This window comes from Nuphar pumila, chromosome 13 (assembly GCF_984573655.1).
Source record: "Nuphar pumila chromosome 13, dmNupPumi1.hap1.1, whole genome shotgun sequence".
Classification (NCBI taxonomy): domain Eukaryota; kingdom Viridiplantae; phylum Streptophyta; class Magnoliopsida; order Nymphaeales; family Nymphaeaceae; genus Nuphar; species Nuphar pumila.
Genome location: NC_143261.1, coordinates 18,217,231 through 18,357,317, shown reverse-complemented (window position 1 = coordinate 18,357,317; position 140,087 = coordinate 18,217,231). Strand labels below are relative to the sequence as shown.

The following is a 140,087-nucleotide window of genomic DNA, read 5'->3' as shown; positions in this document are numbered from 1 at the left end:
TTTCAAAAATTAGGTCATTTTGCAAAGTCCTGGTTGATTCAGGATTCTATTTCAGAGTTTTGGTTGAGTTAGGACTCTAACCCTGACTGCGTTTTTTGGTTTATTTTACTAGTTTGATGAAATCTTTCAAAACCCTTTTTCATCTGGCTTTCAAAAATCTAAAATCTCAAAGTCATAAAATTTCAGGACTCTAGCCCAGAGTTCCAGTTTGCTTAGAACTCTATTTTCAAGCCTTTGAATTTTATCTATTGATTTTAACCCCTTTTCAAAGTTATTTTCAGTCTTTATTTCAAAATTCTGATGTGGGGCCCACTCAATTGGCACCATATATAGAGGAGTTTTGATCCAGTCAGGACTCTGTGTCATTTCAAAACTTTAAATCTCAAAATCTACTTTTAAGTACCTTTTGAAAAAACTCTTATTTTCAAGTTTTAAAATCATTTTTGAAAATTCAAGTGGGGCCTACTCGAGGGGGCACCACATTTGATAAAGTCAGGGTTAGACTAGAGTTAGTCAGTGTCCTAGTTAGATTAGAAGTTTAAACGAGTCAAAACCCATTTTGAAAATCCATTTTATTTAAGGTCTTTAACCATTTGTTTTTAAAGGTTTTAAAACTAAAGTTTTAAAAACCAATGTGGAAAAATGCCAAGTGGCGCCACATTTGGGAGTCTTTTAGTTTAGTTAGGAGTTTAATTAGAGGCTAATTAGGTTAATTAGGTTAGGGGTAGTATTGTAATCCTTTATGAAAATCGCCTCCCTATCCAATTAAGAAGAGAGTTTGGATTTTTTCAAACTCTCTTAATTAAGGAAACCTGGAAAAAAAATCTATTTATAGATGCCCATAGGGGGGTCGACCCCCTATTCTTCTCCTTTTGGATTCTTGGAGCCTCTCTCTCCTCTCTCCAGCACTTCATCTTCTCCATTGCAGCTGCAACCCCGAAGGTGAGTTCCTTAATGGTTTTTCATAGTTTTATTAGTTTTTTTTTTATGTTTTTTTATGAGTTTCACCATTGCCGCCCCTCTTTCATGGTTTTTAACCATGGATTTCAATCAAGAACACCATGATTAATCTAAGAAGATGATCTAACTCAGTTTTACTGTGTTTTCAAGGATTCTAATCCCTTAGAACCACATTTCCTATATTATTAACCAACGAAAACATAAGATTTACCCGTTCAATGGGTTAAATCCATGTTTTTCAAAGGTAAGATCAAATCCAGCCATGGATTCCCTGTTTTCTTTTTATTTTTGTCATATTAATGTCAATTACATATGTTCCTGCATTGAAATAGATTTCGTTTTGCTTCTTAGGTATTTTTGTTTTGTTTTTTATTATTAAATCATGTTTTTTTAGGGCTTTCTTAGATTTCCATGTGTTTTGATTCTAGAACTGTAAAAAGCATGTTATTTCGCATTTAAATCTTTGTTAGAAATTACTGATTTTTTTTATATGTGATCCACAGATATGTTATTGAGTCTCTGCAAAAAAATCAAAGGTTTCGGGATTTGTGAACCCTGTCAAAAAAAAAGAAGATCAAATCATGATTTTCAGGTGTTAAAATCACTATCGAAATTCATAGGTAACTTGCAAGTGCATTATTTCTCTCATCTGAAGTCTGATTTGCGATTCGTAAAATGAAGTAGATTCGTGTTAATGCCTATTATTTACTGTAATTTGCCTATATTTTTATATCACTGTTCACTATTTTTCCTCTGTCAGAAAGTCAAATCCATGTTTTAGAACTCGTTATGATTTACTAAAACTCTAATTCAACTTGTGTTGATCATAGATCCTTAATCGTAGATCTGATTCATGATCTGTAAAATGAGAAGTTCATTATTTACATGTATGTTGTTCACTGCCAAAATTTTAGAAATTTTTGATGAAATCTGCTATTTTTTCTAATTTTTGCAACCGGAAGTGTCTGTTTTGATCAATTTTATACTCGTTAAATTTAAGTTCAGATTGCCGGAACGATATCTCCCTAACCGGAGATGATGTTTCTGATCCGTAAATGGGAGACTTTGTTTTTCTATCTATTATGACTCTGTAAAATTTTATAAATTTTCATGGTGTATTGACCGCTGATTCGGGTCTGACACTGAAACTGGTACGTGCCCACGAGTAAAAATAGCATATTTTAAGGTTTTAATGCAATTTTTGAATTGAAATAATGTCAAAAATATATTTTTATGATTCCAATTCAATTTTAGGGTTATAAGAAATTCATATGTCGATTTTTATCAATTTTGGATATCATTTGATGCTTGGATGAGTTAAATTGCAAAACAGGGTACCTATAGGATCCCGAAACACTGCCAAAATCATGATTTTCATGATATTTCTGTTTTTTTGGGTATAAGTTCATGTTTTTAGGGTTTGTTCATATTTAGAATCATATTAGGATGCTTCATGGTCGATTTTATGTTTATTTGATTTCATTTAAACCCTAAATCCCAAGTTTTCACCAAAATAGTTTCTGAAAACCCTGATTTCAAGACCATAGTCTTGCTATTAAGGGCATTTTGGTTATTTGATTTCAATTTTAAAATTCTAAACTTTGATTTTTTCATTTTTAATCATAGCATATCATATTGTGTTTGATTTATTTTCATTTGAATTTCAAACCCCATTTTTATAAAATATATTTCTAAAAACCCTGATTTCAAGGTCATAGTTTGCTGATAGGGATATTTTGGTCATTTTAACCTTAATTTTGAATTTTTCAAATCTTATTTTCATATTTCTTTAATTTTATTTCCTATTTCATTATGTTTATCTCAGGGAATCATAGAAAAAGGCTTATGTCTAGATAAATCCAGTAATTTGCAGATATTGCTTGATAAATCTAGAAAAGCCGACATATCTTCACTAACAAGCTTTTCTAGTTTTGCAGGAACATTTAAGGAGAAGACTTTTCATTTTATTTCTCTTCTATTCAATTCAAATGTAATATCAAAGTTGTAATATTTGGAATAAGATTTATATTTCCTACTTAAAATAGGATTGTATTGTATATAGTTTAATTTTGCAAATTTCAATATCTGATGTTTGTTATTCATGCACATATTTTAAATTCACCATGGTTGACACGAATGACAAGTGCACAAGCTCTTAGGGAGTTGACAAACTCGGTAAAATTCGTATTTATGGCCATAGTCAGAATACGAATGAGACCCAGATTTATGATCTTCGTATTAGCCGCATTCAACCTACACTCTTAGGCTAACTTCAAAATGCACTATATTTTTCAAAACCTAAAAGGATTTTCTCAATTCTCCAAATAAATATCTTTCAAATCCATATCCATTCATTCAATTTGCATCATTTTCTTAATTCAAATTCCAATTTCAATCCAGAGAAATCGATTTTCTCAAAATTTTCTAAGTCTTACTCATAAATCAATTTTTTCAAAACTCTGAGCTTTCAAGTGATATTTCAAATATTTTTCAAGTTCAAATCACGATTTTATAAGTCATAATATCTTCAATTTCAAAGTCTGAATTCAGAGAAATCAAGTTTTCCAAAGTTAATTGAAATTTCTCAGAAATCGATTTTCCTAAAATACTTGGATTCTTTAGAAATCAATTTTCATTTTCCTCAGAAATATTCTCTCACCATGATTCACGATTTTTCAAGTGACATCCTTTCCAAGAATTTTTCAAGTATTTTAAATATTCAAAGCAAATATCATGTTTTCAATTTGCATTTTCAGAAAATTCATAGCACATGCCTGATTCTTTGTGCATTTAAGAAATAGAACATGATTTAGACAAGTTGAGCAAAGCTAAGCACACTTTTGATTCTTGGTTCGATTACCCCTGCTAAAGGCGCCAGAAACGGTTGAACCTCGTACCGACAGGCAAGTCCCATTCTTCGAAATTATTCTGCATTTTAAAATAGAGGCGAGTTATTTTCAAAATCTTTTTCAAAGGTCAGTTTGATTTGCAAAAGTAAAATTTTGCAATGATAAGAGGTTTGGCGACCGTGATGGGACCTGTCTTTGCCTGATCAATTGTGTGATTGACTTAGTTCAAATTGTCAAAATCGTGTTCCATGGAATGCCAACTTTTACTTTCTGTTATCATATGAACCTAGGAGCCTAGACTTGATCCCAGCTGACATGGATGCATGTAGACTAGGCATGGTTTGGTATGACCATATTGAGGAGGAAATTTTCATGCTCACATAGACCTAGGTCTAATACAACACTCCTCAATGTAGGATTTGTATGAAAACAATGTTTGTTTCTTCAAAATTTTCAAATCTCTATCGCTTTAGGTTTTAGAGCCTTTTGGTTTTCTTGCATGTGCTCATTTTTCAAAAAACCACCCCACCTATGTCTACCCGGTCTTCACGTTGCTGAGCTTTCTTTCAGAACCATAGTTCGGGACAAAGCCTCACAACTGGGCCACTTATTTGGGCTAACGCCCCCTGCCACGTACCAAGGGCCATAGTTCGAAGTATATCGGCAGGTGCTCAAGGATGTTGGAAAACACTAGCCTAGAACTGGAGAAATCAATCTTATCCCACGTACATCGGGCTTCGGCTCAGGTATATCAGCATAGCATGATTGAACACAGATGATCTGAGCCTAGATTCAAGATTATGGTCCTACAAGCTCTTTCAAAATTGATGGATTTAGAGTCAGCTTCCTAGGGAATGTTGTATGTGCATAATTGTTTGTGTAGGATGTGATTGAATATATTGTAATAATTTTCTCTTTATTTTTTTATATTTTTCCCAATTTTTCTAAAATATTGGATGACTTTTCAAATACCTCATTTTCCAATTTATGAAGCATTTCCTTGTATTTTCCCAAAACCCTGGACGATTTTTTCAAATTATCCACTTTTTCTTCAAAACTTCAGGTGATTTTTCATCCTTTCGTTCTTCTGGATCTCGAATTTCCAGCTTCATTTTTATCCTTCCTACATCTTTTTCAAAATCCTTATATCTTCCCAAGTCTTATTTCAATTTTCCATGTTTTTCAGTCTGATGGCATCCGGTTAACTTGATTCAGTCTTTCCTAAGAGTCATGTCTCCTACGAGGTGCGACAAGGTCTTTCTGAACATCAAACTCTCAGCACTGGATCCTTCATTCCCCGATGGTATTATTCATGGCTCAAAAATTTCTCTCGTATGTTTCCGACCCATCTGAGCGATTGTGTGTTAGAATTGGCATCCGCAATAGGAAAGCAGACTGTCAACGACAATTTTGATCCATGCACTAGTAAAGCGGTGGAATCTGCACACTTGTACTTTCTGGTTCCCATGGGAAGAGATGACTTTGTTGATGGTCGAGTTTTCAAAAATTATGAGATTGCTCGAGCCAGTCGGTCATCCAGGAGATTCATTGGAGAAACAATTCTTAATCAATGTCAAGGGTCTGGACCCCCGAGACGCTTTAGCCCGCATGACATGACGTAAGTCTTGGCCATTGATCGAGGACAATGGAAATGAATATGTGAACCTGCTCGAAATCTACAGATAGTATGGGGCATTTGTGAAAGTCAGTTCTTTATCTCGAACAGCTCGAGAGAGATTCCAGCATGTGATGGTTCTATGCACTGTGGGATTGGCTCTCTTTCCAGACAGACAAAATTACATGGATATCAGGATAGTTCAGCTCCTGCGAAGGTGGGGAAGTCAACAGACCAATGGCCTCTCTATATCCATGGCTGCACTCGTTTTTCTGTACCGAGGGTTGACCCATTTTGCACTTAGAGAATCAATTCTTGTCGAGGGGTGCACCTATGTCCTGCAGTCCTGGTTCCTCCAGCATGTGCCAACTAGAGCCAGTTCATTCAGATACAATGGCTAGAAGCTTCTTCCAGTTGCACGATACCGATTCTTTATCGATAATTTCCAAGAGAAAGAGGTCGTGTGAGACTACTTTGATTGTCAGGAATCACCTCCCAGATATACTTATGCATACGACAAGCGGTTTAGGCTACTTGGCCCATTCTTTTGCACTTATTACCATCCAGAGCGTTGTGTCAGGCAGTTTTCTCAGAGGCAGAAACGTGTAGAAGCTCGTCTACTTTCAGGGATCATGGCAGAGTTCGATCTCGCATCAGCACAGTGGTTCGGAGCATACCATTTTGCCAGATATAGCTGGGATTCTTTTGTCAATCTTACTCTTTTTCTGGGTCCTCGAGTGTCCAATGATTATCAAGAGTGGTGAAAAATTGTTTGTCCACCTCCTCTCTGTCAAGTTTATTATTAAATCATATTTTCTTCAATAAAATTCCTTCAATTTTCATTCTATCATGGTTTGACGACCGCGCTTAGGTAACAAGGCATATTTTTAGTTGTTTATTTTGCAAAGAATAGCAGCGCAATTGTCATGATTCCAGTAACGACTCAGTCCCTAGTAATGGGACATCTTTCAAATTGTCTACCAGATATCCAACAAATGTTTCCTATTCAAAACAATTTTCAGCAGCTAACCCTCAGTTTTTCCCTACAGAGAGCACCTGCATCTTTACATGGTTCAGACAAGGTCCGGCAGGAAAATTGCACCAGTTCAACATATCAGTTATTTTTCAGCCTCCGAGCTAGAAATGGCCTCTCCACGATCTGCTGGAAACAGAAGCCAACAGAGCAACAATGACATTGACCCTCAGATGTATCTGCTATTTCAGAAGATGATGAAGAAAATGCTGACTGAAGAAATAGAGACCAGTTCAGGAAAGATTTGTAATAAGAAAAGGGGCAGGGGCCGAACAGTGAAAAAGAATGTAAAAATATCGAAGAGGCAGAATCATCATGAGGAAATTTTCGATGAAGCAGAGTCAGCGGGTGGTACCGATGAGGAATGTGAGACACAACAGGAACTTCAAAGGTCAACCCAAGGACAGGGGTCAGCTTACAGATCCAGGAATCAATCTGTCGATGATCCTACGCAGTCACAACTCAAAGACGTGGTTAAGATGGTCAAGGACCTCCAAGCTCGTGACAAAGGCAAGAAGGTCTTTACAAGTGAAGATTTCTATGACGGACTGGATGGGGATGATGATTTCGACAATCTCCTCAAGAAATTTATCAAATTCGATGGCTCTAGCGATCCAAAAGCGCATCTATCACAGCAAAGTGATACTCAGAGCACACTAACCCCATAGAGCTGAAAGAGTTCGACAAAGTGGTCAATTTGTTCATCGAGCATTTCTTATTCAATGCTAAGGCACTCCCCACTCTCAGCCACCTCTGCAGTCTGAAGCAGAAAGAGAATGAGAAAGCCAGAGATTTTATTCATTGATGGAGGTCAGTTTGTAATAAAATGCGAGATCCAATATCGAAAGGACATGCATTATGTTTGTTTTTGAGCAACTTTTCACAACCCCTAAGGGGATTGATTTCCACCTCTCCATCAAAGACCATTATAGAATTGACAGAACGAGCCGAATGACTCGAGTTGAGTATGGAAAACAGATCTTACGAAGGTTTCACCTTCACTAAGGGAAACAGTCAGCAGGAATCTAAGAAGAAAGCCCATTTCACCTACTCTGCCAACAACGCTAAAAATCAACATAAGGGGAATGGGAAAGACAGTTATGAATCAGGGGGCCAAAACCCCAACAAAAATAATCAGAAGGACAAATCAATTTCTCAGTATGGAAGACAACCACAGCAGACTCTTGAACAGGGATCGAGACCTCAAGAAAAGCCGAAGCGTGAAGGGTGGAGTTATAATCGCAAGTTTACTCCCCTGGATCAGTCCCTCAAAACAGTGTTAGAATATATGCTCGACAGTGACATGATTAAGCTTTCAAGGGTAGCTGATCCACCAGTGGTTATGGGAAAAATGAAGGACATATTCTGTAAGTTCCACCGAACAGTGGGACATGACACTAAGAACCGTTTCATTCTCAAAAACATCATACAAGATTATATTGATAAAAATCTGCTGGTAGAAGGTGCCAAAGATGAGGAAATGGGAATATTAAATCAGCCCTTCCTTCAGCATTCAATCGTAGTGATATCTGATCACCCATTTCAGCCACAAGATCACATCCAGCCATGCCCTAACAGTGATATTGATATTCAACACCAGGTGTTAGTATTATATAAGGCCCAGTCCAATGCTCAAAAGATGGACCTCGTTTCAACTTTTAGCAAGTTGAAAGACTCAAGAGAGCATGCTAGGATATCTCCTAAAGTGGCCAAAAGAATGTCGTGGTTCCCCAAAAGCTTTATTAAACTAGTATCTGAAAAAGACAAAGCATCAGAGGAGAAGGTCGATACAGTGTGAAGACCGATTACTGCCCTCTCAAATATCCCGATCCTTGAATTGGCGCGTGCTTCTCCCAAACATCAGCAAGTCATAGACGATTTACTACAAAAAATCAAGGTTAAGCCAGGCACCACCCCTGAAGATATGACCCAGATTGTTAATCAGGCCATGACCAATGCTCCCATAACATTTTTCGATGAAGATCTACCCAAGCCCCATGCATTTCATAATAATGCCATGTACATTGTGGTTCGAACCAGGAAGATGACTGTACCCCATGTGCTCGTAGATGGAGGCAGTAGCCTCAACATTTGCCCCGAAATGACTGCCAAGGCTTTGGGTATAAAAGAAGAAGAATATGCACCAAATTCAATCACCATTTACGAATTTGATAATCATGGACAGACAGCAAAGGGCAAGATCTTTTTGGAAATATTTATCAACTACTCTGTTCACACGGTGCTTTTCCACGTTGTCAATGTGCCGTCAACGTATAATCTTCTATTGTGGCGAACATGGATTCACAACGCCAATGCAGTGCCATCCACCCTACACCAGTGCATTAAGTGGTCTAAGGGCGGCATGATTACTATTGTCCTGGGGGAAGACCCCGAAGAAAGGTTGCCTCAGCCTATGATTCTCCGGCTGACCTATACTGCTGATATTCCTAGCATCAGGGAGAGCGAAGATGTTATTATTAGTGAAAGCCTCAAGATGTTGAAGCTAGAGGCAGCACCAGAGACGAAGCATACTACAACAATAATTCGATGGCAAGGACCACATTTCTTCAAAATCGGAGGTCGTCTTGATTACAGCACTTTCAGAGATCATTGATTATTCCTAGAATTTATAAAAGTCAAGAAAGGATTTGATCTTCTACTAAAACACGGCTATCAGCCTTTCAAAGGCCTACGCAAGAATGAAAATGGTCGGCTAGAACCAGTAATCCTTGATTATCATCCGTACAGAGCAGGGTTGGGATTCATGGGCAACAGATCTCATAAGGATACTGTCTTCATCAAGGGGACCCATTAAGAGCATTTGTTATCATTCTTTTTCTACTTCAGTTCTTTGATTCTTGCATTTTGTAGGGACGATGTCACGTTTCATTTCATCTCCTTATGTCATCATTTCAATCTTCAATAAAGTTATCAATTTTTCTTGTCTATTGGGATTCCATCCTTCCTTTTCTTCTCTACAATTTGTCTTCGAAATTCGTTTATCCTTTCTGTTTCATGCGATTTGTTTCATGATAAACCAAATTTATCTAAAAATGCTACTTCTTTTCAAATTTTCAGAATGCCTTCCCGATCAATAAGGAGATTAGTCGTCAATCCATCAATCGTGTCAAAGTCTGCGAAGATCTATCAGGTTAAGGCAAGAACTGGGAACAGTAAAGTCACAAAGCAGTCAGAAGAAGCTGTAGAATTTGATTCATCTCTTCAAGAATTGTCAAAGTTTGCAGCAATTCAGAAACAAGATGAGCCATCGACCCTAGTTCAGGACCCAACTGAAGACATCAATATTGGTTAAGAGGGTAGTCCGAAGATTCTTAAAATAGGCACTAGACTGAGCGCAGATGAGAAGAAAAGGCTCATCGATTTTCTCAAACAATACCAAGAAGTGTTCTCATAGAATTAAGAGGATATGCCTGGTTTAGATCCTAAATTGGTGGAACATCGTCTCGTTCTGAAACCTAATGCAAAACCAGTTAAGCAGAAGCTGAGAAAGATGGACCCTCGAATCGAGCAGCAAGTCAAAGAAGGACTTGAGGATTTGCTTAAGGCAGGATTCATTCGAGCAATAGACTATACAGATTGGTTGGCAAATATCATAGCAGTTCTCAAGAAAAATGGCAAAGTTTGAATCTGTATCGACTTTCGTAATCTCAACAAAGCTACTCCAAAGGATGACTATCCGCTCCCAAACATCGACCTCCTGATCGATAGCACAGCGGGTCATGCCATGTTTTCCTTTATGGATGAATATTTCATATATAATCTAATCAAATTGGCCGCTCATGACCAATCCAAAACATCCTTCACCACGCCATGGGGTACTTTCTATTACACGGTTATGCCATTCAAACTTAAGAATGTCGGAGCAACCTATTAGCGCGCGATGGTTGCCATCTTTCATGATCAGATGCACAAGACCATGAACACATATGTTGATGATATCCTGGTTAAATCCAAGGAAGAAGAAGATCATTATGATGCTCTCAATCAAGTCTTCAAGCGACTCGTTCTTTACAAACTAAGATTCAACCCTCAGAAATGTGTTTTTGGAGTTAAGTCAGGCAAATTATTGGACTTTTTGCTCAGCAAGAAGGGGATAGAAGTGGATCCCGCTAAGGCAAAGGTCGTCATTGACATGTCACCCCCAACTATTCTCAAAGAATTGCGTAGCCTTCAGGGACGGATGCAATCAATTCGGTGATTCATATCCAATCTTGCCATGAGATGTGAGCCTTTCAATCATTTACTCAAAAAGGAGTGAAGTTCGAATAGGGGCCAGAGTGTCAGCAATCATTCAAGCGTATAAAAAAGTATCTTCTCAACCCTCCTATCTTTAAATTGCCAGAATTAGGGAAACCCCTTTTGCTATATATTTCTGTCAATCAAGTCGTTTGCGATGGATTCTTAGCGCAATATAAAGAAGGCAGTCTGATAGAACATGTCATTTACTGTGTGAGTAAGACTTTTATTGACTACGAGAAGAAGTATTCTCAGATAAAAAAGACATGCCTAGCATTGGTTTGGATGTGTCAAAAGTTGAGACATTACTTATTAGCATCAGAAGTCAAAATTCTTTCAAAACTTAATCTTCTCAAGTACATTCTCAAGCAACCATTTCTCAGTTGACGGATTGCCAAGTGGCAAGTCCTATTGATGCAATATGACTTGGAATATGTTTCTCAATAGTCAATCAAAGGCCAAGTTATCGACGACCAGCTAGCCAATTTTTCTTTGTCCGAAGAAGTGAAAGCCGAGAATGATTTCCCTGATGAGCGCATCCATAATATTCAGTAATCTCTAGTTTGGAGTTTATTTTTTGACGGTTCCAAAAACATGGCTGGCATAGGATTCAAAATCCTATTGATCACACAAGAGAAGGAGATGATCTCTTTCTCCCTCAAACTCGATTTTCAGTGCACTCATAATATGGCCGAGTATGAAGCTTTAATACCAGGTCAGAGAATTCTGCAAGACTTCAATATTAAGAGGGTGCACGCTTTCGGTGATTCATTGTTCATCGTCAGCCAAGTCAAAGCCGAATGGCAGGTAAAAGACCAGAAGTTGCTTCCCTATCAGAAGATCGTCTTAGCCCTCATCAACAATTTTGATGAATTTCAGTTTTTTCATATCAAAAGAGAGTTTAATCAAATAGCTGACGGTTTGGTCAGCCTAGGCTCCATTTTGTCTTTCAAAGACGGAGAATCATGCCATTCTTTTGAAATTGGCAGACTTGACCAACCTGCCTTCATTCCAGTAATGCAAGTCAACCAGACGGAACAGAAGAAGAAGAAGCCTTGGTATTAAGATATCAAAAATTTTATTGAAACTGATAATCCTCCATCAAAATTGTCGAAGAAGGATCATAGAGCAATTCAACGCATGTCTGCTCATTATTTTATTCTTGCCAATGTTTTCTACCATCGCAGGTTCAGTTTTGAGTATTCCAGATGCCTAGACGAAGAAGAAGCCAAGGAAGTCATTCGAGAAGCGCACGAAGGCATTTGTGGTGGCCATGTCGGTTACCAAACTCTTGTTAAGCAGATCATTCAGGCAGGATATTATTGGAAGACCATGCAGCAAGATTGTTATTGTTTTGTGAAGAAATGTGTATAATGCCAGATGCATGCACCTTTTATTCATGCATCAACAACATATTTGCAATTTGTCGCCTCTCAATGGTCGTTCTCTATGTGGGCCTTCGACGTCGTAGGTCACATCACCCCTTCTGCTTCAAATGGCCATAAATACTTTCTTATCGCAACAAAATACTTTATTAAATGGGTGGAAGATGTCACTCTATGCACAGTAGAGGGCCGACATGTGATCTCATTTATTCACAAGAATATTCTTTGTCGTTTCGGTATACTGCATGACATTGTTTCAGATAATGGTACTCATTTCAAGAATGAGAGAATGAAGACCTTTTGTTCAAAATTCAGAATTCATCATCATTTCTCTGCTCCATACTATCCCCAAGGGAATGGTCAGGCGGAAGCTACAAATAAAATTTTGATTTGCATCTTGGAAAGAACCGTTGAAACGGAGCGTGATTGGCACGAGAAAATCCACGATGCACTCTGGGCATATCGAACCACCGTTCGAACCCCGACCAACGCAACTCCTTCAGAACTTGTTTATGGAACTGAGGTGGTATTGCCTCTTCATGTTCAGAAACTTGCCCTTAAATTTGCATTTCTTCTAGAGCTACCACTCGATTAGTATCAACAGCAGAGATTGGTACAACTTGATCTACTCGATGAGAAAAGGCTCAAAGCAGCAGAGCATGCTCAGTCTTATCGTCAGAGGATAGTGAGGCAATATGCTAAGTCGGTCATCGAAAGAAGATTTTGAGTCGCTGATTTGGTTTTCAGATCAACTGCTCATCTCAAGCACCACCCACGCGGCAAATGGTCACCAAACTGGGAAGGGCCCTACGTGGTCAAAGAGGCATTACCACGTAATTCATATCGTCTGATTAACGCAGATGAGGTAGAATTACTTGATCCTATCAATGCCCGACATTTAAAGAAATTCTATACTTAGAAAACTTCTATTCTACCTTTTGTATCCTTTAATAAATTTCCTTTCAATAAATGATCAATTATTCTTTTACCAGAACATTCCCTTCCCCTAGACTACACTGGGGCATTTTTGTTATAAAATTCATCTTTTATATCATGTATGCAGGCAGGATCTTTCATCATTCACTTGTTCGCATTCATTCGCATACATCCACGGTTATTCGCATGTATTTGCATTTGCTTACATCCATTTTGCATTCGCATCAAATTTCATTCGGGATAAGGGACAAATTCAGAGATCTCGATCAACTGACCGAGTCTCTATGAGGGTGAAGACTGAAAATCTCCCATCACAACTAAATGGGTAACCTTTTAAAACTCAGTGCTTATACTGGTGATCTTTTAAAATCCGGTGCTTTTACTGGTAATCTTTTAGAATCCGACGCTCATACTGGTAATCTTTCAAAAACCCAGTGCTCGTACTAGTAGTCTTTTGAAGTCCATTGCTCGTACTGGTATTTTGTCAAAATTAGTCTTCATACTGATTGCAATCCAAATACTAGACTTGCATTGGGGTTCAGACTCAATGTTAATCTTTAGATCTGTGAACGAAACAAATATTGTCAGACCCTTGGGTCACTCCAGTCTATCAATCATACCTTTGAGTCATCTATTTTGTTAGTCAGACCTCTGATCATCAATTTTTAGCAAGAAAAACCTTTGAGTTCTCAATTCTATCAAAATCAGTCGTATCTTTCCAACCTTCAGGTCGCATCCGGCAATTATAGTCTTTCAAGATTCGACCTTTGTGTTGAATTCATCTGCCAACTAGCTCAAAATCAATTATCAATCATTTCTCTTGCGAGGGACCCTTTTTCCATGGAGAGTTCGAGAGAGCTCATTCTTTTTTCATGTCTTTATTGTTCGTTCATTGAACCTCTTTTTCTAGAGAGAGTTTGAAGAGACTCGTGCTTCACGAACAGTTTGCAAAACAATCCTTATTGTCGCACAAGGAACCCTTTTTCCAGGGAGAGTTTCGACGAAAGCTCGTTCTCCTTGTAACCCTAAATATTTTTTGTTAAGCCACCCAGTTATCGAGGACCCTTTTTCTAGGGAGAGTGTGATGGACTCGCTCCTCCGTGACATCTTTTCCAACCTTTGTTAGCGACTCCCTTTTCATAAAAGAAATCTAGAAATAGGGAGTTTTGATGAAAACTTTATTTCTCTTCGAAAGTTTGTTTTGCAAACACCTCCTCTTTAGGGAAGAGAGGAGTATCTTTTTGTTACTCGTTTAGGTAAGAGTCAAGCCTGAGTCTCTCTTTTGGGGAAAGGAAAGGAGAATCTAGCCACAGCTGTGTCGTTTAGACCTCGAGCGATTTCTTTTACCAAGGATTCTAAGAATATTTTGCCAATTTGCCATGAAAAATAATTGTTGATTCCAAAAATCTTTTATTACACAAAAAAAATTACCTCAAATTACCTTTAGTATTACTTCCAAAAGAGCGAAGTTTTTGCGAAGAAAGATTCAAAATCCAAACTCTTTCTATTGACCAACCAAAGGGATGAAGAATAAATCCTCGATATGGCCAGCAAAGAAAATTCAATGTTGTCGCAAAGCCATAAGTAATTGATATTGATCGCAGCTATGACACATCTTTAAAGACCATTCTTGTAAAAAATGAGGCAGTCGAAATATCCTGGGTGATGAAGAAAAATCTAGTCAATTTTCATATCCCCTCAATCACTTAAGTTGCAATTAAATATCTGCAAAAGAGATCTCTCAATTGTCGTCAAATTGAAGACGAATTATGTGAGTTAGACCCCGGTGCCAAAGAAGATTTGGATCATCTCCAAGATGAAGGAGTTTGTGAGAGATCCTTCTAGGAAAAGTTCAGATCACCGCCGAGTTGAAGGTGAATGCGATAAACCTCCCGATAAACCCTAAAAGATATTTAATTTCAGCTATCATCAAGAGACCACCAGCCAATGAGCCAATATCAGCAATATGATCCCAGGGGCAAAGAAGGATCGAAACATCTCCAAGATGAAGGAGTTTGTGATGTACCCTTCCAAAAGAGAGAGAGAGAGAGAAAAGTCAGGACATCTCCAAAATGAAGGATGATGTAATAAATCCCCCAGAAATCCAAAAAGAGCTCCAATTCTGTCAAAAAAACATAGAAAGACCATCCCGAGAAAAGAATCCCAGGATATCAAACTGCCGAATCTACCAAGAATTTTCTTTAATTTTATAAAATTCTTCTATCAATATCCTTTCACCAATTACTTTCATAATGAGAATTCTTTTTTTTTCGTTCAGATCAAGGAAGTTGATAGCCTCCTTGAAAGAAAGTCAATTGCAAGTAATTTGAATTCGAATCTCGATTTTATGGAGTTAAGCCCGATTGGAGGTAATACTCTAGGCAGAAAGAGGGAATATTTTTCATATATATGTGTTTATTTTCAATCATTCTTGAATTAACTATAATTTTTATCTTATTGGCAATCTTTTTAAGTTATCCTGACATGAAGTTAGAGCTTGATGTCTATTTTGATGTATCCAGGCGTCGTTGTTATCCCTTTTAGGATCGGATAATGGGAGTTGTCTAAGATCCTTTCCTTCTTGTTTTGATCTGAGTGTCTAGGCTCTCAGATCTGCACACTTTCCTGTGCTCCCTACTGTCCCACCATAGACAGTTTCCGTTCAGGGTAAGGGTTAAACCTGAATCGCTTCTGTAAAAGGTCATCTGTTTTAAAAGTCATCTAGTCTTAGCAACGAGACGCCCAAGATCAATCCCTTTTCAAGCTTTAGGGAACCCCATTTCTTCCTTTTGCAAATCCCTCTCGGATTTATTGTGCAAAATTCGAAGGTCCCATCATGGTTTCTTCATTTGAGGATTTCGTTTGTCGTCCCCTTTCAGGTTAAGGGTTAAGCCTGAACCTCATTTTTCTATGAGGTATTGTCCTCTTTCAGGTTAAGGGTCAAGCCTGAACCTCATTTTTTCATGAGGTATCGTCCCCTTTCAGGTTAAGGATCAAGCTTGAATCTCGTTCTTCCACGAGGTATCTTTCGTCCCATCCAGGTTAAGGGCCAAGCCTGAGCCTCATTTCAGTGAGGTGAATCTTCTTCTTTATTCTCCATGCAATATCTGTCATTACCGTCGGAGCCAATTCTTTCATACCCGGTTAGATTCTCCTAACTGGGGCATTTTTATAGTCTAAATTTGGTGTGTTTTGCTTTGCCACTAAGCTCGGCTTTCAACCGACTTAGTAGCAAAGAGGGGCATCTGTAAACACCCCAAAATTTTACCCTCATCCAATGTTTACATTTCATATGTCACTGCATATCACTGTATGCATTTGATATGTCATTTCATTGCATTTCATAGCATTGCATGTCATTGCATCTCATTATCGAGATCCAGAACTCCTGTTTTCAAAATATTGAATTCGGATTCGAGCTTTTAAAACTTTTCTTTCAAAGTCAATTTCAAAACCTAGGTTTTGAATCGACATTCTACCATTTGTCAACCTCTAGGATCTTATATTTTGAAGTATTTTTCTCATAAAACAATCTGGATTCATTTTAAACTCAATTTTAATCGATTTCAATTCTTAGATGAGACCCAGTTAGGTGGTGTCGCTTGTGGATTCCTTTATTTATCAAAAATCTCAAAAATTTCAGAGTTCTAGTTGGATCAGGACTTTGTATTTTCATCTTTTTGAACATTTTCAAAACTCCATTCTGATTTTAAACCAGATGTGGTCATATCCTTGCCCATTCTCATCATTTTTGGCCAAAATTTCAGAATCTCAGTCCAATCAGGACTCTTTTTCCAGAATCCTAGTTGGATCATGACTCTTTTTTCAGAGTCCTAGACGGATCAGAACTCTATTTTTTACTACCCTTTTTACCTATTTTTGAGAAAACCTATCAAAATCCTTTATTTTTGGCCAAAATTCTAGAGTCTTAGTCGAATTAGAACTCTTTCTCAGAGTCCTAATTGAATCAGGACTCTATCCCGATTTCGTCTGTTACTCCTGTTCTTCACTTGTTTTCAAAATCTTCTCACCTGACTTTCAAATTCTTCCATTGTAGCCAAAATTTTAGAGTTCTAACCAGATTAGGACTCTTTCTCGGAGTCCTAATCGAATCAGGACTCTATCTTTCGTTGGTATTCTGCCTATTTTTAATCAAATCTTTTTAAAATCTTTCAAAATAAGTCAAAAACTTAGAGTTTTAGTTGAACCAGGACTCTATTCAAAGAGTCCCAGATGGATCAGGACTCTGACCCTGATTTCAATTTTGAGAGAATCTTTCAAAAATCTTTCTATCTATCAAAATTGTTATACCTTTATCATGGAATTTCAAAATTTTGGAGTTTTATCCCAAAGTCCTGATCGAATCAGGATTCTATCCCAGAGTCCTGATCGAATCAGGACTCTATCCAAAGTTTGTTTTCTCACTTCATTTTCACTGGTTTTCAAAAGCTTTCTTTAAATCTTGTCATTTACTCCTTAGAAAACCAAAAATTTTGAGAGTTCTAGTCGAATTAGGACTCCTCTTCAGAGTCCTAATCAGATCAAGACTCTGAACCGGATTTCAATTCTATCTTGTTTTCACTTGTTTTTCAAAATCCTCTCATTTGTTTTCTCAGAAAATCCAAAATTCTGAGAGTTTTAGTTCAATTAGGACTCTGTCCCAAGAGTCTCTGTTGGATTAGAAATTTGTTTTGATTTCAATATTTATTTTTACTGTTATTGTTTTCACTGTTTTCAAAAGTTCTTTCATCTGTTTTTCAGAAAATACCAAAAAAACTAGAGTTTCAGTCCGATCAGGACTCTGTCCAATAGTTCTAATCTAGTTAGAAGTTCATTCTTAAGTTTGTTTTTACTTCCGTTTTCATTCCTTTTCATTTGTTTTTCAAAAATTAAGTCATTTTGCAGAGTCCCGGTTGAATTAGGACTCTAACCCTGACTGCATTTTCTGACTTATTTTACCAGTTTGATGAAATCTTTCAAAAACCTTTTTCATCTGGCTTTCAAAAATCTAAAATCTCATAGTCATAAAATTTCAAGTCTCTGGCCCAGAGTTCCAGTTCGCTTAGAACTCTATTTTCAAGCCTTTGAATTTTATCTATTGATTTTAACCCCTTTTCAAAGTTATTTTCAGTCTTTATTTCAAAATTTTCAAAATTCTGATGTGGGGCCCACTCAATTGGCACCATATATAGAGGAGTTTTGATCCAGTCAGGACTCTGTGTCATTTCAAAACTTTCAATCTCAAAATCTACTTTTAAGTATCTTTTGAAAAAACTTTTATTTTCAAGTTTTAAAATCGTTTTTGAAAATTCAAGTGGGGCCTACTCGAGGGGGCACCACATTTGATAAAGTCAGGGTTAGACTAGAGTTAGTCAGTGTCCTAGTTAGATTAAAAGTTTAGACGAGTCAAAACCCATTTTGAAAATCCATTTTATTTAAGGTCTTTAACCATTTGTTTTTAAAGGTTTTAAAACTAAAGTTTTAAAAAACAATGTGGAAAAATGCCAAGTGGCGCCACATTTGGGAGTCTTTTAGTTTAGTTAGGAGTTTAATTAGAGGCTAATTAGGTTAATTAGGTTAGGGGTAGTATTGTAATCCTTTATGAAAATCGCCTCCCTATCCAATTAAGAAGAGAGTTTGGATTTTTTCAAACTCTCTTAATTAAGGAAACCTGGAAAAAAAATCTATTTATAGATGCCCATAGGGGGGTCGACCCCCTATTCTTCTCCTTTTGGATTCTTGGAGCCTCTCTCTCCTCTCTCCTCTCTCCAGCACTTCATCTTCTCCATTGCAGCTGCAACCCCGAAGGTGAGTTCCTTAATGGTTTTTCATAGTTTTATTAGTTTTTTTTTATGTTTTTTTATGAGTTTCACCATTGCCGCCCCTCTTTCATGGTTTTTAACCATGGATTTCAATCAAGAACACCATGATTAATCTAAGAAGATGATCTAACTCAGTTTTACTGTGTTTTCAAGGATTCTAATCCCTTAGAACCACATTTCCTATATTATTAACCAACGAAAACATAAGATTTACCCGTTCAATGGGTTAAATCCATGTTTTTCAAAGGTAAGATCAAATCCAGCCATGGATTCCCTGTTTTCTTTTTATTTTTGTCATATTAATGTCAATTACATATGTTCCTGCATTGAAATAGATTTCGTTTTGCTTCTTAGGTATTTTTGTTTTGTTTTTTATTATTAAATCATGTTTTTTTAGGGCTTTCTTAGATTTCCATGTGTTTTGATTCTAGAACTGTAAAAAGCATGTTATTTCGCATTTAAATCTTTGTTAGAAATTACTGATTTTTTTTATATGTGATCCACAGATATGTTATTGAGTCTCTGCAAAAAAATCAAAGGTTTCGGGATTTGTGAACCCTGTCAAAAAAAAAGAAGATCAAATCATGATTTTCAGGTGTTAAAATCACTATCGAAATTCATAGGTAACTTGCAAGTGCATTATTTCTCTCATCTGAAGTCTGATTTGTGATTCGTAAAATGCAGTAGATTCGTGTTAATGCCTATTATTTACTGTAATTTGCCTATATTTTTATATCACTGTTCACTATTTTTCCTCTGTCAGAAAGTCAAATCCATGTTTTAGAACTCGTTATGATTTACTAAAACTCTAATTCAACTTGTGTTGATCATAGATCCTTAATCGTAGATCTGATTCATGATCTGTAAAAAGGGAAGTTCATTATTTACATGTCTGTTATTAACTGTTAAAATTTCAGAAATTTTTGATGAAGTCTGTTATTTTTTCTTATTTTTGCAACTGAAAGTGCCCGTTTTGATCAATTTTATACTCATTAAATTTATGTCCAGATTGCCGGAACAATATCTTCCTAACCGAAGATGATTTTTCTGATCCGTAAATGGAAGACTCTTTGCTTTACTGTCTATTATGACTATGTAAAATTTTATGAATTTCCATGGTTTATTGACCCCTGATTCGGGTCTGACACAGAAACTGGTACGTGCCCACGAGTAAAAATAACATATTTTAAGGTTTTAATGCAATTTTCAAATTGAAATAATATCAAAAATATATTTTTATGATTCCAATCCAATTTTAGGGTTATAAGAAATGCATATGTCAATTTTTATCAATTTTGAATATCATTTGATGCTTGGATGAGTTAAATTGCAAAACAGGATACTCGTAGGATCCCGAAACACTGCCAAAATCATGATTTTCATGATATTTCTGATTTTTTGGGTATAAGTTCATGTTTTTAGGATTTGTTCGTATTTAGAATCATATTAGGATGCTTCATGGTCGATTTTATGTTTATTTGATTTCATTTAAACCCTAAATCCCAAGTTTTCACCAAAATAGTTTCTGAAAACCCTGATTTCAAGACCATAGTCTTGCTATTAAGGGCATTTTGGTTATTTGATTTCAACTTTAAAATTCTAAACTTTGATTTTTTCATTTTTAATCATAGCATACCATATTGTGTTTGATTTATTTTCATTTGAATTCCCAAACCCCATTTTTATAAAATATATTTCTAAAAACCCTAATTTCAAGGTCATAGTCTTGCTGATAGGGATATTTTGGTCATTTTAACCTTAATTTTGAATTTTTCAAATCTTATTTTCATATTTCTTTAATTTTATTTCCTATTTCATTATGTTTATCTCAGGGAATCATAGAAAAAGGCTTGTCTAGATAAATCCAGTAATTTGCAGATATTGCTGGATAAATCTAAAAAAGCCGACATATCTTCACTAACAAGCTTTTCTAGTTTTGCAAGAACATTTAAGGAGAAGACTTTTCATTTTATTTCTCTTTTATTCAATTCAAATGTAATATCAAAGTTGTAATATTTGGAATAAGATTTATATTTCCTACTTAAAATAGGACTGCATTGCATATAGTTTAATTTTGCAAATTTCAATATCTGATGTTTGTTATTCATGCACATATTTCAAATTCACCATGGTTGACACGAATGGCAAGTGCACAAGCTCTTAAGGATTTGACAAACTCGGTGAAATTCATATTTATGGCCATAGTCAGAATACAAATGAGACCCAGATTTGTGATGTTCGTATTAGCCACATTCAGCCTACACTCTTAGGCTAACTTCAAAATGCACTGTATTTTTCAAAACCCAAAAGGATTTTCTCAATTCTCCAAAGAAATATCTTTCAAATCCATATTCATTCATTCAATTTGCATCATTTTCTTAATTCAAATTCCAATTTCAATCCAGAGAAATCGATTTTCTCAAAATTTTCTAAGTCTTACTCAGAAATCGATTTTCTCAAAATTCTGAGCTTTCAAGTGATATTTCAAATATTTCTCAAGTTCAAATCACGATTTTCTAAGTCATAGTATCTTCAATTTCAAAGTCTGAATTCAAAGAAATCAAATTTTCCAAAGTTAATTGAAATTCCTCAGAAATCGATTTTCCTAAAACACTTGGATTCTTTAGAAATCGATTTTCATTTTCCTCAGAAATATTCTCTCACCATGATTCACGATTTTCCAAGTGACATCCTTTCCAAGAATTTTCCAAGTATTTCAAATATTCAAAGCAAACATCATGTTTTCAATTTGCATTTTTAGAAAATTCATAGCACATGCCTGATTCTTTGTGCATTTAGGAAATAGAACATGATTTAGACAAGTTAAGCAAAACTAAGCACACTTTTGATCCTTGGTTCGATTACCCCTAGTAAAGGCGACAGGAACGGTTGAACCTCGTACCGACAGGCGAGTCTCATTCTTCGGAATTATCCCGCATTTTAAAATGGAGGTGAGTTATTTTCAAAATCTTTTTCAAATGTCAGTTTGATTTGCAAAAGTAAAATTTTGCAATGATAACACCCAGCATAGAAAACACGTCCATCGTCTCCCTCCGGCTACAACAACGATTACCTCAGTAACAATACAAGATGAGAAGCAGACACAACTCACAAAAGAGAACGCAGTCTCCAGCACAAGGTTTGAGATGTTGGAGAGGGAGAATAAGGACTTACGGAAGGAGGTGAGCAATTTGGAGAGACAAATACGGACACTGGTAGAGATGTTGACCAGTGTTTATAATAAGTTCGAGGGAACCAAGAGGCCACCGAAGATAGAGAGTCCACCAAGAAAAAGAAAGAGATGATTGGTATGTCATAGTCCATATGAGTCGTCAAGTGCCACTGAATAAATGATAGTGATTTTTTTTATCCCAATAATTATTTGTTGTAATTTTATAATTCTTTATTGTAATTCTATAATTGTTTTTATAACGTGATATTCTTTAATTATTTAATTATTTTTTTTAATAATTGTAACACACAAGTGCCACCGATCATTGTAATGTTTGTCCTTCATAAGTAAAAGTGATCGCATTTATTTTTTATAAGATATCACGATTGGCTTGCAATCAATTGTATATAAGAGATCGCGATTTGTTTTTTATAGAAGGTGTTCTATCACGATCTATAAAGCCATCTCACCTAAACCCATAAAATAATCGAGCCAAATCTGTTTGAATATCCTATTACGATTTTCCTTCATGAGCTTTGTCCTAGGGAACGATATGTTCCATCGTGATTTATACAATGACATTAAAAAATGGCGGACAAGAAACAATAAACAAATCTACATGATGCTTAGACTTAGTAAAGAACAAATCAAGTTAACTTGACCGATACAGACGTCATTATGTATATCGCTCTAGGACAATATCTGGTGTAATGATTCAGATACAATACATGTACAACGATGTCTTATCGCGAATTACACAATGACTGATAAAAATCGAAAAGTAGAAAGAAAAAATCGTTGAAGGTTATAGTCTTACTAATATATTTATGTTGTATACCTGGGCGTGGGAGCATATTGTGGCCTTGCGACCTTAGTGTTGCCCTGCGATTTGTGGTTTTCTTAAAGATCGGTTGGTGGTCTAAAATTAATGTAAACCATTTACCTCATTTAATTGTAGACCATCTAAAATGAACGGTGACTCTTCTCCGCTGCAATAAAACGTTATTTCCTTGTTTACAACTCAGACCATGCCATCCGCGTCCAAAGCACCATTTAATCTCTATCCATTTGAAATGACACATGTATCGCAGCCATAATGTTAAAAAGTCCAACAAGCTTACCTTGTTTGTCATCTTTTCTCTTTTTCTGTGCATGAGTTTTGCTGCTGCTGCTGCTGCTATTGCTTCTTTTCACCAATCTGTATTGTGATTCCCGATGATAGCATAATTTGATGAAATGATTCTGTTGTTCAAATTTTAATTAGTTCTGATCGATGATGGTTCTGTTTGTTAAAATGTAAAAAATATATATAATAATAATATTCATATTATTATTATATATTTATGTAATTTTATTTTTATTTTTATTTTTCTATATTTTTTACTTTTTTTTTACTTTTAAGAGTCTAGTTCTAGTAGAACTAGACTTACATTATTAGTTAAGTTTCACTTGAAACTTAACTAATAATGTAACTGTTGGACTAGTCCAATGGTTACAAGTATAGCGCCTTAAGAGCTCACCTCTCTCACTTGTATATAAAGCAGTGCATCCCTTCTTGTAATTCATTCCAATGCTTCTTAAGCATTTTGTGCTTTCATATCAATAAAGAATATTTTATTTCTTCTTTTATTTTACATTATATTCTTTTTAAGGGTTATGCTTTAGTATCTTTTTAGACACCTTTCTCGTGCGGATCTACGTTCGTGTTTGGAAGATCCTCATTTCATTTTATGGTATCAAAGCAAGGTTCATCCTACATCGTGAAGATTTTTTGTCTCGTTTTCTATGCCAAGCTTGCAAAGATGTTTTATCACCTTGGTTGAGGTTTTTAAAGCCTCTTTTGAAGGAAGGAGAGAAAAAAAAGGCTTGTTGCATCAAAATATCGTGTTTGCTTTCTCTTACTCTCTCTTTGTCTTTATTTATTTATTTTCTCCTTGTTTTATCACCTTTGTAAAGGATGATGATCAAGATAAAATCACCATCATACCCATAAAGCTAAACAACACAAATTATGTAATGTGGGCTTCAATAATGAAGCACCACATATGAGGAAAAGGGTTGTGGGGCATAGTAGATGATTCTGATTCGGAACTTAAACTTGTTCTCACCAAAATAGAAGGTGATAAAAAAGTTCCCTTGACAGAAGGAGAAAAATGCAAAGCCTTAGCCAATTATGAAAAGAGTTGGAAAGAATGGAGAATAGGGCATGCTAAAATTATGTCATGGCTAATCAATAGCGTTGACATAAAGAAATGTTCTAGTCTTGCCAAGTTTGAACATGCCGATAAGGCATGGGAATATCTCCAAAATATGTGTTCCCTAAAAGATATTGCACATGTGTGCAATCTTCAAAAGAGGGTTAGATCTATGACCCAAGGTGACAAAACTATACGAGAATACTATAATGAATTATCCGAAGTTTGGGGTGAATTGGCTATTTTAGAGCCAAAATGGCATTATCCAGAAGATATTGAGCTCTGACAAAAACAACTTGATATGGAGCATTTTTATCAATTTGTAAATTGTCTAAGACCGAAATTCGAGTCAACGAAATCGGTGCTTCTTCATCGAGGAAAAGTTTCCTCTATTGTCGATACTATAGAGGAATTAACTATAGAGGAAAACAGAATCAAGAAATATACTCCAAAGGTTGAAGATGATTTTGTTCTTGTTGTATCCAGACCAGGGAATCATGTACGATCATATAGACCACCCCATTTTAACCGCCAAGGTGGTGATTATGACAAGAAAAAGGTTATTTGCCATCAGTGTCGTGAACTGAGACACTATAGGCCTCAGTGTCCTATGCTTAAGGAGCTCAGAGAAAAGAAAGTTGTGATTGCTGGATCGGAGTCCAAAGATCAAGATGCATCAGTCTCTATGGCCCAACTAATAGAGATTCTCCAACCTCTCATCAAAGGAGCTTCCTCATCAGAAGCTTCGACTGGGGCAGTTGCTTCATATTTTTTCAATCCAGGTAACTTTCCTTGGCTTCTTGACTCTGGTGCTTCATTTCATATAATCTCAAATGATAAAAGTTTATCCAAATGTGTTAAAAATAAAACAAGTGTGTCAAAAGTTTTTACAGTTGATGGAACTTCTCTTGAAATAAAAGGAATAGGAAATTTTTTAAAAAAATCATAAAACTGAGAAAATTTTTGTTCTAAAAGTAAGATTTATTCCCAAACTAAATTTAAATCTATTATCCATTTCTTAAATATCTGACCATGGTTGTAATATTTCCTTCTCTTCTCATGGTTGCTAGATAAATGATCACCAGTCAGGAAAGCTGATTGGGAAAGACCATAGAGAAGGACTCAATTACATAGATTTTTGGAAATGCCAAAGAAAGCTTTTTGTTATAACATTCAGAAAAATGAGTTGGAGTTGTGGAAGAAAAGACTTGGTCATTCTCATATAGCCAAAATTCAATATTTTCCAAATCTAGGAAAATTTTGTAATTCTGAAATATTTACTTGTAAAGATTGTATTCTTGGCAAAATAAAAAAATTATCATTTCAGAATATAACTTTTATTTCTTCAAGACCACTTGAATTAGTTCACTCGGATGTTTGGGGTCCTGCACCAATAATATCTAAAGGAGAATTTGCTTATTATGTTATCTTTGTCGATGATTATTCCAGACATACATGGATTTACTTTCTAAAATATAAGTCTGAAGTATTTTCATATTTTCAAACATTTTATAATATGGTTAAAAATAAGTTTCAAAATGAAATTTCTATCTTTCGCACAAATTCAAGGGGGGAATTTTTGTCCACGAATTTTAAAAATTACCTTAACTTGCATGGCATCACACATCAAAAGTCTTGTCCATATACGCCCCAACAAAATGGGCTGACAGAACAAAAACATCGTCATATTATGGAAACCACTAGAACTCTATTAATAGCAAATCAAGTCCCAAAAGATTTTTTGGGCAGAAGCTGTCTTGACTGCCACCTATCTGATTAACCGAATGCCCTCTTCTTCTTTGCAAAATATACCAATCGAAAAACTTGTGAACATTTCTCCAGATTATTCTAGACTGAGAGTATTTGGATGCAAATGTTTCATATTTAAGGACAAAAATGATAAACTTTCTTCCCATGCGATTCTTTGTGCCTTTTTAGGATATGCTGAAAATAAAAAAGGATATAGGTGTTTTGTCTTAAAAAATAATAAGTTATATGTATCAAGAAATGTTTCTTTTCTATAAAAATAGAGCTTCTTTGATTTTGAAAAACCAAAGAAAGTCACAGAGTACTCCTTTTTGTTAGATCTAACATCAAAATCTGATCATGACTATAACTTTGATGATGATCAAGGTATTATTGACCTTGATTACAATGTTGACAATGAAGAAGTTCATAGAGATACTAGTATACAATATTCAAGACGATGAGAGCCTAATCTTCCATGTGCATTTAAAAGATATTCTAAAATTTCAACCAGAAGGTCATCCCGAATCTCAAGGCCTTCAGGAAAATTTGTGTCATACGAATCTTTTTCTCCCACATATAGGGTAGTTATTGCATTAATTTACTCATATGAAGATCTTTATACTATCAAGCAAAGAATGATGTCAAATGGGTAGAATCCATGAAAACTGAGTTAGACGCACTTGAAAAGGCTTCTACATGATCTATTCAAGACCTTTCACTTGAGAAGAAACCTATAGGATGTCGATGGGTTTACAAGGTTAAAACTAGAAGTGATGATACGCTTGAAAGATATAAAGTCCGTCTTGTGGCCAAAGGTTATGCCCAAGAATATAGCATTGACTACGAAAAAACCTTTGCCCCTGTTGCTCGTATGACAACAGTTAGAACCTTAATTGCCTTAGCTTCCATCAAGAAATGGACCATATTTTAGATGGACGTCAAAAATGCATTTTTAAATGAAAACCTAGTTGAAGAAGTGTACATGGAAGCCCCTCCCGGTCTCAATATTCCTAAGGGTAAAGTCCTTCGCCTGGAAAAAGCTTTTTATGGCCTTAAGTAAGCACCCAAAAGTGTGGTATGATAGGTTTAGTCATGTTATAATTTATATTGGTTTTCACTTCTGTTTGACTGACACTGCTTTGTTTATTAAGAGTTTTGATGCAGGGATCATTATGCTTCTTCTATACGTGGTTGATATGATCATCATTGGAAGCGATAAACAGGGAGTTGAAAACATCAAAAACCTTCTTAAATCTCATTTTGAAATGACGTATTTAGGTTTATTAAGATATTTCTTAGGTATTGAAGTTGCTTACTCTCCTAGGGGTTATCTACTATCTCAAACTAAATGTGTTTCTGATATTGTTTTCAGGTCTGGCATCACCGATGATAAGAAAATAGATACTCCAGAAGTTGTCAATGTAAAAATGAAGATTGATTATGGAGAACTCCTTGAAGACCTTACTCCTTACAGACAGCTAGTCGGAGCTCTTTCCTATCTATCCATTATCAGACCAGACATAGCACATATTGTGCACACAGCAAGCCAGTTTCAGCATGCTCTCACACCTGTTCATATAGGAGCAGTTTTGTGTATCATCAGATACCTCAAGACCTCTCTTTCGAGAGGGCTCTTTTGTCTTCTACTTCCTCACTTGATTTAATTGCATACATTGATGCTGATTGGAGAGGTGATCCTAACAACCGACACTCAGCCACTGATTTTTGTGTTTTTTTAGGTAAATCTTTGATATCGTGGAGATGCAAAAAGCAGCAGAAGGTCTCTCTCTCATCCACAGAAGCCGAATATCGTGTCATGACAACCACGATCATGGAAGTAGTTTGGCTCAGACGCCTGCTTGCTGATATGAGAGCAGAAGCAACACAAGCTTCACGTATGTGTTGCGACAACAAAAGTGCGATCTACATTGCAAGCAACAGAATATTTCATAAACGCATCAAGTACATTGAAATGGATTGTCACTACGTCAGAGAGGAATATCTACATGGGACAATTGACCGGGCATATGTTACCTCAGAATATCAGTTAGCATACTTCTTTACAAAGCCTCTCGTTGCTCCCAGATTTTACTTTCTCTTAGACAAACTTTCGCTCATTGTACCGTAAGTTTGAGCGAGAGTGTTAAAATGTTAAAAATATATATAATAATAATCATATTATTATTATTATTATTATATATTTATGTAATTTTATTTTAATTATTTTGTATTTTTTATTTATTTATTTTACTTTTGAGAGTCTAGTTCTAATAGAACTAGACTTACATTATTAGAGTCCAACGGCTACAAGGAGAGCTCCTTAAGAGCTCTCCTCTCCCACTTGTATATAAAGGGGTGCATCCCCACTTGTAATTCATTATAATGCTTCTTAAGCATTTGGTGCTTTCATATCAATAAAAAATATTTTTTTTCTTCTTTTGTTTCCCATTATACCCTTTTTAAAGGTTATGCTTTAGTGTCTTTTTAGACACCTTATCGTGCGGATCTACATTCGTGTTTGGAAGATCCTCATTTCATTTCACTGTTGTTCAATTTCAATCAGTTCTGGATTGGATGCCCAATTATCTTGTGCCTCTTTGAGCTTCATGTCAACCCTCTAATTGTTGGAGGTACACACAATATGGGTTGGTTATGCAAGATCGAGAACACATATGGCTGATCTAGGAAGGAAGATTGTCCAATTTGAAACTGTTTTTCAGACATGTATATCTGCAGTTTTTGATAGCTAGAATACCAACATAAATATGGATAGGGCCATGTAAAACCCCAGCTTGCTTATCCAAGCAAAACTCTGCGTGGGTGGAGAGAGAGAGAGAGAGAGCTCACCAAAGCATGTATCACCTTAATTTTCAATAGATAATGAAAGTCTGAGTTGAGAACGGAGTAGCAATAATTGTGTTATTTGATGTACAACTGAAATTTTCTGGTGGTTAAAATAACGTTTTGAGAGATTACAAATACATTCATGCAACTATGCAGAACATGGTATCCCAAGGCATATAAATTACAGCATGTTGTAGGGCCTCTGTACTTGTAAATCAAGACATACCTTTTAGTTGCACCAGCCAAAAGGTATGTCTAGTTCTCCAGCTGCTAATACCATGATCAGAGTTGAAAGTTTGCTGTCCTTTGTCTGTTCAGCCAAACAGTCACAGGCTTTAAATCTTATTTCTTCGAGTTTTCCTTATCCATTCTTGCCTTTAAAATATTTTATGAAGTGCTTTTCCTCCCTGCAGTACTTATATATGACTTTATAAACTTCGATCAAGAGTTTAGGGAATCGACTGGTGAAGCAGTCATCAAATCCTTCCGGCATGTTTCCAAGGTGATCCTGTTACATCAATCAGAAAGTACCTCAAAAGACAAGCCAGTTTTAATCACTGCCACATGGAAGACATCAGTGACTCAGCAATCAAGTTCTAATGGATTAACTCAATTAAGATTATATTATTTCAGAAAAAAACTCAATTAACATTATAATATTTTATCTACATGGTAACAGCAAATAACAAGTAAAAAAGATGAAAACTACAATAGGAAAAGAAGAACGAAATTTAATTGACATAGAAATCCTTCGCCTCAGACCATTTTTGCTCCTGTATATCCTCTTCTATACTAGTCTGACTGGAAAACTGCTGAATCTCAGTATCTATGTGATGCAGGAGCATTAGGATCCATGCCCCCCCATGCGAAGAGTGGGTAAGAGATCCAAATCCAAATTTTTAATCCAAAATGCAATACGAAATTTACCTGTTCTGTTTCCTATCCATTTGGGCCAATTCGGGACCTAAGGGTATTTTGGTAATTTTACCTACAATAATTTTCTGAAGATCTTGAGTTATATATCAAAAAATCATTTTTGTATTTGATTCTTATTTTGCAAATTTCAGAACCTCGAACAATGTTGTAATAATTTTATTTTTTTTATTTTTTATTTTTTATTTTTTATTTTTTGGTAGGGGTTGGATCTTACGAATCCGGATAGTTCTAGTATCCGGTAAGATCCGTTTTGTGGTACTAGAGGGTGCAGTGGGTCCATGGGTATATTTTTATTTTTTAAGATCTGGATCTGGATCTATTTTCTTGATAGAGCCCCCCCCCCCCCACATGACACGTGGCTCCATTCGTTTGGGCCTCGAGGGAGGTGGCCACTTGTGTGGCCAACCATGGGCTAGCCACCTCTCCTCAAGCCTCATTAGGCTGGAAAGGAGGTGCCACCCACCTTGGCCCATCCTCCTCTTTTGGATGGCTGCTCATTGGATGGCCAGGAGGATAATAAGACAAAGAGATTCAAACCTTGGCTTCCCGTTAGCCTCCTAGGAGGTGGCCACGACATGGCCAATGAGAACCAAGTTAGCTTATCTCCTACATTTAAAACCATTCCAGCAAAAATCAAAGGGATCTTTTGCTAACTTGAAAAAAAATCTGGAAAAGAATGGAAGGAAGAAAATAGAGAGAAAAGCATGGAGAGAAAATTGTGAGTTTTTGTTTAGAGAACTTGTGAGGTTGAGGGAGTGAGTTTGAGATTTGAGAGAGAAGGACGAGTCTCCTTCAAATCGCTATTCATTGGACGCCATACCAAGTAGAGTCCTTCCCTTGGTGTTGTTGTGCATGTTTGCTTGCTGGGCCAGGGCTGGACGAGTGGGACGCCCTCAATTAACGTGCCTTTGTGTTGGACTTGACGAATCCAAGTCATATATCAGTCATTTTCCTGGGTTCCTTGACAATTTTTTTGTGCATTGTCACTTGTGTGAGTTCTAATCCTAAGAAACAAAAGGTTTATGTTGATTAAATTTTAGTATTTCATGTGTGCTCAAAAAATCTACTCCAACTGAATTTGGTGGTACAATACAATCTGATATTTACGATTATGTTTAGAGGTTCAATATTAGAAATTGTTGTTTGAAGTTTAGATCCAAAAATCTGTGGAACGTAGTTGCATAAACAGTAAAATATTTAATACGTTGTGGTGAATTATGGATGTCTGGTTCGATTTTCAGAATCACGATTTAGATTCATTGGCTGTTCTGTAGTACAGCCGGTGACTGTGTTAATGCTGCTCCCTGCTTTGGTCGCTCTCGATTGAGAGTGCTGACGAAGACCAGTCCATCTGTTGTTGGAGTAAAGCTCTCAATTGAGAGTGCTGACGAAGATCAGTCCATCTGTTGTTGGAGTAAAGTCTGATTTATTTCATCGGACTGTGCAGCATCAATGGGGAATTTGTGTGGTTCCTTGTTCAGCTGAGTTCGAACAATGCATGTGTGTGAGTCGACTTGACTCAACGTTCTGTCATATGTCTGATTGGAAATCACTATTCAACTGCTGTATAACATTCCAGTTTGAACATCCTAAATCGAACTGAACTGTGCGTGAAACCTAAATGTAATTAGGCATGGTCACAGACTTCCTAAAATTTAATTACCAGAACTGAAAAGGGTGTTAGAAATTAACTGTATTTACTGTTTGTGAAACATCTAGTATTAGTTCCGTTAGTGGTTGTTTGTCGTCAACAGTGTTGTGGTTGCATCATCAGCATTGGTGTGGGTAGCAACATTGTTCGTCATTGAGAACCAATTCTACCGTCTCAACCTATATATATATATATACAACAACAACAACAACTACGCCTTCATCCCAAAACAATTGGGGTCAGCGATATGAACCAAAAAAGAAATTCATTTTGGGTCTTCCACATGAATCCTTTTCCTCCAATCATTTCTATCCAACGCCATGTCCTCGGTGAGGTTCAAAGCATTCATATCCTTTCCTATCATCTCCATCCAAGTCTTCCTAGGCCTACCCCGACCTCTTTTAACTAATGTATTTTCCCATTTCTCCAACCTTCTAACTGGAGCATCATTAGGCCTTCGCCGAATATGTCCAAACCACCGTAAACGATTCTCTCGCATCTTATTTTCAATGGGTGCAACACCTACCTTCTTACGTATCTCTTGGTTCCGAATCTTATCTTTTATTGTATTTCCACACATCCATCTAAGCATCCGCATCTCAGCTACACTCATTTTTTGAATATGATGTCTCTTGGCAGCCCAACATTCCGTACCATATAGTAAAGCGGGTCTAATAGTCGTCCTATAAAACTTTCCCTTCAACCGCAATGGCATTCTACGATCGCACAACACTCCAGTAGCACTTTTCCATTTCATCCACCCAACCTTTATCCTATGATTTACATCTCCATCAATTTCTCCATACTTTTGAATGATGGATCCCAAATATTTGAAATAATCATTCACCGGTATATCTTGCTCACCAAGCTTCACTACACTCCCATCACTACTTTGTTGCTTACTAAACCGACATTCCATATATTCAGTCTTACTCTTACTCAACTTAAAACCTCTAGCTTCCAATGTCTGTCTCCATAATTCTAACTTAGCATTAACCCCAGCTCTAGACTCATCAATCAAAACAATATCATCAGCAAACAACATACACCACGGTACATTTTCTTGAATTGATCTCGTAAGATCATCCATCACTATAGGAAATAGGAAAGGGCTTAAAGCAGATCCTTGATGTAACCCAACCGTTATAGGAAAATTGGTTGTCACCCCTCCACAAGTGCGAACATTGGTTACTACTCCTTCATACATATCTTTAATTATATTAATGTACTTGAGAGAATCACTTTTCTTCATCATTGTCCACCAGAGAACGTCCCTAGGTACTCTATCGTATGCCTTCTCCAAATCAATAAAAACCATATGCAAATCTTTGTTCCTTTCTCTATATCTCTCAATAAGTTGTCTAAGAAGATGTATAGCTTCCATAGTTGATCTTTCAGGCATAAAACTAAATTGATTCTCCGATATCATGACAACCTTCCTCAACCTAGACTCAATCACCCTCTCCCAAAGTTTCATAGTATGACTCATGAGTTTTATACCACGATAGTTTGTGCAATCTTGTATATCACCCTTATTCTTATATAAAGGCACCAAAGTACTCTTCCTCCACTCATTAGGCATCTTATTTGTTCGCCAAATCAAGTTAAAAAGATTTGTCAACCATTCTAAACCTTTCTCTCCCAAGCATTTCCAAGCCTCGATAGGTATACCATCTGGGCCAACTGCCCTTCTTGATTTCATTTTCTTCAAAGCCTCTGCAATTTCTTTCTTTTGAATCTTGCGCATGAAGTCACGATTTATCTCATGAAAAGGAATGGAGAAGTCTCCAAGATCTTGAGCATGACTATCATTAAATAGCTTATCAAAATAATCTTTCCATCTCTCCTTAATCTCCTCATCTTTGACTAAAACCCTTTGCGTTTCATCTTTGATACATCTAACCATACCCAAATCCTTCGATTTCCTATCTCCCATCTTTGCAAGCCTATAAATATCCTTCTCGCCTTCTTTGGTATCCAACTAGTCATAAACCTCCTTATATACCTTAGCCCTCGCGTTTCGAACAACTTTTTTAGCTTCCTTCTTTGCTATCATATACTTCTCCAAATTCTCATTATCACGACTCTTACTTAGATTTCTATAACACTCTCTTTTAACCTTAATAGCTAATTTGACATCCTCGTTCCACCATGATGTATCCTTACCTAGTGGTGCACCGCCTTTAGACTCACCCAATACCTCCTTAGCTACTTTTCTCATACCACCCGCTATCTTATTCCACATTGATTCTGAATCCTCCTCGAGACACCAATCAACTTCCTTAACTACCTGCTCTACAAACATTCCTTGTTTAGCTCCTTTCAGTGCCCACCACTTAATTCTAGGATCTATCCTATGTCTATCCCTTTTGCGGCATTGTCTAATTCTAAGATCTAAAATTAAGACTCTATGTTGTGTAGCTACACTTTCTCCTGGTATAACCTTACAATCGATGCAACAACCCCTATCTCTCTCTCTAAGTAGGAAAAAATCTATCTGACTCGTATTAACCCCACTTTTAAAAGTTACTAGGTGAGACTCCCTCTTCCTAAACCAAGTGTTTGCTAAGATCATATCATAGGACAAACAAAAATCTAAAATCCTTTCTCCACTTTCCTTTCTTTCTCCTATACCATAGCCTCCATGGATATTCTCAAATCCATCCCTACTAATGCCTACATGTCCATTAAGGTCACCGCCGATGAAAAGCTTTTCTCCATAAGATGTCTCTTGTACTACTCCATCTAAATCTTCCCAAAATTGATGCTTAATGGAATCATCTAAACCTACTTGAGGTGCATAAACACTAAAAATATTAATAATATCCGTACCTAATACTAATTTAATAAGTAAAATTCTATCACCCTTCCTACGGACCTCAACTACATTATCTATAAACTGACGACTCATAACAATCCCTACTCCATTCCTATTCCTATTTATTCCTGTATACCAAATCTTATATCCCCAAGGTTCTATCACTTTAGCTTTCTCACCTACCTATATATATATATATATATATATATATATATATATATATATATATATATATATATATATAGTCTTAGTGAGTCTAGCATAGTTAGTGTTTTTATTTTCGGAAAAAAAAACAACAAAAATATTTTGTTTCAAAATTAATTTTCTCCATTTAAGTTTTATCACTTCTGCATCATACACTTGGCGTGTACGCGTATCCGCGAGACCGACCTCTTGTACTCAGGTCGTGTCTACATCACTATGTCTGTGTCCATGCAACATAGCATAAATCTTCTTGAGGTTTCTGTTTTGACATTTTACCAGATGACAAAAAGACAGCATGTAAAAGGTACCAGAACCACTTTCATGCTGTAACCTTCTTTGAAGTCCAAAGACCCCAAAATTTTCTGCTTCAAAAATTACAAGAATGACAGTATTTGAAGCAGAAAAACACTTCCGTCCTTTCATAAGGAACTACCCTCTCCCTGCATCTCCGCAGAAACTTACCATCTACTGATAATGATCATGTGAAGAAAATTCCATTCACCAGCCTCATATAAGTGCAACTTAGGAAGCCTCCTGCAAGTGCAACATAGGAAGCTAACTTCCTAAACTTACTACGATGCTTGGAAATTTACCACAGGATACCTAGAATTTATAGTGTCAATGATTACATACAACTACCAGGGATGATAATCACTCACAAGAATGCAGGAGGACAAGACAACCAATGCAGGAATAAACCGCCAGTACATATACTAATTGGAAAGTGTCATGGGAACAACAAAATACTAGATCCACTTTTTCTTTGTTGTCTGTTTCTAATGCATCAAATTTATTCCTATATAAAAGCACTAGACCTAATGCTTATTATTAACCTTTTATAAGCCTCTCTTTAGTTGTATGGATAAATGTTAGTTTTGAGATGATTCTAAGTGCCAATCTTTTTGCTCATCAGCATTTTTGTTAGGTACACTGAGAAACGAAAGGTGGTTGAAAGTGCTTGAAGGTAAACATCAACATTCAACATGATCATCAACCATGCTTGTGACATGATCCAATGATCAGGAGCAAATAAGAACAGAAAATGATTCCACATCACTTATTTAAAGACTAGCCCTCCTATCCAACAAGAAACACCACCACACAATCACAAACAGATTATGCCAGTTCTGTCGATCTGGAGCCATTCATGCTCCCAGCTAAATAGAAGCTTACTTCCAGTCAAAGTTACCATAAGCTCATAGATAGGTGGTTATGCAGTTGTGAATCTGGGGCCGGATCCAACTCCAGCGAAAGGCAAGTAGAAGAAGAAGGGGAGTTGGGATATTCAGATCTTATCCAAGATCCAGCATACTATAAATACTTGTTATGGGGTTCTTGGGAGTTGATGAGTTGGATGATTGATTATTATTATTTTTCCTAAATTTATGCATTAAGTTTCTTTATTTTCCATTGCTTCTGCTTCCGTAGCGTAAATCTGTAGTAGTAGTAGTTGGTAATGTAGTATTTCTTTGTGAATCGAGATTTTTCGATTTGCATCAGGCCGGAAGTGTGTTTCTCCAAAACTCGCTTCGGAAGTGCAAAACTACTCGCTTCCGAAACTTGATAGGAATCTCTATTCTCCCACGCTTCTCCTATGCTTCCCACGTTAAGATGGATGAATATATATATATATATATATATATATATATATATATATATATATATATATATATCACAAAATGGTGCAGAACCCAAGACATTCCAAATTGTAATCCAAATGCCAAATTGAAATACATTTGAAACTAACAAGATACAAACCAATGTCACATGGGTGCGGGTACGGGTACGGGTGCAAAAAGGGTGCGGAGCAATTTTAAAAATTTTGGACACGGGGACACGGCTATATATATATATATATATATATATATATATATATATATATATATATATATATATATAACAATAATAAGACTTGGTCAAAGTTGTGCCCATTAGGGTGTGAGTTTTCTCCAGAGCCTGCAAACGAGAAACTAAGAGAAGAAAGAGAGAGAGGCTGCAATGAGTCACGATTTCTGATTATTAGAAATTGTGACCTGTTTCATTAGTATATAGGCAAAAGCCCTAATACATAACATTTACGATAACCCTGATAAGCTGGGGTTATTTACAAGTATGCCATTATACACAAATAGTTTGGATCCGGATCCGGATCCAAACTGTAAATACAAAACACGTATACTACACTATCTAATAGTCCAGAGTTACCGGAAACGCCTATAGAATAGGGGAAGCGCGCTTCCCCGGGACGCGCTTCGGAAGCGCGAAACGCAGCGCTTCCGAAACGCGAGGGGAAGCGCAGGTTCAATTGAGGAAGCGCGTCCCCCTTTAAAGGGAAGCGCGTCCCCCTTTAAAGGGAAGCGCGTCCCCCTTTAAAGGGAAGCGCGTACCTCTTTAAAGGGGTACGTGTACCTCTTTAAAGGGGTACGCGTACCCCTTTAAAGGGAGACGCGTACCTCTTTAATGGGAGACGCGTACCTCTTTAAAGGGGGACGCTATTATGGAAAGGTCGAATTTGCCCTTAAATTTTTTTTTTTACACATGAATATATTTTTTACTGAGGTTAAAATGGGTATTTTATAAAACCCGTGAAAAAATAAAATCGAAAGGGGCTTAGGGTTTTGTTTTTTCACGCGTATCTTCCGACTCCTCTCTCTCTCTCTCTCTCTCTCTCTCTCTCTCTCTCTCTCTCTCTCTCTCTCTCGAGTTTTCGGCGAGCTCCGAGTTCCGGCGACCTCAAAAAATTCTGGTGGCCTCCACCGACTTCCGAAGATGAAGATGTTCACCTTCAGGTACGCTATCTTCTCTTACCCCCCTCTCTCACGCTCTGTCACTCTCTCTATCTCTCTGTCGTGCGAGCTCCCCTCCAGTCAGCAACACCAGTGGGATCCAATAGGGTAGTTTTGGGGAAAGTGATCAAGGGTTTTTTCTTTCTCGGTGTAGATCTATCGCAGGGGTTGCTAGGTTTAAGATTCTTTTTCTGGGTGTATATCAAGGGTTTTTTTGTTCCTGTAGATCAAGGGTTTGTTTGTAGTTTTTTTAGTTTCTGATTCATTATCGCAGCGGTTTTTTTTATTCATTCTGCATGAAGCAGTGGGTTGTTTTTTATTGTCTCCATGATACGCTATCTAATGAAATTGCATGGTTTAAAAACTGGCCGAGTCAACCTAGTGACTCGGTTTCACTCAGGCATTTACTGGGTCAACCCAGAAATGAACAAAACTTTGCTGATAGGGGTTCGGGGGTGCAAATAGGGGTGTAGCAAGAAAAAAAATTGGTGTGATAGGGGTTCAGGGGCAGCATCCTCCTTTTTTTTTTGAGATAAAATAAAAATGACTACAATTATTAATAAAAATCTATTTCATATGGACAAATCAAACTATTTGCTGCAGTCAGGGTTGGGCTACAAAAATGGATAAAAATCTATTTCATATGGAATCGGAGCTGGGCTAATACTGAGCTTTTAAATTATTTTTTTTAACTGGACCGGGAGGCCCATATTTTGCTTTGATGAAGAGTTTTCGAGTGATATAGGGCTGGTGTCTGACTTGTGTGGTGTGAGGTTCAGCTCGTGAGCAGAGGTTTGATTCCTTCATTCTCTCTAGAAAGTACATTTAAGGAACAGGGGATTGTTAGAGACTATTTGTTTCATTTTTCCGTTGCAATAACATGATGGTCTTTATCTTTTGTTTTGTGTTATCATATGATGATCATTTATATTCTTATTTAAGACCCATGAATGAACAGTATATTGGTTGAGAAACATTCCACATTTTGTGGTTGTTTAACTGAGTTTATTTGGTCGTCTTTTTTAGAAATAAGGGTTAATGCAGTATTTTTTTATCATTCTTGTAGGTTTTAACTTTTAAGTCATTTTGACGATTGCTTGAATCCTGATTCCTGATCAGATTGACTGGATCACTTTTATTATTCTTTTACTGTTGGATATATATGGATTATTGATTTATTGTTTTCAATTTCAAAGTCAATGAAAAACATGTTCTGCCTCCACAAGTTGTCTTATGGTTTCATTATGGTGTTTGATCTTGCAGACTTCTAGAATCTATTCTCTCCTTGATCTCTTGAAGTGATTTTGCTTTATGTGAATTCTGAACTTACATGTTGATCAAGTGAACCAAGCATGATAAAAGAAACAAAACAAAAGAGATACTTATAAGTATCCTATAATATATAAAAAATATATTATAGGAAAATTCTTGAATTCATATTATAAAAACATATTATACAAAATGTATACCAAGCATGATTGAGCTTATCATCCCTATTAAGTATGAATTCTTTGATATACTGAGCGTGGGCACACCCAGGCTCGGCTCATTTACTCTATCAGAAGAGTGGGGCAACTAGTATGCTGCAGCTAGTTGTTTAAAATTTTAAATAAATATCATTATTGCTAGTAACAGTCGGCCAATATGAATTTTGTTTTTATTCATTGTTATGTTATCTTATTTTGGCATTTTTTCATAAATGCAAACTTTTGAAAGAACTTTTTTTTTTTTAAATTTTGTTTGCTTTATCATAGTATATTATAGAATCATAGATCTTTCACCTCCTTAAATGATGTTTATTTATTTGTTTTAGTAATTGGTAAATTATGAGTAATGATTTGTGTTCTTCACTCTTCATTATTTACTGTTAATAATAGCTTTTTTAAAGTGTTTTAGGTTGATTCTGATACTTTTATGATGCTGATATATTTGCATGTTCTTTGCTTCATTAATGACCATCTCAAGCTATGATCACAATAATTCTGATGACGATGACGATTCTTTGTACAATTTGGAGCATGAATCATCTAGTGGTGTTGGGAAGGGCAAGAAGAGGTCTTCTGCTTGTCCATATCAGTTTGAGGACCAAAACGAAAATTGTTTTGATGAGGAAGATGAAGAAGAATATGACTTGGATGACTACTATTCTGAAGATGACCAAGATGATGAACCACCTAGCATGCATAAAACAACAGTGCTATGGCGCCATGTATTGAAACAAAAGAAGAGTGGGCAAGGAAAGCAAGGTGGAACCCAAGTTTTTATGTGCAGGCACTGCAAAAATATTTATCATGGGTCATATACTCGAGTTTTTGCACATCTCATGGGATCTCCAAAGGGACAAAGTATTGGGATTGCCTTTTGCCCTGTAGTTGCAAAAAATGCAGAATTAGCAAAAAAAATTAAGAGGCAAGTTCGTCGAGTGGAGGTTTCATCAAGTGCATTTGAGTTGAGGAGATCAAGAATTGATACTCCGAAGAAGCCTATTAGTATGACTACATTATCTAGTGGAAGCCGAAAAACAGTTGATATTCGTGATACCTTTAAAAAGGTAGAAAAAGATGATGTAGATCACAAAATTATCATATTTTTGTGTGCAAATGGCATACCTTTCAATGTGCTTCGATCACCATATTGGGAAGAGATGATATCTGCAGTTAGTAAAGTGCCCGGATATAAACCCCCATCATATGAAGAAGCGCGAACAACGTTGCTTGACAGTGAGAAAGAGTGTGTTCACAGGGAGTTAAATGAATTTCGAGAAAAGTTTGAGGAGTTTGGAGTTTCCATTGTCTCAGACGGTTGGACAAATATCAAGAACAAACACTTGATAAATATACTTGCCTCAAACTATTTTGGCTCGATGTTCTTATATGCAAGCGATTTTTCTAATGTGCAACAGTCAGCTGCAAACATTGCCGAGTTTTTAAAGACGGGATTTAAACTTGTGGGGCCTTCTAATGTAGTGCAAGTGATTACAGACAATGCAGCAAATTGCAAGTTAGCAGGTGAAGAATTAAAACAAACGTACAAATATATTTTTTGGTCACCTTGTGTTGTGCACACACTTAATTTGATCTTCCAGGATTTGGCACATGAGTTTCATTGGTTGGGAGAAACATATTTGCAGAGTAAAGAAATTGTGAAGTATATCACAAATCATTCAAAAGCACTAGCAATCTTTAGAAGCAATGAAAAATTAGAATTAATAAAGATTGCAAAAACAAGATTTGTTTCACATTATACTACTTTGAAACGCTTGCTTGATGTGAGGGAGAGCTTAAGGCTCACAATAATTTCAGATAGATTGAGCGATTGGAAGCAATCATGCACGGATGAAATTATGAAAAAAGGGCTGTTACAACAGAAACAACTGTTCTTGATGAAGAATATTGGGATTCTGTATGTTTAGCATTATTGATTACAAAACCCATCTATAAGATGATTAAATTTTGTGATCAGGAAGGCCCTATAATTGGTGAAGTGTATGAAGGCATGGACAACATGTTGGGGGAAATCAAAGACAATCTAAAAGGACAACCAGATTTATATGAAAAGATTCATAAGATTGTCTCAAATAGATGGGATAGAATGAATGTGCCTCTCCATAGTCTAGCCCACATGCTTACTCCAAAATATTACGAGTCGGAGTATCTCAAAATCCCAGCAGCAGGAGGGGTCAAACGAGTTTCTCCTGGTAAAAATTTAATTCTATCTATTTAATAAAGTTTAAAGTTAAATGATTTAATTATTTTATTATTTTATTTGCATTTCTCTTGTTATAGTTACTAAACATTTTTTTTTGCAGAAAAGGATAATGATATCTTAGACGGTGCAATGCTTGCGCTTGAAGTCATATCTTCTGGAAATGAAGAGTTATCTACACTTTATAGGTCACAACTTGTGGCTTTTGCATCAAGAAGTGGAAGATTTAGCCGAAATGCAGCACGAATAGATGCACTGAATCCTACAATGTCAGTGCTTAATTGGTGGCGTTTTTATGATAGTGATACACCGGAGTTGAGAGCATTAGCCATGAAGGTTTTATCTCAACCTATTAGCACATCTTCTGCAGAAAGAGTGTGGAGCACCTATAGTTACATTCACAATGTTAAAAGAAATAGGCTCAATGAAGATAGTGCTGATACCTTAGTGTATATTCATTCTAATCTTCGATTGATTGACAGGTATAATTAAACTGTGTTGTACTTTTTTTTTGGTATTTTTTTTCTCTTTTTTTGTCATTGATTGTTTATTAGCATTCATATTTTATATTCTTGTTATAAAAGGTGCAACAATCGCTATAAAGAAGGGCCTAGTCGAAAATGGGATATCAATCCAGAACTTCCTATTGTAGAAGAAAATACGTTGAGATTAGAGGATATGCGATAGAGAGATTTGGATGATAGTGCACAACAATCAAGCACTATTTCCAAATCCAAACATAAAGATGCACAACCAAGAGCTCCATTACCTCCAATAATTATACGTACAAATGAAGTTGAAGATGATACAAATCAATCCATCAGAGCTAGTAGAACTGCAGATATACAAGAGCGACCATCAGTTCCTCATGGTCGGATTGATCGTTTCTTTAGCCGGAGACCTAGGCAAGGTATGTTGATATTGTGTTTTTTATATTTTAAATTATGGTTTTTGAACATTTTAACTTTTTAACGTATTCATTATAGGAAATGAAGGAAGGAGCAGAAGACATGGTCGTGGAGGACAAGATGCACGTGATGATGCAGAAAGTTCGCGATCTATTGCTGACTTGAAGGAGAAGAGAAAGATGACAGATTAATGAACTCTTGAATTATTATTTTTTTTTATGATGTAGTTGGAGTAGTCCAACTTAAAAACTTTTATGTTACTTTTTTGTCATGGTCTTATAATATTTTTTTGGTATACTTTTATTTTGAATCTTGCATGATGAAGTGAAGTAGTGGATTATGTTAATTTTAAGGTTAGACTTAGAGTTTAGAACTTTGTAGCTTATAATTTACAATTTAGAAATTTATAGCTTCTTAGGTCGCTTCTGGTTCGCTTCCTATGTCGCTTCCGAGACGCTTCCTATGTCGCTTCCGAGATGCTTCCCGGTTCGCTCCTAAGTGGTCCCACGCTTCCCGCTTCCTAAATTTTTGAAAGTGCCTCGCTTCCCGCTTCCGCTTCCCGTATCGCTTCCCGCTCCCGCTTCCTCGACTGACAACTCTGTAATAGTCTCCCTCAAGTTGTGCATGATTTTGGATCATGGACAACTTGCTCTTTAGAAACCAAAAACGGCACTTTGTGAGTCCTTTAGTGAACAAATCAGCCACTTGGTCTTCTGTTCTAATATAATGGGGCTCAATCTCTTTTTCTTCAATCTTCTGCCTGATAAAATGCTGATCAATCTCAATGTGCTTGGTCTTGCTGTGATGAATGGGATTAAGAGATATTTGAATAGCACTTTGGTTATCACAAAAGAGAGAACAACTAGCAATCGGCTCTTTGAGCTATGTTAACAAATGTCTAGTTCATGTAACTTCTGCCGTAGCAGCAGCCATCGCCCTGTATTCTGCTTCTGTGCTAGATCTAGCCACTGCCTTTTGTTTTCTACTACTCCAGGAAACAAGATTGGCACCAATGAAAACGCCATACCCTGAAACTGACTTTCGATCATTAGGATCTCCAGCCCAGTCTGCATCTGAATAAGCAATTATGTCATGAGCAGTATTCATGGATCTGCTTTTGGTGTACAAAAGTTCATCTCCAACTGTACTCTTCAAGTACCTCAGTATCCTTTTTACTGCATCCATGTATCCCGTCCTTCGCTCATGCATGAATTGAGAAACTTGATTGACCGAATATGTAATATCAGGCCTGGTAAAAGTAAGATATTAAAGCATTCCCACTAGACTCCGATATTTGGTGGGATCATGGTACAAGTCTCCGTCTTGCACACTTAGTTTCTGGTTAAGCACACTAGGAGTAGCAAGAGGCTTGCAATCTTTCATTCCACCCTTTTCTAACAGATCCAGGGTGTATTTATGTTGGGTCAAAGTAAGTTTATTTCCTTGACTATCCACTTCTACTCCAAGAAAGTACCGAAGGTTTCCAAGGTCCTTCATTTTGAACCTTTGACTCAAAAGATCTTTAGTTTCTTGAACATGATTCTCACTACTTCCTGTAATAATTATATCATCAACATATATTAACAAGAAGGTAGTAAACTCCTTACCTCGAAGAATAAAGAGGGAGTGATCCAATTGCGATCGATAGAAACCATGTCTTTGAATTTCTAGAGAGAAACTCTCAAACCAAGATCGAGATGCTTGTTTCAGTCCATAGAGAGCCCGATTTAATTTGCATACATATTCCTTTGAATCTACTTCTGTATATCCTGGCGGTTGTTCCATGTATACTTCTTCCTTCAAATCCCCATGAAGAAAGGCATTCTTCACATCTAGCTGACTTATTCTCCAACCATAATCGACAGCTAATGAAAGAACAATGCGAATTGTGCCCATTTTCACAACTGGACTAAAGGTTTCATCATAGTCCTGTCCAAACTCTTGAGTGAATCCCTTGGCTACGAGACGAGCTTTGTATCGTTCAACACTTCCATTCAGTTTGTATTTGATCTTGTAAACCCATCGTGAGCCAACAACATTTCTATCTGGAGGTCGAGGGACAACTGTCCATGTTTGACACTGGTACAAAGCTTCCATCTCTTTATTCATGGCTTGAATCCATTTTTTGGAATTAATGGCTTGATGAAAATGTCTAGGCTCGGTCTCTTTCTCAATCTGTGACAAAAATAACTGAAAATCCATGGTGAAATTCTCATAACTGACCCACTTTTTAATAGGATGCCGAGCTCTTTCAGATCGTCTGATCGGAATAGCTACTGTATTAGAAATTGAAGAAGTAATGTCGTTGGATGGATCTTCTTGTTCAATATCATCCGAAGTCAAGAGTGAGTCCCTTTCTCTTCTCCTATAAACTTGCCCAGCAAACTTGTTAATCTCTGGAGGATGTTCTATTTCAAGTTCCTGTATGCCACTGTATCCATCTTGACAGGATGTTCCTTGAGCACAGGAGGAAGAACACTCATCATTGGTTGCAGTAAAGAGCTCTGCACTGAGCCATGGATCATAAAATAGAGTATTCATATTGGTTTGGGTAGAAACATATTCTCCATCTTCAAAATCATTCTCATCAAAAACTACATTCCTAGATATCTTAATTCGTCTGTTGTTAGGATCATAAAACCTGTACCCTTTGTGGTGATCTGCATATCCGACAAATCTACACTTGGATGCCTTAACCTGAAACTTGTTTCGCAGAGAAGAGTCAATATGAACATAACACGTGCAACCAAAAAATTTTAGTTCATCATAATCAGGATGTTTCCCAAATAGAATGAAAAAAGGTGATTTATTTTCTAAAAGCTTCATGGGCAGACGATTAATAATGTAAACAATAGAGTGAAAGGCCTCTGTCCAGAGTCCTATGGGAGTATGACTTCCGTGCATCATGCTCATAGCGCTTTCCACAATGTAACGGTGTTTCCGTTCTGCAACTCCATTCTGTTGGGGTGTATGCGGGCAAGATACTCTACGATTTATCCCATTATCTTGGAGATAATTGATAAAATCCCTGGAGGAGTATTCCCCCCCACCATCACATTGAAAATGTAGAATATTACAAGAGAATTGAGTTTTGACAAATGTATGAAAACAACGAAAAATAGAGAAAACTTCTGATTTATTCTTCATGAAATATATCCAAGTGAAGCGAGAGAAATTATCAATAAAAATAACATAATATTTGCTGCCAGAATTAGAAGGATTAGGAGCCGGTCCCCATACATCGGAACAGACGATTTCAAAAGGCCTTGAAGCTCTCTCATTTATTGAATGAAAAGGAAGAACATGACTCTTACACATTTGACAACTTGAACACATTTTATTATCTGGTCTAGGAATCAGGCCAAACTCAGGAATAAGACCATCAGATACGAGTCGCTCAACGAAGACTCGACCACAATGACCAAGACGCAAATGCCAAAAATCAGGCTTATTATATTTATTTGAAGATTGCAAATTGAACACATGGATATGCTTTGACGACATAGACTGAGAAGATGACTTCAAGGTAGGTCGAACACAAGTAGAAGGGTCCTCCTGGAAGACATACATATTTCCCCGGCGTTCCCCTCTAGCGAACGTCTTCTTCGTTTGTAGATCCTTGACATAAACAAAAGACAGAGTAAATTTAACAGAAGAATTGGTATGATCAACAAGCTTAGAAACAGAAACAATATTTTTTGTAATATTTGGGGCATGAAGAACATTGGAAAGATGAAGTGGGGATTTGGGCAAGGGGATAGAAACATTTCCAATGTGGGTGATGGGGTGGTGTGACCCTCTCCAGTGACGATGTTACTTTTTCCAAAATAAGGAGTTAAAGTAGAGAATTTACCCGCATTACCTGTGACATGAGTAGCTGCCCCTGAATCAATGTACCAGACTCCTTTATCATCGCGTTTCATATCAAGTTCAGACAATGCAGCCAAAAGAAGCTCTTTCACATCGCCACCAAACTTTGAAGGGTTCTCCTTTCGTCCTGACGAGCTCTCACCCTTTTGGAACTTTCCTTTGTTCTGTGGATTGTGCCAACAGTTGGCTTTGACGTGACCTCACTTGTTACATAGATAATAGGTGGGCATGTTTTTCAGATTATAAGGAGAGGCATTCGAGGTGGGTAGTAACCCACGCCCCCCTGGAGTACCTCGTCCTCTACCTGCACCAAAATGACTATCACCGCGTCCCTGGCCAAAGAAAACACTAGTAGCAAGAACCTGTCCACCAGTGTCATGTGACATCCCCTTTAAGGTCATCTCATATTGAAGGAGTTTCGCTTGCAAGTCTTCAAACGATGGTAAGCTGGGCAGACATAACAATGAGATCGAAAGAACATGGAATTCCGATCCTAATCCATTCAAGGCTTGCCTGACTTTATCTTTGTCTGTCACTTCATACCCGACAACAGCTAGTTGATCGCTTATGTTTTTGACCTTGTTCAAGTATTCCATGACAGACATGGAACCTTTAGTGAGGAGTCGAAATTCACGCTGAAGAAAGGAAATTCTAGCCTCTGAAATCTGAGAATATGTCTTCACTAGCCGGTCCCATAATTCTTTTGTTGAGCACTCATCTGGAATTCCCACCAATACTTCTTGAGAGATAGTGGAGATAAGGAAAGCAACTGCAGTTTGATCACGCTTCATCCAATTTTCATATTGGGGATTTGGTATTCGTTGTATAGAATCAGCCTCGTTTCCATCCTTAGTTTCTTGTATGATAAATTCTGGAGGGGCTGAAATTGATCCATTTAAATGTTCAGAAAGACCTTGACTTTTAATGAATAGAAGAATTTGTCTCTTCCAGATCAAGAAATTGGAATTGGTAAGTTTTTCATAAATGAGTTGGCCAAGAAAGTTGGATGAGAGAAAAGTTTGAGAAGAAGAAGAATCCATGACTTAGAACAAGAAAAAGAATATTATTGGCGTGTGCAATCAGTATATAAATGCAGCAATTATTATTTTTTTTTTTAAACAGTAGATAGCTGAGAATTCAGCGTGAATCTGATTATCAGAACTGATACCCAGATTATCAAGTCTAATCTGATTTGATAAAAGAAGCTAAGACTTTGCCTTCCTTTTCTTTGAAAAATATATAAAAATTGCACACAGCAATAATAAAGCAGAAATAAAAGGAATATCGCTGATGTACAGATCAGTGAGCAGCCAATAAAACCCAAATATGTGAAAGCAAAGAAATCGAAAAGTGGCTGAATTGGGTATCGTGAAACTGATTTGGGAAAATATCGTGAAACTGAATGAAGGAAGAAGTGGTATCGTGAAACTGATTTGGGAAAGTATCGTCACGAAGAAGTGGTATCGTGAAACTGATTTGGGTTAGAACAGAATGAAGGAAGAAGTGAAGAAGTGGGTGGGGCTAAAAAAAAAATATCGTGAACAGAATGAAGGAAGAAGTGAAGAAGTGGGTGGGGCTAAGAAAATATCGTGAAACTGATTTTGGGTTAGAAGAGATTGAAGGAAGAAGTACCTGGGGCTCGTATTCCAGTAGATGAAAAGATTGAGGAAGATCTGGGCTCGTGATCGTGTTGCAGCAGCCACACCGAGGAAAGAAGAATTTCAGCCCTTGGATCAAACGTGCTCTGATACCATGTGAGTTTTCTCCAGAGCCTGCAAACGAGAAACTAAGAGAAGAAAGAGAGAGAGGCTGCAATGTGTCACGATTTCTGATTATTAGAAATCGTGACCTGTTTCATTAGTATATAGGCAAAAGCCATAATACATAACATTTACGATAACCCTGATAAGCTGGGGTTATTTACAAGTATGCCATTATATACAAATAGTTTGGATCCGGATCCGGATCCAAACTGTAAATACAAAACACGTATACTACACTATCTAATATAGGGGACACGGCTATATATATATATATACATATATATATATATATATATATTTTAAAAAATATGTATAAAAAGATCAATTTTTTTTTAGTTTCTATACGTCTTTTGCCCTAAAATGGACAAAAATAGACTTGATCAAAGTTGACCGAGTCCAAAATGTGGACGGACTCGGCCCCGGTGCGTTGACCGAGTCTGACACTTGGTTGACCGTGTCTGAAGCCGCACCCATGTCGGGTACGGGCGACACGGGTGTGTCGACCTTTTAACCGAGTCTGTGTGACTTAGATACAAACTAATACAAGTTTTGTGAATAAATGATTTCATTCATAATAAACAATAAAATACATAAAATCTTCACTACAAAATGCATTCAAGAACACTCAAAAATATCTAGAACTGTTAAGATATAAACACACACACACACACACACATATATATATATATACATCCATCTTAACATCCCACATGTTTCTTCTTTGCTTCCCTATATGATCCGTATACGCTTCTCTCACGCTGTTTTTTATATTTTCCATATGTTTCCTTTCACACTTTCCGCTCATTTCTCATGTACTTTCTTTAAATTGGCAACCATCATTTTTAGATTTTGAAAAGAATTTAATTATTATACTACGAAATCACAAAATTTAAGAATAATCATCTTTATTTCAGTTTTTATTTCTTTCTCCTTTGATTTGTATTTTGCTTCTCATTTGGACCCATGTTACTTTCTCTTTTATTCCTATTTCGCTTTTAAATTGATTCCTCGCTTCCTGCTTCTTATAAATTTTAAAATATCTCGCTTTCACTTTTCATTTCGTTTCCCGCTTCCACTTCCTAGTCTGGTAACCTTGCTTTTAGCTCCCACAAGTTATATGAACCAATGAATAAGTTCTTTGTTTCTGCATCAAATTCAAAAAACAGTAACTCTAACAAGCTTAAGATTAGGATTACTGAAATGTTTGAAGATGATGCAAGAACGCATGTTTCAACCAAAAGGACAAAAAGGATTGCAAGCATAAATTATAAACATTTATAAGCAATAGAACTCTAGTATACTTCATAGTTCATAGTGATGTTGAAAGTTCATGCCAAATAATGTCAGTGGAAAGCCAAGATGACCAAGTTGACAATTCAAGCACAAAAAGAGAAAAGAACAAAGTTATCATAGGTTTCCGTTAGTTAATAAGACATGGTGAGTAACATAGACACCCAAAGATTCATATCAATTTACTCCATAACTAAATAAGTTTCCAGAAAAACCAGTATAAATGTAACAAAATTTATATCAGATACCAACAAAGAAAAAGGAAAAAACATAACAGGAACTTTACAAAGTCAAACAGAAAGTGGAAATTTTCACAAATTTCATATAGAAGCAATATGAAAAGATGGGACACATTTATTTATCTGAATGAGCTAGTGAAACATGGGCAGCTAAATAGCAGCATATAGCAATAAAGGCAAACTGAATAAACATAAGTACAAACCTGTACTTGTTTTGGAAACTCTATATAATGATTCATTTTGTTCCTGATGAGTCTTAGAAGATGGCATGTACTGTTCGTATTGTAGCGTCTGTGATTACCAATGCTTGCAAGGAACACAGAATTGAACTTAGTAGCCCAATTCTCACCAAAAACTACTGGTCCAATGTGCCCAATTGCTTGCAAAAGATCATAATGCTTCTCCCTCTCCTCTAATTCTATTCTGTCACTGCTATCTCGAAGAAATGATAGACGCATCTCAGAGCTCCAGAAGAGTGGATGTTGCAACACTTCTTGTGCTGTTGGTCTGAAATGAGGACCATTTAACACTACAATGTTCTTACTTGCATACTTCATCTAATAAAAAGGAATTACCTTGATGAGCAGAAAAAGGAAAACTAGAAAGCTGGAAGAACATGAAGTGGCTCTTACCTCAGTAGTGGGTCTGGTTGTAACAGCTGAGAGAAAAGATGAACAGCTTCCGGAATATACTCAATCAAAGAAAGATCTAGACGGTTGTTTGCAATGTTTGTATCTCGTTCGAAGTGCTTCCCAAATGGGTGCTTGCCTTTAGTGATACAAAAGAAAAGAACACATCCTAAACTAAACAAATCCAGTGAAAATGTCTGAGACCTTCCAAGGAGGATCTCTGGTGCTTGCCATCCAGAGCTACCACTTCCTGCAATGTCAATATAGCACATGGCAGAGAAATCATGAATTATTGCTCTAATAAATGCACCATAGATAACAGGGTGCTTCTACAATCAGGAGTTCCCCAACCATACCAGTAGCATTATTTGTTAGAGAAGATTTTCCATCAGAAAGTCTTTTACTTATTCCCATGTCAGACAGTTTAGCACATACAGGCTTCCCAGCACTTATCAGTACATTGTGGGGCTTCAAATCCCGGTGTATTATTTTTAGATCATGTAAATAAGCAAGCCCAGAAACCATACCCCTGAAGAAAAGCATAAAATAACCATGGGAAAAAATATACCAGATCAACATAGTGAGAGTCTATCTAATGTACAAGAAAAAATATAAAAAACAAAGAGAAAAGAAGCACTATATCAATATTAATTGACAAAGACCACACACAAAAACTACATAGACCTATTCCACCTTTTTGGACATCAAGATACAATCAACAACACAAATGCTCAAGCATTCAGGTAAAATTAAAAAATTTAAATGAATAAGAATGACTTGGTAAAATGCATTAATAATTATAAGTAAAAAAAAAAAAGCTTACCACAGAGTAAGTAGAGACTACCCTTCTCGCTGTCAAACAATTAGATACCAACAGAAAACACTATATAAATGCTTCAGACAAAAAATAATTAACATGTAACTATAAAAATTACCAGTTTCTTAATTTTCAAAAAATAAATTCAACATACCCAGTTCTCAGGTTCTATAATGTTGCTAGAGATGCATTTTATCTTCAACAAATTAAATGAATTCCCCAATGCCAATATGGTATAAACGAAATTGCCAGTCCGTAAACTTGTGTGGAATGAAAATCATGAGGAGACCACCCCATTGTCTGCATTGAGTGACTGCACTCCATCTGAGACCAATATGGGTGATAATAGAGTAAGGAATCAACATTCTTGCAAGTCTGACTCAGATTGGATGTCTTAGGAAGTACATCATTCAAAATCATTTACGATAACAAATCAATGTCATTCCATCTTTGACTTGTTTGGTTTCATGTTTCATGCATGATACAAAAACAGTTAATAAGATCTTTGTCCAAAAGGTGATCACATATCCAATCATTGGATATGGTGACATCCATCATGGATATCTATGTTTTGATCATCTTACCAAGAAACTCATCAAATCAAGCCATGACATCTTTGATGAAAACTTGATTCTTTTTTGTGGTTCACCTTGTTAAGTTGTACATGTATATATATGTATTTTCATACATATATATTTTTGGTTCATATTGTACATACAACAACAACAACAACTACGCCTTCATCCCAAAATAATTGGGGTCGGCGATATGAACCAAGTAAGAAAATCATTCTGGGTCTTCCACATGAATCCTTCTCCTCCAATCATTTCTATCCAATGTCATGTCGTCGGTGAGGTTCAAAGCATTCATATCCTTTCTTATCATCTCCATCCAAGTCTTCTTAGGCCTACCCCGACCTCTTTTAACTAATATATTTTCCCATTTTTCCATCCTTCTAACTGGAGCATCATTAGGCCTTCGCCGAATATGTCCAAGCCACCGTAAACGATTCTCTCTCATCTTATTTTCAATGGATGCAACGCCTACCTTCTTACGTATCTCCTCGTTTTGAATATTATCTTTTATTGTATTTCCACACATCCATCGAAGCATACGCATCTCAGCTACACTCATTTTTTTAATATGATGTTTTTTGGCAGCCCAACAATTTCGTACCATATAGTAAAGCGGGCCTAATTGTCGTCCTATAAAACTTTTCCTTCAACCGCAATGGCATTCTACGATCGCACAACACTCCAGTTGCACTTTTCCATTTCATCCACCCAACCTTTATCCTATGATTTACATCTCCATCAATTTCTCCATCCTTTTGAATGATAGATCACAAATATTTGAAACAGTCATCCACCGGTATTTCTTGCTCACCAAACTTCACTACACTCCCATCACTACTTCGTTGCTAACTAAACTGACATTCCATATATTCTGTCTTACTCTTACTCAACTTAAAACCTCTTGCTTCCAATGTCTGTCTCCATAATTCTAACTTAGTATTAACCTCAACTCTAGACTCATCAATCAAAACAATATCATCAGCAAACAACATACACCACGGCACATTTTCTTGAATTGATCTCGCAAGATCATCCATCACTATAGCAAATAGGAAAGGGCTTAATGCATATCCTTGGTGTAACCCAACCGTTATAGGAAAATTGGTTGTCACCCCTCCACAAGTGCGGGCATTGGTTACTACTCCTTCGTACATATCTTTAATTATACTAATGTACTTGAGAGAAACACCTTTCTCCATTATTGTCCACCAGAGAACACCCCTAGGTACTCTATCATATGCCTTCTCCAAATCAATAAAAACTATATGCAAATCTTTGTTCCTCTCTCTATATCTCTCAATAAGTTGTCTAAGAAGATGTATAGCTTCCATAGTTGATCTTCCAGGCATAAAACTAAATTGATTCTCCTATATCATGACGACCTTCCTCAACCTATACTCAATCACCCTCTCCCAAAGTTTCATAGTATGACTCATGAGTTTTATACCATAATAATTTGTGCAATCTTGTATATCACCCTTATTCTTATATAGAGGCACCAAAGTACTCTTCCTCCACTCGTTAGGCATCTTATTTATCCGCCAAATCTTGTTAAAAAGATTTGTCAATCATTCTAAACCTTTCTCACCCAAGCATTTTCAAGCCTCGATAGGCATATCATCTGGGCCAACTGTCTTTCTTGATTTCATTTTCTTCAAAGCCTCTGCAATTTCTTTCTTTTGAATCTTGCGCATGAAGTCACGATTCATCTCATGAAAAGGAATGGAGAAGTCTCCAAGATCCAGAGCATGACTTCTATTAAATAGCTTATCAAAATAATCTTTCTATCTCTCATTAATCTCCTCATCTTTAACTAAAACCCTTTGTGTTTCATCTTTGATACATCTAACCATACCCAGATCCCTCGATTTTCTATCTCGCATCTTTGTAAGCCTATAAATATCCTTTTCGCCCTCTTTGGTATTCAACTTGTCATAAACCTCCTTATGTACCTTATCCCTCGCGTTTTGAACTACTTTTTTAGCTTCCTTCTTTGCTATCATATACTTCTCCAAATTCTCATTATCACGACTTTTACTTAGATTTCTATAACACTCTCTTTTAACCTTAATAGCTAATTTGACATCCTCGTTCCACCACGATGTATCCTTACCTAGCGGTGCACCGCCTTTAAACTCACACAATACCTCCTTAGTCACCTTTCTCATTCTATATTGATTCTGAATCCTCCTCGAGACACCAATCAGCTTCCTTAACTACCTGCTCTACAAACATTCCTTGTTTAGCTCCTTTCAGTGCCCCCCACTTAATTCTAGGATCTATCCTATGTCTATCACTTTTACGGCATTTTCTAAATCTAAGATCTAAAATTAAGACTCTATGTTGTGTAGCTACACTTTCTCCCGGTATAACCTTACAATCGATGCAACAATTCTTATCTTTCTTTCTAAGTAGGAAAAAATCTATCTGACTCGTATTAACCCCACTTTTAAATGTTACTAGGTGAGACTCCCTCTTCCTAAACCAAGTGTTGGCTAAGATCATATCATAGGACAAACCAAAATCTAAAATCCTTTCTCCACTTTTGTTTCTTTCTCCTATACCATAGCCTCCATGTATACTCTCAAATACATCCCTACTAATGCCTACATATTCATTAAGGTCACCGCCGATGAAAAGCTTTTCTCCATAAGATATCCCTTGTACTAGTCCATCTAAATCTTCCCAAAATTGACGCTTAATAGAATCATCTAAACCTACTTAAGGTGCATAAACACTAATAATATTAATAATATCCGTACTTAATACTAATTTAATAAGTAAAATCCTATCACCCTTCCTACGGACCTCAACTACATTATCTATAAACTCACGATTAATAACAATCCCTACTCCATTCATATTCTTATTTATTCCTGTATACCAAATCTTATATCCCCAAGGTTCTATCACTTTTGCTTTCTCACCTACCCATTTGGTCTCTTGTAGACATAAAATATCAATCTTTCTCCTACACATAACATCTACTAACTCTACCAACTTACCAATTAAAGACCCTATGTTTCAAGTGGCTAACCTAATTTTATGGTCTTGAACTATCTTCTTTACCCCCACCCGTCCAACAAAGTGAAGGAACCCTTGCCTATTTGAAACCACACCCAGGCGCCGGTGTGACGCATCGCTTCTGGGCGACGACCTAGCAACCCTTGCCCATTTATCACTGCCTCCGGGCCTAAAGAGTACAGTGCATCGCTCAGTAGGGAACGCCCCAACGAAATTCTCATATTGGTTCATATTGTACACACACACACACACACACATATATATATATATATATATATATATATATATATATATATATATATATATATATTATTTATAATGATTTAAAAGGTAAATGCCTATTAGGGGTATTTTGATCATTTCAGTCCTTGTAATAGGTTTTGCCCATTAGGAGCACATTAGTACTTTTACTTTATTTATTTTTTTGTATTTTTTGTTTTTATAGGGATTATTTAATCAAATACCAAATAGAGTTGTTGGGTTCTTTTTTGACTAGTCAACATAGAGTTGACTAGTCAATAGAGTTGTTGGAACAATCCAAAAGCTCTATTGAGGTCTCCCTCTCTCTTGTATGTGTATAAATAGGGGGTTTTATTCCTTTTCATTTCTTAATGCTTCTCTTAAGCATTCATGCTCAATAAGATGAATACTTTTTATGTTTTGTATTCTGTTTAGTTTTTTAAGTTTAATGTCTTTAATGCACTAAGTGCTTGTGTTGTGTCATTGTGCTCTTGTATTGTCCCTTAGTTGGACTTATGTTGTAAGCCCTTAGAAGCCCTCATTTTGTATTTTTGCATATTTCATTACATGGTATCAGAGCCAAGAAATCCTTCTTAGTATTTTGCCTCTTTTGGATCTTGGGATTCTTTGGTTCGAGTTCATGCTTCATGATGGATTCGTGAGCGTTGTATGGCTTGGATTCAAGGAAAATCTTGACCCGGTATGTATCTTATATCTTTAAGTGTTACTTGTGTTATCTATCTCATGCATTATGCATGAGAAAGCACTCATTTTCTTTATCCTTGAAAAAATATTTGTTATTTTTATAAAAACCCAAAATCTTTAAATGTTTTTTTTTAAATATCGTTGGATTTATTTTTATTAAATATTTTATAAGGTTTATAATATTTGTTTGATTTTGTAAAATTATATGTGTGTATGCTTTTATGAGATCTAGTTTGAATCTTAGTTTTTCAAAACTTTCTTTATTTGATATGTACGTATATGATCTAGTATTTTTTAGCATGTACGGTTGCATTTAGATATTTTATGTGAACAATTCATGGTTATATATGTCAAATCATGTTCGTATTTATTATTAAACTTTGTTTTGTTTCTTTTTAAGAAATTTTCATATATTTTAAAATAATTTGAAATGGTTGTTGTGTGTCTTTCACAAGTATGATCTTATGAAATTTTGCTTAACTTGTGTTTAATTTTTCTCTCTTTGCTCTTGGTGTATTTTTATGTGAAACTTAAAGTAGCTTACGAAGTATTAAAAATTATGATCTAACTTATGAATAAATAATTTTTATATTGATATTTGATCCTTATGCACTTGTGATTGCCTTACATGATGAATGAGATTGTTTATTCATGTATAAGGTATTGAGCATGATTTCTTATGATAGTCATTCACTTTAAATAATGTTTTTTGTGGTCATTTTGTAGGACAATAGTTATGTTATTGGGTGTTTCTCTTGTTGGTCCTTTTGTGGTCCTTATGATTGTTTTATTTTCTTATATGATTGTTTTATTTTCTTAGTCTCATGACTCTTTAATAAAAATTATTTTACATGTTTTGCATGGGATTTAAATATTATGTTTTTATTGCATATTTAGTTTTTTAATAAAATATTATGTTAAGAATTATGAGAATCTTCTTTGTGTTTGCCCTTTGTGGGATAAGTGTTTTCCTCGTGCTTCACTTTAGTACTTGTCCATTATTGATGGATGTGCTTGTCCACTTAGATCTTTGGTGGACACGTGTGTTCTTGATTAAAGACTCTTGATTTATTGAATACCTGTTATTTATAAAATATTATTTTTTATATTGTGGCCTCTTTGGTATATACCCTTAGTGCCTTAATATATCACTTACATATATGCTTAAATGTGTTCCTATGCATATCTTATGTGATTATTTATATCTTTTGTATAAGATATGTGGCTTTAAGTTATTAAGATTATTGCATATACATGAGTTTTTGATCTCTTTGTGAGTATCCATGATTAGTTGTACTTGTGTATGCACTCGGTTTTCTATATGGTTCTTTGAGAATCTATATATATGTTTTTGCCTTCTTTAATGTTATATGTCATTGTTGTGTCATAGTAGACTTGTAATCTAGATTGAGCGATCTCTCTGTATAACTTGCTTATATTGACTATGCATACGATTGCATTGCATCAATTGACATCTTGTTGTGCATATGATTGCACTATATTCATTCTAAGATATGTGGCTTTAAGTTATTAAGATTATTGCATATACATGAGTTTTTGATCTCTTTGTGAGTATTCATGATTAGTTATACTTGTATATGCACTTGATTTTCTATATGGTTCTTTGAGAATCTATATATATGTTTTGGCCTTCTTTAATGTTATATGTCATTGTTGTGTTATAGTAGACTTGTAATCTAGATTGAGCGAATATGATTGCATTGCATCAATTGACATCTTGTTGTGCATATGATTGCACTATATTCATTCTAAGTTTTTATATACCGTTATTGGATTTGATTTAAAACTTTGTTTTTTCAAATCGATTCTTATATATGAACTCACTTATTTGAAAAGTGATTTCTGTAAGTATTTATTGCTTTCTTATGGCATTTGTTTTGTCCATCTTAGATTTTTAATATGATGCATCTTTTGTTTTTTTCCATGTTGCTTTTGTTGAACCAGAGTTGTTTGTTGGGGTGAGTTGTGTGCACCTCGTTTTTGTCAGTTTTGATTGTCGGCTTATAGTTTAGCTCTAACTTATGTTTGTTTGATCTCTGGTTCCATGAGTGTATTGTATCACTAATTTGGATATTTGATCATTTGTATTATGGATGCTTATAAGTATGTTTATTTGTGATGTTTATCTATTTTTGAAACCATGGTGTTTCGAAAGGTTGTAAAATTTAATATTTTTGCCTTGATTTGTAAATTTTTTCCTTAGCTTTTTTATGACTTTAATTTGTTTTCATTACAAGCTCTCTTACCTCGTGTGTTTCCTCCAATTATGTCTCTTATTTAAGTATCATTTTATATAGACGAGATCTTTTTCAAATATGGTGAGTTATGTGCACCCACTGGTTATTCACATTTTTTGTGTGTTTTGCCCATATGTGACATTGTGACTATGCTCTTGTTCTAGTAGTTGATATACTTGTTTAAGTATCATTTTATATAGACAAGAGATGATGTTGGTTATTCACATTTTTTGTGTGTTTAGCGGCTTTAGCCTATTAATGGCATTGTGATTATGCTCTTGTTTTATTAGTTGATACACTTGTTTGTCATTTTATGTAGACAATAGATGTTGGTTATTCACACTTTTTGTGTGTGTTTGCCCATTAGTAGCATTGTAATTATGCTCTTATTCTAATAGCTGATACACTTGATTTTTGAGGTTTGGAGGTCTAATGAGGTGATTGCTTGTGGTGGTTGAACTATTGTTGATATTTGCAAATATCATTCCTTTTGTTGTGTGGGATTTTTAAAATCTCTCTATAAAAAATTTTAAACTTCTTCTACTTGTATGGAAAAATGTTTATTGATAAAATTTTATGCATCTTATGTGCATTTCATTTAATATATATATATATATATATTAAGATTGATGTTTGGTCCTTTGTGGTTAAGCCTATTCTAGGTTGTGTGAATGAATGCTAATAGGTTGTGATTTGTGAGATTGCTTTCTTTCATTATTATGTGCATTAAATATGCTTTAATTGCATGTTGGATATATATATGTGTTTCATATTAATTAATTTGTCCACATTGTTGTATTCATGAATTTAATTAACTCCCTTTTTCTTGAAGGCTCTTTGAAATTGTTATATTTTATATGCATGTTGTCGATGATGATTTGTTATTTCATTTGAAATGTTTTTCTAAAAATCCATGGGATATTCTTTATTCATAATTGTTTCTCTCTTCTTGATGATTTATGTCTTTTAGTAATCAAATTCTCTTATGATCAATTTTTATGTTTTTCTTGAAAAAAAATATGTTGATTTTGGGTTTATGATTTGATTTCATAAAAATTTATCTTTGAGGTATGTTCCTCTTATCTTTCTTAGTGATTATCTAATGATTCTCTTATTCAAAAATATATTTGTTTTAAAAACTTTATAACTATTGGATTAGGATATTTTCCTTTGTGTAGTTGAAACCTTTATTTTGTTCTCTCTATAGGTTCTTAAAGATGTGATGGATTGAGAAAAAAATATCTTTGATGTCATGAATATAGAGATAGTTGATGAAGGCATTTGGGGACGATCACCAATAAAGACATTTGGAGACTTGTATTTGCAAAATTCTCTAATGTGACATAAAGATAGAGACTTTCAATGAAGGCACTTGAAGACGTTGATCATTTTCGTTGACTTTTTTGTACTTTCAAACTTTCGGTATATCACACTATACGTTTGAGGGGAAGTGTTAAGTTGTATATATATATATATATATATATATATATTGTTCATATTGTACATATATATATATATATATTTATTTATAATGATATAATAGGTAAATACCCATTAGGGGTATTTTGGTTATTTCAGTCATCGTAATAGATTGTGTTTATTAGGGGCACATTAATACTTTTACTTTATTATTTTGTCTTTTCTGTTTTTATAAAACCTATTTGGTCAAATACCAAATAGAGTTGTTGGGCTTTTTTTGACTATTCAACATAGAGTTGACTAGTCAATAGAGTTGTCCATCAGCTCTATTGAAGTCTCCCTCTCTCTTGTATATGTATAAATAGGGGCTTTTATCCTCGTTCATTTCTTAATGTTTCTCTTAAGCATTCATGCTCAATAAGATGAATATTTTTTATGTTTTGTGTTCTTCTCTTTAGTTCTTTAATATCTTGAATGTACTTAGTGCTTGTGTTGTGCCTTTGTGCTCTTGTATTGTCCCTTAGTTGGACTTATGTACATGTGCACTTTGTGTTTATGATATTGTAAGCCCTTAGAAGCCCTCATTTTATATTTTCGCATATTTCATTTACACCTCCTTGCATGGACCAGTCCCGAACACTTCTGCTAAAGCATATAAATCATGGCTGGATGAGGACATGCATATCAAGTGCACTCCCACCACACAGTCGTGCAAGGTCTCCCTAAATGACCCTCATACAGTTCATCCACCATCCTTACGATCATCAAACAACCACAAACCCATTCACATCTATCCCTTGTTTGATCATGTTCTGGGCACAAGTTTGATCATATCTGACATGTTTATCCATTTCCATGAGGCCATGTTTTACCAATATGAACATATAAGGCTAAATATGCAGCCTTGTGTCATAGACAGCTGTCTTCTAATGCTTCTAGACCCACAAATGTCACTCCATAAATCTTATATGCTCTCTCCACATCGCCCAATGATATACTACTATACCCATCAAAGACTGCATTGTTAAATTGTAATTCATAAGACAATGTATTTTTTATATATAAAAGAAGATACATATACATATATATGTACATGTATCCATCTACTTATATATATAAAATATATATTTCTTTAGTTGTAGGGGTATTTTAGTTATTTTTATATTTTACGTATATTCATGTTTTTTAATATGATTGTAATTCCTCATTTTTATTTTTTCTTATTTTTGTAATTTTTTTATTTCTTATTTTTGTTCTTTTATGTAATATTTCTGTACACAGACAGTGGCTGACTGTGTACAGTGTACAACAGTCAGCTGTACACAGTTTAAAAGGTAGACGTTGGGCTAATTCCCAACATCTCTAATAAGAGCCGTTGGGAATAGCCCAACGTCTCTTTAAGTGCTTATAAATAAGGGCTATGTGAGCCCATTGAAGGAATGTATTAGAGTAAGGAGTTGTCTCCTTAAGCTTATAAACATTGTGCATTTATTGCACTTCTTTTGTGGGGTAAAGCTTATAAACATTGTGCATTTATTGCACTTCTTTTGTTGTGTAAAGCTTATAAACATTGTGCATTTATTGGATTTATTTTGTCTTGAGTATTTGAAGTATCAAGTTATTTGAAAACTTGATTGTTTGCAAGGATTATTCACATGGTATCAGAGCAAGATTGGAGAAAGAAAGATCGTGTCGATTCTCATTTTTTTGGGTGCCTCGAAAAGCATGCCTTCGATTTTTTGGTGATTGGAGTGGATCCTCTTGTTCATCCAATATTTTAGAAGACTCTTCTATCAAGAAAGGTCTAAAAATCCTTTGTGGTACGTATTATTTTTCATCATCTCTCCTCTCTAATGGGTAAAAAACACTCATTTTTCTCTAGACTTCAAACTCAATGGGACCAACTATCACGTTTGGGCCGAAAACATGGAGGCTCATATTAAAGGGAAAGAGCTTTGAGGCTATGTCCAAGGCTCGATTCCTGAACCGGAGCCAAAGATAACCTTGATGGAGAAAGGAGAAATAAAAATCCTTGAAGGCGAAGAAAGAGCCAAGGCTCTTGAAGACTACACCAAAAAACATGAAGAATGGGAGATGAGGAATTTTAAAATCCTCTCATGGATTTTCTCATCCGTAGAAACAAGAATTAACGCCAATATTATCAAGTTTAAGAAAGCTTCTCAAGCGTGGGAGTACCTTGAGAAGATGTACACCTCTAAGGACTTATCCCATAAATATTACCTCCAAAAGAGGACGCTAACTCTTCATCAAGGAAAGATGACTATAAGGGAGTATTTTGCCGAGCTCTCTTCTATTTGGGATGAGCTTGCTATGCTCGAACCCAAATAGAGTAGAGAAGCCATAAAGCTTCGTCATAAACAATTGGAAGAAGATAGATTTTTTAATTTTTTGAATGGGCTTAGGCCTGAATTCGAACAAATCCGGTCTTCTCTTTTATCAGCCTTCACTTTCCCCTCTCTTGAAGAAGTAATTACTAAACTAAGTAGAGAAGAGACTCGTATAGGTATAAGCAAGAACAACCCAAGTGTTCTAGCTACACCTTCCAATAATGAAGAAAACGAAGGAGTTAATGTCGTCTCACGACCGGGGAGCGACTTAAGGACCTACAAGCCTCCTCACTTCAAGAATCAAAACTCAAGTGATCAAGGAAGGAAGAAGGATTATATCAAGCTTTTATGTCATTTTTGTAAGGAACCGGGGCATATCAAGCCTATTTGCCCAAAGTGAAAAAAGTTACTTGCCATGGCTACTACATCCCGACCTCAAAAGGAAGAGTGCTCATCATCTTCAAATGGAGCTCTCTCATTGCAACAAATCGTGGATGCACTTAAACCTCTTCTAAAAGGGGCTATATCCGGAGCTGCCATGTCAACCTCTTCTCCTCTTGGTAAGACCTCTTGGCTTTTAGATTCGGGTGCTTCTTTTCACATGACGCCAAGTTTTAGTTCTTTTCTCGAATACTTAAAAAATCTCTCTCCATCTTTTGTTTCAACCGCGGATGGAATATCTCTTGAAGTAAAAAAGAATAGGAAATTTTGAAAAACAAGGGTTCTTTATTCCAAAAATTACATTTATACCCAAATTAAACTTAAATTTGTTTTCCGTTTCTCAACTCTCGGATCATGGGTGTGATATAAAGTTTTCATCTAACAAATGTTGGATACATGATCGCCGGTCCGGGAGATTGATTGGGGAAGGCTTTAGGAAGGGCGATCTATACTATGTTGATTCCCTTCAAATTCTAAAGAACCTGTTTTGTAATGTTGTCCAACAAAAGGATATTAATGTGTGGCATAAGAGACTTGGACATCCAAATATTGCAAAAAAAATTCATTTACCTTTTGTTAAAAGTCCATGTAAAAGTGATTTCACTTGTAACGACTATATTCTTAGGAAAATAAAAAATTTGTTTTTTTGTCAAAGATCTATGTTTATAATAAGACCTTTTGAAATTATCCATTCAATTGTATGGGGACCGACACCCGTCCTATCAAAAGGAGGCTTTGCATATTATGTCATTTTTGTTGACGACTACACGAGATATTGTTGGATTTATTTTCTTAAACACAAATATGAAGTTTTCTCGATTTTTAAAACCTATCATATGATGATTAAAAATCAATTTAATGAGAATCTAAAAATTTTTAGAACCGACTCTAGTGGAGAATACCTTTCAAGTGAATTCAAAAATTATCTTAAAAGTCATAGTATTCTTCACCAAAGATCTTATCCGAAAACCCCTCAACAAAATGGATTAGCCGAAAAGAAGCATAGACATATAATAGAGACAACTCTAACATTACTTGTTTCTCAAAACATCCCAAAAGGTTTTTGGGTTGAAGCGGCTTTAGCATCTGTCTATCTGATAAATCGGCTACCTTCTAAAAACTTGAACAATATCTCGCCTTTTGAAAAATTGTATACCAAAGAACCCGACTATAGTCAGTTGAGAATTTTCGGTTGTAAATGCTTCATTCTTACTGACAAGAATGACAAGCTTTCACCAAAAGCCATTGCCTGCGCTTTTCTTGGATATTCTGAAACCCAAAAAAGGTTTCGTTGTTATGATATTAAGAATGACAAGCTATATGTTTCCAAAAATGTGAGTTTTTTGGAAAATGTTAATGGTTTTGAAAGGAGTGAACCCTTTGAAGAAAACATGGATTACTCTTTTTTATTTGAAATGTTAGCACATGATGATGATAGTGATGACAATTTCATTCATAATGACGTCAATGATAAAGAAGATGGCTCTTCCCATCCACCTATCTCCCAACATAGAAATGAAGGAGCATTGAGAGATCCTATAACATATACCCATAGAGATAGAAACAGTTTTATGAGTGCAATTGAAAAATTCAGTGAACCTAGTGAGTTCAATTCAACAAATGATGAAAACCTACGAAGAACTGAGAGAAGTAGAAAGATGCCTTCTAGGTTTATTTCATATGATTCGTTTACTCCTAAACATAGAGCCTACCTTAGCGCCATTCATTCCTATATAGAACCCAGAAACTTCAAAGAAGCCAAAAAGAATGATGAATGGCTAAAAGCAATGGAATGTAAGCTTTCAGCTCTCAACAAGGCAAAGACTTGGGAGTTCCAAGATCTTTCTAAGGGTAAGAAAGCAATAGGGTGTAGATGGGTATTTAAGGTAAAAATTAAGAGCGATGGATCTCTTGAGAGATATAAAGCTCGATTAGTTGCAAAGGGATATAGTCAAGAATATGAGATTGAATATAAAGAAACTTTTACCCCTATGACCCGAATGGTCACTGTCCAATGTCTCATTACCATTGCCTCAGTCAATAAATGGAACATCTATCAAATGGATGTTAAAAACGCCTTCCTAAATGGTGATCTGAATGAAGAGGTATATATAGATGCTCCACCAAGAATGGAGACTCCCAAAGGGAAAGTGCTTCGCCTTTGAAAAGCACTTTATGGTTTAAAATAAGCCCCCAAGGCTTGGTATGATAGATTTAACTCTGTAATGTTAGAAAATTGTTTTTCTTCTTGTTTCACTGACACTGCCTTATTTGTTAGAAAAACCAATGCAGGGATTGTCATTCTGCTCTTATATGTGGATGATATGCTTATAACCGAAAGTGATTCTAAAGGGGTTAAAAGCATAAAATCAATTTTGAAGGATAGGTTTGAAATGTCTGATTTGGGATTTCTAACTTATTTTTGGGGTATTAAAGTAGCATACTCTCATAGAGGGTATTTTTATCTCAAACTAAGCTTTTCTCTGAGATTATTGACAGGTTAGGTATTACGGATGATAAGGTTTGTGAAACTCCTGCTATAGTAGGAGCCAAAATGAAGATTGATGATGGTATTCCTCTCTTCGATCCCACCCCCTATAGACAGCTTGTGGGATCTTTGATGTATCTGAGTATTACTAGACCAGATATCTCTCATGCATTTCATACTGCAAGTCAGTTCCAACATGCACCAACATCAGTTCACATGAGTGCCATCTTGCGGATTGTGAGATACATAAAGGGCACACTAAACAAGGGAGTATTTTTATCCTCTTCTTCTGAATTAAAATTAATTGCTTATACTGACTCTGACTGAGGAGGTGACCCAAATAACTGTCACTCCACCATTGGTTTTTGTGTGTTTTTAGGAGACTCGCTGATTTCATGGAGATATAAGAAGCAGCAAAAAGTGTCTCTATCCTCAACAGAAGCTGAATATCGTGTCATGGCGACTACTACCATGGAAATTGTATGGATTCATCAGCTATTAGAAGACATGGGGATCTCAATAGAAGGGTCCACCAAGCTATGCTGTGATAACAAGAGTGCAATATACATTGCAAAAAATCATATTTTTCATGAGCGGACTAAACACATTGAGATGGATTGTCACTATGTTCGGGAAGCGTATCTGAAAGGAGTTATAGATCTTCCATATATAACTTCAGAATATCAGTTGGCAAATTTCTTCACCAAAGCTTTGTGTGCTCCGCGGTTCAATTTCCTCCTTGGCAAACTTTTGGTCATCTTGCCCTAAGTTTGAGGGGGGTGTTAAATTATAATTCATAAGACAATGTATTTTTTATTCAAACCAAAATCTAAAATCCTTTCTCCACTTTCGTTTCTTTCTCCTATACCATAGCCTCCATGAATACTCGCAAATCCATCCCTACTAATGCCTACATGTCCATTAAGGTCACAACTTTTCATCGGCGGTGACCTTAATGGACATATAGGCATTAGTAGGGATGGATTTGAGAGTATTCATGGAGGTTATGGTATAGGAGAAAGAAACGAAAGTGGAGAAAGGATTTTAGATTTTGGTTTGTCCTATGATATGATCTTAGCAAACACTTAGTTTAGGAAGAGGGAGTCTCACCTAGTAACATTTAAAAGTGGGGTTAATACGAGTTAGATAGATTTTTTCCTACTTAGAAAGAGAGATAGGGGTTGTTGCATCGATTGTAAGGTTATACCGGGAGAAAGTGTAGCTACACAACATAGAGTCTTAATTTTAGATCTTAGAAAATGGATAGACATAGGATAGATCCTAGAATTAAGTGGTGGGCACTGAAAGGAGCTAAACAAGGAATGTTTGTAGAGCAGGTAGTTAAGGAAGCGGATTGGTGTCTCGAGGATGATTCAGAATCAATATGGAATAAGATAGCGGGTGGCATGAGAAAGGTGGCTAAGGAGGTATTAGGTGAGTCTAAAGGCGGTGCACCGCTAGGTAAGGATACATTATGGTGGAACGAGGATGTCAGATTAGCTATTACGGTTAAAAGAGAGTGTTATAGAAATCTAAGTAAGAGTCGTGAAAATGAGAATTTGGAGAAATATATGATAGCAAAGAAGGAAGCTAAAAAAGTAGTTCAAATCGCGAGGGATAAGGTATATAAGGAGGTTTATGACAAGTTAGATACCAAAGAGGGCGAGAAGGATATTTATAGGCTTGCAAAGATGAGAGATAGGAAATCGAGGGATCTGGGTATGGTTAGATGTATCAAAGATGAAACGCAAAGGGTTTTAGTCAAAGATGAGGAGATTAAGGAGAGATAGAAAGATTATTTTGATAAGCTATTTAATGAAAGTCATGCTCAGGATCTTGGAGACTTCTCCATTCCTTTTCATGAGATGAATCGTGACTTCGTGCGCAAGATTCAAAAGAAAGAAATTGCAGATGCTTTGAAGAAAATGAAATCAAGAAGGGCAGTTGGCCCAGATGGTATACCTATCGAGGCTTGGAAATGCTTGGGAGAGAAAGGTTTAGAATGGTTGACAAATCTTTTTAACAAGATTTGACGGACAAATAAGATGCCTAATGAGTGGAAGAAGAGTACTTTGGTGCGTCTATATAAGAATAAGGGTTATATACAAGATTGCACAAACTATCGTGGTATAAAACTCATGAATCATACTATGAAACTTTGGGAGAGGGTGATTGAGTCTAGGTTGAGGAAGGTTGTCATGATATCGGAGAATCAATTTGGTTTTATGCCTGGAAGATCAACTATGGAAGCTATACATCTTCTTAGACAACTTATTGAGAGATATAGAGAAAGGAACAAAGATTTGCATATGGTTTTTATTGATTTGGAGAAGGCATACGATAGAGTACCTAGGGACGTTCTCTGGTGGACAATGATGAAGAAAGGTGATTCTCTCAAGTACATTAATATAATTAAAGATATGTATGAAGGAGTAGTAACCAATGTTCGCACTTGTGGAGGGGTGACAACCAATTTTCCTATAACGGTTGGGTTACATCAAGGATCTGCTTTAAGCCCTTTCCTATTTCCTATAGTGATGGATGAGCTTACGAGATCAATTCAAGAAAATGTGTCATGGTGTATGTTGTTTGCTGATGATATTGTTTTGATTGATGAGTCTAGAGTTGGGATTAATGCTAAGTTAGATTTATGAAGACATACATTGGAAGCAAAAGGTTTTAAGTTGAGTAAGAGTAAGACAGAATATATGGAATGTCGGTTTAGTAAGCAATGAAGTAGTGATGGGAGTGTAGTGAAGCTTGGTGAGCAAGAAATACCGGTGGATGATTGTTTCAAATATTTGGGATCTATCATTTAAAAGTATGGAGAAATTGATGGAGATGTAAATCATAGGATAAAAGTTGGGTGGATGAAATGGAAAAGTGCAACTGGAATGTTGTGCGATCGTAGAATGCCATTGCGGTTGAAGGAAAAGTTTTATAGGACGACTATTAGGCCTGCTTTGCTATATGATACGGAATGTTGGGCTGCCAAGAGACATCATATTCAAAAAATGAGTGTAGCTGAGATGCGTATGCTTAGATGGATGTGTGGAAATACAATAAAAGATAAGATTCGGAACGAGGAGATACGTAAGAAGGTAGGCGTTGCACCCATTGAAAATAAGATGAGAGAGAATCGTTTACGGTGGTTTGGACATATTCGGCGAAGGCCTAATGATGCTCCAGTTAGAAGGATGGAGAAATGGGAAAATATATTAGTTAAAAGAGGTCGGGGTAGGCCTAGGAAGACTTGGATGGAGATGATAGGAAAGGATATGAATGCTTTGAACCTCACCGAGGACATGGCATTGGATAAAAATGATTGGAGGAGAAGGATTCATGTGGAAGACCTAGAATGATTTTCTTTTTTGGTTCATATCGCCGACCCCAATTGTTTTGGGATGAAGGCGTAGTTGTTGTTGTTGTTGTTGTTGTGGTGGTGGTATATTATATATATAAAAGAAGATACATATACATATATATGTACATGTATCCATCTACTTATACATATAAAATATATATTTCTTTAGTTGTATAGGTATTTTAGTCATTTTTATATTTTACGCATATTCATGTTTTTTAATATGATTGTAATTCCTCCTTTTTATTTTTTCTTATTTTTGTAATTTTTTTCATTTCTTATTTCCACCTTTTTGCAGGCTTTTACTGCTGCAACAATCATAACAGCATCCAAGCCAAGAGGTGCCCAGGCCCATGAGGAACGTATAGAAGGGTTTCAAATGGAAACCTTTTGTATTACAGCACCATAAATGTTTATACTTATTATCTGGCTGCAACAGGGAGTTGGGAACAAAATTCTGAGAATCCAATGTAACAAACTCTTCATAAATTACTTCTAGCCAGGTGCAATTGGACCGAAGCCACCCAAAAAAGGGCGGCAAAACCATTTTTTCCTATCAACATCATTCCAGAGGAAGGCTCTAGACCTCCCTCCAGTGCCAAACCAGTTAATCTACAAAATGCAAGTTAATAATAATAAGTTAGAGAAGGTTACTACATCCTCTGAAAAAAAGTAACTTATACCTGCCAACAGAAGATGCACAAGAATTCAGTCTCTTGTAACACAACGTTCATGCATCTCAATGATAATCTCTAGAAATACCAAGAGGGAGAGACAAGGACGAAGGTAAGAGACAGGAAGAGAGTACAGCTCAAACAAAGACCCCATTTATTACTGAGATGCTATGGTTTTCAGGTGATAACAGTGCTTTTAAAGGATTAGTGGACAGATTAATCATAGCCTAAAAAGGAAATAATCAGCCAAGCTATGTCATTAGGACAATTCACTCTGGCATATCTACCAGCACCGACATGACATGGCACTGGACAGTGGGCATTATACAAAAACATTGACAACACTGACAGTCAAAGGCCTGTCAGACAAACGTTGAACCATGTCTAAGCATATCAGACTGATTTTGGATTATATCACTACCTTCGGTTGATGTCAAAAGTCTAAGTTGAAACCATATTAACATTAATATTTTCCTTCTCATCCTGTTATAAATGAACCATGCTTTGTTGATTCTTACATTGTTTCATTTTATGAGGCAAGACTAAAGCATTTTGTATGTGGAGTGTTCGTTCTCACCGCTTTTCTTTGATAATTTCAAACTTTCTCCTGGTTTAAGGAGAAAAATGTGCACTAATGATTGCTAGAAAAGAATGTCACATTACTCTGGAAAGAGAAGTAGATCAATTATAGAGGATAAATATAAACATGAACAGAACATATATCAAATACATCAAACAAAACCAGAAACAAATAACAACCATAAAAGGTAAACAAACAAGAAACATAAATAGCAGAGGGAACTCTATGAAAGTGTTACACATACAACATGCACTACATTCTTCACACGCATAGCAGATACAAAAAGGGCTCAAAAAGGCAAGAAGCTTCTTAACAAACCTCATCAATCCTAATAATTCAGTTGAAGGATATCCATTTTCTTTCCACAATACAATATTCCCAATACCATCGATGGAACTCAGCCGTGAATCATTGTCATTCTTAATGCCCGAAATGGAATTATCAAAGGAAGAACCATCTTGTGAAAGAGGTGCATATAGTTCAATCAAATCACTGAGGCTGCAAGTGCAACGCTCTAACGATAGGTAAACAAAGTCTGCATCATATTCCACGCCATGCCATCTGATGATATTTGGATGATTATCAGCTTGCAGAAGAGCTTCAACTTCTTTGCTGGCTATGCCACTATGTGCACGCACGAGGCGCTTGACAGCAACAAGACGGCCATTATAGATTCCTTCAAAAACCACTGTACCATTGCTTCCTTTTGCAATTTCTTTATTGGACACAAAAAGATTGCCTATGATGCGCCCCCCGCCTTCATTCCCTTTCATAATATTAAGCAGTGGATCCTTATCAATTTTCTCAGAGCATGCATGCAGTGCCTCGGCCTCTTCATCTTTGGCTTGAGGGAGTTTTTCCTCTACATCAGCCATTATGGAGTCCTTAATATAACCAACCTTTTGAGCCCTTTTCTTTTTGCCACCTGTGGAATCCTTCTTCGCTGTATTTGCTTGTTTATTATGATATCTTATGCTTATCAATGCCATTACCAACATTATCATAAATGCAGCAAGAATAAAAAAGATTGATAAAGGGGCAAGTAACATAAAAACATTATAATTCTGTGAAACAGCACCCTTTGTTTCATATACTGTCGTGGCCCATGGATCATCATGAGATTCTTTTCTATACAGTTCATTCTGGTTGTTGAATTCTACTCTGTCATAGTTGGATGGTAACTGTGCTAAAAGGTTCCCTTGTCCCATTGGCAGATAAGGAGAGCGTGTTTTCATCTGCAAATAAGAAAGGAATTTATTTTTTTCCAGTACCTTCAGATTCTTGCTGTGACCCTCCAGAGAATGTTTCTGAACCGTGAGCTCAGTCAATGGTAATTTGTCAACAACATAAGTCACACCATCCTTTATAACCTTAGGACCACGAGTTCGGGAGACTGCAACCCTCGTTTGACATTTGATTGGACTCTTAAAACCATCATCACCTTCCAAGTTAAGCCCATCCACGGTACTGCCTGATATCCCAGCATAGCCACTCTGTGGGTCTTGGCAAATAAAAGCAGCCTCGATCTGAGAAACAGTCACATTCCACAGGACTGTCTTCTTTGGTGCATATGATGTCAAGGAGTAATCTGTCCTCGTGATGAAAATTGGTTCAGCAGGTTTAAGTGTGCTTGATTGTATCCAAGCTCCAACACCTTCTTTCGACATGGCCAGACTTTCTTGGTAATCATTTTTTCCTTTCCCTATCACCTCATCATCATCATCATCCAAACCATATTTACGGATCACTTCCCCGTTCCTTGCATTAACAAGAAAAGTAGTAGCCTTTTTTGACCCAATGGTAACCTCCCCAGCGTCTGATATATGTGGCATAATAGACACAAATTCTTCTGGTGAAAATGTCAGTTTCTGTATGAAAGAATAAATAAGGCATAAAGAGCAATTCTGAAAGTCATCATCCGCATGAGCGAAACAGGGGAAGAAAAAAAATTAGTACATCATGGCAAACCCACCTTGCTACCATGGTTCCTGAAGTACACGTAGAGATCCCAATCTTCACCGCAATATATGTAGAAGTCATCTTTCGATCTCAGTTCCTTTTTTTCATACTTCCCAAGAAGTCCAGATGAATAATCGTAATCATCCCCATAATTTTTAGGCCTTTGGTAAGATGAAGTGAGTGGAGGCCCAGATCTGAATGACCAGTGGGATCGCCCAGACTCTAGGTCGACCAAATGTACTTCGCCATCTAAGTGAGCAACAAGAGATGTTTCATGCTGGTTGCTTTCAGCACAAACGAAAAATACAGAAACAAGAAGGGAAAGGGGATTGGTTCAGGGTGCAGAAAAATATAATGCAGCACGTTAAATTAAAAAAAAGGAAACTGAAAAGAAAAAAAACAGCAAAGTATAATGTGATAAGTTAACAAAAGACATGGAGAAAAATAAGAGACGGTCCAGCAAAGAACCAACAATATATATATATATATATATATATATATATATATATATATATATATATATATATAAACCAGCAAAATATGTAAACTGGTATGCAACCAGATTTTCATAGGGTTTTTTATTTTTTTCAAAATTTCACCGTACGGATGCAATCTAGATGCTGGCTTTATAGAAACAAACTCTTAGATCATCCCATTACAATGTATCAGAAGGATCTTTTGAGGTCTCAAAATCAATGGCTCAGAATTTTAGTAAATATTCAAACATTCAAAATCACATTTCTTGATCCAACACTCGATTCCAAAGCAAATGGATCATGCCTAATGCATCTGTAGGGTTAGATTTGCAAAAAACCTTATGAAAATCTCGGTTCATACTAGTTTACATATTTTGCTGGTTTACATATTCCATTTTCACTATATATATTTTTATTCATATATTTATATATATATATATTTATTTATTTATAGAGAGAGATGCCATGAGTGATCGATTCGAGACCAACTTCAGAAATTAGAAAACTACAGAGTGTTAGCAGAATCTCTGCCAACCCAGTTCAGAAATCACAAGAGCAAGACGTTCTAGTAGAACCCTCCATGCAATTGCAATCATAACCAAACTATGAAATCATGATGAAATTACACTGGCTTAGTAGAAACGCAGCACAATCTCAACCGAGATTGTATTCAGAAACGACAAAACCGCACTGAATTAGTAGAATTTCCACGGTCAGCTCAGAAACCACAATAACCAATTCGTAATTGCACTTCAGACCAATTTGATACATTGCAAGATCAAACTTGTTCGGTAGAAATACAGCACATTCTTGCTCTAAACCATATGCAGAAATCACAGGATCATATGCCCCGATAACACGACAACGGCAACCGAAACCAAACTCCGACATCACAAAAGCCACACCCATTTAGGAAAAAACGCCACGATAACATGACAGCAACAAAACTAATAAAATCATAAAAGTAAAACAGCCAACCATTCACCTTCCGGGCAAATGGCTCAACAGCGACCTGGAACCCGCGCGCACGACTACTACTCCGCCCTCTGCGTCAGGAAGCACTTTCAGCCGCTCTCCCGGAGCCGAAACCACGCCTTTCTGTGCAACAAGAGAAGCGCTCTCCGAGCCGAACCCGAGGCGCGGAAACGCCGAGAAGAGCAGCAGATTGAAGAGCAGGAACACCAGAATGAAGGCCAGAAAAGCCGAACGAGAAGCCATTAGGCATTCAATCAGCGGAAATCAATCGACGCGGATGACTGGAGACGATATAAGAAGGAATTGGGGAGGAGAGAAAACCAGAGAGTACGCCATCGAAGACGAGGAGATCCGGGAGGAATCGAGCGTTTGAGGGGGGGGGGGGGGGAAGGGGGTGCAAGGAATAATTAACGTTAAATTAAGGTGGTAGGAGGGAATTGGGGAAGGAAGGATTGGAGGAGGAGGGAAGAGAAAGGGAAGGATGGAAGCTCGCTCAACGGTCTCCTTCCTCTTGCTTTCTTCGTTAGTCGTATCACGTTTGTCGTCTGATTCCTTCCTGCGTAAGCAAACGGATTTACCCGAACCGTTAGTTTTACGTTTTACGCGTACGCGGGTTTTTAACCGAATCGGAGCCGGTAAGCAAAACCATACCCGAAGTAATAATCAGCCTATCAAGAGTCAAGACTCGGTTCGAACCATGTAGCCGTTGGCTTTGGGTCCGACACTAAAAGACCATAATCAGCCAAAGTTGCCTTCATCCTTTCGGGTTGCTATTTTCACATCTGAGGGTCGGATCATGATTGGATCTGCATCAACTTACATGACTTACTGAATCAGCAATCAGATGCGGTCGGGACTAAAGATCTAGATCCATATCTTTATGTTCCGGTCCTGTTCGAGACAGACCCGTTCCCGACATGTGAATAAATGGATCAGTGCCCAGATATTGGCCAGCCACATTCTGGCAAAGATTCACCAGCCAAGCCGTGAATGGATCAGATCACATTGTATATATATGAACTGATCTGTTGTGAGGCCAGTAACTGAGTTGCTTAGCTTAAGGTCCCGTTGGATTTGGACGAATGGACTACTGCTAACATACCCTGGACATAATCATAACAAAAGAAACTGATATATAATATTTGAAAAAACTAAGCTGGACCTCAATTAAACAAGTTGCTTAAGATTATGAAAATTGAAACAATAAGAGGTAACATTGTCTTTTCATTGTTGCCTTAATAAAAATGAGTAAGAGCATCTAGATACGAGCGATCAGCAGGAGACCCCATATAACAACCTCAATTGACCATCGTAAAAATAATTACAAAAATAGAATAAACAATTACAAAAACACTCCCAAGGATCTAGGGCATCACAGATTTAATATATCAACCCACAAACCATATTGTGCATTGAATTAACTGAAGAATAAATCAAACTTTATTAATTTATCAAGAAGTTAAATATCAAAGACATAAAAACAGTCTATATAAATTTGAGCCATCCTCTCATGACCTAGAACACTGGTCACAACTCTAGTAGCCTCTAGTAGGAGTATCTGTGCCTGTAAAACAGTTTTAAGAAAATGGATAAGAACCGAATTTCTTGTACGAATTACTCTAAAAATTTAAACAATAAAGAAAATAGCATAAACAAATTCATGCATAAAACTCAAAGGAATAACACAAGCAAACACTTACCATAAATACTTTGTCATTCAAGCATTTAACCAAATATCGTGCATAGCCACAAATATTATGCAAAGCCAAATATTCATAAATGCATAAATTAATGCTTAACGGTAAAATATGCATGATTCAATGCATATGCATAAATAACTTATTAAGTTATTTATCATAGTTGTTTTTTTATGCATGTCCCTATTTAAATGCACACAAGTTTAATTTTTACTTTTTCTTAAACCTGCAGATACTTAAAATGAGTATAATTATTGAAGTTTTAAGTTAGGTTTTCAGTTGTCGCTTAACACACAAGTTATATTTTATTACTGGGTTCCACATTTGTTCATCGACCGATATTAGGAATTAACATCATTCGTCGAAATATTAGAAATCAACATCTAATGTTGAAACATCAGAAAAATTAGCATCCACTAATGTCACTTTTTTGGTATACCAATAACTATAGTTGAGTCAACAACACCCTTAGGCAAAGTGACTGAATCTTCCTAAAAGCATGATTGGGAGGTGAACCACCATATTGGGTTCAGGAGCACAATCGCACGCAGAGTTTTAATATCCTCATAGTCTCTCATAACCGCCATTCAAGATTTTCACATTATAGAAGGGATATCAAGGAAGAGATTAATTACATTGTTTGATCTCTTTTATTATTTCAAATAAATTTCAAGTTCTTTACACAAGAACCGTTTTGTAAATCAACATGCAAAAACAATTTTGGGCCCTCACCCTCACAATTTAACAATGTAATTAAATTTTTGAAAACCAATTATTTTCAAAAATAAATTTTGCAATGCATAAACAAAATCAATAACATTTGGAGCAACACATGCGCCTAGCTTACACAACCTGCAATGGTTCACATCTGACCACCAACACATCTCAAAAGTGATTTATGCAACTTGAAAAATTTCAATGAATATGCGACACACACTGTCTCCAAACATGTTCACGATGCACATTTAAAATACCAAATATGAATACATATTAAACCAAGCACATACGCATGCGAATACAATACTTGCATAACACACCATTTATGATCAATTTCATGCATAATCGACCAAATATGCATATGATCACATTTGTGCAAACATCAAATACATTTCAGATTATGCACAATTGCAAACCGATCAAATCAGGATCATGTTCATATATTAATTCAAAAAATACATAATCCAACCACAATCATATACGTGTATCTGCCATCATAAAACCATACACGGCTAGTCCGATATCAGACCAATAGTTGGGGTTGAACCATGTATATGAGTCAACCAACTAAAAAATATACAAGCTCACAACATGCTAGTTGATCTATGTACATGCTCAAAATCATGTACATGGGTTGGCCAAACCTTAAATAATTAGATAATCCGCATGTTGGCTCATCGATGTACATGATTACAATCATGTATATGGGTCAGCCATACTATAAGTAACCATTTATCAGCCTGTTGGATCCATGTACGTGATCTTAATCATATACATGGGTCGGTCAAATCAAAAGTACACATGAACCAATTTATTGGTTGATCCATGGACATGGGTCCGCCAAACCTATACCACGTGGACAGCATGCTGGCGGATCCATGTACATGATCATATTTATGTACATGGATTGGCCAGACATGTGTACTCAAATGGACAACACACTGGTTGATCCATATTATTAATCATAATCATGTACATGGGTCAGCTAGACCTGAGTACACAACTATGCATGTTGGTCTGCATATACATATACATATACATATACATATACATATACATATATATATATATATATATATATATATATATGTGTGTGTGTGTGTTAAACTCAATAAAACTAAACATAAAAACACATGCAGATGCATGAGCATGTATCTGGGTAGATCTGATTCAAAATAATATATGCATGTAACTCGGCAAATCTGAACCAAAATAGTACAAGCATGTGGTTCGACAGATCTGAACCAAATAGTATAAGCATGTGGTTACCAAACAGTTTAAGCACGATTATATGTAACTTGACACAATAGAAGGTATTCAGATGGATGGATATATGTAGATCTGAATCAAGATTATATTTTCAGATATATGTATATGCAACTCAACAAAGATGAATCAAGAAACAATATTCAGATGCATGGTTATGCTACTCGACCAATCTGAATCAAAACAAAATTTATTTAAATTCATGGCTATATATATAACTCGGCAAATCTGACTCAAACAAATATTAAGATTCGTGGATATATATATATATATATATATATATATATATATATATATATATATATATATATATATATATATGCTTGAGCAAAAAGGGATTCAACAAATCTAAACCATAATATATATTCAGATACATGATCGACACATCTAAATCATAAAAAAATATTCAGATGTGTGATCTATAAATCTAAATCACAAAACATATTCAAATTTATAAGAATAGACAAACCTAGAATATATATATATATATATATATATTCATATTTGAATGAACATGAGAAAATCGACAAATGTGCATTCAAAAGCATGGTTTAAAAATCTATATGCATACTTTTAGCATAGATGAGCAAGAAAAATCCACAAATTATAAAAACATTAACTACACTTATATATACATATGTAGCTTTAAAATAAATCAGATTTCCCTTTTTCTCCATAAATGAATGCCCAAATCAATTTATACATATTCCTTTTTGTAAGAAATTAGAAAGAAACTTGTACCTTGATTCGAATATCGAGAAAGATAGGAAAAATCGATTGATGCTTTGAAAAGAATACTTTTCGTTTATTCTTCTTTTCTTTCTTTTCTTTTCTCTCTTTTTTTTTCCTTTTATTGTTTTTCACTTACCTCGTGATTTTTGCTTCCTTGCTTTTTTTCTTACTCTCTCTACCTCTCACTCTCTAGAATATGAATTCTAGAGAGTGGGAGATCCTAACCCCTTTTATAGTTTGTTTAATATTTTCTAGAATTGGGGTGACGTCCCCTATAGATCACTCTATGAGAGTAGAGTTCTACTATGTGTAGAACTCTACACTCTCATCTAGATAACCTTATCTTTTAGATATTATTAAATATTTTATTAATTATTATTATTATTTATTTATTTAGTATCCCAAAGAAATATTCTAGAGGGTGTCACCCCTCTCTAAAAAGCTCTATGGGTTAGAGTTCTACCTCAGGTAGAACTCTACCTCATCTTATCTCTAATATAAAAGTTGATTTTAACGTTTTAAAATAACCATGGATGGATTTTGGATCTAGATATGAATCCAAGATCCAAATCCATATTCAAATCCACATGAATCTTACCTGGACTAGATTCTAGTCAATATGAATCCTAGACTGGGTCCAGATCCATAATAACTTGGATCAAACAAAGCGGATCCGATATGATCCAAATCTAGAAAAAATGTCAAAAAATAAAGTCTGATTATTTTTTAAAAATGTATTTTTTGGGCTAACCATAATCCGATTTCATAAAAACAGGTCACCAACACGATCTACATTCCGAGGTGGATCAAACGGTGGTCATACCTGAATTTCGCTTTTGAATCTTTCTTGAATTTAACTTGAATTTTGCTTAAATTTAAATGTTAAAAACTGGAATTTTCTGAGATTATACATAGCTCAATTAGGTATTGTCAGTGGGCCCTAGACCATGCCCAGACCATGTTGATGTCACCTATATTTTAATTGGTTTTTCATGATTTTATCAATTTAAATATAATATATAATTTAAAATTTATATTTTATGATTATAAAAAATCATGGAAAATATGAGATATTACACTCGATCTGGATTGCGAGACATGCGATCCCATATCAAAATTGCCCATTTTGGGTTCATTTGGGGTTGAGGGGTATTTTGATCATTTTAAGTTTTTATTTTCTAAGAATTTTGGTTCTATTCATCTTAGAAAATATATTTTGTTTTGTGGTTTCGTTTTTGTGATTTTTGGAATCACCCTTGTATTTTTTGTTTTAGTTTTATTTTATTTTATTGTTTTTGTTTTTTTTTTTTAGGTGTCGGATTCTATGGATCCTAGTAGGTCTGATGTCCGTTAGGATTTATTTGTGGCACTAGAGGGTGTATGGAGACCCAGGGTAGTGTTTTTTCCCTTTTTGATTCAGATCTGGATCTAATTTAGTAGAAAGGCCCGCTTGCCATGTAGCCTTTTGTAATTGAGTCTTGAATGAGGTGGCCATTTGAGTGATCAATCAAGGGTCAACCACCTCACTCAAGAACCATTGGATATTTTAGAGGTACCGCCCAGTTGGTCTTCTCCTTTTAAATTAGTCGAATTTCTATTGGACAACCTTGAGGTGCAATGAGAGCCTAGGATTTGAAATGAGGCCTCAAAGAAGGTTATCTCCTACATGGCCTATGAGAGGCTATGCTGCATTTTATGCCCCATTAAATCCCTCATGAAAAAATATTGGAGGGGTCTCTCTCTTGCCATCTCAAAAATTTTGAGAAAAAAATGGAGTTCTCACCTTAGACAAGCCCTAACCGTGTGCACCATTGAAGGTTAATTCTTGTGGCTTCCATTTGGAGCCATTGTTGCCGAGTTCTTGTTGGTTGTATTTTTGTTGTTGAGTCCTTGTTGTTCGTGTGGAACCATTACTGAACTGAGTACCTTGTTGTTGCCCATGTTCGTGCCAGTCCTAGTCGTGTCAACATTGTTCTTGATCGTAATAAACCTTGTGGCTGCTGTGGAATATTGTACTGTTTGTGAAATTGTGATGGTCGTGGATTGTATTCTCATCTTTGAGTGTGCATTGTTTCGGAAGAACCTGGTGCTTGAGTTATCAGTCTTCATCCATTTTTGGTTCGGCTAGAAACTTTGTTATTATCTTGTTTTCCTGCAGGTTGAACTTAAACACCCAATTAAAACCAGATAAAGTAAATTTTGGTTTGTTTAAGGTTGTGTTTGTTCTCGGTTTGGATTTTCTTTCGACCTAGTCTTAATAAACAAATCATATATCCCTTGATATTGGTCCATTTAAAGAGTTCTTGGACTCGTTGGAAAGCTGTCAAACATCTCGACAACTTTTATGTTTTGACTATCACATGATTCGATCATCTCTATTTTCGAAAATAGACTTTTAACTTGGGCTTCAATTTTATGTGGTTTTGTTTTTCAAAGTTCTGACCTAATCTGACCAGCTTGTGGTATTTTAGGCATAATTCTCACGTTTGTAATTGAAAATTTGCATGGTTTATTTTGTCAAAAAGCTATTGATCTTCCCAACAATCTTTGTGTTCTCATTTTCTCTGTTTTTGGAGTTATTGTTGTCAAAAATAGCCCAAAACAGGAAGGATAACTACTCGGTGACTGTTCTGTCCTTCGTCAGTCCACCTCATTGATTAAATCATATATGGACTATCCAAACTCAAAAAATTCTTATTTCTGTTTCGTTGGAAAGATAACGATTTTATCTAAAACTTTTGAGTTTTGTCCATCGATAAAAATAGTCGTTTTGGACCTCGTTCTGGACTGTGACCAGCTGGAGTGTCTCAATGTGACAACATTCTGGTCCAACAGTCAATCCCATTGTTTGATCTGAAAATTTGTGAATTTGAGCTCATTAGAAAGAAGACAAGATTATCAACATATTTTGTGTGGCACATATTTAAAGATTAGGAGAACTGCTGTGTCAAAACACAAGACTGAAACCTGTCAAGATTTTGGATCTCAATTTAGTGCTTCAGTGTTTAAGATCTGTTTGGATCATGGATCGTGAACCGACCCGCAGTTAGTAACGCACCAAAAAATCACAGCTTTTATTGGGGATGGATAACTATGGTATCCTCCAGAAACTGCACAAAAACTTCCGATGTTTTATCGATGTCAATAATAACATTATTCACCAACATATAAAAAAGTTTATACAAAAATATCAATTTTCATAGACTTTACATTCCTCATCTCCTGGCTCTTTCTTGCAGTATTCTTCCAAAGGGTCTCCTCCTTTGGGCAGTTCTAACCCTGGCCACTTGGCTGCCACCAAATGTGTTAAGTCCACGACTCTTTGACTGCAACCATAGATAAATTCCGGTAAAAATCAAACAGAGATTTATATATCATACACGCATGCACAGGTCCACACACACACACACACACACAAAGTTAATGCATGGAACATGACCAAGTCCATGAACATGAAAGCTTTTACAATGGGAATGCTTGGGAGATGGGGAAGGTGGTGTCTATAAATTTGGCCATATATCCTTCATGCTATGCCAACTATGGCACTGATGCAGATTCCCCAAGAATAATAGAATCATTGGAGCTTACAAACTTGCTCATGTTATACGTGATGCTTAAACTCTGAGGAATCTCTAGAATTGTCTGACAAACTAAATTCCATCTGGAAAGAAAAGTGTACATGAAAAAACCTTAACTTCACAGTTTACCTAATTGGTCAAGTTTCATGTAACATCCAGAATTTCTGGATTTGTGGCATCATATTTGTTCATGTGCATTTTTTATGCTATACTCGGTTCAGATGCAAAAACATCTACACCATAACAAGTAAAAGGAAAAGTGGCTCACCTGTAACCCCATTCATTGTCATACCAAGCAACAACTTTTACCATGTCATCACCCATGACCATGGTCAATGATGAGTCAATGGTGGAAGACACATCTGAGCATCGGAAATCGACGGATACGAGTGGCACATCACACACATCTAGTATGCCTTTAAGAGGTCCATTAGCAGCACTTCTGAATGCAGCATTAACATCTTCAGCACTGATACCCTTCTTCTCAACATTGATAACAAGATCCACAACAGAGACATTTGGTGTAGGGACCCTCAGAGCAATGCCATTGAGCTTCCCTTTGAGTTTAGGTAGCACAAGTGACACAGCCTTGGCTGCACCCGTGCTTGTTGGCACTATGTTGAGTGCTGCTGCTCTTGCTCTCCTCAAGTCACGGTGTGATGCATCAAGTAGTCTCTAAACAAACATAGAAAAGATGATTTACTTATGCTGATAAAGAAAGTTCATAACAAAAAGACAAGATTGCTCAATATCTCATGGAACATGACCAATTCTTTGAATTCTGATCTTAAACTGGCAGAAGCAGTGGAGCTCAGGATCTTAGTCATGTTGCATGTGATGCCCAATTTTATCTTACAGGGACTTGAGCATGAAAGTACACAAATTGTTAGGGGTATTTGTGTACACCAACTTATCCAGAGAAGTAGAATGATCTGGGAAGATGTGATCTTCATGCAAATCCATCTTATCCACTACTTTGAAAGTTGGTATAACCAAACAAATCCAATTAAGTGAAAGTGAACAGATCCACTGAGAATGTTATTAAAGATCAAACATCAAAGCAAAGATGAATCTTCCTCTACAATGGCAAATTTTCAGTTCCACAATGAGGCACAGCAGCCAATGGCTTGGATTATGGGCCCAGCTTTGACAAAATTGGTTGGTTAAGTAGGTACGAATTACAAAACAAGATCCAATCAGGTTTTCATATTTAGATACAGGGATTGCTCTGGAGCCTGCTGAGCTTCGGATCTTTTTTTCTGGGTTTCAATGCCTTTTTTACAGAAAAAAAAAGATTGTTTAAATGGTGACCAGATCCCCAACCTCCAATACTTTTGAAAAAGAAAAAAAAATCATGATTTTATGTAGTGACACTGATATTAAATAACAGCCTCAATTATCCATCTCAAAAGTGTCACCATTATCAACATGAGATGACTGGCTACTAGGGCTACAGCACTGTTCACTACATCAAAGCATTTTTCATATGGAGAACTGTGGGTTGGAAATGAGTTGGTCCATACCTGATCACCAGTATAGGAATGAGTGGTTGTCATAGTGCCCTTGACAATACCTAGAAACAAACAAATCGAGTTTTCAGTTCATGCTAACCATGTTACCATGATTTGCTTTTTCATAACTACTCCAGACGAATTACCGATATAAGTGATTCAATTCCCTACCAGTATGTGCAAGAAAACAACGTATTTTAAGAAATATAAAGACTCAAAAGTATAAAGCTCTGTTTTCCAAGATAATGTTTTCAATAAAACCACCCAATGAGGTTGCTGATCACGCTGGTAATGACAGGCTGGCTATCCAGGGAATGGAGCATATTTTCAAAGAGATTGATGTGAATCATGAGTGATTTCTCATGGGAGAGTGATTGTAGTGAAGTTTGAGTATTATAGCATCACAGCAGATCATGTGGATTGTTACTTCAATACAAGCTAAGGGAGAAAAAAGAAATACCATGGAAAGAGATAAAAAGAGTTAATGCTGTCTTCTGGAATTTACATAAACAATAATTATGATTTATCACAGAGAACCTAGTACCGAGAAGATGATGTCAATGGCTCTCCGTCCAAGAAGGTTTCCTTGAGCAATCCGGTTTTCATAGGAACCATGTAGTTGAATTAAATCATGAATTAATAGTTTTAAAAAATAAATGAGGCTTGGAAAACAACCAGAACAATAACACCAATGTTTATTATTAATTTCTTAAGAAGAACTAATGACTTCAAAATGCGAGCAGATTATCCAATTAGTTCTGTCATCACGGAGGATCCCCTAGAACAATTGGTGTCAAATGAGAAGGCACATACTGTTGATGCTTCCAAAGTTAGCCTGAAACCTTAGTTTTTGAAACTTAACAAAGCCAAAAATATCCACCCACTGTACTTTTGCATAAGATGAGATTCAGCCAAGTTCATGAACTCCAATGTTTCTACTAGTGTACGGCATCAACTCCAATCTTTTTATGTGAAACTAGAAAGCTGATTTGTATCGTGTGGAACAGAAGCAAATTCATGAACCTCAATGTGCATAGCTATCTCATTATATCCTATTCATTAGTGGTTTGCTTGAACGGCAAAAAGTTGTATGTGAACATGGGTCTGAAATGTGTCCAAAATGTGCCAGCATTAGGTTACATGCGAAAGCTACCTAAAATTCATAACTTTCCAGAATATTGAACCTCCAGTAATAGGAAGGCCAACCATCAAGTAAATATCAAACTTTTCACAAAAAAATAGCAGCATCTTGCTGTACCCTTTGGTGTTCATAAGCATCACCAGCAGGAGGATAATATATGATTGTTTCTCTGCCCTATTAGCACTACATTGTTTTACTTCATTTCATAAATGATAACTTTTGTATTCTTTGAGTGCATCCAGTGCCATTTTCAATGTCATGGCCTAATAGCATTCTGCTGAAAGGTGTAACCTTATCGTTATATATCCTATTGAATGACAATCAAAGATTCAAAGTTGAAGTACCACTGGCACGGCACCACAAACCAATGCCAAACCAACATTTTCATAGTCAATAATACATGAGCTCATGGAAGCCTAGGCAAGCCATACAATCATCAAAAGAGATCTGACAACTAACATTCTTTTTAATATATTCAAGTGATAAACAGATACGAAAGATATAGATAAGGGAAGAAAAGGTTATTAGAAGTGAATGGTTTACCGAATTCCTCATCCAAGACCTTCACGAATGGAGCAAGACAGTTCGTGGTGCATGAAGCATTGCTGCAAGGATTTACCCATTCATTATCTATCTAGAAGATCAAAGGAACAAAAAATGTAAAAATGTTTAACTCTTATTTCAGGCTAAAAAGATGGCCAATTTGCTCGACTGAAAGAGAAGTACCATCTGTTGGCGGTTCCAAATGCTACTGAAACAAAAAAAGTTCTTAACCTACAAATTGTAAAACACTTTCACAGACCAAAAACATCCTTTTTGAAAAATCCACTGAAGCATGTCAAGCAAAAGTTTGAGGGAAAAACAAGTTGATCATTTCATCTCATTGCTCCTCTAAAGTCTTCTATCGAGAACATTGTCTCCAAGACACTCATTACTTATCTGGAGGACCAATATCAACAAACTCACTGACAAGAGAATGCAGCTTGTTTCTTACCATGTTACCACAGTATGTGAAATTGATCAGAATAAACATCTTTCTATGTTTGGCTTTTTTCTTCTAATAACTAAACCTTTTGGTATTTTCATGTTTCCTATTTCTAGTAGGAATTCTGAAAATACAAGAAATTCTAGATTTTCGATTGCAAGATCTTAAATCATAGTCGCCAAAAGATCCTAGAGTTCTAATTTGCATCTGGAGGAAGGAAAGACCCCTCCCCCCACAAAAAAAAAAACAGGAATTTTTCGAATTTATCAGAATCTAGATGAAGTAAACAATTGTGATTCACCTTATGATGTTGGCAACTTCATGGTAGTAATCTCCTTCATTGACTCCCACAACATAGGTTGGGATGTCGGCCCCTTTAGCTGGGGCTGTTATTATAACTTTCTTAGCTCCAGCTTGGATGTGTTTGCCAGCTCCAGGGCCATCAACAAAAACACCAGTCCCCTGTACCCAGAAACTGATTTCTCAAATCAGTACACCCCAAAAAAGATCTCGACATATGAATATGATTCCACAGTTGGTTGGAAACATCAAACTTGCCTCGATGACTATGTCAATACCCAACTCAGCCCAGGGCAACTTCAGTGGGTCTCTGCTGGAGACGACCTTGATTGGCTTACCATCAACACTGATCGTCTCGTTGTCAACAATTTTCACCTCAGCCTTGAACGTCCCCAACATAGAATCGTACTTCAGCAGATGCGCAGCCTGCACCACAGTCATGCAATCCCTCGAAGGCCGATATGACACCGAAAAAAAACGATATTTTCAAAACGTTGTCGCTTTTAAACCAAGTTTTTTCCCGTAATCATTCCTCCTTTATAAAGCAAATCCAAAATCATCCCCAGTTTTTATATTTTTTAGTTTAAGTGAAATATGGTATAGTGGTTGAACCAAATCTATGTAACCCGAGCCCATCCATCTTTTCCCTTTTTTTTTGTCCTCTTCTTTCCTCTTTCCCCTCCCACCACCTCTATCACCTTCGCATAACCCATCCATGTCTGGCTACCAGCGGCCACCCCACCGGACGGCCTCCAACCGTGATGGTAGTCATTCGGTGTGAGTTAGAGAGAAAATTGGATGAGTGAGTTCGTGTTACAGTAACCATCCGATCTTCCGATAGTATACATATCCTAGTTATATATATATATATAAAGTAAAAAACTTGGTTCATACCAGTAAACATATTTGGTTTATAAATATATTTTAATTATCTTATATATATAATCACTAGAATATGAGAATTGAAAATATGATAACTAATATATGAACCACAGTTTTCATGGATTTTTTGTTCTTTTGTCTTGAATTTAATCGTACTGACTGCATATTTTGTTTTCTAAGAGCCCACTCTTGAATTGTCCAATTTTGATGCATAAATGAGATTTTTTTAAGGCTTTAAAATCAAGGGCTCATAATCTTCATAAATATTCAAACATTAAAAAATCACATTTTTTCATTGAAAATACACATTATGGTAGATTCTTAGCAAATTCTCTATGCTAAGCACATCAACATGGTTGATTTTCAAAAAAAGTGTTGAAAATGCATTGTAATTTTTATGATTGTTTTGTTCTTTTCTCTTGAATCTAATGGCGCGGATGTGATCTGCTTATTTGATTTTATAAGAAATTGCTCTTGAATCATCCAATTTTGATGTATAAATGATATTTTTTTAAGGCTTTAAAAATCAATGGCTAGCAATCTTCATAAATATTCAAGCATTCAAAATTTGAATTTTTTTTATACAAAATACATTATCCAACTGGCAAATTCACCATGCCAAGAACATTGTTGGATTTGCAAAAAAAAAGTGTTAGAAATATATGAGAACTGAAATATGAGAACTATAAATATGAGCATTTTCGATATTTTTTTTTCAAATCCAACCATGTGGATGTGCTGGGCACATGAATTTGCTAGGAATAAACCATTGAATCATGTATTTTCTATAAAAAAAAATGTGATTTTTGAATGCTTGAATATTTATGAAGATTAGAGTCATTGATTTTAAAACCTTAAAAAAATCATGTTTATACATCAAACTAAGATGATTCAAGAGTGAGTTTTTATAAAACCAAGCATGTAGATCACATCGATACTCTTAGACTCGAGAAAAGAACAAAAAAACCATAAAAATAGTGGTTCACACGTTAGTCCTCATATTTTCAGTTCTCATGATCTAGTAATTCTATATATATAACAATATTTTCCGTAAATCGTCTTGAGAAAAACAGGGATTTTCATGATATCACAAGATGGAGAAGAGCGATAACTCACGTTCTTGACACCACCACTGTCATTGACGACAATAACATCAAGTGGGGAGTCCTTGCGACCGTGCCAGCACCGAAGGAAGTTGCGACCGATGCGTCCAAAGCCATTAATGGCCACCTTAAGCTTTGCCACCGTTTGCCCCTTATTAGCACTTGATCCTGCACTCTGCAGTCATCATGGATAACACCCTTACGTTATACATCCAATCCAAGTTGCATACATATTCTAATGCTTGTTTGAAAATTTGCAGGTGAGAACTTATTTATGGACGAAAAAAATATTGGCCGGAGCTTTAGCTTGAGAACACTGGATAAAACGGTTCTTCTTAGGAGAACAAGAGGCTCTCTAAAGCAACCTAATCTCATGGGTAGGGGTGTCAACGGGTCAACCCAGGTGGAACCAGACCTGGCTCCGATTTTTCAGGTATTGTATATTGAGTCTGGACCTGGGTCTAATCGGACCCAACATAAGAGAAATCATACCCGAACCCAATAAGAACTACATGAACCAGACTTGGGCCATACTCAGTAAAATATTATTTTTTATCATTTTTATATTGAAAAATTGTTTGTCTTAATTGGAACTTGGGTCCGGCTCGGGTCTAGCATAAAATTTCATAAACTATACCCGGATCCATGTATTAATTGGGCTTTTAGGTCCGGACTCGGGTCATAATTGGGTTTTCTTATTTATCACCCTACCCGGACCCTATAGGGTTTGGTATGGGTTGGATCTGGGTAAACCCGACCCGTTGACATCCACTACTCATAGGTACAAGTTTTATTTGGCCAATTTGACAGCAAAAAATGTTCTCAACATGGTCAATTTATTAGGAAATGCCCATTGGATCGGGTGGTTTTGATGATTTTCTTAATATTAAAATTTTGAGACATTGTGCATTGTGAAATTTTGTAGCCCTTGGAAAAAACTAATCAAGTGATCTAAAACACTTTTTGATTAAGCAAACCATATAGATCATATTAAAAGAGCTTGATTCAGAGAGAGAGAGAGAGAGAGCTGGCGATTTGTATTGTATCAGAAAGAAAGTATGGCATATCCGAGGGTAGCCAATATTTTCCTTTTATAAATTATCATTTATCTATTTCGGCACCAACAATATACATCCAACATGACCCTTTTTTTTAAATGAATTACGTATTTATTTTCTTGGATGAAGATCAAACTTGAGTATTTACACATTTTTTCGTTGGAAGAACACAATCAAGGTGCGATATGTTAGGCAAACAAGGCATGGTGAACGCATCAACAGGGCCATATCAAGTCAATACAGCTCGCACTTATAACGTTCCAACACATGGTGACACTACATACCACTGGGTTTTGAACTTGCAACCTCCCAACACATGGTGACATGCACTAACAGCTCCTACCAAACAAGCTGAGCCCCCCGTTGGTATGGCAAATCAAAGTTCTTGTTATAAAACAGAAAGACTTTGTACTTTGAATACCTTGGGTGTAAGTTGAGCAGCCAAGACATGGAAGAAGGTGGATTCTCTGGCATTGCTAGCATATGTGGTGCACGAGCTCGATCTTAATCCAGAAAATTCAGCCACATCCAATCTCTGTGAAAAAATGGTGGTCATGGTGGTGGTGAATCTAAGTTAAAATAGAAAAAAATAAATGAAGACTAAAACAAAAGAAACACTGCAAGTGTTCTAACCGACCTTGGAGAAGGATGGGAGGCTGTGGATGTGGGGGAGTGTGCCTTTGGTGCAGAGCTTAGTGTTGGTGGTGGGGATCCTGGAGGAAGCAAGAGCTGCATGAGTAGCCATTATGGTTGCAACTAAGAGTGATGGGTGACCTCAAAATGGCCTGTGTTATAGTTCAATCCCATTCTGGATGTGGAGCTCAGTGTGTGGCGAGAGGGCATGGGATTCTAGATAAGATGGTGTGGGTGTCTAAGCCACACATTTTCTCACCTTCATTTCTCTTTTTTTTCCTTACAGTACTTTTGAGACACTAGATTGCACCCTCTCTTTTATTGGGTTGGGCCACTGACAAATGAGACCCTTTAATAAGCGTCTCTATTGTTATGATTTTTGGAACCAACTCTCCAGAATTGGTGGTGATATGTAGATGTAGGTAGGGGTGTCAATGGATCGGGTTTACAAGGACCCGACCCAGACCAAACCCTATAGGGTCCGGGTATGGTGACAAATAAGAAGACCTGATTAAGACCCGGGTCAAGACCCAAATATCTGATTAATACATGGACCTGGGTATAGTTTGTGAAATTTTGTACCAGACTCGAGTTCTGATTAAGACTCACAAATTTTCACTGTAAAAATGATAAAAATTATTATTTTACCGGTCCAGGTCTGGTTCATGTAGTTCTTATCGGTCCAGACCAGATACCATACCCAAAAATCTAGTTCAAGTCTTGTTCTACCTGGGTCTGAACCAAACCCGACCCATTGACACCCCCTAGATGCAAGGGCTAGAGGTGTTTAGATGGAAAAAGGATCCCATCCTTTGACATATCCTAGTCGTCCAGCTGAAGCATATGAACGGTGAGGATCAATCCAGGTCCAAGTGAAAAAGTGGACTAATCCCAGCCTTTCATTAAAGGGTTAGGATTGAATGTAGGATGGAGCTCATCCCATGTCAAATGATGGGATCCGTACTAGTTTTGATGCGCCCACTTATCTTGAAAAGTGGGATAAACTGAGAACTTGCAATTTTGAGAGAGTGGATAAAGTAAAACGGCATTTTGCAAGGTCGTTGTAATATGCCAATGCAAGATCTGATGCCTATCTTGTTTTAGCATCCAAAAGTAACTAGTGGGCCGCTACACAGGGACGTGTCACTTATATGTTGACGTTTTACATTATTACATAAGACCGGGTTACATGATTTGCTCAGGTAAGTTGCTTTGAAATGGACATTTTTTCCTGTTATCAAGAAATAATTGTACCCATAAGCACTCTTAGGACATGTTTGGATATGGTAGAAAAAATGCAAGTAAGAAAGAAAAAGTGCCAACTTTTCCATCCATCCCAAACAAAAGAACACTTTTGAACAGAAAGTTTTTTCTAAAACCATGCATTTTTTATGGAAAATTTTCCTCCACCTAAGAGGGTAGAGGAATTATCCATATCAAAAGTTTTTTTTTTACATTAGAGCAGCCCACTTTCAAATCAATCGACCTTATCGCCTCTCTCTCTCTCTCAACTCCGATTTTTTTTTTTTGAAAGGCAAGCTGGGGTTAGGCAGACCCCCACCAGTTGCACAATATACCAATGGGTTTTGAACTTGCAGCATCCCAACGTATGGTGACCTGCACTAACAGCTCCTACCAAACAAGCTGAGCCCTCATTGGTATTTCAACCCTAATTTTTCATTATACACAAATAAGTGATTTTTTTTCATTTGAAAAAGTTTTCACATCAAAACTTTCCATGGTCAACATTTTCTTTTTTTTTATGAGATTTTTTTCCTTGGGTTCAAACATGGCCATAAGGTTCCAGGATTTCAGCCGAGTGAGAGCAGTTACAATCATATTGTATAAAATGATCATATTGTATGAATAATTTGACCCGATTTCCTAAAAACCTTATAATTTTTTATATTTTCCTAATGTCCAAAATCATAAATATTCAACATCGTTAGGACCTTTTTACCCTTCGCAATTGTGAATTAAGACTTGATTGCGATAAAATTATACCGCCCTTCGGCTAGGTCCAACTCTCACTTAAATTTAGAATCATAAATTTTTTTATATGGAACTCACGAACTCACATAAATTTAGTTGCGAATTTTCGGTTAAACTGAAGCCACCAAAATTGCAAATATCCTACGCTCTTACATATCTTTCACGAAATCACATAAATTTATATGCGAAACTCCACTTACCACTAAATTCTTAAATATCATACTTTTCGCATATACTTTCAAAAATCACACGAATTTATTTATGAAATTCCACTTATCACTTACAACTAAATTCACAAATATCATACTTATTTGTATATATTGCACGATCTCGCATAAAGTAATTTGTGAATCGCCTTATATCGCAAATATCGTACTTAAATATTTGCACAATTATGATAAATATGCGATATTTCTTGTTTTTTTCAAAATATTTCCTCAAATCATATATAAACCCATTGTGGTCTCCAACTTGATCATTTACGCATAATCTAGGTTTTTTTTTTCCTTTTGTCTACAACGAGTGGTCTCCAACCTGCTTCCCTTTCGGTAACTATTTTTGTCAACTATTTCTGACAACTATTCATAGGAAGGGCATCATCACTATTGAACCATCGACAACGTGTTTTTTCTATGAGCACAATGTTCTCTTTTATATATCGGTTGAATCAAACATTGTTCTTTTTTGTTTAATGGCTGAATCAACAATGTTCTCTTTTGTTTTTGTTTTTTTAAATAAAATATTTTTTTTAATATTTCTAGTAATCACAATGTTCTTTTTTTTATGCCTTTTGAAACACATAGTTTATTTATTTTTTGCAATGCTTGTTCAATATTTCATGTCTTATTATTGTAGAAAAAATTAATTTTGTTTATTAATATAATATGGTCAATAAGAAGAAGACAACGAAGGGGTCTACATTCACATCAACTTTTATTGTTGTAGCACAACAATAAAAGCCAACAAAGAACTACGAATTGAGTCATCCTGGTCATTTGAAAACATGATTTAGTGTGCATAAGTGGGTAGAAGGGGAGTCATATCCAAATCCAAAAATGTGGGTATCTGACATTTTTCACAAAAAAATACACCCTCAATAATCACATTAATTTGCACTCAAACAATGATCCATTGAGAAACTTTAACAAATCGACAACAAGCTTAAAAAACAAGATTAATGGTTTTGGTCATTTTATTGGGACATAGACACGATCCATTAACAAACTTTAACGAATCTTGGCTTAACATGATGGACTCGATTTGGGATCTCCACAAGCGATAATTATTCTTAACGAGTTTAATAGAAGCTAGGCGGGTGAAAGCATTCCATTGCATTACCTAGGGTCCTCACATGGTTCCCAACATGTTCGGGTTCTAGTTTGTCATTAATGACGCAAGTCAACATAAGCAGGAGGAGCATGATCACCATGACACACAAACTCCATGATAGTTATTGCACATACGATCTTTGCGACCACCTCTGCTGCACACCAAAGAGATCACACTCACAGTAACACACAACAATGACTCCTAATGATCACAATAATACACCTGATCTTTATGACCACTAATGCACACCAGGGGGATCACCATCATAATGATACACATCCACTATCACTGAACAATACAAATGAATACCACAGAACTGCATATGTACATGATCACTACAACACAAATAATCATTGTTGAACAACAAAAATATATGATCACCACATCACAAAGGAACTACTGAACAACAGTGAATGAAGATGGATCACCAAAAATTACTCGGTCTTCTTATGGGCTTTGATACCAAGAGAAGGTATCAAGCCTAAAGAAGAAACAAAGACGAGCAATGTATACTGGTTTTGTTTTGATAAACCTACGTCCACTCTCTCAAATATTTCACTCTCTCTCATGAGTGACATTTCATATTGATGCATCTTTTTCAATAAAGTATTTTTAAGATATATTTTCAGTAAAAATGTTTGTGCAAACTGTGCATCAAATCATAAAAACCAGTTCACACTAGTGGTGAAGTCCGGGTCGAACTCAGAAAATGGGATAAGTACTTTTGTACCCCACACAAAACTACTTTTGTTGCCTTAAAAATAAAAATTAATTAATTAACTAAATAAAAGAATGAGTGTTTCCCTCTGCGGAGGACTTACAAAAAATAATTAATGGTTTTATTACAGACCCAATTAATAAAATAAATCCTAATCTAAAAAGAAAAGAAAATGTCTTTCGTGCTCGAGCTTCTAGTCCCTCTTGTTTTGTTGCTATAACCTTTCCTTTCTTTTAAGGGCTCTCTAAGGGGCTCTTTGAGGGGCCTGAAGGGTCTTTTGGGGGGACCTTTTTCGTGACCTCAGAGGGTTCTTCGCACGTCTGAACGCTTCCCTGCAAGAATAAAAAGACAAAATGCAAAAAATATGAAAGAAAACTACACAAAAATTATAGGTTAGTATAAAGAAAAATCACAAAAAACATGAATTAAACTAACATAAAATGACAAACTACACTACAAGACAAAACAACATAACTAACTAGCAACTAACCAAGAACTAACATGAAACTAACTACTATTCAAGAAAATAAAAACTTGACTAAACAATCTAATTAGCTTAATTAACAATAAACTAAATAAACCAAACTCTAAACTCTAAACGAAGCATGCAAATTAGTAAACTTAATGACCGGATTAGATAACTAATGGAAGAATGATACTAATGAAACCCATTAATTTGACTAATGAATCAAAACACATAAAAAGAAAAATTATTATAACTGCATAACTACACAAAGAATTAATGCCTAACTAAAACAATTACAGTAGCAAGTAATCTGATGTAGGCCTTGGGATGACCGGTGTTAGACACGTTGGTATGCATGTATGACTGGTCTAAACAAACATTGGTTCAAATTTGCATTTCGATCAAATCACCCACATGTAGATCGCTGATCTAGATGAAGATCCAGGATGCAGCAGCCACACACTTATCGGTTTTGAACTATAGGTGATGTTGGCTGGATTGATCAATCGAACCGACTTTATGAAGATCCGATCAAAACCTAACTAACCAATGCAACGAGCTGGTTTTAAATAATATTTTTTTCTTTTACCAGACCAAACAAACGCTGTATATGGTTGGATTAATCCACGCTATGCTGAACCAATCTACAAAATGAAAGTTGTGAAGAACGTGAATCTGATCGAGTGGTTCTTAAATCCGATTGAGTGAACCAAAAGTTGCAAAGAACATGAGACCAGAACATCATACCGATCTTATGTTGCTGCACACGCCAAACCAGCCTACGTGAATGAGGTCTCATGCAGGATGGTTTGTAGGCCTCTCAAGAAAATTGATTTTCAAGCTGCATTTTTTTTTTCTTTTCGCAAAACAAAGATCGAAAGCATGCAAACTAATCAGATATGCAGGAACAAAAAAAATAAAGAATGAACTATTATATATGCTTATGCGATTATGATGATGAAAAAAAAATCAACTATGATGCATGCTATAATCTTAAAAAATACGAAAAAGGGGAGGAAGAAGCAAACCGTTCGATTTACCTCCGATGGAAGGGTTGAGAAAAAGAAGATGGCTTCTCCGTTACAATCACACGCACTCCACTCTCTCTCCGATGATGGGGGCAAGAAAAACTGGCGACGATGAGGTTTAAGGAAAACACTGAATAAGAAGAAGAAGAAAGAAGAATTAGGTAGGCAACCGGTTGAGAAGAGAACAAGGGGAAGAAAAAGAAGAAGAAGAGGTACAGAGGGGAGGACGCAGAAAGCTAGAGGAAAAAACACCCCTCTCTTCTAAAAAAGAACTATTTATAGTCTCTAACTAGGTTTTCAGAAAATCTTTTAAAAAGAGTCCATAGAATTTTTAATATTTCAAAAGACCTCTCTTTCTAAAAATATTTTTTTAAAAACTTAATTAGTTTCTCCAAAATACTCCAAAGAGGATCAATTTGCTCGAATTACACTTTGATGAAAAACTATAAAAACCTTCGCAAATAAGCATTTTAAAGCATTTATCACACATGATCATGTATGAAAATGTATGAAATTATGCATGACCACATGCTTCCATTGATAAATAGGCGAGGATATACACAACACAAAACAAGGAATATCACAAGCATAGGTTTGTTGTGCCAGTTTAAGCTACTCTATAGTCCTCTTTGCAAGGGCAAAGTTTTAAGTGAGAGTATCAATGAATGAAATAAAGGTTGTTGAGTTGGGTGGGGGATCAATGGTAGTTATTGTGTTAGGTGGAGACGATTTCAGTGGAGGAAAGAAGAAGGAGGTAGAGAGGATAGTTGTAAATACATGGGTATCAGGCAAGACGTTGTGCATGGCATCCGTTCGTGGAATCAGCAAAAACCACCTCTTCCGGTGGGTGTCGATTGTTAAAAAAATAGCTTAAACACATACTTAATCAAACCAGAAATTGCTTGGAGGTACATATATAAGTGTTATCTTTAAAGCAACAATTGCCCATCTAGGATTGATTCCTCAGTACAATAGGGTTGACTGAAACTTTGCTTTCAGGATACAAAAAAGTCACTCATTCTTGAGTTAAACATGAACCCAACTTGTACTATGGAAGCCACCTACCATGACATGATCATGAAAGGGGAGGGATAAGATACAAAAAAAAAAAAATAAGAGAGATGATTATCTCACAAGAGAATCCAAGTATATATAAGCTTAGGTTCAAGAATAAATGTCAAGCAGTCACAAATAAATGTTCAACGGTTATAAATAAATATGTAACAGTTATATCCAATGGCTAGTGGCTAACATATAAAAACAACTAACTCAGTTAAGTATTCGACAGTCATATAATAGCTAGCTCATTTAAGTGTTTAGCCATCGACAATCAATTCCTCTAACAACTAGTTTGGAAAAGTATAGAAAACCAAAGTAAACTCAATCATGACCATGAGCTCATTTTGTTTCCCAATCATGCAGCTATACCATTTCATTTTGTGTTCCAACCTTTAGGGGTCATTAGCATTTTAAACAAATATCATTTCAAACTCAATCAAATTTTTTTTGAAAGTCAAGTTGAGGTTAGGTAGACCCCTACCAGTTTATTCTATTAATATTGTAAGCTTTGTACAGTAAAACTATACTCTTAAAGGTGGCCCATCAGGGGGGGTATGATTCTTCCAAATTTTAGTCACCCATGACCTAGCCAATTTAGCCAAAAAATTTTGTAGTATGACAATATTTAAATACAAAGATATTGACTCTAATACACAAATTCTAAGACAAAAATTGGGATTGAGTTACCTAAACAGGTTCCTCTAGAGTCACTTGTGGTTTGCTTTCTTGCCCAACGCCTCCCTGATCCTTTCACACTCAACGCCCCTATCTTTATTGATATAGGTTTTAGGGAGGGAATGAAAATTCCACTATTGAAACTTTACTAGCCATATGTTCATCCACTTCCTTTGGAGCCTGGTTGCCTTTCTCACCTTCATTGAGCTTGAGGCTCTTCTTCTTGCCAGGAGTAGCATGGTTGCGTAGTTGAATCTTTTTTGTTGTGGAGTTATTTTTGTCCATTGGGAATTCTAATCAAGGATGGACCTTTATGTTGGCTTCTAATTCAAAGGTTATTACATGTAACTTCATTTTGGGTTTATACTTGCTCCATTTTTTCTAGATACCCATGTCAGAATTGTGATCCTGGAGATAAGATATTTATGCCTCGACAGTGTTCTTCGAGAAGCTCGAGGGCTGTAATATCTCATAAATTTTCTCTAATTTTTATTTAATAAATATAACTTGTATTTAATAAATATAATTTTTAATTAAATAATTATATTTTTTATGTTTGAAATTAAAACAATATATATAATACATATATATTAATATATATAGTGACTGACGATTAAAGTGGATCTTGGACCCATTGCCAAGATCCATGATCTATTTATGATATGGATCTTGGACCTGTTGCCAAGATCCATAATCCATTTATGCTAAGGTAAATTATTATTTTTTAAATACTAAATTATATTAACAAAATAATATATATATAATAAATATCTATATATATAAGAGAGTTTTAGTTTAGGAAAGACTTCTATTTTCAAAAGGGTGGAAATAGAAGACTTTCTATTTAATATGCATGGAACGTCAACTCTATATAGAGAGAGAGAGGGCTAAACTGAAAAAGAAGAGGGTTCAGAACCGTGAGAGAGAGAGAGAAACCTTCTTCTCCATTGTCTCCTCCTTTTAGGAATCAACAAGTAAAGGTACAAGTTCTTCGCTTTTTCTGATAGAACTAGGAATTTAGCATGGGTTGAATTGCATGGGGTTAAGAAACTCAAATATGTATTTATATATGCCTGCATTTTTTTTCTGTTCGTGAACAAGGTATGCAACAGGAATATATATATATATGTATGTGATTTTCTGCATTGTTGAACATATATATATGTCTGCGATTTTCTGTGCTCTTGAACATATATATCTATATTTTCTGCATTCTTGAATATATATATATATGTCTGCGATTTTCTACGTCCTTAAACATATATATGTTTGCAATTTTCTGCCTTCTTGAATATATATATATATATATATATATTACAATTTTTTATGTTCTTGAATATATATATATATGTTTACAATTTTTTGTGCTCTTGAACATATATATGTCTGTGTTTTCTGTGTTCTTGAACATAGTTATATGTCTGCGATTTTCTGCGTTCTATATATATATATATATATATGTCTCTGATTTTCTATGCTCTTGAATATATATATATATGTTCAAGAATGTAGAAAATCACAAACATATATATATATATATATATATATATATATATATATATATATATATATATTCAAGAATGCAAAAAACACAAGCATATATATATATATATATATGTTTGCGTTCTTGAACCAGAAACACAGTGAATTTATAAACTTTTAAATATGTGGTTGGGTTAAAGATAAAAATTTGTGTTTCTTTTGCAAAACGAGCTTTAAAATCTGATTTGATATATATATATATATATATATATATATATATATATATATATATATATATATTGATAGCAAACTTGAGTGTTTATGTCTCAGTTTGGCTGCAAGTATAAACCTATGTTTTGTTTACTTTTTTTGTCATTTAGATTTTCTTAACTTGATTGGCTTAACACACACACACACACACACACACACATATATATATATATATATATGTGTGTGTGTGTGTGTGTGTGTGTGGCATTAAGCATTGGGTCTAAAAGACTCAGTCAAGAATGGTTAAGTGTCATATGTACTTGAATTAAAAATTGTTTTGAAACCTGAATTTTTTTAGTTGCCTAAAAATCTGATTTTTATTAGTTGTCAAAGCTGATCTTTTTTGGATATTTTGACAAATCTGAAATTTTTAGATGCTGAATTTGGATGGCCATAAAAATTTACATTGTTGGCTGATATGATAAATCAGATTTGCTTGATTTAATGTGCATTCATTTATTTGATGTGAATATGCATTTATGTTGTATTGTGAATTCCAATCTGAATATCTTGTGTGATGGATATATTCACTGAAATTTGCAATGACATTTAAATTGTTATTAGATTGTATAGTGGGTATGTGTGAACTACTGATGGTTTTTTTGAGGCCATGAGCACGTGTTGCTCATGAAATGATAAATTGAAAATACATTACAAAAAAAAAATTCTTTGGTATTGTTTTTTAATTAATTAAACTGTTGAATGAAAAAGGGCGATGATCCAAATTTGTTATTGCATGATAATTTGCATAACTATAAATTAATTAAGATTGGTAAAGATACTAAACATTATAATAATTTTTTTCCTTAGTATCCTTCTGAAAGGGTGAGAACATTGTGGTTATGGGAGATCATGAAGATACTAAATACCATGCTCATTTGTTGTCTAAAGAACCTGATGCGTGGTTCGTGTTTTCGGTCACAATTATACGGAACTTTCAACATTTTGCTTAGAGGTGGTGTTGTTGACTCAGCTGTAGTTATTGATATACTAAGAAAGTGACATCAATAGATGTTGATTTTCTTGTCGTTTTTATATTAGGTGGTGATTCTTAATGTTCTGATTGATAGTAATGATTCTTGATATCAATCGAGAAACAAGTGTAAAACCAGTAAATAAAATATAAATTGTGTTATGCTACCACTGAGAACAGCCTTGAACATTGAGAATTTTGACATTTTTTAGTATCAGTGGATTTTTAAGAAAGTTCAAATTAAATTTATGTTCATTGAATAGGGATATGCGAGCAAAAGAAATACTAATAATTTAACTTAAAAAGTTGTTCATGCATATTGCATTAATTCATGTATCTCAAAATGTATGATTTTGCATAAAATTGTGGTTTGCTTACTTGAACTGCTTAAATTGAAAGTTTATTCTAATTCTATGTTGATTGTAAAGCTCTCTTAAATTTGTATTTGATTTGATATGTGTTAAATTCTTTACTATTGGATTTTGAGAGGATTTTATACGAGAACTTCAGTTCTTACCTGGTTTTTAAAATTCTTTTTCAGGTACTGAAGCACCATGATGGAGAGACCAGCTGGTTGGAAGGCACGATGGTTATGATCTGCTGACCCGAGTTCTGACGTACATGAGATATTCTATTTTTGTTTTTAAAACTATGTGAACTTCATTGAGACTATTTGATTAAGTCAATTCAATTTTAATTCATGGGTTAAAATTTTTATTCTATGTCTGAACGCTTGTTGGGGTTGTGTTTATTAAATCTGTAATGTACAACATATGATTAAGATGTTTTCTACAGTGTTTAAACAAAATTTGCTTTTTTCATCAATTTCTCGAGACATGGTTCACCATTTCTCGTTGAAAAATAACTAGCTCTGGTAGTCTTCCATGTAGATGTTAGTCGTTGCCCATGTATCATCTTTTTCTAAAACATCGTCTGTCATAAATGCATTTGTCCATTTTGTAAGCTGGGCTCTATATGTGGCAGACCTATGGCTTGCCTTTTTCTACATGCTAGTTCTGTCATATCGCTTAGCCGCAACCCAGGTACCATCATTTCCCAAAAAAGTGCCTCTCTCAAAGGCAGTTTGCCAATCTACATATTGGGCATTGTTATCATTAGGATGCTCTGCCACTGTCTACGTGTTGCATGCTCATGAGAGGGGAGGGTGTTGCATGTTCTCCCCCGAAGATGCATTGTTTGCTACAGTGCGTGTTCAAAGGTCCTAATGAGCGCCACATATATAAGCACAAGGGGCTCGTATCCCCGTGTGTGTCGGCATCACTTAGCATCAGAGTCTATTGCTGTTGCAAAGACTTAAGTACCCTTTCCTGCCATTCTCGTCATGAAACGATGGTTTGAGAAAAGGATAAAAATGCCCTCCATCCAAAAAAGGAAAACAATGGTTCGAGAAAAGGACAAAAATATCCTCAATCTAGAAAGTCGAGGATGATGTTAACTCTTCAAAGTCCAAACATTTTGTTTTCGCCCTAACCAGTAAATTTTTGCACCATCTACTGTAACAAGAGCTCCCTTTGACGACGCACCATTTACCGTCGTCTGCTGCCGCTGAAGCAGCCATTGTCTTCGTCTTGAGTCCAGGTTCCTGCCTTGGTTTTTAGCTTGTGTTACAAAATATTTCTGGGTTCGTTCCTACCTCGTGGAGATAGCTATAAATCGATCGACCGGTTTGATCATTGGTGGGCGTCATAGGGCATTTGTTAGCCATTTCTTTTTATAGTCTTCTCTTCTTTTTCGTTGTCGTTAGGCAGTATGGAAGAAAACAATGACGCACAAACATTCCAACAAGTACCATTAAGGCGTCATGAGTACCTTTCCATGTCATCATGCTATTATTGAAGAATGTATGTCATCGTGAGTGCCATTAAGGCATTATTTTGTTATTGCAGGTGGATCTTGTCCTTTCGATGGTTGGAAAATCAAAGATATTTGTAAGACGCTGGGACCTATTGACAAGAATGCTTGTTTACAGACGCGAAGAAGGGCCTCTACCTCATTCAGTATCATTAATTCTCTCAGTATATGCAATGTATCGCAAATCGCGGTTGTAGAAACATACTACCAATTTGTGAGATATTGTTTTGTTTGTTAATATCGATTTATAAGCTATTATGCTGAATTTTTGTATCGATTTGAAATATATTTTGCGATGTGTATATCGATTTGTAAGATATTATGTTTTGTAGTGTCGATTTGTAAGCTATTTTGCTGAATTTTTGTATTGATTTATAATATATTTTGTGATATGTATATCGATTTGTAAGATATTATGCGTTTTGTAGTGTTGATTTGTAAGCTATTATGTTGAATTGCCGTATCGATTTGTAATATATTATGCAATATGTATATCGATTTGTAAGATATTATGTATTTTTTAATATCGATTTGTAAGATATTTATAGAAAGAATTTTAAAACATGTGCGTGCAGAAATACATTGTTGCGCGCTTGCGGTGACAATTTTTTTATTCAAATCGCTGCTTATTTAGCGATTTCTATTGAAATCACTTCACAACGTCGTAGATATAATCAAATCACTATCATGTGAATCGCTATTGTAAACACAAATATACGATAAATCATTTCTTTTATTGGCATGGTAAGTAACAACTCAATGCATAGTATAAGCAAATAAGAAAACGTTGTTGCTTTTATACTGTGATTCATTCAATCATTTTTTTGACTTGCTTAACCTTATCGATATCCGTTTAATGCAAAATGATATCTTGCTTATGACAGTGGTGAGCTTATCACATGGTTGCAGTGAAGATGATCCATCTTAATTATTGGAAAGTTATGGAGAAGTGAACATGTGCACTAATAATGCACATGATAAGAAGGGTGCAGTCATTGGATTCACTCTTGACTTGATTGTTCCAGCAGAATAAATGCAAATCGATAATGAGGTAGACGATCATGACAGTACACTTGATAAAAGTGCAGGCACTGGGAATGTACATGATAGTATACTTGACTATGTTCCCGTAGAAGGAATACAGTTTAATAATAAGGAAGCTGCATATAAATTTTACAATGATTTTGCCTTAAAACTTGGATTCAGTGTTAGAAGGTATTCTTGGTCAAAAAATGCACAGGATGTCATGGCGAGAAAGACATATGTTTGTTCTAAGGAAGGTTGGAAGAAGTCAATTGAAAATCCAACAAGGAGCAAGCCAGATTCAAGATATGGATGTCCAGCAAGAATGGTGTTAAGAAGACTTTCAAATGGGAAATATGTAGTTTGTACTTTAATCAATGATCATAACCATGATTTATCAGCTTTATTTATGACTCCTATGTTAAGGTCACATCATAAAGTAACTGAAGCGCATGTTGCAATTGCTGAAATAGTTGATAGCTTCGACATTTCACCAAGGAAGACATACAACTTATGCGCGCACATAGATGGTAGTCGCGAGAATGTGCCATTCACACCTATGGATCTAAGAAACCACTTGAGAAGAAAGAGGACAAATAACATGAAGAATGAAAAAATATGTTCTTTGGTTGATTACTTACAGAAGAAATCAAGCATTGACCCTGGTTTCTTTATTGCAATGCAACTGGATGAAGATGGATATGCTGTGAATATCTTTTGGGCAGATTCAAAGTCAAGAGTAGATTATGAATGCTTCAATGATATGCGCGTGTGAACACCCCAAATTTTCCAAAAATCCAAAAATTCTTTCTTTACCCCTGACCTCCGTCTTCTGAATAATTGGATCAATTTTTAACCAAAATTCCATTCATTTCTCGGATTCGCCGGAATCCAAACTCAATTTTTGTTCCTGACCCAAATTTTTGATCCAAATCGGGCCCGGATCCATTCTGGAATCCTAATTTTCAAATTTAAACCAATATTTTTCAGAGATCTCATTTTTCAGAAAATCCTACAATTTCAAAACAAATATTTTATAAAAATACTTCAAATACCTCGTTTTGGTCCAATCTGTTAAAATCCTCATGTTTTCGGGTTTTTCTTCTTTCAAAAATTTAGAATTTTATTTAGTCTTTAAAATCCCTTTTTAAACCAAAAAAAACTTTTTATTAAAAAGAAACCTCTTTTTACTAAAAAGAAACCTTTTTTTGTAAAAGAAAACCTTTTAAAGAGTCTTTTGAATTTTTTTGAAAAAAAAACTAAATAGTTTTTGAAAATTTACAACGGATTTCCGTTGCGAGAGAGGCCGCCCATGGCCTTCCGCTCTCTCCCTCCATCGATCTTTCCCTCTCTCTCCCGTTCATCTCTAACTGACCAATCCTTCCCGACTCTTCTTCTCGATTTATTTAAACAAACCACCCGAATTCCATTGCTTCGTCCGTCTTTCACCACTCCATCTTCCTTGAATCGAACATCCAATTTCATTCCACCATCAGGCTCCTCTTTTCTTTCTTCGGATCCATTTTTTTCACCTCCATCTCCCTTTCCTTCTCTGAATCCCTTCCCTTTCGGGCCTCCTCTGCAAGCGGCTGCCATCAACTCCTCCTTCACGGTGCCTCTTCTACAGGTAAGTGACCATCTCCCTTTGTTTGGTCTCTTCTTTTTCTATAAGCATTTCTTTCCCTTAGCTTTCAGCATCCATCTGCTATGATTTTTCATTCTTCTTCATTTCCTTTCTTTTATTACCAAGCAAAAATGGTGGAATCGACCTGCAATATATGCAGGATCGATCCATCCATTGCAACATCGACGAAATGATTTCATTCCAACATCTTCTTTCTTATTTATAATTTTTTTTTCTCTTTTCTTTCTCTCTTTCATATTTCCTATTTAGTGTTGTTTATGGCATCATTTGCGACATCAGATTCTTTTTCTAAAATCGGTTGAATGGTAATGTTGGGACGCTTTTCCTTCGTTCTATCCATTTTTTTTTACAGTAACATCAGTCTTCTTTGTATCCAATCTGATTCACAAGTGTGTTATATGCATTTTAGCCCAATATCACAGGGATATCTTTGAAGACCCCCTGTATTTGCCGTATGCAGTGGATCATCGTGATTAGCAACTTTATCATAAATTCCTCTCTATTAGATTCAATAGATTATCCTTTATCCGTGTCTTCTTGGTCTTTTACTTTGCATCCACACGAATCCACGAATGGCCATTTATGGCTAACAATGGTGATGGGAGTTTTAAAACCCAATGATAGTGTGTTGATGGTCTCTGGTTCGACCTCATCATGAATCCCATCCATTTTGAGTTGCTGCAAGCATTCACAAGTAATTAACTTGAGAATGCGTTATCTGGGATTTAAGATCAGACACACATTCCTTTGGGAATGGCCACATGATGGATATTCATCAGATTTAAGGCAGGTCGTTTCTGCCTTAACGTCACAACCAGGTAAAGTTCCTCACATTTGAACTAATCCACCATGCCTTTACCTTTCAAACTAGTTTTCTTTTTTTTTTTACCTCATTTGCCATCTTAGTTGATTCACCTACGATCTTTATTTATACATTGGGTGTTCACTTAATTCACCTGTTTAATTGTTAGCTTGTTGCTTATCTAATTAGTTGATTAGTTTGGTAGTTGCTATTAAGATCAATGTTGTTGTTGTATCATCATTTTTTTTTCGACAATAGAGTTCTGGTTTTGGTGTACAGTAGATCATCCTCCTAATTACAGTTTTCGGTTCATTATATTTCACCCATCTTAATTATCTTTGCTTCATTACATTTCCATGGTGTTTGATGTCCTTCTTTTAGTTTGGTTTACTGTTTTGTTTTACTGAACATTTTCTTTGTTTAATACGTTTATCTACATCTTTCCCCTGTTGTAATCTGCACCATTGTCCATTTTTTATTTTGACTCTTTGTTGTAGCAACGTGATTGCACCTACTCATTACATAACCACATGCTATGTTCATTAGATTTCATCAGCAACATGTTTTGATTTTGGTTTCCCACTTCTGCATTTGTTATCTTTCATGTTAGGTAGATACCCATTTTTTTTCTCCTTCTCCTTTGTTGATTTCTTGTCATGGTTGATATTCACCCGTGATTGGCTATCGTGTAACCATCCACACCTTCACCTACTGCACCCACATCTTCATTGTAGCCCTTTGCAAGCCGAAACTGACCTGCATTCAAAGCACACTGATGTGGAAATTCAGAAAAGGGAAAGATATGGTTGCATGCTCAAACTCTTGTATAGACTTTGCAGAACACTTCTGAAACATCTCGACGAGATGATTGCAACACTAAGTCTGGCTTAATGGTCGTGGGTCAGAAATTCTCATTTATGGCCAACAAGAGTAGAAATTCAAACTTTCAGGCAAATTAAAAGGTAATGTCTGCAGCAGAAGTGCCCCATTTACAAAATCAGTTACAACAATAAAGCCCTGGTACAAGTGGACAAGCTATAGGCAAAGAGACTGTCAACCAAGGCAAGCTCTAGGCAGGTCTGATTCTGGTTTTAGATAGAGCTGGGGCTCTCAAGATAGACACACAAGCAAACCACCATCACAAGCGTTACAGCTAGAAACTGTTGGCAAAGTTGCATCTTTTGATCGGAGTCCATGTTCTAAGACCAAAATTTTACAGGCTCAGCTACTTCATCTTTGATTGTTAGGGACAGTAGTGGTATGAATAATTAGTTATCTGTCTCTTAGTTCAAGCTCTCCCTGCACAGAAAGCTCGAAGTCAAATTGATCATACCTCAGGATTGGTGCCATTTAGTAAAGTTTTTGAGCAGTGTAGTCATGTTTTTTTTTTTGACTTTTTCAAGATATCCCTAGAGTAAAACCCTCTTTTATTATCGCAACACCTGCTAATTGCTCCTATCACAGGCTCCAGCTATCACCCACCAATTGTCTCTTGTTGCTATCAATAACCCCTTCATCTCATTCACTATCTCATACCCTCTCACCTATTTGCATTTACTTGTACTATACCACTATCACCTCCCCAGCACCTATAACCCCTGTAACATTTACTGCACCTGTTGATCATGGCAGCCATCACTACCCATCCATCAGATACCCTCTGTACCCTGCATCTGACACTCACTTGCAAACACCATTTATCATTACCCTATTACACCCATTTATCATCTGCTATCCACCTCACACATTTCACTTGCTATCTTCTCCCACCCGTGCACCTTTCACTGCTGCAATTCACATGCAGCAACACTACATCACTCACTTATCTACACCACAAACACCTATCATCCTTCATCTTTTCCTGCTATACATGCCAGTACTCATTTCTTGCAACACTTCCACCACATGGTGCACATATATATATATATATTTCACTTGCAACTCCATTCAACCTCAGCCACTTTACATATCTGAGCCATACAGCCCTATGTGCTACACACATTCATTTATGTACCCATATTTCAGCACTTTCACTCCATCTTCCACACACTTACAACAGTGTCTAACACTGTTGTAGCTTTCCCTATACTTTCAGCAAATGCCGTGACACTCCCCATGTTTAAATGCCTAGCACAGCCATGACCCTCCACATCAATATCTTAACACTTCACCTCTACACCTTTGCAAACATTAGCAGCATGACAAGTTTTTTTTTTATGCATTCATGTTGTCCATTACATGTTATCACCACTACCTATAACAGTGCTTGCATCTCATAAAACTCCTTTTTAGTGGTGGAAGCTTGTCATCTTACTTGGTGCATCTACTTTCATCACCTGCACTCTGTCGTACATATTTCTGTATTTATATTTGCGCATGGCATCTCATCCCTGCACACCCCGCTGTATCCGTTGCCACAAAACAACAACACCTCCCATTAACAGGAGACGGTTCATTGTTGGACCAGTCTCCATCAAACCATCATTACAATTCACCCAAATGCTGTCATCTATTCCCATAACCTTGCCATCCACTGTGCATAGTGCTGCATCCTTCCGGCACATCTTTTACCAGCCCTGGCTCTGACAACTGCAACATCCCTGGCAATGTTTTCAGCTGCCCGACATCCCATGTTCATCTTTTGCTCTTCCTTCCTTGTAAATGTTGCTAATTTTCAAACTTCAATATGGAATTTAGCATTGATGTCTTTTGAGGTTGATTTTGCCATAAAATCAACTTTGAACATGTTTTAGAAGAGTTGTTTTGTAACCTATTAACTGAAACAGCCCAATTCAGCAACACAACATGAGTGCATCTCCAACTCTTACCTCTCTTATCTCACAAAGCATTGTATCTGTCACATATATATATATATATATATATATATATATATGCATATATATGTACATAGATATACATGTCACTTTCCACCTTTCCATCATAAATACCTTGACACATGAGCATTTCTTTTTAGCATCTTTGAAATTCATGTGATATATGCAATTTTTTTTTTTTATATTAATCAAGTGTTTGGCAGGGATATAAGGAGAGCATCATCACTTGAGATTTGTATTTTCAAATGTAAACCTTGTAATAATTTAGATCTTAATGAGAATTCTTTACATTTCCTGCTTTTAGGTAGAATGAATGAGCATTGTAAATATCCTGAATTGCTTGTTTTCATGTATTTTACCTTTATTTCTCAAATTCTCACAAATGGCAACACGAATGGCATGTGCACCATTTCGTAAAAGGTAATTAAATTCTAAGTTGATGATTTACATCAATGGCCATAGTCAGGATGTAAACAAAACTTAGGATTTTTATCTTTTATAAAATAACACTGGATCCTTTTCAAAAATCATCATATTTTCTTTAAATATTTTCTTCTTTTATCAGAGTCTAATTTAAAATTAATTCAATATATATACCAATGGCCATAGTCAGGGTATATTGAGAGTTAATTTCATTTTAAATTCTATAAAAGCACCAAAATGTATTTTATTCTTCACTTGAATTTAAATGTGGTTATTATATAATATATTCAATGACCATAGTCAGGGATATATTATGTCTTCAACCTCATTCTTAATTCATTTAAAGAATGAAATAGCTTTTCAAAAATCTAATTTCAAATTCTTTAAATTCATTCATCATTTAGGATAGAATTGCATTATATTTCCAAAAATTTCTTTTTTCTTTTTAAGTTCAAGTGATTGTGAATATCTCTTCTTCAATTTCTATTTCAATTTATCAATTCTATCTCAAATTCAAAGTCCAATTCGACTTTGAAATTCATTTGTATATCCGAAATTCAAATTCTAATTCAAATCAAATTTCAAAGTTCAAATTAAAACTTTGAAATTTCTGATTCATTTTCTAAATCCCAAATTCAAATTCCAAATTCAAAGTCCAATTTGACTTTGAAATTCATTTATATATTCAAAGTTCAAATTCTCAAATAAATTTTGAAATTCCAAATCCAAAGTTAGATCCAAATTCCATCTTGGATCCCAAATCTTGGATCCAATTCCATTTAAAAACACAAAATTCAACTTCATCATTGGGTCTTAGACTTCAGATCAAATCCATTTTAGGGTCCAGAACCCAATTCTACTTTGGATCTCAAACTTCATATCCAAATCCATTTTAGGATCCAGAACCCAATTCTACTTTGGATCTCAGACTTCAGATCTAAATCCATTTTAGGATCTAGAACCCAATTCTACTTTGGATCTCAGACTTCAGATCCAAATCCATTTTAGGATCCAGAACCCAATTCCACTTTGGATCTCAGATTTGGGATCCAGAATCCATTTAAGATCCAGAATTCAATTCCATCTTGGATCTCAGACTTCAGATCCAAAATCTATTTAAAATTCAGAATCCAATTTCATCTTGGATTCCAGAGTTCAGATCCAATTCTTATTTCGGATTCTAAAGCCAGAATTCAAATTTAAAAATCTCAACTCGATTTAGAATCCATGCTTTGAATTCAAATTCCATTCTGAATTCCAGATTTCAAATCAACTTTCATTCTCAATTCCAAATTCAATTATGTTTTCATCTCAGATTTCAAATCTAATTCCTATTTTCGGATTCTAAATCCAAAATTCAATTTGAACTCTATTTAGAATCCAGACTTTGAATTCCGATACCATCTTGAATTCCAACTTTCAAATCAATTCAATTTCTCAATTCTATTTTAGATTTCCCACATTTCATTCTGATTTCAAACTTTAAAAGTTAGAACTCAATTCCATTTTCATCTCTATTCTGATTCAAAGTCCATTTATGACTTTGAAGTTTCCTTTCTCCTCCTTATCTAAATTTCAAGATCCTTCCTTTCTAAAGTCTAGATTATTTTCCCAAGCTCTGATTATTCCAAAAACTTAGAATTTTAAATCTTAAAGTTCTAAGTTAGAAATCATTTTCTTCACCCTATTATCAGATTCATCTCATAAATACTTGGAAAATTTCAAATCATTTTCAAAAAGAGCATACATCTTTGCATTTCACAAGCATGATTCTTTGTGCATTTAGACTTAGAATAAATTCTTAGATAAATTCTTAGCAAAGCAAAAGGCATGAATTCGACCCTTGGTTCGATTATCCCTGGTAAAGGCGCCAGGAACGGTCGAACCTCATACCGACGAGCGGATCCCGTCTCCCAGTTTTTCCGCAAATATTTCAAAACGAAGGTGAGTTATTTTCTCAAATATTTTCCAATTAAGGTCAAGTGAGACCCCACAAATAAATTCGTCTTCCCTTCTTTTCTTTTCTTTTCTTTTCTCTTCTTTTTTTCTTTCTATCTTTTATTTTTTTTCCTTCAAAAAGGAGGAAATAGAAGTTGGAACGAAAAAGAGAAGGAAGAAAGAGAATATTAGAAGAGAGGAAAAATTTTGCGATGATCACAGCGTGTTTTTTATACGACAATGAAGATTAATACTGAATAGTGGTCATGTGCGCAGTTTGTCAGAGTGAACCATCACTCACAGAATTATATATTAGGCATTGCTTTTTTGTATGACCAGACCAAGGAAATCTTTGCATGGTTTTTCAAAGTATTTACACAAGCAATGAATGGGAAGCAACCTGAAACTGTATTTACAGATGGTGATCACGCAATTACGGCTGCAGTGTCTTATGTATGGCCAAATGCACATCATCGCCTATGTTTATGGCATATCTTTTAAAATGCAACAAAGAATATAAGACACATATTTAATCAAAAGACAATATTTGACAAAAAGTTTACAAGGTGTGTACTTGAGAGCATAGACGAGGTCACCTTTATATCTGATTGGGAGGAAATGATTCAGATGTACGACCTTAAAGATTGTGTGTGGTTACAAAATTTATATGCAGCAAAAAGAGAAGTGAGCATTGACATATGGAAGACAATACTTTTGTGTAGATATGATAAGCACACAAAGAGCTGAATCTATGCATGACATACTCAAGAAAACCTTGTATTCATGTTTAACAATGTTTCACTTCATGAAACAATATGAATTATTTGTAGAGGGTCTTAGACAGAATAAACTTGAACAAGATGTGAAATGCTTTAATACACGCCCTGTAACTTTGGGTATAAAAATATTGATGCGACCTGCAGATCTCTATACACTAACTGTATTTGAATGAATTAAGAAGGAGGTTATATAGGTCATGAATTGCAACATAGAAGAACACGTGCAAACCGAGAATATACACAAATACCATATTGTATGGGAGGGCAAATAGCATCCGAAAAGGCAAGAAGCACATGTTACGTACAATGTGGACAACAGAACAGTTGAATGCACATGCAAAATGTATGAATTCAAAGATATTTTATGTCGTCATGCATTAAAGGCACTTAATCAAGAGAAGATATAAGAAATACCTGAGTCATATTTAATACGAAGATGGACGAGACAAGCAAAGATTGAATTGCTGAATACAGATAATGTTAGTCAATCTGGTGTTGATGAGAAGTGCCACATAGCCTTCCGTTACCAACAACTATGTAGGTCACTTATGCATGTTGCAGATTTGGCATTGGAAAGTGAAGCCTATGTATGCATAAGAAAAGTGTCAAGGGAGTTACTTGAAAACATGCAGTTAATTCACCATCAGTCCGTTGCAGCTCATGAATAACAGTCCAAGAAAATGGGAGCGAACAACGGAGGTAAAAATCATGCTTCCCTTGACACTCATGAGAAGTTGCGTCGAAGCGTAAACATCATCTTCAACAAGTCAGAAGTGAACGTTGTAGATTATGATGAAAAAATTCACCTAGCGAAGGGTATCAAAAGAAAACATGTCTCTGATCGCAGTTATTGGAGGACAATGGGTGCACTAGAATTGGTTGGCAAGAAAATGTCTAAGAAACAACCAACCTCTAAACAAAAGCAACCAAGCTCTTTGCATGAACATGTATGTAATACATTATATTGCTTCCCATGTAAATTGCATTACGTGGAGCTTATCAATATCTAACTTGTATAATTTTCAACATGCAACAATACCCTACAGACGTGCACTACAACGTTGTAACCTTCAATCCTCCCGACCAATTTTTCTGAAATGATAGCTTTAGTTTTACAAGTCTTTTGGTATGTAATCAATGTTGGGAGGATGCTTGCATTTCTTGTAAAACTTAATGTAGTGTCTTATATTATTCTGTTTTATGACAAAGATAAATTCGAAAGCGAGCTATGGAACACAGAAATCGTGTGTGAATTTTGTTTAAGTCTTACTATACAGTTAGTTGTTATGCCTCCTTGCATGACCCAATTTTCACATTGTCGGATTTGTTAAGAGTTTAACAAAACAGGAGGTGAATATGCTTATACACTGGATGGTCTTATTAAGAAAGAGTTTTTGGATGAAGCCATTTTCATGAATCGTGAGCCACAAAAATAGAATTGTTAATATTTTTGTAGATCACCGTTCATGAAAATGGCTTCATCCAAAAAGCTATGAAACACATGAATGCGTGTGAATTCTATTTAATAATATATCTTTTATATGTATAAATCTTTGTAATATGTATCATTCACATGTATAAATCATTGTCTCATCTAGCCTACAAAGCTACAATTTTGATACCGTAGGTAAATCGCCGTTGCTCAGTGCTTATTCAATTAGTGAAAATTGTTGTCTCATTTAGCCTTCACATATACAAATCGTTATATATATAATGTAGTTGAATCGTTGCGCAAAAACCATACTTCGTAGTTTATTAATATCGATTTGTAAGTTATTATGCTGAATTTTTGTATCGATTTGTAGTATATTTTGCCATATGTATATCAATTTGTAAGATATTATGTGTTTTGTAGTATTGATTTGTAAGCTATTATGCTAATTTTTTATATCGATTTATAATATATTATGCGATGTGTATATCGATTTGTAAGATATTATGTATTTTTTAGTATCGATTTGTAAGATGAACATGCACATATAATGTCCTATCGCAATCTATATAATGACGTCTATGTCGGCCACAACTGGATGAAAATCGCAATGTGCATGAGTATAAATCGCGATAAAGTGCATGAACAAATCGTTGTCTCATCTAGCCTTTAAATATACACATCGTTGTACAACCCAAACCAATAACTCCCCCACCTAAACCCATAAATACAAATCAATGTGAAATTCAACAAAAAAAAAATCAAGGTAAATTTGAAGTGATTTACAACATGATACCGATTTACATTTTGTACAAAAACAATATTTTAGTAACAGTTGAAAATCGATGAGTAAATCACAATATTATATAGCGATATCGTTCATAAAGACAAACAAAGATATATCATTATCGTGGTAGCTTCTTAAATACAAATCGACATTATTTATAATCATATTCATTTACCAAAAATATCGTGTTGATTTGTGTACACATGCGTAAAACCCTGCAAAATGTAAAACCCTAATATAGATCTATATAAAACCCTACCTGACCCGACTCGACCTATTGTCCAGGTCTAAAACCCTATTCTATTTAACCACTCTTCCTCTTTTCTGCGACATCACAACTTCTTCTTCTTCTTCTTTTTTCTCCTCCGCCTTCGTCTTCTTCTTCTTCTTCTTCCTTGTATTTTTTCTTCTTCTTTATTCTTCTGTGTTCCTTCTACCTGTGCTTGATAGATGGGGTTTGATGCTGATAACGTAGTTGTTTCACACCATGAGGAAAGATTTATATAATCTTCGATGATGATTATGGTGGTTATTTTCTGTGTATACATCAATATATTCATGACACATACGACTGTGGCGTATTTATCATGAAGTATATTGAAGTTTACACAGAATATAACGACCATAATCATCTTCAATTGTTGTCGTCATACTGAAGCAAGCACAAATATTCTGCATGACAGACAGAGGGTGATGTTGATGTCCATCTATTTGATCTATTCTTACTGTCGGACCCTCCACTGTTCGCAAACCATACTTCACAGTTGGAAAAATATCTGCCTAATCTTTGATATACTTCATGACAAATACCTAAAAATGATTTATCATGTAGCCCATCGACTTCTTCAAGGGGACAATGCCTGAGCTGAAGTTTGTGAAGCATATTCTCAAGAGTACACCATTGCTAGAGTCTCTAAGAATCAACCTCAGACACAGAAAAATGGTACAGTGGGCTGCCATTACTAATGAGCTTGTTTTCTTGGAAAGGATGCATTTTCAGTTGCACATAGAATCACTTTTCAGCAGGAAATGAACTCGACAATGAACGATATGGATGTTTTGGTGATCTCTTCTGCTTTGCATGACCCAATCGTGTGTGAAATCTTTCATATGTATAAATTGTTATAATATGTATCCTTCACATGTGTAAATTATTCTCATCTAGCCTACAAAGCTACAATTTTGATATCGTAGGTAAATCGTCGTTGCTCATTGCTTATACATTAGTGAAAATCGTTGTCTCATCTAGCCTTCACATATACAAATCATTATACATGAGTACAAATCATTTGTGCATGAGTACAAATTGTTTCAGTCGTTTATCAATGTTTGCAAATTGTTTCAGTCATTGATCAATTATTGTGTAAATCGTGATAGGAACACAACTCGTAAAAGCATATCAGTGGCATTTTTACTGTACACAACGCTAAACGCTTGTCTGTTTTTTTTTCCAAGGCCAATCATTACAATGATTTGTTCAGTGGAATTTGGTTGCTACACTTATTAAAATAGATTTATACACTTATAGAATGTCACGTTACAGAAAAGAATTATAGAATTACAACACAGAATTATAGAATCCCAAAAATAATTATTAGAACGTCGATTTGTACTTATGAAGTTACTGCGAAATTGATTTTGATATGTTTGTAAAACCCTAATATCTGTGTAAAATTGCTTTTACGAAGGGCAAACATAACGATGATTTGCCTTTGCTACAAATAACAGTCCACCTTATTGGCGTGTTTAGTAAAATTGAAATTTTATTTATTTCAACCCAAAAGATTTACATAATTTGTATACATAGTCTTACAAAATTTGGTTGTACAGTCTATAAAATCTGATAGAAGTCGATGCACATCATATTACTTCTGGGGGGTCGCATCGTTCGTTGCCTTCTAGGTGTTCTTGCCGGTTGAGTTTTTTTTTCTTCCGTAATTAGAAACTCAGTCAATTTTTTGCATAGTTCTGTGCGGAATCCAGGTATATTATCCTACAACAAAAAGGTAATGTGACACCAATATATAATTTGAGTCTCCAATAATAGAGGATAATAAGGAGCATATAACATTGAAATCAAGTTCTCGTCCATTGTATATTGCTTCAATATACTTTATTACAAATATATCATAATTGATGTCATTATTTTGTAAAGGAGAATCATGTGCTGAGCAAAACCTCCACTCGCCAATATCGACACCCAAAACGTCTTTAATGAATCCCACTTGCGGTTAATGCAGAAGCAAGTAAATTTTGGGTCACCTTACATGATATGATACCCTTATAGATGAAAACTTACCAAATGCAAAATGTCACGTTGTACACCAGTGTGAAAGTCCAATGAGTTGTAGAACCATATTTGTTTTTTCGGTAAATCCATCACGTATAAGATCCAATGCTGAGCAGGTTGCCAGAGTGTAGGAATCAATATCTGCAAATCGATACAATATCTTACAAATCAATAGTACAAATCGTGTTAGGACTCTTATGCCTAAACCTTGGACAAAAGGTTTCTTCACTTACCTTTTCACTTGACCAAAAGTCTCCGCAATGATCATTGTTACCCCAGTATGGTAGTCGATCTTGAAATCCAATGGAGTATGGCAATCGGCGAATGAAACTCTGTTGAACGAAACAGTGATAATAATAAAGTTAAAACATGAAGCAACAAGAGTAAATCAAAAAAGAAAATAAAAATATAAGGGAACCGATATACCATGAAATAAGGGGTGACGATGCGTCTAGTATTGGTTGTTGCATTGCTTTAAATATACGTGACGGAATTGGATATAGTCTGTTTGCAACAAATATGCATGTGTTAACGTACATACCCATGACATATGTAATAGATAACTAATAGTGGTTTCATGCGTAGAAAATTACAGATAGTGTTTCCTTTTACAAATTTGTATTGTAGTCGATTGATGTTATCTTGTCACTCTTTGTCGAGTTTTCGGGCACCGCTTTTTGTGGAAGTTCCACTGACATTAGTAGAATATTCAATAAACGATATTGAAATTCCTTTCTAAAGTACACAACATAAATTAAATATACGCCATAAAAGAGACAAATTTTGAAGAAACTCATCACGAGGTTTAGACAATATATGCCTTATTTACCATCGTTGATCGTGTAGTTGTCGTTGTCTACTTTCTCGCCATCGTTGGCCGTGTAGTTGTTATCGTCTTCTTCCTCGACATCGATACCCCCTTTTCAACGAAGAAGGTTATATGTTTGATTCATGAACACATCATTTATAAAAGAAACGTTGGTTCATCTGTTTCTTAATTACGAAGCAAAGCGAAACGACACCTTCATGAACTTGCGTGATGTGTCATTCATATATAAAGGAAACGTCATTTCACATACTGCCCATTTTAAAAAACCACGCACAAATAAATTGCATTGCGTATTAATTAAATTAAAAAAGATTGTTTCATCTGCCTATTACAGAACTAGTCAATGCGATAGGACGTATCAAGCAAATCACGATAGCACGTATTGTTACAATGAAATTGATTTGCAACTAGGTCTCGGTTTATAGTTTATTGTGTTTACACATCATTTCGATTTGTCCCATGATTTTCTTGACATATTATTCACATTGACAAAGCTCATAACAACAAATCGCAATAGGATAAATATTGTTATATTATGAAAGTTAAGTCGTTTAGTTATAAGTCGATTTGTATTTATTAAGTTAACTAGATTTGTAGTTTTCTAATAAACATCATCTCGATTTATTTTTTCTTCCTCTTTTTCGTTTTTAGCAGTCATTGTGTAAATCACGATAGGACAAATCGTTAACTTAGACAAAGTTCATCAACACAAATCGCTATATGACAAATTGTATTTATGAAGTTACCTCGATTTTTACTTTATCTAGTTCACCTAAACCCCAAAACCTAAACCCTAAAATCCTAAAACCCTAAACCCTAATCCCTACAACATAAAACCCTAAAACCTAAATCCTAAATCCTAAACCCTAAACCCTCATGAACTTGTGCAACGTGTCATTCATATATAAAGAAAACGTCATTTCACATACCACCAGTTTTCAAAAAATATCACCAAATTTTAAAAAGTGTGAGCAAATAAATTGTATTGCGTATTAATTAAATTAAAAAATATCATTTCATCTGCCTTTTACAGAACTAGTCAGCGCGATTGGACGTATCAAGCAAATCGCAATAGCACATATCATTACAGTGAAATCGATTTGCAACTAAGTCTCGATTTCTAGTTTATTGTGTCTACACATCGTGTCGATTTGTCCCATGATTTTCTTGACATATTGTTCACATTGACAAAGCTCGTAACATCAAATTGTGATAGGATAAATCGTTCATATTACCAATAAATATCGTGTCGATTTATTTTTTCTTCCTCTTTTTCATCTTTTAGCAGTCATTGTGTAAATCGCGAAAGAAAAATCGTTAACATAGACAAAGCTCGTCAAAACATAAATCCTAAACCCTAAAACCCTAAACCCTAAACCCCTAAAACCCTAAAACCCTAAACCCTAAACCCTCATCCCTACAACATAAAACCCAAAAACCTAAATCCTAAACCCTAAACCCTTAAAACCTTAAACCTAAATCCTAAAACCTAAACCTCTAAACCCTAAACCCTAAAACCCTAAACGCTAAACCCCAATCCCTACAACATAAAACCCAAAAACCTAAATCATATACCATAAACCCTAAACCCTTAAAATCCTAAACCCTAAACCGCAAACCCCAAACCCTGAATACTAAACCCTAAAGCCTAAACCCCTAAATTCCTAAACCCTAATCGCGATTGGGCATATGATGATGTATATTTTCTTTGATAATAATGGTCATGTATTGTATCTAAGCCAAACCATTGGTCATGATGTATTATAACTAAATACTCATATATTTTGTAAATAAATGTGGTTGTAAATCACATTGATTTGTAATTATGAAATTACAACGATATGTTTTTGTTTGTCTTTATGAACAATGTCGATTTGTATTTATGAAGTTATGTTGATTTATAGTTTACTAAGTCTAAACATCATGTCGATTTGTTTATTGTTTTTCCTTTCCGCCTTTTATGAATCAGTCATTATGTAAATCGGGATACAACATATCGTTCACGTAGAAAATGCTCGTAAAAGCAAATTGTGATAGGACAACAAACCCTAATCTCGATTCTTACTAATATAGCATTATTGTGTAAATCACGGTTTTTATTTATGAGTGCTAAACGTGAGATGATGATTTATAATAACGGGTTCTTACTAATATAACATTGTGTAAATCGCGGTCGAACATCATTCACATAGACAAAGCTCGTAAACGCAAATTGACTAGTTATAAAATAGTCTAAATGTCATGTTGATTTGTGTACACGTGGGTAAAAACCATATTCTATGTAAAACCCTAATATAGATATATGTAAAACCCTATTCTATGTAAAACCCTACCCCACCCGTTGTTCAGGTCTAAAACCCTAATCTATTTAACCTCTCTTCATCTTTTTTGTGGCAGTGCAACTTCTTCTTCTTCTTCTTTTTTCTCCTCCACCTTCGTCTTCTTCTCCTTCTTCTTCTTTTTCCTTGTATTTTTCTTTCTTTTTTGTTCTTTTGTGTTCCTTCTACCTGTGCTTGATAGATGAGGTTTGATGTTGATAATGTAGTTGTTTCACGCCATGATGAAAGATTTGTATAATCTTCAATGATGATTATGGTTGTTATCTTCTGTGTATACACTGATATATTCATGACACATACGATTGTGACATATTTGTCATGAAGTATATCAAAGCTTACGCAGAATATAACGGCCATAATCATCTTCAATCGTTGCCGCCATACCGGAGCAAGCACAAATATTATGCATGATAGACAGAGGGTGATGCTGATGTCCATCTATTTGATCTATTCCTACCGTCAGTCCCTCCATTGTTCACAAACCATACTTCGCAGTTGAAAAAATATTTGCCTAATCTTCAATATACTTTATGACAAAATGGTGCAGTGAGCTGCCATTACTATTGAGCTCATTACTAATGCACTCATTTTCTTGGAGAGGATGTATCCTCAGCTGCACATAGAATCATTTTGCAGTAGGAGGAACACATGGGAACAAGTCTATGCATAATCAAGAGGTACAAATATGTTGCAATTGTTTTTTGCAAAGATTTGCCTTCTATTATTCCTAGTGACAAGCGAAGGCTACTCAGTAAACTAAAGGTGTTAGTTGTACGGGTTGCATCTTCTCTGCTTGTTGCAATCCATACCTTCGATATACTTCAGTTATGCCTAAAAGCAAGCTGGATTGCACTCGAAGCATATAACTATTTGGAAGTGGAGATGATGTTGATGATGATGTCTGTTTTCTTTGATGATGATGGCCATGTATTATAACTAAATACTCATGTATTTTGTAAATGAATGTGGTTGTAATGTATCGTTGAAGTTAACTCGATTTATAGTTTACTAAGTCTAAACATCGTGTCGATTTGTTTATTATTTTTCTTTTCTGTGTTTTATGAATCAGTCATTGTGTAAATCGCGGTTGGACATGTTGTTCACATATACAAAGCTCATAAAATTAATTCGCGAGAGGATAATCAGTATCAAGCAAATCGCTATAGCAAGTATTGTTACAGTGAAATCGATTTGCTACTATTTCGGGATTTATAGTTTACTAAGTCTAAACATCGTGTTGATTTATTTATTATTATTATTTTCGCCTTTTATGAACCAGTCATTGTGTAAATCGCGATGGACATATCGTTCACATAGACATAGCTCGTAAAAGCAAATCGTTAGAGGAAAAATATTATTATATTATGATACTTAAAGAATTATGGTTCTAAGTGGATTTGTATCTTTGAAGTTAACTCGATTTGTTCTTTACTAAGTCTAAACATCGTGTTGATTTATTTAGTTTTCTTTTTCGCCATATATGAATGTCATTATGTAAATCGCGATGGAACGTATCGTTCGCTTAGACAAAGCTCGTAAAGGCAACAATAGGATATTCAAATAGATTTGGTTCGATTATTTGATGGGTTTTGGTGGCATGGTTGTACAGATCATGATGTAGCAAATCGTGATAGTACACAGTCTTTATATGTACAAATCATTTCATCATTTTATCAATGCTTATATAAATCATGATATGAATATAGCTCGTAAAAGCAATTCATAATTTGCGTAGTACACAACGCTAAACGCTTCTTCAATTTTTTTTTATGAATGCCGAACATTACAACGATTTGTTCAGTGGCACTTGTGTGTTACACTTATTAAAAAAAGAATTATACAATTATAAAATATCACTTTACAAAAAAGAATTATAGAATTACAATAAATAAATATCAGGATAAAAAAATTATAAAATGTTTATTCAGTGGCACTTGATGACACAGATAGACTTTGACATACAAATCGTCTCTTTCTTTTTCTTGGTGGACTCTCTTTCCTTGGTGGCCTCTTGGTTCTCGCGATCTTATTAAAACCACTGGTAATCAGCTCTACCAGTGACCGCATTTGTCTCTCCAAATTCCTCACCTGCTTCCGTAACTCCTTATTCTCCCTCTCCGGCATCTCAAACCTTGTGGCAGGGACTACCTTTTTTTTTGTGAGTTGTGTTCGCTCCTCATCATGTACTGCTGCTGAGGGAATCATTGTTGTAGCTGGAGGGACATGATGGATGTGTTTTCTATGCTGGGAGACGACATGATGAGGGACAGGAGGGACGCATGAGTTCCCGACATTTTCACATTCCTTATTCTCAATCTCCAGATTTCGACGCATGGGTTTCCAATATTTTTTGAAATAGTTGGGGTCATATTGTCATTCTTTATAATCATACTCTATGGCACGAACACCTCATTTGTTCTAACTATCCAATTGTTCCCTAAAGCGATTGTGCCAATTCACGTTCCTAGCCCCACCACTTTTCATCTTCCTTCTCACTTTCAAAGGCTGCTTTGGGGTAGACTGTCCCAAGCCAACTTGTAGGAGAACTCGACTACCATGCTGCAACTCGACTTCATAATTGCTAAACAGCCAAATATTGCAGCCAGACAGTCTCACAGCCTGAGCAACAATTTCTTAGTCCTCGTCCCCCCCATCTCCATATGGTCTCCACACAACCTATACATTGGAGATTATGGTTTAGGTATAAACATAATTATTCATGCTAATGAATGCTAAATATTAAAATAATTTATAATAACGAATGCTAAATATATTACAATGACTATTACTAATGAGAAATTTGTATTAAAATGATTTACACTAATGAATGCTACATATTACAACGATTTACAATAACGAATGCTAAATGCTAAAACGATAATGCTTTGTACTAATGAAGAAATAATCCTGCAATGATCATTACTTAAGAAAGCTTATGATTACAATGATTTACACACGATAACGATTTGTACTAAGGAATACAAAATCCTGCAACGATCATTATTTAAGAATGCTAACGATCACAACGATTTATACTAATGAAAGTTAAATGCTAAAGCGATAATTGTTTGTACTAAGGATTACAAAATCCTGCAATGATCATTACTTAAGAATGTTAAACATTAGAACGATTTGTACTAAGTGAAAATCCTACAATGATGATTACTTAAGAATGCTAAACATTTCAACGATTTATACTAATGAATGATAAATGTTGAAACGATTGTAAATGATTTTAAACCATTTACCTTATTTAAATATAGACCATCTAAAATGAACTTAGGATTATCTTGCTTTACATTTATTCTAGCCCACCGACCGATCTTTGAAAAACCAGAAATCGTAGGGCCACACTGAGGACGCAAGGCGACAATATTCTCCCACAACCAGGCCTATAAAATCATATATATTAGTAAGACTATAACCTTCAACTATCTTAGTCTACAACTACAAAATATGTAATAAACAATTACCTGGACAAATGGCCAAAACCTTGTGACGATTTTTATACCATTACTCGCACAGTAAAGTTGATTTTACAAGTGTACGAGCATAGCAGCACCCCATGCATAATTGTCAACTTTATCTAAGTCTTCTAAGAATTGCAGCCACATGTAACTTATTCTCTAATAAGACAAATCAGAAAATAAAGTAAGTCCAAAAAAATAAAGAAGGAAGCCGCGCAACACTTGGTCAACTCTTTCAGATGCACGTGTAGCAGTCTGGCCTTCCCATTTATTACGGAAAGAATAAACTTTCATCGATGTAGAATTGCTTCCACCAGAAATACATTGCCTCCAGTCCTCCATCGACATTCCTAGAAGAGCCATGCACTTGTTCCTTGCGATATAGTTTGAATCCCGTAATAGGACAATACTTCCATGACACTTAAAGCCCGTAATCTGCGTCATATCTTCTAGGGTCATGGTGATCTCAAAAGAATCAAACTGGAATGTGTTCGTCTTATTGTTCCACTTATTTACCAAGTGGGTCATGGTGTTTTAGTACGTTTCAAAAGAATGCTGGTCTAGAAGGTCGTCGAAGTGCATATTTCGCAATCAACCCTTCTGATATTCACTCAGCTGTCCATACCATGACAGAACTACAAGGCACTGACACCGCCCTCCGAGCTTTTCACCTGGTGCTCTACTTTTCTTGTGACCTCCCTGTAACACAAAATAACATATTATTCGTATTAAATCAAAATTAATCTCATTTATACTTCTACACGTTGTTGTACACAGTAATTGCTATAAATAATAATCATTGCACACTCGCTATACATAGTAATCGCTATACATAATCATACCTATAACAGTAAATCGTTCTCAATAATCGCTATACATAGAAATTGCTATCACAATAAATCGTTCACAATAATCGCTATCACAGTAATCACTATCACATTAATCGTTATACATAGTAATAAATATCACAGTAAATTGTGAGACATGATCGATTTATGTACCTTGGTCACACTTTTCTCCTCTTCATCCCCTCCTCCATCCTCTGCCTTTCTTCTTCCTTCCTTCGCTCCTTCGACTCCCTACTCTGCTTTTCAATTTCTTTCTCCATTTTCATTTCCTTTTTTTCCTCCTGCTTTTTCTTTTTCCTTTCCTTCTCTTCCTCCTCATGCTTCTTCCTTTCTCTTTCCTTATCTTTCTCATCCTTCTTCTCCTACCTTTGCCTTTCATTCTCTTTCTCGTCCTCCTTCTCCTTCTTTTACCTTTCCTTATCTTCCTCGTCATTCTTCTCCTTCCTTCGCCTTTCTTTCTCTTCCTTATTCTAATGCTTCTTCCTTTGTCTTTCCTCTTCCATCTTCATCATTTGCCTTTCCTTTTCTTCCTCCTCCTTCTTCTTCTTCAATTCCCTTTCCTTCTCTTCCTCCTCCTTATTTTTTCTTTGCCTTTCTCTTTCCTCTTCTTCCTTTGCCTTCCCCTCTCATCCTCCTCCTCCTTCTTCCTTTGCTTTTCCCTCTCCCTTTCCTCCTCCTCCTCCTCCTTCTTTCTTTGCCTTTCCCTCTACCTCTCCTCCTTCTTCTTCATTTGCCTTTGCTTTTCATTCTTCTCCTCCTTCTTCCTTTACTTTTCTTTCTCTTCGTCAATCTTCTTCTTCTTCATCATCTTTAGTTATTCCTCATGCTTACTTTGATCTTAAGTCTCAATATCTGATGAATATTGCTCTACATAATACAATTCAAACATTTTGTCCCTTTCTTTATCATTCCCAATCTTCATTATATTTTGGTACCTTTCATAACGCTCATATCGATGAGACTGGTGGATCATTTCAGTAACTCTCATGAAATCGAACGACAGTGAATTTCTTGTCTGATGAGCTTTAGACATTGCTAACATGTACAACACATAAATTTAACCGCATCATTATATGTTACAACCGCCTCCTCAAGTATATAATATTACAAATTATCTCATTCGTTAAACAATCACCAATATTACAAATCATCACAATATTTGGCTTCATAAGTGAACATCGTTATAAGATTTAACAAACTTAAGTACAAATCGAGGTAACTTCATAAATACACATTGCTACTGCTTTAAATGTATAAATCGTTGCTACTTCAAACTTACAAATCATTGTAGAAATCACAACCTTCATAAGTACATATCGTTGTAACGTTTGGGCTTCATACGTAAACATTATTGTAAAAATTTATCAAACTTAAGTACAAATCATGGTAATTTCATTAAATCGTTACTGCTTCAAACATATAAATCGTTGCTGCTTCATAAGAACAAATCGTGCTAACTGTTTTTCGACGCTCAGAAGGTGGATAAGTACAAATTGATTTGTTTCAGTATAAAAGTAGGTGTTATTTAGCATGAATAGTAAAACCAGATTTAACATTCAGATTTACAAATTGATTTGTTTGTATAATGAAACCTTACACGAAACTCACTGAAATGATACGAGTTTTGGTAATCTGACAATGGAGGAGAAACACCCAGAAGGTAGACATAGTCGATGGTGCCAACGATGCTGCCACTGCGCAGACGATGGCAAAGGATGCTCAGACGGCAACAAACGACGACAAAGGGTGCTCCGATGACAACAAACGAAGGCAAATGTTACTCTGACAGCAGTAGACGACAACAAAGGGTGCTCCGGTGGCAGCAAACGATGACAAAGGGTGCTCCGCTGGAAGCAGACGGCGACAAAGGAGGGTCCGATGGGAGCAGACGACGACAAAGGAAACTCCTGTTATAGCAGATGGTGCAAAAGTTTACTGCCTAGGGCGAAAACAAAACATTTAGACTTTGAAGAGTTAACATCATTCTCTAACCGGTGTTTCACTTTTCTGGATGGAGGATCTCGAACCGTCGTTTCACTTTTCTAGATGAAGGATATTTTTGTCATTTTCTCAAACCATCGTTTCTTGGCGAGAATAGCGAGAAATAGTACTTTTATAAGTCTTTGCAATCGCATCGGACTTTGATGCTAAGTGATGCCGACACACGGGGATACGAGCCCCATGAGCTTATATATGTGGCACTCATTCGAACCCCCAAGCACACACTGTAGCAAACAATGCGTCTTCAGGGAGAACATATAACATGCTTCGTCATGAGAGGATACTTTTTGCAACAACACGATGACATGGCATCATGTTCTTCTCTGGTTGCCATTGGGGGTGCCAAGATCTACTGAGTTTCCTTGGGATCAACATCAAGGGCGGTCAAAGAGGGGGTTGATGTAACTCCTCATTGGACTTGATCAGATTTTATGGTATAGTATCAGGTCCAGACTTGAGTCTAATCAGGTTTGCTATACCAAAACCATACCCGAATCCAATAAAAACTACATGAACCAAACTCGAACCATACTCGTGAAAATTATATTTTTTTTATCATTTTTACATTGAAACTTTGCGGGTCTTAATCAGAACTTGAGTCGGGTCTGTGTCTGGTATAAAATTTCACAAATTATACTCGAGTCTATATATTAATCGGACCTTCAAGTCTGGACCCGAGTCTTCTTATTTATCACCGTACCCGGACACTATAGTGTTTGATTGGTTGGGTTCGGGTAAACCAGGCCCGTTGAAACCCCTAATATGAACGCCATGGTCGGCCATGCGAGAGGGGGTGGAAGAGGGTTGATTCTCAGGTCTTTTTTTGTAGAGCTGGTTGAGGCGCAGACGAGGCTCTTTCGCTGAGGTGCCAATTAATAAATTTTTGTGAGCTAGATGGGGCCCTGTCGCTGGGGTGTCGATTTACAAAAGGGGCATCCGGACTGCGTGAATCACAGGGACGCCAGATTCCTCGTCCATCGGGAGCCCCCAAAACCAATTCTGGGAGGAAGGGGCTTGTGGTAGATGGGAAACGTCCATCCTTGGGTTTCTTCTGGGACAGGTTTGATCTGATTGTCTGTTCGAGCTCGGCACAACGCAATACCAAATGATATTTTCATAAATGATTTCTTGGATGCAGGTGATGCCAAACTCCACTGAGATTTCAACTTTCAGGGATGGTTGAAAATCATGAGGGACTTGATCTTGGCCCTCACAAACTGTCGTCATTCTTTGGACTGGGTGTAATCATACGAATTCGCCTCTAATGGAGTTTGCAATGATCATGAAAACGTCGTTTGACCAAGGTCCAGAAGCTTAATCCATATAGGGGTGGTGGACGAGACTTCCAGTCGAACTCGGGGCTCCGAGTTTCCAGCGGCTGGTCACGAGTGTGTCTTTCCAACGAATCTCCAAGCTCCTCTGTGGGTAATTGTTTCGAAATGCTCCTCATTATTGACTGAGATAACAAACAACCCTTCTTTGATAGTATAGTTGAGAAGGTAAGGCCAGGCATCGATGGACATTGAGCAGTAAGAGGTTCAAATTCAATCATAAATTTGATTGGGGAAGCCAACGATGAGGGTTCATTTCATAGGCTCTAACAGTTGCTTATAACCCTTGCCAGTGATGTGTATTCTGGGTTTTTGGTTATCGGAACTTGAATGGGCCATGACACATCGTCCCTCCTTCCTTCACTGACCACCTTAGCCCATGAGAGGAAGGTAGGTGGTTGAGTTAATGCCGTGGCCATTGCAGCAATGTCTCTCTGATTCTCTGGTACAACATCATAGGAGGGGGGTTCGATCTGGTTGTGCACGTCCTCGCTAGGTAGGGGGAGGCCAGCCATTTTCGTTTCTCTAATGCTCGCCGGGCCTCCATCAGTCTCGATTTCCATTTTCCGGTTTTATAGTTTAAAATCAAGAGATTTATTGCCCATCTTCAAACTCAATCAGTTGGCTATCAAGTCTTTTTTTGAGAGCCTTGAGTCAGAGATGACTGGAAGTTTTTCCCAATGCTTTCAGCCCTCTCTACTGTTTGGAAGCAGTGGTGTTGCCAAAACACTGCATAATAAATGGAGTTGGGCGCCCCAACACCACATTTGAAGAGCATTCCCAAGAGTATGTTTTTGGCAAATTCCATTCTCAACACCACGGTTTGGCAACACATACAGAGAGCATTTCCATCTCAATGCACGCAAACAGAGCTTAAATTGCACTAGAGCCAAGTATGCAGACCAAACCTGATTTGAGTGTGCCTTGAGCCAGTTACTTGAGGGCCATTGCTTGGTGCAACAGTGAAGTGCTCCTCAGCAACTTATTGAAAAAGGCAAAAGGCTAGCTCCATCTTTAGTTGGCTGGCCCCTCCATGAAAAGATCAGGTGCAATATGATTGCACAAATATTTGTGCATTAAGCACCTGACCACCCGACTGGGCCTGTCAGTTGTAGGGCTCAAGGCCTGATGGAGGACAATCAGGTGTTTAATGCATAAATTTTGTACCATATGATTTCACCTGATCAGGACTGGCCCCTCCCAATGTGAAGAGATCAGGAGCAATATAATTGCACAAATATTTGTGCATTAAGCACCTGATCACCCTCTATCTTGAGAACAAGGCCTGTCAGGTGTGGGACCCAAGACCTGATGGAGGGTAATGGGGGGTGCTTAATGCACACATTTTTGTGCAATCATATTGCACCTGATCCTGATTCCCTCCGGTAGCTCTTAATGCAGAGGGCTTTCCTGATTCCCTCCTAGAACTGAAATAACTTGGCCCATATAGCTTGGGTCAGTTTTTTTTTTTAGTCCCAGCCCTTCCGGAATGGGATGCTGCCTGGTCTGTCCAAAAGGTCGAGTCTAGGTCAAGTTTTTTGAGCTCTGACTCTACCCTAATCGGGTTGTGCATTGTAATTCGGTTGACGGTCTGCTTTGACTGAACCGTGGCGACACATTGATGGGCCGGGTCATTGCGAACCCCTATTTGAGCCCCATGTGACAAGGGCACGTAATTCTTGGTCGTGTGCGTGATATGCGACGCAAATGGGTTCGATCCAGAATGAAGGTTTTGCAATTTTTTGGCTGTTTATTCATCCATGTATTTAGTTGTTCCTGATCCGAACTGTTTACACTGACACAACATGTTTTATTGGATAAATTTGAAATAACAGTTTAATTAAAATAGAAATTGTATAAGAAAATAATAAAAAATAAGGTTTATTATAAAAATCAAACAACATACATCCTCGTTGCTTATTTTGGAAAAAAAGGAAAAAGAAACTGGAGACATGTTTTGACCCGTACCAGAGAAGAGGGTGGTGTGTGTTCTCCCCCGAAGACGCATTGAATGCCACAATGCGTGTTCGGGGGTCCGAATGAGGGCCACATATGTAAGCACTTGAGGCTCGTATTCCTGTGTGTGTCAGCATCGCTTAGCATCAGAGTCTGGTGCGGTTGCAAAGACTTAAGTACCTTTTCTTGCTATTCTTGCTATGAAACAATGGTTCAAGAAAATGACAAAAATGTCCATTAAAAAAAAGAGAAACAACGATTCAAAAAAAGGACAAAAATGTCTTTCATCCAGAAAGTTGAGGATGATGTTGACTCTTTAAAGTTTAAACAACAAAATGAACCTGGAGCGCTCTCTCTTTCTTTTATGTTTGAACTTTTCGTCGTCATCTTCTTCTTCTTCCTTCTTCGTGAAACACTGTAAAACCCCCTCTTTTTCTCTCTAGAGAAGAAATTAAGGGAGGCAAAGAGTCGGCGATCCGATGGTGATCGTCATCCTCTTTCTGCTAGTAGTGGCCAGAATGTTGCCCTCGTCCAGCGGGCAACCGACTGTGGTGGCCCCTCCACCGCCTTCGAGGGACACTTACAACAGAATCTTCCTCCAATGCACCTACAACAGAGTCTTTCAAAGTATAATCCGTCTATCCCCTACGTCGGCAATACTTTTGATCAAGTCTATGCCTTTCAGACTACCTTGATGTTGCTCAACACGGGCATCGGGAATGACATGTTTCTCTCCAGCTTTCCCATCACGGACCTCAAGACTGCCATCAGGACGACTGACGACTACAACCTGATCACGACGAATATCATGCTCAAGGGGGCATTGTTCGGCATCGCGATTTATAAAAAACGTGTAGTGCAAAAAAAAATGGCAAATCGCAAAATCGAGTAGCGAAAAAAAAATAAATGGCAAATCGCTATGCGATTTTCGTAAATCGCTATATCGAGTAGTGATTTACGAAAATCGCGTAACGAAAAAATGACAAATCACTAAATCGAGTAGCGATTTATGAAAATCACGTAGCGAAAAAGAAAATAAAAATTGCTAAATCGAGTAGCGAAAAAAATAAAAAATCACAGGAAAGGGTGTTACAAAAACTTCGAGCAAGAAACAACCGAAGGAAACATATGAGCGCCACGATCAAACAAAACACTTTATTGATCTTTTTCGACAGTTACAAGAAGGAAAAAAAGAAAGAATTTATACAAGGTCCCAAAAAAAAATTGTTCTGGGGGCTCTGCCCCCTAACCCCGGCCGCTGACTGCGCAACGACACATGCACCGGAGGGAGCCCCCAGACCCCCCTCATGTAAGGGCAAAAACTCTAAATCATGATCCACAACTCATCAAGTTGAACCATGCTACAGTCATAGCACAAGTCAGTCGGTTCTTGATGGAGCAGTGTAGGATCGTCTGCTGGATGTGCACAGAGACAGAAAGAGAAGGGAGAGAGAGAGGGTTGATGTTCATAGCCTTCTTCGAGGGGATTCATTTATTAGATAATCCTGCAGTGCAGGGACTGAGTCTTAAATAACCATCTTCGAGGGTACTTAAGTCTTTGCAACCGCTTTTTTTCTAGAATCGTCATTTTTATGGCACCCATGGAGAAAAGAGTACTTAAGTCTTTGCAACCGCACCGGACTTTGATGCTAACTGATGCTGACAAACATGGAGATACAAGTCACACATGCATACATGGCACTCATTGGGACCCCCGAACACGAGATGTAGCTAACGGCCATCTTCGGGGGGGGGGAGGGTGCACATATAACCTTCTTCGGTACCAGAGGTCCACCCACCAAACGCGCTTGGGCATGAATGTATGTACCAAAAGCTCACTCACACGGACACGATTACAAAGAACAAATACAAGGACACGACGCGAGGGGTAATTTGGACCATCCTGCGACCTAGATCACGAACTTTGCACTTTTAACAAACACACGACAACCGCAACACTCGAAGCATCATCATAGCGGGAGCAAGAGATCAAGAATTCTAAAAAACACAACACCCCGCGCGTCTCTCTCTCTCTCTCTCTCTCTTCCGACACCGTCACCTCTGCCAAGATGCTGCAGAACAAATCCTTCGTCAAGAAGACCAAGCATGGCAGAGTCACGAAGGTACAATCTGTCTCTCTCTCTCTCTCAGACAAACTAAACCCATGAAATTTCTTTGCCTTCTCTCTGAGCAAAGATCATCCCCACTTTGGATTCTCTACCCAGAAATTTCTCCTTTCTCCTCGTTGATTTTTTTCTTCTTCTTAATGAACGTTCTTTGCTCTCTTATCCTTCAGGTTGTAAGGGAACACTACCTCAGGGACGATATCTACTGCGGAGCTACCGTCTGTAAGACCTGCGATTCGTCTGTCGCTTGTTTGGTCTCCTCGGATTCTCCCATTCTCATCGTCTACACCAACGTCATCCTTAACCAGGCACCTTCCCCCACTTTCTTCCGACGAATTTGGACTCGCTTTTAGGTTTTTTTTCCCTCTTTCGTTGATTGCTAGAAGTTTTTACTAAGTTTCCCTTCGATAAAGATTGACTTACCAGCAATGAAGCGGCTGTTCTTCTTACCAATTTCAGTAACTTACGCTGTTTGTTAACGTAATTTTTTTACGGGATTTTCGTTTTTTTATTTGGTTGGAAATGCTGACGAAGTTTGGTGTTAGTTAGATTACTTCCAGTTTATTAGTCCAATTACCAGAACAATTAGGTTATATTGTTTTAAAAAGATCGAAGCAGATCGATTGGATTGAGGGGTGCAGAATCGTTCACTAAGTTGGCAATTCCGGTGTTCTCTGGTGTAATTGTGTAAAAATTTGTCTTGATATTTGTATGTAGATCGATTTGCTCGAGAAGCTATTACGGACGTCGTGTTGTTGTCGGTGGTGCTGGAGGAGGTTAAGAACAAGAATATTTCGGCTTATAATAGGATTAGGGCGGTTTGCAACAACCCTTCAAAGAGTTTCTTTGTGTTCTCCAATGAACACCACAAGTAAGTTGGGAGGTCCCTTACTTTTTGGTGATTGTTAATTTATTGGTTTCAAGTGAGTTTTTGGTTTCTTGAATGAAATCAGCTGTATATTAGTTGGTGCTGGTTAATCACGTTGCACAAAATAAAAGGTGTTCTTTTTGGTTATCTATTCATTGGTTCTCTTCTCTTGACGTGAAAAAGAATTTTGTAGTTTATATTTTATAAGCATGAAAATGAAATGGTTGTATATGACCAAGCATCATCTTTGTGGTGTGAAGGTTGTTTGAAAGATGGATGATGTTCATCATGAGGTCTTGCACACCATCCTTTTGTGAAGGGATCAGTATATATTAAAGAGCTTCTGAATGTGATTGGTTCTTGAATTCCAAACTAGGCCTATATTCAAGGATGAGATTGTTAGCATATTGAAAGAATCTAGGTATTCTTTTATGTAAATTATTTGTAAGGACAATCACATTTTTGGCTAAACAAGGACTGATAAAGATGGGTAGGTCATTATTCTGCAGCATAAAAATCTTGCTCAGCATGGTTAGTCGATCGTTCTTGCTGAGGATGGTTATGTTGGTCATAATTGTCAAAGGCTAGTGCCTAGTTTCACTTGAACCAGGTGAGCCCAAACTCTGTTGCTTCCCCTCGGCTTGAGGGAGGCTAGGTACCACAATCTAGTTGAGCACCTAGGCTTGTCTAAGCAAGGCTTCACGTTGCTTGCTTAGCTCCCTGCCATGTGGCAGCCATGTAATATTTTGATTTTGAAGTGGTAAGACTTGGTGATTCAAGCAGCCATGTAATATTGTGATTTTGAAGTGGTAAGTCTTAGTGATTCGACCTTACTAGGTTGATAATAAAATAGGTCATCTTGGTCCCTTTGTATTAGGTTGATAATAAAATAGGTCATCTTTGTCCCTTTGTATTATTCTTTATAGTGGTTGGTAGGAATTTCAAACATAGATGTGAAATTATGCATAGTGGTCGCAAACATGGCACACATAATTTGATAAGTGTGGTTCTGACATGTTGTTTTCTTCTTTTTTTATTTTTTTTCCATTGTGAACTTGTCCCTATGTTTTGGCATGCATGTAATGTTTCTATGAAGGCATATTCATAGACAGGTATAGCTATATGCAGGTAACTGTATGAATTTCATTTTAGTGTTACATAGTTTATTGTGGACTTGTGTCTTAAATTTATGTGCAACCATGTGAACCTAATTTCATTACAATAGAGCTTACAAGTTGGTTTAAATCATAGAATTTATGAGTTTATAGTTGTAGTGTTATGTCATATGAGGACTTTTGTCTTGACTTGAGAGTTAATCAACTTTGTGTCTACTATCCTAAATTCTAACCCTCCATTGACTTAGTAAACTAGGTATTTGACTGAATTAATTTGATCATCTTGCTGCATCTTGTAAACTTGGGCATAACCACTAAATCTTCCAAATCTTGAGAATTCTTAATTTACTTAGTTCAATGATAATTGTAGGTTTACTCAAAGAATTACTATTTGGGCTTGCAATGACTTGCCAATAATTGGATAATGGGGTTTAGCTTTTCCCTGACTGAAGAGTTCAATTCGGGTTGGGTGAAGACCAAATTATGGTTCTTTTACTATGTCACATAAGGACAGGTATGTGTGCGGTATGGCGGTTATGACACGAGAATTTCTAAACGTGTGGATATGTTTCATGGATATATACAACAACAACAACAACAACAACAACTACACCTTCATCCCAAAACAATTGGGGTCGGCGATATGAACCAAAAAAGAAAATCATTCTGGGTCTTCCACATGAATCCTTCTCCTCCAATCATTTCTATCCAATGCCATGTCCTCGGTGAGGTTCAAAGCATTCATATCCTTTCCTATCATCTCCATCCATGTCTTCCTAGGCCTACCCCGACCTCTTTTAACTAATATATTTTCCCATTTCTCCATCCTTCTAACTGGAGCATCATTAGGCCTTCGCCGAATATGTCCAAACCACCGTAAACGATTCCCTCTCATCTTATTTTCAATGGGTGCAACACCTACCTTCTTACGTATCTCCTCGTTCCGAATCTTATCTTTTATTATATTTTCACACATCCATCTAAGCATACGCATCTCAGCTACACTCATTTTTCGAATATGATGTCTCTTGGCAGCCCAACATTCCGTACCATATAGTAAAGCGGGTTTAATAGTCGTCCTATAAAACTTTCCCTTCAACCGCAATGGCATTCTACTATCGCACAACACTCCAGTTGCACTTTTCCATTTCATCCACCCAACCTTTATCCTATGATTTACATCTCCATCAATTTCTCCATACTTTTGAATGATAGATCCCAAATATTTGAAACAGTCATCCACCGGTATTTCTTGCTCACCAAACTTCACTACACTCCCATCACTACTTCGTTGCTAACTAAACTGACATTCCATATATTCTGTCTTACTCTTACTCAACTTAAAACCTCTTGCTTCCAATGTCTGTCTCCATAATTCTAACTTAGTATTAACCTCAACTCTAGACTCATCAATCAAAACAATATCATCAGCAAACAACATACACCACGGCACATTTTCTTGAATTGATCTCGCAAGATCATCCATCACTATAGCAAATAGGAAAGGGCTTAATGCATATCCTTGGTGTAACCCAACCGTTATAGGAAAATTGGTTGTCACCCCTCCACAAGTGCGGGCATTGGTTACTACTCCTTCGTACATATCTTTAATTATACTAATGTACTTGAGAGAAACACCTTTCTCCATTATTGTCCACCAGAGAACACCCCTAGGTACTCTATCATATGCCTTCTCCAAATCAATAAAAACTATATGCAAATCTTTGTTCCTCTCTCTATATCTCTCAATAAGTTGTCTAAGAAGATGTATAGCTTCCATAGTTGATCTTCCAGGCATAAAACTAAATTGATTCTCCTATATCATGACAACCTTCCTCAACCTATACTCAATCACCCTCTCCCAAAGTTTCATAGTATGACTCATGAGTTTTATACCATAATAATTTGTGCAATCTTGTATATCACCCTTATTCTTATATAGAGGCACCAAAGTACTCTTCCTCCACTCATTAGGCATCTTATTTATCCGCCAAATCTTGTTAAAAAGATTTGTCAACCATTTTAAACCTTTCTCTCCCAAGCATTTCCATGCCTCGATAGGTATACCATCTGGGCCAACTGCCCTTCTTGATTTCATTTTCTTCAAAGCCTCTGCAATTTCTTTCTTTTGAATCTTGCGCATAAAGTCACGATTCATCTCATGAAAAGGAATGACGAAGTCTCCAAGATCATGAGCATGACTACCATTAAATAGCTTATCAAAATAATCTTTCTATCTCTTCTTAATCTCCTCATCTTTGACTAAAACCCTTTGTGTTTAATCTTTGATACATCTAACCATACCCAGATCCCTCGATTTCCTATCTCTCATCTTTGCAAGCCTATAATTATCCTTCTCGCCTTCTTTGGTATTCAACTTGTCATAAACCTCCTTATATACCTTATCCCTTGCGTTTCAAACTACTTTTTTAGCTTCCTTCTTTGCTATCATATACTCCTCCAAATTCTCATTATCACAACTCTTACTTAGATTTCTATAAACTCTCTTTTAACCTTAATAGCTAATTTGACATCCTCGTTCCACCATGATGTATCCTTACCTAGCGGTGCACCGACTTTAGACTCACCCAATACCTCCTTAGCCACCTTTCTCATGCCACCCACTATCTTATTCCACATTGATTCTGAATCCTCCTCGAGACACCAATCAACTTTCTTAACTACCTGCTCTACAAACATTCCTTGTTTAGCTCCTTTCAATGCCCACCACTTAATTCTAGGATCTATCATATATCTATCCCTTTTGCGGCATTGTCTAATTCTAAGATTTAAAATTAAGACTCTATGTTGTTTAGCTACATTTTCTCTCAGTATAACCTTACAATCGATGCAACAACCCCTATCTCTCTTTCTAAGTAGGAAAAAATCTATCTGACTCGTATTAACCCCACTTTTAAATGTTACTAGGTGAGACTCCCTCTTACTAAACTAAGTGTTTGCTAAGATCATATCATAGGACAAACCAAAATCTAAAATCCTTTCTCCACTTTCATTTCTTTCTCCTATACCATAGCCTCCATGGATACTCTCAAATCCATCCCTACTAATGCCTAGATGTCCATTAAGGTCACCGCCGATGAAAAACTTTTTTCCATAAGATATCCCTTGTACTACTCCATCTAAATCTTCCCAAAATTGACGCTTAATGGAATTATCTAAACCTACTTTAGGTGCATAAACACTATTAATATTAATATTATCCGTACCTAATACTAATTTAATAAGTAAAATCCTATCACCCTTCTTACGGATCTCAACTACATTATCTATAAACTCACGACTCATAACAATTCCTACTCCATTCGTATTCCTATTTATTCCTGTATACCAAATCTTATATCCCCAAGGTTCTATCACTTTTGCTTTCTCACCTACCCATTTGGTCTCTTGTAGACAAAATATCAATCTTTCTCGTACACATAACATCTACTAACTTTCCAGTTAAAGACCCTATGTTCCAAGTGGTTAACCTAATTTTATGGATATATATATATAATATTAAATAAGTGAAAAAGGAATAATGTATAACTGAAAGTGCTATATTACAAAATATAGGAAAAAATTACAAATAAGAGAAACTGGCTTTAAAAAAAAAACTAAGAAAATGTGTCTAGGTATCGGGTCTGGTTCAGGTTTGACCCGACATTGGCACAGGCATGTGGGCCTTCCAACCATATCAAGGTTACATTGTTTCCTGAGTTCATAGATGAACTCGTTGGGTGGCTTGATGTGTAAAACTTTGAAAGTAAGCCCGTCTTATTGTATTATTGATGCATTCCAGCCAAATATTTGATAATTAAAACACTGAAACATTGCCTACCTAAAAATTGGTAAATATAATTTGGAACATATTGTTCTCCCTCTTTCCCCCTTCGTTGTTATTTGGTGATGTCTTCTATTTCTTGTTTCCTGACTGTCACAACTTTTGTGTATTTTAACATTTGTTTTTTACTTATGGACAATCTAGAGATACATACATGAAAGCAATGACAGGTGAAAGTCCAAATGATCGAAATGACGGGTATGTTTGGACCTTTTTATTAAATATCTAATAGGCACTTTATTTTTTGTTTTCTATTGTTTCTTCTATGCATGCAGGTGTGTGTGTGCATGTGTTTGTGCATGTGGTTGTCTTGTGGTATTTGTATTTGATAAATTTAGCTGTAGCCACATGTTTATGCTGTTTCTATCTGAGTTTGGATCAAAACCTACCATCAAAACATGTATTTGCACTTTTTTTTACCATCCATTGGTGTCATTTTGCAACAAAAACATTATTTTTTAGTTACTATTACATTTTCTTCTGATGCTTCTAGTAACAGAAATGTTCATATCTTGTCTATATGTGAGCACATATATGTCTTACAATTATAGCAGCTGTGGGATTATTTGTATGGTATGGGTCGGTAACTGTAATAACCTCGATTTTTTTTCATTAATTGTTTACATTTATCTGAAATTAATAGGTATTTTTCTAAAGATGGGCGTGGGATCCATATTTCGGATCCAAGATCCATAAAGGATCCATATGTAAATTATATCATATATATATATATATGTGTGTGTGTGTAATTTAATAAATCAATAAAAAGATTAATAAAAGTATGCAAGGGATCCATAGTTGGATCCATTTGGACCCAGCCTATGGATCCACTTCGCAATGGGTTGCGGGTCCAAACTTATGGACCCTAATAATCAGATGAGCATGCACCGGGTCCTGGGTTCGGACCCGGGTCGCGTCCCCTGTAGCAAGTAGGTAACAAAAAATAAATAAATAAAATAAAATAAAGTAAAATTTAATTTAAATGCAAGAAGCCCTTAGACTCGGGTCGGACCCGACCCGGATCCGTAACCCGATAGGTTTTTTAAAACCCTATATCGGGCTGTAGCATTCAAATAAAAGGGGAAAGGCAAGAATCGTGCCTAGGGCACGATTCCTGCCCTTACCAGAATGGAAGGAAGGGGGGGTCGGCTGGCGTAACCGAAACCCCGCGCCTCTCGGCGAAGGGGGGGGGGGGTTTCGGCGATAAAAGGGAAGTGGAAGAGGGGGGTCTCACCCTCTCCCCTCATCTCCCTCGTTTCTCCCTTCCCTCATCTCTCTCTCTCCCTCGATCTCTCTCTCCCTCTATCTCTCTCTGTCGAGTTGGGTGAGAGGAGGTCGCCGGCGAGCTGCGGCAGCCCACATCCACCATTGCCGACTTCCAGCGAGCTCCCGTCACGGCAGCAACAAGGAGCAGCCCTAGCCGACCGTGCATACGTGCCTCCAGCCTCCTATCGCCGAAAAAAACTTAAAAATGTACGGGTTTTTCTTTTGGGTTAAGTGAGGAAAACGAACATGGATTCGATTTCCATGAAGTATTTTAGGGTGGAAGCATGTGGGTAAGTAAATCCGAGCGTTTATTCTAGGATCCATGGATGAAATCCATGTGTATTCATGTTTTTTTATGCTATTGCGGAATAATACTCGTGTAGTGGTGTTTTTACATTAAAACAGAAGGTTGATCCATAAAAATAAAAATGAATTAACTTTCTTATGTATGTGCAGGCTAGTAGTTCTGATCCTTATGAAAAACCCATATTAGGGATTCTTAATGCTTGTAAATCTGGAAATAAAGCCAAAAATATAGGCGAACGTAAGTTAGGAACTTTATAAACCTGAGTGTGTTTGAGTTATGCAAGCATACCTGCTGTTCTGCAAATTTCTTTTTTTGATTTTGGTATGCTGTCAGCAATAATAAAAAAAAAAGAGTCGATAAATTTTTAGGAATAGGGCCCAGGTATTAAGTCGGCTGGGCTGTGTCCTAGACCCAGCCACTGGGTCGGCTGGGTGAGTCTGGCTGTGTGCTAGACCCAGTTTTGACTGGGCTACTTGTTCGATTCTTTTTAGATACATGTGGTGTGTTTCCTAAATTCCAGATTTCCTTAACTGTGTGTTTTTCAATGCATGTCAAGAATGTAATTTTCTGTGTAGGTCGTTTCTACTCCGAACAGAATTCTATTACCTAGAACTGTGTTAACATTAATTTGAGAAAGCATATATAGGAATACCAAATACTTGAAAAACTCACTGTATACAAACTTAAACTTGTTTCACATGTGTTTATTTTTCGAAAATATCTAAAACTGAAAGTTTGTTTATGACTGCACAAGATGAATTATAAACATATTATAAGGTGAATGAAGGGCTTATCACTTGTACGATTATCTTTACATGCTTGTTATTTGAGGAAATTTGTATTCAAAATTCCTTTATCTTATTTGTGAAAGGAAATACAAACCTTTTTACTTGTAAACTAATTTAAGGCATAAAGTGATCTTTTGAGTGTTGTGCTTGGTGAAATTAAATGCCAAATAGCTACTTTAGTTATTGTACCATTTTTCCTAGATTTCTCATACAAATTGTTTGTATAGACCATATCAATGTTATTAGAAATTTCTGTACCAAAGTTTGTTTTGCTGCCATACTTTATTGTGGTTAAGCATGATCTGATCATAGTGTAAAAACTGGAAATTTAACCTCTTGTTTTATTGTCTGGTAAGACCAGCTAGTGCACTGTTACCTTGTGTAGGGACGTGGATCGGAATTTCTTTTTTTGCATGTAATGAATATAGATTCATACTGGTTATACATTTCAAAGGAATTTTTGATGTGGATAATGTACGGGATTATGTGGATCTAATCTTAAGATTTGTATACATTAAATATGTTGTCATATGTTGATGAAAGTTCAGTTTAGTGCACTAAATTCCCAGATTTTTACTGTTATGAATGCTTCGGATATGTGCACGTTAGAATTGGAATTCGCCTTGAATAACTATGTGTGATCAAATTTCAAATGTAATGTTACACATCTTGTGGGCATGTGCAAATCTTGAATTTTTATTGTTATGCTTATGTGTATTGGCATAAGTACTCGTATGTCTTAATTGGAACAATTCATGAATGAACTCTTGTATTTGACATGAGTATGTGCATGACATGAAAACATGCATTTAATGTGGGGGTGTGAATCTATGCTTATGCTTATGGAATTATTGATTCATGCACAACTTGCATACATGAAATGCGCATGGGAAAGCATGTGAAAAGAATGCATAGTGGCATGTGATTGAGGATTTTTGCGTATGAATACAGTGATGATCAAATTGGATCGTCAGAGGCTGGGTGAGCCTCGAGAACTAGTTGTTCTCCGTGTTAATTATTTTGATGCATTGCAACAAATCAAATGTGAGATTTGTTGGTTGTTAAATAATGTAACATAATTCAATATGTAATCTCATAGTTTTAGTTTACTTTTAAGTTTAGTTAGGATTAGGTTAGTTTATTTAACTAGGTTAGGTTTCTTTTTCTTTTTTAGTTTAGTTTTTGGACTTATTTGGCTTTATGCTTTTTTGACCAAAGTCAAAAAGCATAAAGTAGAGAGAGCTGTTGGACTCCCAATAGCTCTATTTAGAGCCGTTGGGAGCCCAACACTCCCTCATTCCCTCTCTCCTTTGTATTATAAATATGGGGTGTTACCCCCTTGTAACTTACACTTTTGTAAAGCCCTCTTTTGGGACCCAACATATTGAAGTTGATATTTTTTTACGTTTGTGCATTTGTATCCGTGCCTTTGTGCACTTGTGAGAGTTCTCCTTTTATGCCTTTGTGCATTTGTATCCGTGCCTTTGTGCACTTGTGAGAGTTCTCCTTTTATGCCTTTGTGCACATTTTGTGTTTCTAGTATTGTGTTTATACACAAAATCCTTTTTTATAGAGATTTTCACATGGTATCAGAGCAAGGTTGCTTGAGAAGGAAAGTCTTGTGATTCTTCACAATATTGAGTACCTCGAAAAGCGTGCCTTCAATTTTTTTGGCGTGAAGACTTCTCTTCATCAAATATTTTGGAAGATTACTACAACAAGTAAGAGTTAAAATCTCTTTGTGGTACGTATTTTTCTCCTTCATCTTATCTCTCTAATGGGTGAAAAAGACTCTCATTTCTCTCTTGGCTTTAAGCTCAATGGTTCCAATTATCATGTATGGGCCGGAAATATGGAAGCTCATATTAAAGGAAAGGGGCTTTGGGGATATGTTCAAGGTTCCATAACGGAACCCGAACCAAAAATTACGATGGTTGAAAGAGGAGAAATCAAAATTCTTGAAGGAGAAGAAAGACAAAAAGCTCTTGAAGAATATTCAAAGAAACATGAGGAATGGGAAATGAGAAACTTCAAGATCCTATCTTGGATCTTCTCATCCGTTGAAACCAAGATCAATGCCAATATCATCAAATTCAAGAAAGCCTCCGAAGCTTGGCATTATCTTGAAAAGATGTATACTTCACGAGACTTATCTCACAAGTACTATCTTCAAAAGAGGGCCTTGACCCTACAACAAAATGAGATGTCTATTCGTGAGTACTTTGCTGAATTATCCTCTATTTGGGATGAGCTTGCCATGCTTGAGCCCAAGTGGAGTGGCGAAGCTATTGAACTTAGATACAAGCAATTAGAGGAAGATCACTTCTTTAACTTCCTAAATGGTCTTCGACCCAAATTTGAACAAATTCGGTCCTCTTCTATCTTCTTTCACATCTCCTTCCATTGAAGATGAGAGGAAACTCGTATGGGCATTAGCAAGCAAAATCCAAGTGTTCTTGCAATGCCCACAAATCAAGATGAATGTGATGGAGCTAATGCCGTGTCTAGGCCTGGCAACAACTTGAGGACATATAAACCTCCTCACTTTAAAAACCAAAATCAAGGATACAATGGTGGTCAAGGCGGAAGAAGGGACAATAGCAAAATTGTGTGCCACTTTTGCAAGGAACCTAGTCAAATCAAACAGGTTTGTTCTAAATGGAAGAAACTACTTGCAATGGTAACCACATCTCAATCACAAAAAGAGGAATCTACAAGTGGAGCTCTCTCTCTAAATCAAATTATGGAAGCTCTTCAACCTCTTCTTAAGGGAGCTATTTCCGGTGCCGCCGTATCCACTCCTTCTCCTCCAGGTAAAACTTCTTGGCTTTTAGATTCAGGTGCATCTTTTCATATGTCTCCAAACATCTCTTCTCTTTCTGAATATTCTAAAAGTTTATCACCATCTTTTGTTTCAACTGCGGATGGCACTTCTCTTGAAATTAAGGGGATTGAAAACTTTGAAACTCAAATTTTTTTTATTCCCAAAATTAGATTTATACCTAAATTGAATTTGAACTTACTTTCCGTCTCTCAACTCTCGGACCTTGGATATGACATTCAATTTTCATCTAATAAGTGTTTAATACAGGATCACCGGTCCGGGAAGTTGATTGGGGAAGGCTCTAGGAAGGGAGACTTGTACTGTGTGGATTCTCTCCAAATCCCTAAAACCCCTTTTTGTAATGTGGCCCAACATAAAGACATAAATGTTTGGCACAAAAGACTTGGTCATCCCAACATCACCAAGTTATCCTATTTGCATTTTATTAAAAATCTTTGTAAAAATACTTTCTCTTGTAATGATTGTATTCTTGGAAAAATGAGAAGTATGCCTTTTGAACAAAGATCTATGTTTACCATAAAACCTTTTGAAATTGTTTATTCGGATGTTTGGGGACCGGCACCCGTCATATCCAAGGGAGGCTTTGCCTATTATGTGATTTTTGTAGATGATTTTTCTCGATATTGTTAGATATATTTCCTTAAACATAAGCACGAAGTGTTTTCATGTTTTAAATCATATCATATGATAATTAAGAATCAATTTAATAGTAATTTAAAGTTTTTTAGGACCGATTCCGGAAGCGAATATCTTTCCAATGAATTTAAGAAATATCTTG

At 36.1% G+C, this 140,087-nt stretch overlaps 2 protein-coding genes and 1 long non-coding RNA gene across 5 annotated transcripts; 1 reads left to right on the top strand and 2 right to left on the bottom strand.

The window, feature by feature from the left end:
- Nucleotides 1–28,829: 28,829 nt before the first annotated feature.
- Nucleotides 28,830–74,193, bottom strand: LOC149817971 (serine/threonine-protein kinase/endoribonuclease IRE1a-like). Of its 3 annotated transcripts, XR_016427409.1 has the most exons (8): nucleotides 71,970–74,193; nucleotides 70,522–70,792; nucleotides 68,868–70,417; nucleotides 49,973–50,145; nucleotides 49,620–49,866; nucleotides 49,191–49,494; nucleotides 34,889–34,960; nucleotides 29,267–29,325 (listed from the first exon to the last, which is right to left on the bottom strand). XR_016427409.1 is itself a non-coding variant. In XM_089985804.1 (7 exons), the coding sequence occupies exons 3-7, from the start codon at nucleotides 70,379–70,381 to the stop codon at nucleotides 29,179–29,181; spliced, it is 2,385 nt and encodes a 794-aa protein (XP_089841930.1). In that variant the 5' UTR covers nucleotides 70,382–70,417; nucleotides 70,522–70,757; nucleotides 71,970–74,193; the 3' UTR covers nucleotides 28,830–29,178. The 3 variants fall into 3 exon arrangements, 2 of the variants coding, with proteins under 2 accessions (XP_089841930.1, XP_089841929.1); XM_089985804.1 differs by lacking the exon at nucleotides 34,889–34,960 and having other exon boundaries at nucleotides 28,830–29,325; nucleotides 70,522–70,757; XM_089985803.1 differs by lacking the exon at nucleotides 34,889–34,960 and having other exon boundaries at nucleotides 28,830–29,325; nucleotides 71,970–72,337.
- LOC149817972 (uncharacterized) lies at nucleotides 41,441–42,404 on the top strand. Its single transcript, XR_016427410.1, has 2 exons — nucleotides 41,441–41,827; nucleotides 41,904–42,404. It is a non-coding gene; the product is annotated as an uncharacterized LOC149817972 (long non-coding RNA).
- A 5,232-nt stretch (nucleotides 74,194–79,425) lies between the features above and the next one.
- LOC149817970 (glyceraldehyde-3-phosphate dehydrogenase B, chloroplastic-like) lies at nucleotides 79,426–87,823 on the bottom strand. Its single transcript, XM_089985801.1, has 9 exons — nucleotides 87,567–87,823; nucleotides 87,351–87,464; nucleotides 85,885–86,046; nucleotides 84,145–84,312; nucleotides 83,888–84,048; nucleotides 83,145–83,206; nucleotides 81,473–81,522; nucleotides 80,218–80,624; nucleotides 79,426–79,697 (listed from the first exon to the last, which is right to left on the bottom strand). The coding sequence occupies exons 1-9, from the start codon at nucleotides 87,672–87,674 to the stop codon at nucleotides 79,562–79,564; spliced, it is 1,368 nt and encodes a 455-aa protein (XP_089841927.1). The 5' UTR covers nucleotides 87,675–87,823; the 3' UTR covers nucleotides 79,426–79,561.
- Nucleotides 87,824–140,087: the final 52,264 nt, after the last annotated feature.

What these genes read in the sequence shown, in the direction of transcription:
- LOC149817971 (XM_089985803.1), bottom strand. Translation starts at nt 72,202, where the DNA reads ATGGCTTCTCGTTCGGCTTTTCTGGCCTTCATTCTGGTGTTCCTGCTC. An exon ending in GAATTATTAGGATTGATGAG is followed by an intron (nt 50,146 to 68,867) that starts GTTTGTTAAGAA and finishes GCTTTTCTTCAG; the next exon opens with GGGTATGGTTTCTGGGCTTG. An exon ending in AGTTTCCAAAACAAGTACAG is followed by an intron (nt 29,326 to 49,190) that starts GTTTGTACTTAT and finishes TTGATGTAACAG; the next exon opens with GATCACCTTGGAAACATGCC.
- LOC149817970 (XM_089985801.1), bottom strand. Translation starts at nt 87,674, where the DNA reads ATGGCTACTCATGCAGCTCTTGCTTCCTCCAGGATCCCCACCACCAAC. An exon ending in ACAGTGGTGGTGTCAAGAAC is followed by an intron (nt 84,313 to 85,884) that starts GTGAGTTATCGC and finishes ACTGTGGTGCAG; the next exon opens with GCTGCGCATCTGCTGAAGTA. An exon ending in GTATTGACATAGTCATCGAG is followed by an intron (nt 84,049 to 84,144) that starts GCAAGTTTGATG and finishes TTCTGGGTACAG; the next exon opens with GGGACTGGTGTTTTTGTTGA.